Source organism: Athene noctua, chromosome 21 (genome assembly GCF_965140245.1).
Source record: "Athene noctua chromosome 21, bAthNoc1.hap1.1, whole genome shotgun sequence".
Lineage (NCBI taxonomy): Eukaryota > Metazoa > Chordata > Aves > Strigiformes > Strigidae > Athene > Athene noctua.
In genome coordinates, this window is record NC_134057.1 from 563427 (window position 1) to 685322 (window position 121896).

Sequence of the window (121896 nt, forward strand, 5' to 3'; positions counted from 1 at the left end):
CTGAACTGCAGGCTTGATGGAAGAGGTACCTGAATGGGCAGTTTCATCAGGGTAACGTAGGAAATAATCGATCCCATTTCACTGAGGCCACGGGAATGGCGTTCCTTGGCATCAGACTTCTTTCAGACGCCAGCGTAAAGGCTTTATGCTTTATGTCCTTCAGCTGTTCCACGGGGTTCAACACAAATCCCTTCCAACTCCAGTTTTAGATCAGAAATGGATTGTATCCAGTGTGAGCCTTGCTCTCCAAGGGAGAAATCCTTTTCCCACTACAGTTCAGAGTTTGCAATGGCCATTTACAGTGACCACGAGCTTCGCAAGCTGGATGAAGACAGCTCAGCGCTCGAGGATTTCTCTCTCCCACATTCCTGATGCAGCTCGAATCCAAACCTCTGCACAAAGCTGTGTACTTTACAGACCCGTTTCTCTCCCTTGACCACTTTTGCTGTGGAATTTACCCCTTCTGCAGCCCGTATCGAGCGCAGGTCAGGTACATCCTTGTGTGGTGATGGGGCCCGGGGCCTGCAGGCCAGCTGGTACCGGAACTTTCTCAGCACCTGCGCGCAGTTGGCGATGGAACGGCTGCAGTTCCCCAAAGCTGGGCTGCTGGAAGGAGAGCTGGAATCCAAACACCCTGAAACGATTCCTTCATTAAACACTCACGTACAGTCATTGCCAAGAAGTTCTCGACGCAACAGCACAGGCACAGCAGGTCAGGATATGAAGGCTTTGGCCAGACACAAGGACACGAACTGCCATGAATAGGGACACTGAGGTCGGTCTGCAGAAACAACTACTGCACCCCGACTGTCCCTATCCAGGACAAAAACTGCCTGCAGGTAATTCACCCCCGCATCTGAAACGCCTTCTCCACAAAATATCCCTCTCATCACACGGCAACAGAGCCCGGCAGCTTATCACGGGCCGCTACGGCCAACGGGTGCCACAGAGACAATCTCTCAGCACACGTTCCCAGCCCATCCCCAGCAAATCTTTGGAGGAAAACGTTCTGGAGGTCCTAAGCCATGGAGACAGGTAGAAATGACAGTGTCCCACCTCACGTCCGAACCACTCAGCAGGAGACTCCACTAGTCAGCAGCCGCCTTTACCCAGTCACAGGCGATCACCACAAACGAGTCAGGTCTATCTCCTAGTACGGCTGCACTGGAATCCTTTGGGACTTTTCTCATCCATAAAAGCCAATCTCCAACAAACGCACCCCCTTCTCCTGACCAAGCTTTTCCCATCAAATCACTTTGGTTTTTACCGAGTTGGACTCTCCGCCGCTTCTGTTCCTCTCTCTGAAGGAAGGCGTGCAGTGCCCTGAGGTCTGTCACATCCTCCTCTGCGCCCGCAGAATTACACAGAGCAGGGGAAGAGCCGCAACGAGACCTTAACCCGCCGCTTTCCAGTGGCCCAGCGCTAGGGGGGACGGTGACCTGCTGGGAGAGGAGCTGGAAACCTTGGGCAAAGGAAAACAAACGGTTGTGTCACAGAAGGAAGACAGAATTCCACCTTGATTTCTAAACGACATGAACATAAAAGACTCTCATTTGGGGTCTGGATTGGGTTTTTGTGGTCTCCTTTGCACTTACATTTTGATTGCTTGGCTTTGCTTTGTTCTGAAACAAACCAGCTGCTCTAAACCGAGGAAGTGGCACTAGGGAAGAAGGACAAATCCCAGTATGACAAATTTAGATCCGCTTTGCAAAAGGAGCAAACACACACATAGACAACTCTCCAGTGGCTACCGCTCCCCTTCAGCGGCACAGGGCACCAAACGAAGACCCAAACTGCACCCTGGGGAGCTGTCCTGGTCCTTACCCGAGTGCAGCTGCTGCTCGGGGAATAGGTTCCAGCACTGACGTAAGAAGCGCTGCCGCTTGGCAGAGCCCGTCCTTGGGGGCTGCACCCCGGGACACAACCGGTACCAAACTGTGGGCGGGCGCGAGGGCGGCGGGACGGGCTGTAACTCAGCACACTCTGGCCCCGGGGCGGAGGAGAAGGTGCCGCCAGCTCACGTGGTGGAGTTGTTTGTACCGCTGCGGGAAGGAAAAACAGAATGAGCATCGCGGATGCAGCAGCCCCAAACTCTCCTCCCCGCTTAGACACGCACACAACGCTATCTTAAGGCGATTTAGAAAAGATGCAAGAAGGGATGCTAGAAAAATCTGGCCCCTACAGAACTCGGCAGTCAAGTCACTGACAGGAAAAAAGAGAAGACTGAGACACAGGACAACACCTCAGCACCAATCCTGCAGCTTCAGATTTCAGTGTTACCAGGCACCTTGCGTAACCCAGGGGTTTCTCTATTCCATCGCCTATTTCATCAGCTCAGCTCTACCTGCCTACTCTGTGCATCTTGAGCCGCTGAATGTCTCAACTGATCTGTGCAAATGAACACAGGAGATGCTCAAACCTTGGTGTTACAGCGTTACAACCGTCTGCTCCCCGTTTTCTAGGCCAGACGAGCAGAGCGCAATACTACCGTGCCAGCATCTCGATTTTGGTATATTTGCCTTGTCAGCTTCTTTTTAGAACTTTGCTTTGATCTCCAAAAGATTTCTGAGTGGCTCATTTCAGACTTCACACAAAGCTCTGTCTGTCCCTCTCCTTTCATTCTCCTTACCCAGCGAGACAGTAGTGGGACATCAAAATTAAATATGGACCTGCACTCTCTGCCTGGCTCCTGCTTCCACGGACAAGTCACAAACTCCTTGGCCAACCTCACAGGGTTCAAGTCCCTCCCTGTCCTTCAGCAGCCGCTCTCATCCTGCCCTTTCCCACCGCCTGTGTTTGTTTCCCCTCCAGTTCTCCCACAAACACTCAACAAATTGTCACGTGACGTGGTGAATTTTAATACGCTGCGGTAATTCAGTTTACTGCTCCTGTCAGAGGAGGCGATTCAGAACGCGCTTCGCTAGAGAATCCTGCCCTTGAGAGAGACACCATCTTGAAACAAAACAAAAGAATTCAAAAAGAATTGCCAGAGATATTGACTGCACCCACCTGCATTCTGCAACCCCAGCAGGCTCTGCCGGCCAGGACTCACGACAGGCTGGTCGGTGCCCCTGCGTATTTGAAGCACACCCAGAAACCAGAGGCGGCGTTCAGGCTGAGCAGAGATGCAAGTGCGAGTTCTAGAAGAAACAGAGAAGTTTTTATCGTAGCTTGAGCACGGAGAATAACCAAAGTGTCTTGTTTGCAAAAACGGGCATATGCCCATTAAAACCAGGTCTAATTATTAGTGCTGTCAGTAAGTACCAATTTGGGCAACAGCCAAGATTTCTTCACCTTTTTATGCCAGAACCATTGGAGATAATTTTCCTTTCTGTACTGAGATTAATTGACACTGCTAAAATTGAATTTTTAAAGATGGACAGTTGTTTTCCAAATCTACTACAATGAAGTTTCACAGTATTTCTCAAAAAACATCTTCTGCCAATTCATCTGTAACTCATCTCATGATTTTCCTCCTCCTCCTGCTTCATCCTCTAATCATATTTGATACAGCTGGCTTAGCGTCTGCTCCTCCAAAACAAACTTGAATTCTTGTGAAATGCCATCCACGCCCATGGTACAACAGAGCAGGAAAATCTGCCGTGTTCCTCAAAGCCTTCCTCTACACGGTCAACAGATTTAAGGCACCAAGTAAGTTCTTCCTGTCTAAGAAAGCTGTTAACACTCCTTACCTGTCACTAACACGGATGAAATTCCAAGTTTCAAGGGAGACAGCGGAAAGCAAACTATGTCTTTGGTTTACATTTAAAACAAACAAAAAAATGCTTTTTTTTTTAAAAAAAAGCTAGTTTAAAGACTGCCTCTCCAGCAATCAAACTGACAAGTGAAAAAAAGAAAAGAACCTTGAAAATTAATTTAAATGCTGCAGCAACTCACCAAGATATCAGAGCGGCCAGCAGGCGGTGTTGTAATAGGAGCTGATGAGATTTCCAGTCCGGAAAAGAAAAAAAAGAAGTTAGCATTTTGCAACTACTCAGTCCCAGGAAATATTTCGGGAGACAGGAAGGAGGAGGCTTTGCTTGTTTGACTCAGGTGTGACAATTAACGCACATTTCAGTACACAGCATGCCTGCGAGAGACACGTGAAGGAGTGCCCAGGCCAAGAGCCCTTTCCGGGCTTCCATCTCCTTCCTCATCGTGACGGCCCTGTCGATGATGGAAGTTGCTGGTTCTGGTGCCATGATCTCTAACAACAAACACAGAGAAATGACAGAATTTGACAACTTTTATACAGTAAGACCCTCAGTCAGCACAGGATTCAGGAAAAAAAAGCAGTAATCCAAAACAGACTCTGTAAATGGACTTTACCTTTAGCCAGAGTCATGTTTAGCATCTTAAAAAAAGAAAAATCAGATTCTTTTTACCAGTGAAAATAGATGATATTTCTTCGATGAACTCCCCTGCCAGCATTGCCACCTCAATACTGAGGAACAGCGTCCACCTCCTCCAGTGAGGTGCAGATAAGAGGACAGAGACAGATTCCAACCTCAGTTTTGAAAAATAACATCCTTCAGCAGCCAGAGGCAAAGCTCCTGCCTTCTCCAAGCAGAGGGAGCCAGAGGCAGGAAAGGCCTTGCACAGCTCTGCAGTTTTTCTACTGAAAATTCCCACTCGTTTCAGTTAGGAACAGAGGATTTTCAGACCGTGCAGCCACGACCTGGGGGTTCGGTACATCTAAAAGTTAATACCAGATGTGAAAGAAATAACCCTGGTGACATCTTCTTCTAGTCCTGTCACCAAAACTTGCTGCTGTTCCTTCCTGCCACTCACTTGAAAACTGGTCACATAATTCCTCACTAGAGGGGAACATAAATAATTTGCTTTCTAGGACAAATCCGTCATGTACACATCACTACCTGCTTACTGGTACAAGGATTCAACGGTGAAACAGTGAACATCAGGGTTCCTGGGAGATCTCTACAAGAACACGCTGCCTGGCAGTTTTCTTGACAGGCTTTTCACACGGTTTCAGCCCCAAGACTTCCCTCCCCACACCGACAAAGGAGCGCCCCCTGGCAGAGACCCGCTCCCCATCCTCACGCTCCCCACCTCTCCCTGAGCCACGTCCTCCTGCAGAAGCTGCGCTCTCGGGGCACGGAACTCAAAGGGACGCTGGATCCTGTTCTGCCGGCAGAGGAGGGCCGGCTGGGGGGTTTCCCCTCCAGACTGAACGGTGTCCTCCCACGTCCCTGCCCTCTGCTGCTCGGGCACAGGCAGGAGGGGAGGCCTCACCCCGACAGCCCGGCAGGCGCTGACCCCAGGGCCACACAGGGAGGTTCCCCACACCGCCCCTTGCCCCAAGCCCCCACCTTCCCCCCACGCCTCCCCCTCCTGGGAGGGCCGGGGGAGCCCCAAAATCGGGCTCGGCTCGGCCGGCGTCTCCTCCCCGGGGTCTCGGGTCAGAGCCGCCTCCAGTGCCGCACGCAGCGCCCCGAGATCGGGCGGGGGGGCCCTCGCTGCCCCCCGGGGTTCGGGGGGACCCCCCAGGGTAAGGGGGTGCCCCCTCGGAGCGGCCCGCGATGGGGGGGCACCCCTGGGAGGACCTGGTGGTGTGGGGGGAGCCCTCAGGATCTCGGGCGGCCCTTCAGAGGCCTCCGGGATGGGGCGGGGGGGAGCCCCCTCTGCCGGGAGGGGGGCGCTGGGCTCGGCCTCTTCCGCCATCACCTGAGGGGCGAGAAAGGGGGAGAAAACGGGAGATTTGGGGGGGGGTGGTGGTGGTGGTGATGCAGCGAAAATAACGAGTTAACGGGGCAGCGGTGGCACTAATGGGGGCGCACCTCTCACCTGGGGTCCCCGAGGGGTCCTGCCCCCCAAAACCCCCCGGGGAGGGGATCCCCCTGGGTGGGGGGCCCTCTCCCGACCCTGTCAGGGGGGTCCCGTCCCCCGCTACCAAGTGCCCTCTCAGGGGGTTCCCGGGGAGGGGGGGCTGGGGGGAAAGGGGGTGCGTGAGGGTCCGGGGATACCAGGGAGAACTCGGAGACGCCCGCCCAAGCGCGGGGGGCCCTGCCTACCTCAAAGGCCGGCGGGGAGGAGGGCGGGCAGAGGAGAAAGAAGGGCGGGCAGAGGAGAAAGAAGGGCGGGCAGAGGAGAAAGAAGGGCGGGCAGAGGAGGCGGCAGCGCCCGCCCCGACCGGCGGCGACTCCTCGATGGCGGCAGCCGAGGGAGGAAAGCGCCTGCCCGCCCTGCGGCCCTCGCGCCGCGCCGGCCCCGCCCCCGAACGGGCCCTCACCCGCCATGGCGGCCGCAGCATCATCCCGCACCCCTCCACCGCGTCCTGCGCATGCGCCCCGCTGGCCCCGCCCCCTCTCTGGCAATGCCCACACTCCCCATGGCGGCCACGGCATCGCCCCGCACCTCTCCTCCGCGTCCCGCGCATGCGCCCCGCTGGCCCCGCCCCCGCCGCGCCCACACTCCCCGTGGCGGACCCCGCTCCCCTCAGGGCCACCGTGATGGCGGCGGCGGATCCGGCCGCTCTTGCGGGCTGCGGTGAGGCGCGAAGGCGGGTACGGGGACCTCGGGGGTGGCGTCACGCCCGCGTCGGGGCCTCCCCCGCCCGGGGGGTGCGAACCCGGCGGCTCTGGGGGGGTTGGGGTCCTCCCTTCCCCCCCCCTCGCCTTTCCCCCCGCCCTTCCCGGGGGTCACGGGTCCGTGACGTCCCGGCGAGCGCCCCGGCTGCGGGGCGGCGGGTTCAGCCCCCCTTCCCCCGCCGCTGGCCGCTCCCCCGCGGGCCTCGGCCGGGCGCTGGCGCAGCCGCTGGGCGCGGGGGGGGGGCTGGCGGGCGGGCGGGCGGCGGCCTCGTGCGGCCCACGGACCGGCAGCGGGGCCGGGCGGGGCCCGGCGTCCCGGGGGGCGGCGGGGGGTCGGGGGCAGCCCCCAGGGAGCCCCCCCGCACCTGCCCCACAAATCCCTCCCAAACCCCCCCAGGGACGTTTCACGGACGCGCAGAGACCCCCCAACCCACAGAGACCCCCCTCGGAAGCGCTGATGCGCTGTTACGCGTCTAGAAGCGAAGGCAGAACGTAACTTTATAATTTTATTGGAGTAAGAACAAGCAAAACAGCGCTGGGTGCTCAAAACAAACCCGCTTCCTTTCTAGCCTCGCTTAATTACGTATTCCTGAAACGGGCGTATTTCCTCTAAAAAGTTTCCGCGTGGCCCCAGGTTGCCCAGGGGCGGTTGGGCTTCTCGAATCCTCTCAGATCTCTTGGTGTGGTCTGGTCGGGGGATTCCATACAGGGATCTTTCCCAAAACATCCCCCTCTCCCTGTGCCCAGCGCAGCAACAGTTCTCATCGCATGCGTTGCAGAATGCTCTCCCGAGTGCCCACGCTAGAGATCACTCTGATTTCACGGCGCGGATCACCGCTGCGTCCCTCACGGAGCTGAGGCTGGGAGCAGAGACCCGGCTTTTGGTTGTTGGCCCAGACTTTGGGCACAGCTACCCGTGTGTCAGCCAACAGCAGTTTCGGACTGGGCCACTGAGATCAAATTCAGCTGGGCTTTCTGTGTGGTGCCAGGTCATGAGCAAAGCCTGGGCATTGCCCCGGAGGGGCCTGCATTGCTATTTTAAGTGGCAGAAAGATGCTTCTGTGTACAAGTTTCCTTGCAGCCCATTTTCAGTACTCGGGGGTAGGATCTTGACTGACTTCTGACTGGAATAACTCTCGGTGGGCGTCAGGAGCAACAAACGCATTTCTCCCTGTATTCACAACTCAAGGTCGGTGAAGGAGACGCTGCAGTCCAGCCTGTTTGAAGCTCAGCAGCACTTATCTCAGCTGGAGATCCCCAGGAGTCAGCTTGAAATCCAACTTCACGCTGTCACGCAGGCCAAGGAGGTGACACAAGGTGAGAGCCTCCTGTCTCTGGTGATCCCCTGCCTAGGGAAGGTGGTATAAAAATAGCTCTGTGTCCGCAGTGCTTCTGAGGAGCGAAGGAGACGGAGGCAGATCTCTCCTGCGCTGAAGTTCAGATGGCTCAAGGTCAGGGAAGTCAGAACCATTGTTTGTGTAGACTCTGAATCTTGCCGTTTGTCCTGTTTGCAGGGGAAGTGAAGTGCCTTCGGTGTGAGCTGGAAGCAGAGCGATCTCTAATGAGGCAGGAATGGGAAAACGTGGCACAGCAGCTCTTGCAGACAGAGCAGCAGTATAACAGTTCCCTCAAACTGCGGCAAACTGAGCATGAAGTGGAAATAAACAAGCTCCTGCAAGACCTCGTAGGAAACTATATGCTTCTGAATTCTGCAAGCAAGCTCTGTGGGCTGGCTTTAGAGGAGTAACAACCTGAGGGTGTGAAATGGCAGCAACATCTGTCATAGGTCATGCCGTGCTGGGCCAGGCAGATAATCCTAACCCCAACCCCTAACCCTTAACCCCTGACCAAAACACCTAACCCCTACCCCCAAACCCCTAACCTCTACTCCCTAACCCCCAGCTCCTAACCCCTGCTCCCTACCCCACAACCCCTACCCCACAACCCCTTCCCCTCAACCGCTACCCCGTAACCCTAACCCCTACCCTATCCCCTAAACCCAACCCCAAACCCCTACCGCCAGCTGCTATCCTCCTACCCCTAACCCGGAACCTAACCCTAACCCCAACTCCTACCCCCAGCCCCTCATCCCAGCACCTCAGCTCTAACCCCTAATGACTAATGCCAACGCTTAACCCCTCACCACTACCCCAACACCCTAACCCTATTCCCTGAACCCGTACCCCCTATCCCTGACCCCTACCCCCTAATGCCAGCTCATAACCCCTATCCCCTAACCCCTTACCTGTAACTCTAACACCCAGCCCCTACCCCCCAACCCCTGCCTTCTAACCCCATGCCCCTACCTCCTCCCCCAAACCCACACCCCCTAACCCCCAACCCCTAAACATAACAGCTAACCCCTCCCACAAAACGCCTAATGCCAACGCCTAACTCTGACCCCTACCCACAACCTCCTAACCCCTAACCTGCTACCCCTAGCTCCAGACCCCTTGCCCCTATCCCCTACCTCCTCCCCCCAACCCCTCACACATAATGCCCAACGCCAACACCTGACCCCTGAACACTAACCCTATCCCCTAACCTCTCACCCCAACCCCTAATGCTAACGCCTAACCCCGACCCCTAACTCCAACCTCCTACTCGTAACTATAACTCCTAAGCCCTTGCCCCTAACCCAACCTCCTACACCTAACTCCTAACACTAAGCCCTGCGTTGTAACCTTCACCCCTTAGAACAACCCCTATCCCCTAAAGTCTGTCCCCTAACCCCTATCCCCGGTCCCCTATTCCCATCCCCCGGCCCCTGTCCCTAACCCCTACCTTCTCGCCCTCACCCTGCACCTCTCACCCCTTAGCCCAACCCCCAAGCCCTAACCCCTGTCCTCAACCCCCAACCTCCTCACCCTCATCCCCTCCCCCCTCCTCCTATTCCCTAACCCCAACCTCTGAGCCCTACCCCCAGCGTCTACCCTCCTACCCCTAACCCCAACCCTAACCCCCAACCCTAACCCTCGTACTTGAAGGCACACCAAGACCCAAGGGACTCTGCCAGGACATGGAAAGCACCACGGGTTCAGTGTGGGCCTAAGACGAGTTTAGCTCACACCCCAGCCTCCAACCCCTAACCCCCTACCCCCAACCCCCAAACTTAACCTTAAGCCTAATCCTAACCCACAACCCTTAACCCTAAACCCACAACCCCAATCCTAATCCCGAAACCATAACCCCTACTCCGCCACCCTCAATCTCTAACCCTACCCCTAACCCCCACCCCAACACCAGCCCCTAACACCTAACCCTAACCCCAGTCATAGCCCCCAGCCCTAAACCCTCAACCTTTAACTCCCAACCCCTAAACCATAACCCCTAACACTAATCCCTAACCCCCAACTCCTAACACCTCACCCCTGCCCCTAACCCTAACCCCCAGTCCCCAACCCCTAACTCCAATCCTAATCCCAGACCCCATCCCCTACCCCACAACCCGTACCCCACAACCCTAACCCCCAGCCTCCAACTGCCAATCCTAACCCTCAGCCTCCACACTAACACCCACCCCCAGCCCCCTAACCCTGTCCCAAACCATAACACCTAATCCCAGTCGTAGTCCACAGCACTAACCCTAATCCCAACCTCTAACCTCAGCCCCCAAGCCATAACCCCCAAGCCTTAACCCCCAAGCCCAATCCTAAACCCCTACCTCCTGCTCCCCAACCCCTATCCCCTAACCACAACACCCCAACCCCCACACTAACCCAAACCTCAATCCTGTCCCCCAACCCCTAACCCCCAGCCCCCTAGCCCTACCCTAGCCCCTAGCCCCCACCCCCAACCATTAACCCCTAACACCAAACCCCAACTCTAACGCACAACTGCTAATCCCCAAACCCTTGACCCCCAAACCCAACACGTAACACATAACCAAAACCCCGAACCCCCAAACCCACCCCTAACCCAAACCCCCAACCCACAATCCTAACCCCAAACCACAACCTATAGCCCTAACCCCAACTCCAACCTCACCCCCAACCACTAACCCCTAATCTTTAACCCCAACCCTTAACCGCCAAGCCCCAACCACTAACCCAAACCCCTAATCCCTAACCCTAAACCCCAAGCCTAACCCTGACCACTGACCCCCAACCCTTAACCCCCTACCCCAACCCCTAACACTAACCTTAAGCCTAACCCCCAACCTACCCGCAACCCTTAACCCCCCACCCCAACCTCTAACCGCTAACCCCCCAGCCCCTAACCAGTAACCCCTAACCCCCAACCAGTAACCCCTAACTCCCTACCCCCAACCCCTAACACTAACCTTAGCTTAACCCCCAACCCCCTAACACCAACCCTTAATCCTTAACCCCCAAGCCCTAAACCAACCCCAAGCCTAACCCTAAACCCCTAACCCACACCCACCACCCCTAAACCCTAACCGCCTGCCCCTGTCCTCCAACCTCTATCCCCTACCCCAACCCCTAACCCTCGTACCTGGAGGCACGGGAAGACCCAAGGGACTCTGCCCGGACAGGAAAAGCCCCACCGGTTCAGTGCGGGCCGAAGGCGACTTTAGCTGGAGGTTGGGAGCTCCCCAGCCAAAGCCTGGCAGAAAGGGGCAGGATCTTACCAGACTCCCGTCTGCCATGAAGTGCACTCCTCACGTTGCTGCCACCTGCAGTCACGGGAACTTTCTTCCTTTCTTCCTGTCCTTTCACCGTTGTCAGAGCTGTTGTCTCTGGGCTTGAAGCATGTGGCACAGGCCCCTGTTCCTGGTACTTCGCTTCGTGGCCTGTCCTGTGACCGGGGCATCAGGGTACCGGCCTCTCTCCCACCCCGCAGTCCCTCTGCATCTTCTCACTGAGGGAAAGGGATGTGAGCTTTGAAAATAAACTCTAAGGATAGAGGGAAATCCTGAGGAGACAGGCGGCCATCGGAGAGAGGAAGGTAACATCTCCTTGTCATAATGGTGGGACTCAGTGATCTTAAAGGTCTTTCCAACCTAAATGGTTCTATGATTCTTCCACTTGCTGACCCGCCTTTTCAGTTCCTTGGCAGGACGTGATTTATGGCGAGCACAAAGCCATTGTTGTGCACTGTTGAGGTGGGGGGGTGTGGGAGGGATGAAGCTTCACATTTGTTTTGAGGAGCGTGCCTGGGACTTCACCTTGAAGTCTTTTCCTCCGCTCATCAGGCAAGCGAGCGGGAGCGGCATCATTCAGAGCTGCAGGAGATACTGGAGCAGTGGGAAAAAGAGAAGGCGGAGACAGAAGGGGAGCACGAGAAGAAGGTGTGTGATATGAAGCAGAAAGTTGCTGCCATGTGAGCTCAGCGAGAGGAGGAACGAACCAGAGCCAAAAATGCCAAGCGAGAGGTAAAGACTGGGAAAGGAGAATTTGTGTAGCTGTTTTGCAAGGCTAGAGCCGTGGGAGATGTCGGGCTGTGTGGAGCATGCCCTACACGCTTTCTGCATTGAATTTGGTGAGGTGAAAGGCAAGCAGGGTTCTCTTTGGGACTAGGAATGAGACCTGTCAGAGGAAGCCGGGCAGAGGAATTTTAGCCAAAAGGAAAAAAAAATTTAAAGACTCCTCTGAAATATTTCTGAGCAGTAAACCAGGGGTGTCTTCTGGGCTGGTTTAAGTCACTTGCTGGTAAGCTGTTTTGTGCCCAGATCTCCTGTGCAACCCTGTCACACAGCGAGAGTCCTCCTTGTGTCCCCCCCCAAAGTCCTCTTCACAGAGTCTGCCTGGGGACAGCAGTACCCCCAGCTGTGTCTGCAGGGATTGAAACGCCAGGGCAGTGCTCGGAGATGTCAGCGTGTCCCTGTAGTGTCAGTACTTTACCAAAGCCTAATGAATACCCTTAAAATGAAGTCATTTTCACCAGACCCCACTTGGAATACAACTCTGAGGGAGCTGCTGGCTTCAGCCCTCTGGCAGCCGCCCTGCATTTTCTCTGCTGCTTAAGTGGGTGTAAAAGTCACTATTGAAAGACAAACAGGCCACAGCAGAAGGTGAGGGATACCCTCACCAGCAAGGGGAGACGTCTGAGAAGTGCCACACGTTTTCCTGTTAGGTGTTAGTTGTTTGCTGGAGGTTCAGTCACAGGGGGACTGTGTCTGGACAGTGTTTATGCTGCCAGTCTCTCTGAGGGAGCTGTGTCTGCGAGTGGCAGAGAAGGGCCTGGGAGAGCAGCAGCACAGCGCTTTGAGAGCGCCTCAGCCCACCGGTGTTGGAGCCTTGCCACACAAATTCTGTGTGGGAAGTTTAAACCTGTCTGCTCTTTGTTTCTGTGCAGGTCCTGCCAGAAAAGGAGCGTGAGAAGAGTGCTTTATTAGGGACACTGCTTCAGACTCAGGGAGAGCGAAGAGAAGCCAAGCAGCAGCTGGAGCAGCTCAGGCGGGAGGTGAAAGAGCAGCGCGAGGACGGGCAGGTAAGTCTGACTGGTCGGGTGGGTTGAAGGAACAGGCCGTTGGCAACTGGACGTAAGCCGAGAGAGGCTGAGAGAAGCAGGTAACACAGCGAAGGGCGGTAACAAGGACGTAAAGCCTAAGTGCTGAGGGAGGAGGCAGGGACTGTGCAGGCACTGAAAGCACCGAGCCTGATGAGCTCCAGAGACAGAGCAGCAACAGGGAGGAAGTGTTCGGTGGAAGCAGAGCTGGCTAGAAAAGCAGAAGTGGCTGAATGAATGGGATTCTGAGACAGAAAGACGAGAAAGCTGAACCTGCTGGCAGGTCCCCGTAGCTTGCTCTCCATTTGTGTTTGCAGAACGTCACAGAAAAACTGCAAGCAGGGCTGCAGGAAACTCAGAGTGAGATGCAGGCAGTGGAGAAGAGGCACAAGGAAGAAATCAAACCCATGAAAGAGGAAATTACTGTTCTCCTTCAGCAGAGGGACGCTCTGCAAAACCAGGTGAGTGCAGCAGCAATAGCTGCTGCAGTCATCCCCGGGGTGGTCTCTGCCCGTGGCAGAGCAGCCGGCGGTGGGGTCGGTCCCTCTGGCTGCCATCACGCTGTGGTCTCCATCTCAGCTGGGCCGCAGGAGACTGACCGGCAGCTGCTGCCCTGACACAGGGGCTGCTCTTTTTGCCTGTTGGCCAGCACTGCCCAGAGGGGATTTCTGCTGGCCTGTTACTGCTAGCCTTTGTGCTAGCCTTGTGTTACTGCTAGCCTTGTGCTTCTGCTTTTTCAGATGAACGTGGTGACCCACTTAGAATTTTAAACAAGCCAGCTGTATCCATTGTGAGTCTGGTGCTTTGATGAAAGGATGAAATTTAAGGTTGTACTTTCCTCACAGTGTATGATATGGCTGATGTGGCTGACAGTGGCGAGCTGTCGTCTTTGACTGCTCTGTTGTGTTTTAGTTAGGTCAAAGAGTTGACATCTCAACTAGCAGCCTCCGAAGAGTCCCAGCAAGTGATTGGCCGCCAGGCTCAGCAAGGTCTGAGTGAGGCTCAGGAGCTGTCAAGGCAGAAGGTGCTGGAGGTTGTCACCTCCAGAAGATCCTGGAGGAGAAGAGGAGTCAATGGGAGAAGGTCGAACATCAGAGCAAGGAGCTGCAAGGGTGTCTGGGGGGATCATTAAAATGACCAATATAACAGACGTGGAGAGACCACAGGCCTCCGTAAGAGCAGGAGAATATTGTTTATATCAGTGGTGGTTTTTTACTTTTTAAGTTTAACTTTTCCAGTTGCATCCTTCTGAATAATAGGACACCTGGGATTTCCCCCTCCTGGACGTTGGGGTCCCCCCTAGGTCCCCTCTGTCCCCCGCAGCCTGTGGGCCCGTCGGTTGAGCCGTCTGAGCAACCGGGTGACACGGCCGGCTGGGGATGGGGACGGTGACACCAAGCCCCTGTGCCCCTCCAGCTGCTGCTGGCTGGCTGCCTGCACTGGCACGCTTCGGGGGGGGGCCTCTGCCACACTCATGTCCCTTCCTGTACCGATCTAGTCCCCGTCCCCACCGCTGTTCTTGTCCCCATATCCCTGTCCTCATCCCATCCCTGTTCTTGTCCCCATTCCTTCTCTGTCCTGGTCCCTGTCCCCACCCCTGCCCTTGTCCCAGTTCCTGGGGGGTGCTGGTCCTGCCCTGCAGGGGACCAAGACACCTGTGGACACCTGTGCCCCCCCAGGGAGTGGCTGTCCCAGCTGGTCGCTTGCTGAGTTGGGCAATAAAATCCCTTCTGTGTCCGTCTTGTCCTTCCATGTGTTTCGTGTGTGTCCCAAGTGTCCCCCCCATGTCCCTGGTGTCCCCAACGAGGCTGACAGCTTCATAGGAGCCTTTTAGTGGGGAGTGGGAGGGGTCTTGTCCCCCTCAATTCTTCTTGAGCCTGGAGACCTGAGCCAACACCCACAGAGTAGCAGGTGGCTGCTGGGACAGGGGGGCTCAGGGACACCCTGCCCCCCACAAGGGACCCTGCCCCCCGGGACCTGTTGCGGATGAAAGTATTGACGTGGTAATGATTTAATAAGAAATCTGGATTTATTAATAACAGCAATTTATCATTACAAAATCATTCAGAAATGTTGAAAGAAAGAGAAGCGACTTATTTACAGATTCTAAAATGACAAGATGCACCCTAACTTACTTAATGGTACCTTAATTTACACATATATACATGCACCTACACACATGGACAAACACGCACCGAGGCAAAAGTATTTGGCTTCAGTAGAGCATGTTCCCACACCCCAGTAAGCAGAGACAGAACGGGTGAAAGAGAAGCGAGCTCAAAGAAGAATTTCCCTCCTCTCGAGTTTAGAGCAAATACCCCCAAGGCCTCGGCGTTCCTCAAGGGGCGATAACTGAGACCCGAGCGGGTGGGCTTCGCCCCGGCCTTCCCTCAGCTCTGGCAGCAGAAACACCGTGAGGGTTTTGGTACCCGGGAGGCTCCCAGCTCAGGGGAGACGCTGGTCACAGGCCCCTGCCAGCCAGGAGAGCTCAAAGGGTCTCCCTGGTGGTCACAGTTTAGAGGGTCTGAGATAACTGACTTCTGTCAGATCCCTCCTGGTGCCTTTGGGCAAGAACTTGATGAATGTGCAGCTCTGTTACTGTTCATCTGCCCCCTCCCAGGCACAGGTGGGCCAGGCCCTCGGGAGCTGATGGGCCACTTTAACTGTTTCCCGGCAAGGGGGAGGGCCGGAGCCAGGCGCCTTATCCTTACCGGTCCCTATCTCCAGAGATGGGGGTACAGCTCGGGGAGGGGCTGGGATCAACCCAGCACCAAGCAGCCCAACCAGGAGGGGCGGGGAGGGGTAGAATTGCATCACTACACCATCAGATTGACACAAGGCTTTCAATTTCCCTGAGTAACTCCTTGGATCTGACTTCTCACGGCTGGCTTTTCCAGCATATGCACTTAGCAAGGCAGAAGGGAGGATGTAGGGGGCCTCATCCTCAGGGGTGCACAGTGACAAAGGAAACAGGTGACAGCCAGACAGGTTTGGGGCGCTTCGTTAGCCCTCACGAGGCTGGGGGAGGGACTTGGGGACATCCCTGTCACCGCTGCCACCCCCGCTCCCCCCGCCCGGTCAGCGCACACTCCATGGTGCCCGCTTGGACGCCGTCCCCTGCCGCCTGGCCGTCAGCCCAGCCGTGATTCCTCATGCCCAGCAGCGAGTGTCCCTGTCCCCCCCCTTCCTGCCTCTCATCTGGGAAACAAGACCCACTGCCCTGTCCCCATCCCCTCCCCGCTGTCACCCCCTGAAACCCCCCCTTGTGCTCCCCAAATTCCTGCCCCCCCTTTTATGTATCCTCCATCCCAAAGATCCTCCACGAGGCTCCGCAAACTCCCACGGCCCCTCCCCACCGCCGGCCGGGCTGCACCCCCACCATCACACCCCCCTGGATGCCTGGGTCCCTCGGGGGGGGGTACAGGTGACCTTGAGCCCCCCCTTGCGGGAGAGTTGAGCACGCACACAACCAGTGTGATCAAGCAATGCCCGTTTGTTACAACTCAGAAAGCCCTTTTACACTGTTCTCCCGCACACGTGAGTAACACGCAGTACAAGTCCTCAAGACTGGACAGGTAACTTAGCCCGCGCTTTAAACCTTCTTAGGACTGGATAAAAAGTGCCACATCAGCCGTGCCAGGCTTCCCGCCCTGTGGAACTTCCTCTTCCGTCCCAACCCCTGCCGGGGGTTGTTTGTCTCGTCGAGTTTCTCCCCCCTCATTCAGGGTCACATCCTTATCGCATTCTTGCTCGGCTGAGGCTCTTATCAGTCCTGTTCTCACGCAGGATTGCTCACATGGCCATTCTCTCGCAGAAAGCCCTCTAGAATCCCAACAGCCCCTGTCCGTGCAGGCACCTGCTACATGCTGTGGGCGCTGGCTGAGGCCTCGAGGCCCAAGAACTGGGGGGGCTGGGACACACACACACCCCCCGCTCCCCAGTAAAAGGCTCCTGTGAAGCCTTTGGCCCTGTTGGAGACACTGGGGACATGGTGGGGGTTGATACACACACACACACACACACGTCATTCCTGCGGTCTATGGGCCATCCCTCCAAAACGTGTCCCGAGTTCACTCAGCCCATAGCTCTGGGTTCTCTGCTGTGACCGTCCGTCACGGCAGGAGGGACGAGGCAGACCTGGCTCCGTCGGTGACGGGGTGACGTCGGAGAGACACCGCAGAGGAGGGCGCGTAGTCTCTGCTGCGTTTGGAGCTCAGGGCGGGTGGACGTGGTGTGCTCCACGCTCACGTTCTGGGAGCTGAAGATGTCGACTTCGAGGAAGCTGCTGGGCACTATTGCTGGAACTGGTCCTGACTCACCAGTTTCTCTTTCATTAACCTGGGAGATTCTCAGTATAATGCCACCACTATTATAGATGTCAACCACAGTGAAAACTGAGCTGGGGTTTGGTGCACGAGAAGGACAGTTGCCAACCGCCACACAAAGCATGACCCAGAAAGGTAACAACACACTCAAGGCAGAAACCAAACCCAAACCTCTCGAAGCCCAGAACCGTTTGCAGGAGTTCAGCTTAACATCGGTTGGAAGCTGCCTCCTGCCTCGACCCCCCTCAGCCTTCCCCCTTCAACACCAGCACATCCCCGGGCTCCCTTTAACACAGCAGAGGGAGAAGGTCTGTGCTCTCGGCCTGGGGTCGAAGCACCACGATGCACCCGCGGCCACACGCTCTTGTGAGGCTGAAACTGCTCTGCCCCAACCGCAGAGCCCGCCAGTCTCTGCAGCCTTCCCACCCCTCTGAACCCAGGGAGGGAAAGACCAGCAATATCTTGGGTGGCCAGAGGGAGCCAGACTCACCCTGTCCAGAGCCCAGTGCGTTACCCAGGGGACTCACTGCGGCAGGACAGGAGCAGGGAAGATGAGCGGGCAGTTGGGTAACGTGCACAGCAGTAACGCCCAGTCAGAGTGGCCAAACCCCCCGTCACTTCATCCTGAAACCTGGAGTTTAGTTCAAAGGTAATCAGGTTATGCATGCTCGTTCTGATTGTAAACATTCTGGAGAAAGGTTATCACGTGGCATTGCATTGCAGTCAGAATTTAAGTACAGAAATCGGGGAAAGGTTGTGCCTCGCCCAGTGACTGCCAAAGGAGGCTCTATACAGCTCTTCAGCGCCGACACAGGCGGATCTCGAGTCCCAGCTGAACTCTCTGCAGCTTTTTCAGCGCTACTGAGCTCTCTGACGCAGCACACCACCACACAGAAGTCTGTGCGGGTTGACACCGCAGCCTCACTTACAGCCTAGAAAAATAACGCCTCCTGACTGGGCGCGCTGGCTGAGGCGCCCAGCGGGCCCGGCTGGAATCACTGCAGGAGCCCAAGGGACCACCAGCCCCCGCGCCCCCGGCCCAGGCAGCGCTCGGCAGCCCCAGGCACACTGAGCCTCTCGGCCCTCGGCAAGTGTGAAAATCACCCCCAGAGCTCAGGAATCTGATCCACAGGCACAAGGCACACGTGCAAAAATATCATCTAGATTGATCTTCAGTTTATCTCCCCTTGCTTTGTCAACGTACAACCCCGGATGAACCCGGGAACTGAGGGAAAGCAGAGTCCTCTCTCCCTGGGAGGCAAATCCAAGGGCTCCTTCCCTCCATCGCTCCGGCTCAGGAGCGGAGTTTAAGATGTGGGATGGGCGAGAGCTGAGCCGCTGCCCCCCACCGCTCCCGGGGCAACGGAGCCCTCGCCACATGTAACGCCTCGACAGAACTGGGGAGCCCCGAGCCCGGGGCTCGTCAGCAGCGGGGACAGCGAGCGGAGACCCCGCTGCGCTCCCCTGGCACAGCCTGACAGGCCCAGCCCGGCCCCAGCCAGCCCCCCCTGCCCTCTCTCCTCCCACCAAGGGCTGCAAACAGAACTCGAGAGGAGCTCAGAACAGCTTCCTTGTGCCAGCAAAAAAACAGGGTCACCTTCTCCCCAAAACCACATATTTACCCACCACTTTTTCCTACTGAATGACATATTCATTCAGGTTGGAAAAGCCCCTCAGGATCATTGAGTCCAACCCTCAGCCCGACTCTACAAAGTTCTCCCTACCCCACATCCCCCACAGCTCATCCCAACGGCCCTTCAACACACCCGGGGGTGGGGACAAAGAATGGTGAAGAAGTGCAGTCCTGAAAAATTTATTTTATAAAAATAATTTTTAAAATCTATGTTACTAGGAGATGCTTCCAAATCAAACAGAACTAATGCACCCCCACTTCCCACAGCAAAACATGGCACATTTCTGGGAAGACAAGAACCCCGAGATGCTGCAGCTCTTCCTCTGGGTGACCCGTCTCCCCAGTCTCTGCTCCCAGCAGAGCAGCTTCGGGCTCCCTGACACCGGCTGCTGCGGAGCAAGACTGAGAGCCCTGGGGCAAGGTCCGGTCCGAGAGCCCTGGGGCAAGGTCCGGTCCGAGAGCCCTGGGGCAAGGTCCGACAGCTTCCGGCTGCTCTTCGCCCGGCACCCAGCAGAGTCCTGCCCGTTTGTTGGTTCTCAGGCCAGCTGCACCTGCAGGAGGGACGCCTGGAAGAGGCAAAAGGCCGAGCTCAGACAAGCCCACAGCGCCAGGACCATCTGCTGCTCCACGGCTCCAGCTGCACCTTCTGCCTCCAGCCCTGACCAACACTGTGTCCTTGTGCGGGGGGAGTAGCAGGTTCCCAGAGTCCCCTCAGCCCAGCTCAGATGATCAACAATTCCAGTTTCTACTGGTCACACAAGGCAGTGAAGAACTGCTCTGTTAGGGTCTGGCTTAAAAACCTGACAGTGAGCACACGAGAAGGGAGCAAACCCTCATTTCCTCTAACTTTAGAGCATTGCACAAATGAGCAGAGCGTAACTCCATGAGGACTGCCAAGGCCCTGACAATCCTCAACCTCTACCAGTTCCTGGCAACACAGGGTGGTGCCTGCTGGGCTTTTTGGTGGGACAGACCCCGCTGCTCCCACCCCCGGTAGGTTTGCAGTGCGGTGCAGCCACAGCACCTCTGGCACGCTGCCCTCTGCCTGCTCTGGAGAGCGGGAGACACCAGCTCTGGGAGCAGCGCTCCGTGCTTTGCTGTTGGGGGGAAACAGCTCAGGGCAGAGGCTTTCCTCTGTCCTCAGAGTGACGCGTGCTCTGCCAAGGGCCGTGTTCCCCACGGGAATGCCACCCCCAACCTCAAGCTAGGAGTATGAAAATATTCTCTTGGCAAGGGAACTCAAGTAACAGAAGCAATTCCTAAAGGAGTTTTGTGGCTTATGGAACCTGCTACATTTGAATTACGGTACCAAGGTCTGTCAACATAAAGCCAGACCAGATGAAGAGGGCAACCCTGACCTACTAAGCATCAAGAGCAGACTAGATGTGAAACCCAGGCAGCCAGCTCTGTAAAGGGAATTTCTTCCCCTCCCTTTCCCACCATGCCTGACCTTTAGGCAGTCAGAGACTAGACCCAGGTGGATGATGGCGTTTGGCCATGGCCAACAGCTGTGTCTGACGGGGCCCTCCCAGCGCCGGCTGCACTCACGTCCTGACACCAAACAGAACTCGGGCTTAGCGCCGTGCAAAGCTGTGCCCATCAGTGCACAGCAGCTTTGGATGGGAGCTTTCCTACGCCTCACCTGGTTCTGCAGCTCAGCTCATCAGTGACAGCAGCGAGCCTGAGACTCCTCCTGCAAAGAAAACACAAGAATTTCTTTATAGTCTCCAGTCTGGTCAGGGCCATGGTCTGTACTCAACTTCTATCGGGTCTGTACTGGGGGGCTGCTGCCACTGGGATTTGCCATCGTTCCTCCGTATGGGCAGACCTTCCTCTCAGCAAAAAAGATCCTGTTCTCACCTCTCTAGGAGCAGGGATCTTGTGCTGCTCAGAGAGGGAAAATCCTCATGCATCTGGCAGTGACCGACATCTCTTCAGTTCCTCCGTTCACGCTCCACCTGCACGTCGGACAGGAGAAAGGGTCACAGAAAGCTGCCACCAAACAAGGAGCGAAAGGACTCTGGACACCATGGCAAGGAGATTCCTGCTCAGAGACACTAACTGCCCCAGGGAACAGCGAGGGCAAAAAGCACTCCAAGTAGACTATGGAAGAGAAAGAGCAAGAGGAAGAAGTTCCTGACACGAAAGTGACAAATGTGTGCATGTGGGGACACTGGGGCAAGAAGGGTGGTACTAAAGTGAATGTGCATTTGAGACGGCAATGGGGTGGGAGAAGAGAGAGAAAATACCAAAGTGTGTGTCCACAGGAGAAAGCGGGAGAGGGAAGGAAACAAGCAGAGGGCTCCAAAGTGCTGTCTGTGGAAGTGTGTTGTGTTCTAGAGGACCGTGAGGCTTTGCAGAGGCACTGAAACCGGTTTTACCTGCTCGAGAGCCCTCCTGAGCCCAGCAATGAGTTGCTTCAGCTTCGTCTTCTCACACTCCAGCCTTGCAACTGCTTGCTGCAGACGTCCCAGCCGCTGCGACAGGAGTCTCTTCTCCGAGAGCCACGAGACCTGCTCCCCTTCTGCAGCAGCCTGCTGGGCACAGAGAGGGGATCACGTGAGCTGGTGCCACATCAGGGTTGGAAGGGCCGGAATCAACGAGTTGGGGAGAGTGACCACCCCAAGGCATGGACAGTGCTAAGCCCCTTCTCCTCCTCCTGGTCCACAGGCCCAGACAACACTCTCCCTTCCTAGGGGCCCTCCTCCACATCACCTTGGAGAAATCCACACAAATGTGCCTTTGTGCTTTTTGGACCACAGCACAAGGACATCCTGAATGCACAAGGAAGCCGTTAACCCCATCAGGCAACGGGACAAGTTCAATTCTTTTCATTACACTGGAAAAGCTCTACCTCAGAAGTCTAAATCTCCGAAAGCACCCTCTAAGCACCATCAGTGCACCTGCTGCTCAGCCACTGTGATACAATTCTACTAAGTTTAGTACATTACTCTGGTCAATTTGCCCTTTCCTTTCCATGCCAAATCCCAACCACAACATGATGTACGCTGAAATCCTTGTTCAAGGCAGTGATGCATATTTGTTACTGTATCTGTTCATGTTTCAGAGGCTGCGACTGATTCCTGAAAGAGTTTTCTCTCCTATACCAGTTTTTCTTCAACTGCTTGCAGTCTGTCCCGTTCCTGCTGTGAAACAGGGAGGAAAAGACTCAATGACTTAGTTTTCATACTAGATTTGAACTCCTGCTCCAGTGGCAGTCAAGGGCTGAAGTTTAAGCTTTTAGTAGAAAATTCAAGCTATTCAGCTGGTTTCCCTGTTCAATATAAGTTTTTTTAATGTCACTCAAAAGAGATTTGAGAACTGTATTGTATTTATCCAGCTCTGTCCTGACTCATTTTTGGTCCTGTACGAACAGCTGCGCTGGCCCAAGGTCCCGGCTGGTGCCCTGGGTGTGCCGGTGCTGGACGTGCGTACCCAGGGCAGGGAGCCCAACAGTGGGGAGACACACGACACCTCCCCTCCCCAGCCCAGCGCTGTCCCAGCTTGTCAGACCTCTCACAGTCCCCACCCGAGCCCACACGGACGTGCTGTATTTACAGCACCCTGTGCCAAGGCGTCCCGCAGGCCGGCTCTGGGGCCAGCACAGCACCTCCCGTGCCGCGCAGCACGGCTCTGGCTCCGTCAGACGGCTCCTGGAAACAGCGACCGACCGCGGCCCCCTCCTGCCTCTCAGGGTGCTGCAGACCTTTCCCCTGCTGCCCTTTAGCTGAGTCTGTCCCAGCTCACTCTGCCAGTCCTATCGGCCTTTCTGCCCTTCTCTGAACTTCTGGGACGTTCGAGGAGCCACCAGAACTGCAGCCAGGATTGAAAGTCCAGACTAAGCATGATTTAGGCAACAGCACAATGGGGTTCTCTCGATTAGGGAGGAAGGGAAGAGAGAAAAACCCTGACGTTTGATTTCCCATTTTTGGGGCTGGGGTTGTTTTGGACCTCTACTGTGCAGCGTTTTCATGGTACCATCCTCCAGACTCACACCATGCCCTCTGGAAGGAGTGATGGCCAGAGCACAGACTGTCACTCTGCGTTTCACATCAGGACTAGCTGTCCCCTTGCAGGCAGACATATTTATCTGGACAGCACTTCTGTTTCTCTAATGTCTCTATTTTTTTCCCACTGTCTGCTCTCAGATGGCAATGGAGAACAGCTTCCTATTATTAGCAAACTTTTCTATTCTCACCCCTTTTTACTCATCCAGATATTTAGAAATCTAAATATGGATTTGGACACAAATAATAGCCCAAACCATGCAATGGAAATACAGACAAGTTTGAAAATTACTTTGACTTAAGCTTCAAGGGCAGAAATCATCAAAATAGAGGAAAACAAACACCCTGAATCTTAACTGAATTTTATATGACTAGGGAATCTTTTCCTACTTATTCAGAAGGATGCAACTGGAAAAGTTAAACTTAAAAAGTAAAAAACCACCACTGATATAAACAATATTCTCCTGCTCTTACGGAGGCCTGTGGTCTCTCCACAACGTCTGTTATACTGGTCATTTTAATGATGCCCCCAGACACCCTTGCAGCTCCTTGCTCTGATGTTCGACCTTCTCCCATTGACTCCTCTTCTCCTCCAGGATCTTCTGGAGGTGACAACCTCCAGCACCTTCTGCCTTGACAGCTCCTGAGCCTCACTCAGACCTTGCTGAGCCTGGCGGCCAATCACTTGCTGGGACTCTTCGGAGGCTGCTAGTTGAGATGTCAACTCTTTGACCTAACTAAAACACAACAGAGCAGTCAAAGACGACAGCTCGCCACTGTCAGCCACATCAGCCATATCATACACTGTGAGGAAAGTACAACCTTAAATTTCATCCTTTCATCAAAGCACCAGACTCACAATGGATACAGCTGGCTTGTTTAAAATTCTAAGTGGGTCACCACGTTCATCTGAAAAAGCAGAAGCACAAGGCTAGCAGTAACACAAGGCTAGCACAAAGGCTAGCAGTAACAGGCCAGCAGAAATCCCCTCTGGGCAGTGCTGGCCAACAGGCAAAAAGAGCAGCCCCTGTGTCAGGGCAGCAGCTGCCGGTCAGTCTCCTGCGGCCCAGCTGAGATGGAGACCACAGCGTGATGGCAGCCAGAGGGACCGACCCCACCGCCGGCTGCTCTGCCACGGGCAGAGACCACCCCGGGGATGACTGCAGCAGCTATTGCTGCTGCACTCACCTGGTTTTGCAGAGCGTCCCTCTGCTGAAGGAGGACAGTAATTTCCTCTTTCATGGGTTTGATTTCTTCCTTCTGCCTCTTCTCCACTGCCTGCATCTCACTCTGAGTTTCCTGCAGCCCTGCTTGCAGTTTTTCTGTGACGTTCTGCAAACACAAATGGAGAGCAAGCTACGGGGACCTGCCAGCAGGTTCAGCTTTCTCGTCTTTCTGTCTCAGAATCCCATTCATTCAGCCACTTCTGCTTTTCTAGCCAGCTCTGCTTCCACCGAACACTTCCTCCCTGTTGCTGCTCTGTCTCTGGAGCTCATCAGGCTCGGTGCTTTCAGTGCCTGCACAGTCCCTGCCTCCTCCCTCAGCACTTAGGCTTTACGTCCTTGTTACCGCCCTTCGCTGTGTTACCTGCTTCTCTCAGCCTCTCTCGGCTTACGTCCAGTTGCCAACGGCCTGTTCCTTCAACCCACCCGACCAGTCAGACTTACCTGCCCGTCCTCGCGCTGCTCTTTCACCTCCCGCCTGAGCTGCTCCAGCTGCTGCTTGGCTTCTCTTTGCTCTCCCTGAGTCTGAAGCAGTGTCCCTAATAAAGCACTCTTCTCACGCTCCTTTTCTGGCAGGACCTGCACAGAAACAAAGAGCAGACAGGTTTAAACTTCCCACACAGAATTTGTGTGGCAAGGCTCCAACACCGGTGGGCTGAGGCGCTCTCAAAGCGCTGTGCTGCTGCTCTCCCAGGCCCTTCTCTGCCACTCGCAGACACAGCTCCCTCAGAGAGACTGGCAGCATAAACACTGTCCAGACACAGTCCCCCTGTGACTGAACCTCCAGCAAACAGCTAACACCTAACAGGAAAACGTGTGGCACTTCTCACACGTCTCCCCTTGCTGGTGAGGGTATCCCTCACCTTCTGCTGTGGCCTGTTTGTCTTTCAATAGTGACTTTTACACCCACTTAAGCAGCAGAGAAAACGCAGGGCGGCTGCCAGAGGGCTGAAGCCAGCAGCTCCCTCAGAGTTGTATTCCAAGTGGGGTCTGGTGAAAATGACTTCATTTTAAGGGTATTCATTAGGCTTTGGTAAAGTACTGACACTACAGGGACACGCTGACATCTCCGAGCACTGCCCTGGCGTTTCAATCCCTGCAGACACAGCTGGGGGTACTGCTGTCCCCAGGCAGACTCTGTGAAGAGGACTTTGGGGGGGGACACAAGGAGGACTCTCGCTGTGTGACAGGGTTGCACAGGAGATCTGGGCACAAAACAGCTTACCAGCAAGTGACTTAAACCAGCCCAGAAGACACCCCTGGTTTACTGCTCAGAAATATTTCAGAGGAGTCTTTAAATTTTTTTTTCCTTTTGGCTAAAATTCCTCTGCCCGGCTTCCTCTGACAGGTCTCATTCCTAGTCCCAAAGAGAACCCTGCTTGCCTTTCACCTCACCAAATTCAATGCAGAAAGCGTGTAGGGCATGCTCCACACAGCCCGACATCTCCCACGGCTCTAGCCTTGCAAAACAGCTACACAAATTCTCCTTTCCCAGTCTTTACCTCTCGCTTGGCATTTTTGGCTCTGGTTCGTTCCTCCTCTCGCTGAGCTCACATGGCAGCAACTTTCTGCTTCATATCACACACCTTCTTCTCGTGCTCCCCTTCTGTCTCCGCCTTCTCTTTTTCCCACTGCTCCAGTATCTCCTGCAGCTCTGAATGATGCCGCTCCCGCTCGCTTGCCTGATGAGCGGAGGAAAAGACTTCAAGGTGAAGTCCCAGGCACGCTCCTCAAAACAAATGTGAAGCTTCATCCCTCCCACACCCCCCCACCTCAACAGTGCACAACAATGGCTTTGTGCTCGCCATAAATCACGTCCTGCCAAGGAACTGAAAAGGCGGGTCAGCAAGTGGAAGAATCATAGAACCATTTAGGTTGGAAAGACCTTTAAGATCACTGAGTCCCACCATTATGACAAGGAGATGTTACCTTCCTCTCTCCGATGGCCGCCTGTCTCCTCAGGATTTCCCTCTATCCTTAGAGTTTATTTTCAAAGCTCACATCCCTTTCCCTCAGTGAGAAGATGCAGAGGGACTGCGGGGTGGGAGAGAGGCCGGTACCCTGATGCCCCGGTCACAGGACAGGCCACGAAGCGAAGTACCAGGAACAGGGGCCTGTGCCACATGCTTCAAGCCCAGAGACAACAGCTCTGACAACGGTGAAAGGACAGGAAGAAAGGAAGAAAGTTCCCGTGACTGCAGGTGGCAGCAACGTGAGGAGTGCACTTCATGGCAGACGGGAGTCTGGTAAGATCCTGCCCCTTTCTGCCAGGCTTTGGCTGGGGAGCTCCCAACCTCCAGCTAAAGTCGCCTTCGGCCCGCACTGAACCGGTGGGGCTTTTCCTGTCCGGGCAGAGTCCCTTGGGTCTTCCCGTGCCTCCAGGTACGAGGGTTAGGGGTTGGGGTAGGGGATAGAGGTTGGAGGACAGGGGCAGGCGGTTAGGGTTTAGGGGTGGTGGGTGTGGGTTAGGGGTTTAGGGTTAGGCTTGGGGTTGGTTTAGGGCTTGGGGGTTAAGGATTAAGGGTTGGTGTTAGGGGGTTGGGGGTTAAGCTAAGGTTAGTGTTAGGGGTTGGGGGTAGGGAGTTAGGGGTTACTGGTTGGGGGTTAGGGGTTACTGGTTAGGGGCTGGGGGGTTAGCGGTTAGAGGTTGGGGTGGGGGGTTAAGGGTTGCGGGTAGGTTGGGGGTTAGGCTTAAGGTTAGTGTTAGGGGTTGGGGTAGGGGGTTAAGGGTTGGGGGTCAGTGGTCAGGGTTAGGCTTGGGGTTTAGGGTTAGGGATTAGGGGTTTGGGTTAGTGGTTGGGGCTTGGCGGTTAAGGGTTGGGGTTAAAGATTAGGGGTTAGTGGTTGGGGGTGAGGTTGGAGTTGGGGTTAGGGCTATAGGTTGTGGTTTGGGGTTAGGATTGTGGGTTGGGGGTTTGGGTTAGGGGTGGGTTTGGGGGTTCGGGGTTTTGGTTATGTGTTACGTGTTGGGTTTGGGGGTCAAGGGTTTGGGGATTAGCAGTTGTGCGTTAGAGTTGGGGTTTGGTGTTAGGGGTTAATGGTTGGGGGTGGGGGCTAGGGGCTAGGGTAGGGCTAGGGGGCTGGGGGTTAGGGGTTGGGGGACAGGATTGAGGTTTGGGTTAGTGTGGGGGTTGGGGTGTTGTGGTTAGGGGATAGGGGTTGGGGAGCAGGAGGTAGGGGTTTAGGATTGGGCTTGGGGGTTAAGGCTTGGGGGTTATGGCTTGGGGGCTGAGGTTAGAGGTTGGGATTAGGGTTAGTGCTGTGGACTACGACTGGGATTAGGTGTTATGGTTTGGGACAGGGTTAGGGGGCTGGGGGTGGGTGTTAGTGTGGAGGCTGAGGGTTAGGATTGGCAGTTGGAGGCTGGGGGTTAGGGTTGTGGGGTACGGGTTGTGGGGTAGGGGATGGGGTCTGGGATTAGGATTGGAGTTAGGGGTTGGGGACTGGGGGTTAGGGTTAGGGGCAGGGGTGAGGTGTTAGGAGTTGGGGGTTAGGGATTAGTGTTAGGGGTTATGGTTTAGGGGTTGGGAGTTAAAGGTTGAGGGTTTAGGGCTGGGGGCTATGACTGGGGTTAGGGTTAGGTGTTAGGGGCTGGTGTTGGGGTGGGGGTTAGGGGTAGGGTTAGAGATTGAGGGTGGCGGAGTAGGGGTTATGGTTTCGGGATTAGGATTGGGGTTGTGGGTTTAGGGTTAAGGGTTGTGGGTTAGGATTAGGCTTAAGGTTAAGTTTGGGGGTTGGGGGTAGGGGGTTAGGGGTTGGAGGCTGGGGTGTGAGCTAAACTCGTCTTAGGCCCACACTGAACCCGTGGTGCTTTCCATGTCCTGGCAGAGTCCCTTGGGTCTTGGTGTGCCTTCAAGTACGAGGGTTAGGGTTGGGGGTTAGGGTTGGGGTTAGGGGTAGGAGGGTAGACGCTGGGGGTAGGGCTCAGAGGTTGGGGTTAGGGAATAGGAGGAGGGGGGAGGGGATGAGGGTGAGGAGGTTGGGGGTTGAGGACAGGGGTTAGGGCTTGGGGGTTGGGCTAAGGGGTGAGAGGTGCAGGGTGAGGGCGAGAAGGTAGGGGTTAGGGACAGGGGCCGGGGGATGGGAATAGGGGACCGGGGATAGGGGTTAGGGGACAGACTTTAGGGGATAGGGGTTGTTCTAAGGGGTGAAGGTTACAACGCAGGGCTTAGTGTTAGGAGTTAGGTGTAGGAGGTTGGGTTAGGGGCAAGGGCTTAGGAGTTATAGTTACGAGTAGGAGGTTGGAGTTAGGGGTCGGGGTTAGGCGTTAGCATTAGGGGTTGGGGTGAGAGGTTAGGGGATAGGGTTAGTGTTCAGGGGTCAGGTGTTGGCGTTGGGCATTATGTGTGAGGGGTTGGGGGGAGGAGGTAGGGGATAGGGGCAAGGGGTCTGGAGCTAGGGGTAGCAGGTTAGGGGTTAGGAGGTTGTGGGTAGGGGTCAGAGTTAGGCGTTGGCATTAGGCGTTTTGTGGGAGGGGTTAGCTGTTATGTTTAGGGGTTGGGGGTTAGGGGGTGTGGGTTTGGGGGAGGAGGTAGGGGCATGGGGTTAGAAGGCAGGGGTTGGGGGGTAGGGGCTGGGTGTTAGAGTTACAGGTAAGGGGTTAGGGGATAGGGGTTATGAGCTGGCATTAGGGGGTAGGGGTCAGGGATAGGGGGTACGGGTTCAGGGAATAGGGTTAGGGTGTTGGGGTAGTGGTGAGGGGTTAAGCGTTGGCATTAGTCATTAGGGGTTAGAGCTGAGGTGCTGGGATGAGGGGCTGGGGGTAGGAGTTGGGGTTAGGGTTAGGTTCCGGGTTAGGGGTAGGAGGATAGCAGCTGGCGGTAGGGGTTTGGGGTTGGGTTTAGGGGATAGGGTAGGGGTTAGGGTTACGGGGTAGCGGTTGAGGGGAAGGGGTTGTGGGGTAGGGGTTGTGGGGTAGGGAGCAGGGGTTAGGAGCTGGGGGTTAGGGAGTAGAGGTTAGGGGTTTGGGGGTAGGGGTTAGGTGTTTTGGTCAGGGGTTAAGGGTTAGGGGTTGGGGTTAGGATTATCTGCCTGGCCCAGCACGGCATGACCTATGACAGATGTTGCTGCCATTTCACACCCTCAGGTTGTTACTCCTCTAAAGCCAGCCCACAGAGCTTGCTTGCAGAATTCAGAAGCATATAGTTTCCTACGAGGTCTTGCAGGAGCTTGTTTATTTCCACTTCATGCTCAGTTTGCCGCAGTTTGAGGGAACTGTTATACTGCTGCTCTGTCTGCAAGAGCTGCTGTGCCACGTTTTCCCATTCCTGCCTCATTAGAGATCGCTCTGCTTCCAGCTCACACCGAAGGCACTTCACTTCCCCTGCAAACAGGACAAACGGCAAGATTCAGAGTCTACACAAACAATGGTTCTGACTTCCCTGACCTTGAGCCATCTGAACTTCAGCGCAGGAGAGATCTGCCTCCGTCTCCTTCGCTCCTCAGAAGCACTGCGGACACAGAGCTATTTTTATACCACCTTCCCTAGGCAGGGGATCACCAGAGACAGGAGGCTCTCACCTTGTGTCACCTCCTTGGCCTGCGTGACAGCGTGAAGTTGGATTTCAAGCTGACTCCTGGGGATCTCCAGCTGAGATAAGTGCTGCTGAGCTTCAAACAGGCTGGACTGCAGCGTCTCCTTCACCGACCTTGAGTTGTGAATACAGGGAGAAATGCGTTTGTTGCTCCTGACGCCCACCGAGAGTTATTCCAGTCAGAAGTCAGTCAAGATCCTACCCCCGAGTACTGAAAATGGGCTGCAAGGAAACTTGTACACAGAAGCATCTTTCTGCCACTTAAAATAGCAATGCAGGCCCCTCCGGGGCAATGCCCAGGCTTTGCTCATGACCTGGCACCACACAGAAAGCCCAGCTGAATTTGATCTCAGTGGCCCAGTCCGAAACTGCTGTTGGCTGACACACGGGTAGCTGTGCCCAAAGTCTGGGCCAACAACCAAAAGCCGGGTCTCTGCTCCCAGCCTCAGCTCCGTGAGGGACGCAGCGGTGATCCGCGCCGTGAAATCAGAGTGATCTCTAGCGTGGGCACTCGGGAGAGCATTCTGCAACGCATGCGATGAGAACTGTTGCTGCGCTGGGCACAGGGAGAGGGGGATGTTTTGGGAAAGATCCCTGTATGGAATCCCCCGACCAGACCACACCAAGAGATCTGAGAGGATTCGAGAAGCCCAACCGCCCCTGGGCAACCTGGGGCCACGCGGAAACTTTTTAGAGGAAATACGCCCGTTTCAGGAATACGTAATTAAGCGAGGCTAGAAAGGAAGCGGGTTTGTTTTGAGCACCCAGCGCTGTTTTGCTTGTTCTTACTCCAATAAAATTATAAAGTTACGTTCTGCCTTCGCTTCTAGACGCGTAACAGCGCATCAGCGCTTCCGAGGGGGGTCTCTGTGGGTTGGGGGGTCTCTGCGCGTCCGTGAAACGTCCCTGGGGGGGTTTGGGAGGGATTTGTGGGGCAGGTGCGGGGGGGCTCCCTGGGGGCTGCCCCCGACCCCCCGCCGCCCCCCGGGACGCCGGGCCCCGCCCGGCCCCGCTGCCGGTCCGTGGGCCGCACGAGGCCGCCGCCCGCCCGCCCGCCAGCCCCCCCCCCGCGCCCAGCGGCTGCGCCAGCGCCCGGCCGAGGCCCGCGGGGGAGCGGCCAGCGGCGGGGGAAGGGGGGCTGAACCCGCCGCCCCGCAGCCGGGGCGCTCGCCGGGACGTCACGGACCCGTGACCCCCGGGAAGGGCGGGGGGAAAGGCGAGGGGGGGGGAAGGGAGGACCCCAACCCCCCCAGAGCCGCCGGGTTCGCACCCCCCGGGCGGGGGAGGCCCCGACGCGGGCGTGACGCCACCCCCGAGGTCCCCGTACCCGCCTTCGCGCCTCACCGCAGCCCGCAAGAGCGGCCGGATCCGCCGCCGCCATCACGGTGGCCCTGAGGGGAGCGGGGTCCGCCACGGGGAGTGTGGGCGCGGCGGGGGCGGGGCCAGCGGGGCGCATGCGCGGGACGCGGAGGAGAGGTGCGGGGCGATGCCGTGGCCGCCATGGGGAGTGTGGGCATTGCCAGAGAGGGGGCGGGGCCAGCGGGGCGCATGCGCAGGACGCGGTGGAGGGGTGCGGGATGATGCTGCGGCCGCCATGGCGGGTGAGGGCCCGTTCGGGGGCGGGGCCGGCGCGGCGCGAGGGCCGCAGGGCGGGCAGGCGCTTTCCTCCCTCGGCTGCCGCCATCGAGGAGTCGCCGCCGGTCGGGGCGGGCGCTGCCGCCTCCTCTGCCCGCCCTTCTTTCTCCTCTGCCCGCCCTTCTTTCTCCTCTGCCCGCCCTTCTTTCTCCTCTGCCCGCCCTCCTCCCCGCCGGCCTTTGAGGTAGGCAGGGCCCCCCGCGCTTGGGCGGGCGTCTCCGAGTTCTCCCTGGTATCCCCGGACCCTCACGCACCCCCTTTCCCCCCAGCCCCCCCTCCCCGGGAACCCCCTGAGAGGGCACTTGGTAGCGGGGGACGGGACCCCCCTGACAGGGTCGGGAGAGGGCCCCCCACCCAGGGGGATCCCCTCCCCGGGGGGTTTTGGGGGGCAGGACCCCTCGGGGACCCCAGGTGAGAGGTGCGCCCCCATTAGTGCCACCGCTGCCCCGTTAACTCGTTATTTTCGCTGCATCACCACCACCACCACCCCCCCCCAAATCTCCCGTTTTCTCCCCCTTTCTCGCCCCTCAGGTGATGGCGGAAGAGGCCGAGCCCAGCGCCCCCCTCCCGGCAGAGGGGGCTCCCCCCCGCCCCATCCCGGAGGCCTCTGAAGGGCCGCCCGAGATCCTGAGGGCTCCCCCCACACCACCAGGTCCTCCCAGGGGTGCCCCCCCATCGCGGGCCGCTCCGAGGGGGCACCCCCTTACCCTGGGGGGTCCCCCCGAACCCCGGGGGGCAGCGAGGGCCCCCCCGCCCGATCTCGGGGCGCTGCGTGCGGCACTGGAGGCGGCTCTGACCCGAGACCCCGGGGAGGAGACGCCGGCCGAGCCGAGCCCGATTTTGGGGCTCCCCCGGCCCTCCCAGGAGGGGGAGGCGTGGGGGGAAGGTGGGGGCTTGGGGCAAGGGGCGGTGTGGGGAACCTCCCTGTGTGGCCCTGGGGTCAGCGCCTGCCGGGCTGTCGGGGTGAGGCCTCCCCTCCTGCCTGTGCCCGAGCAGCAGAGGGCAGGGACGTGGGAGGACACCGTTCAGTCTGGAGGGGAAACCCCCCAGCCGGCCCTCCTCTGCCGGCAGAACAGGATCCAGCGTCCCTTTGAGTTCCGTGCCCCGAGAGCGCAGCTTCTGCAGGAGGACGTGGCTCAGGGAGAGGTGGGGAGCGTGAGGATGGGGAGCGGGTCTCTGCCAGGGGGCGCTCCTTTGTCGGTGTGGGGAGGGAAGTCTTGGGGCTGAAACCGTGTGAAAAGCCTGTCAAGAAAACTGCCAGGCAGCGTGTTCTTGTAGAGATCTCCCAGGAACCCTGATGTTCACTGTTTCACCGTTGAATCCTTGTACCAGTAAGCAGGTAGTGATGTGTACATGACGGATTTGTCCTAGAAAGCAAATTATTTATGTTCCCCTCTAGTGAGGAATTATGTGACCAGTTTTCAAGTGAGTGGCAGGAAGGAACAGCAGCAAGTTTTGGTGACAGGACTAGAAGAAGATGTCACCAGGGTTATTTCTTTCACATCTGGTATTAACTTTTAGATGTACCGAACCCCCAGGTCGTGGCTGCACGGTCTGAAAATCCTCTGTTCCTAACTGAAACGAGTGGGAATTTTCAGTAGAAAAACTGCAGAGCTGTGCAAGGCCTTTCCTGCCTCTGGCTCCCTCTGCTTGGAGAAGGCAGGAGCTTTGCCTCTGGCTGCTGAAGGATGTTATTTTTCAAAACTGAGGTTGGAATCTGTCTCTGTCCTCTTATCTGCACCTCACTGGAGGAGGTGGACGCTGTTCCTCAGTATTGAGGTGGCAATGCTGGCAGGGGAGTTCATCGAAGAAATATCATCTATTTTCACTGGTAAAAAGAATCTGATTTTTCTTTTTTTAAGATGCTAAACATGACTCTGGCTAAAGGTAAAGTCCATTTACAGAGTCTGTTTTGGATTACTGCTTTTTTTTCCTGAATCCTGTGCTGACTGAGGGTCTTACTGTATAAAAGTTGTCAAATTCTGTCATTTCTCTGTGTTTGTTGTTAGAGATCATGGCACCAGAACCAGCAACTTCCATCATCGACAGGGCCGTCACGATGAGGAAGGAGATGGAAGCCCGGAAAGGGCTCTTGGCCTGGGCACTCCTTCACGTGTCTCTCGCAGGCATGCTGTGTACTGAAATGTGCGTTAATTGTCACACCTGAGTCAAACAAGCAAAGCCTCCTCCTTCCTGTCTCCCGAAATATTTCCTGGGACTGAGTAGTTGCAAAATGCTAACTTCTTTTTTTTCTTTTCCGGACTGGAAATCTCATCAGCTCCTATTACAACACCGCCTGCTGGCCGCTCTGATATCTTGGTGAGTTGCTGCAGCATTTAAATTAATTTTCAAGGTTCTTTTCTTTTTTTCACTTGTCAGTTTGATTGCTGGAGAGGCAGTCTTTAAACTAGCTTTTTTTTAAAAAAAAAAGCATTTTTTTGTTTGTTTTAAATGTAAACCAAAGACATAGTTTGCTTTCCGCTGTCTCCCTTGAAACTTGGAATTTCATCCGTGTTAGTGACAGGTAAGGAGTGTTAACAGCTTTCTTAGACAGGAAGAACTTACTTGGTGCCTTAAATCTGTTGACCGTGTAGAGGAAGGCTTTGAGGAACACGGCAGATTTTCCTGCTCTGTTGTACCATGGGCGTGGATGGCATTTCACAAGAATTCAAGTTTGTTTTGGAGGAGCAGACGCTAAGCCAGCTGTATCAAATATGATTAGAGGATGAAGCAGGAGGAGGAGGAAAATCATGAGATGAGTTACAGATGAATTGGCAGAAGATGTTTTTTGAGAAATACTGTGAAACTTCATTGTAGTAGATTTGGAAAACAACTGTCCATCTTTAAAAATTCAATTTTAGCAGTGTCAATTAATCTCAGTACAGAAAGGAAAATTATCTCCAATGGTTCTGGCATAAAAAGGTGAAGAAATCTTGGCTGTTGCCCAAATTGGTACTTACTGACAGCACTAATAATTAGACCTGGTTTTAATGGGCATATGCCCGTTTTTGCAAACAAGACACTTTGGTTATTCTCCGTGCTCAAGCTACGATAAAAACTTCTCTGTTTCTTCTAGAACTCGCACTTGCATCTCTGCTCAGCCTGAACGCCGCCTCTGGTTTCTGGGTGTGCTTCAAATACGCAGGGGCACCGACCAGCCTGTCGTGAGTCCTGGCCGGCAGAGCCTGCTGGGGTTGCAGAATGCAGGTGGGTGCAGTCAATATCTCTGGCAATTCTTTTTGAATTCTTTTGTTTTGTTTCAAGATGGTGTCTCTCTCAAGGGCAGGATTCTCTAGCGAAGCGCGTTCTGAATCGCCTCCTCTGACAGGAGCAGTAAACTGAATTACCGCAGCGTATTAAAATTCACCACGTCACGTGACAATTTGTTGAGTGTTTGTGGGAGAACTGGAGGGGAAACAAACACAGGCGGTGGGAAAGGGCAGGATGAGAGCGGCTGCTGAAGGACAGGGAGGGACTTGAACCCTGTGAGGTTGGCCAAGGAGTTTGTGACTTGTCCGTGGAAGCAGGAGCCAGGCAGAGAGTGCAGGTCCATATTTAATTTTGATGTCCCACTACTGTCTCGCTGGGTAAGGAGAATGAAAGGAGAGGGACAGACAGAGCTTTGTGTGAAGTCTGAAATGAGCCACTCAGAAATCTTTTGGAGATCAAAGCAAAGTTCTAAAAAGAAGCTGACAAGGCAAATATACCAAAATCGAGATGCTGGCACGGTAGTATTGCGCTCTGCTCGTCTGGCCTAGAAAACGGGGAGCAGACGGTTGTAACGCTGTAACACCAAGGTTTGAGCATCTCCTGTGTTCATTTGCACAGATCAGTTGAGACATTCAGCGGCTCAAGATGCACAGAGTAGGCAGGTAGAGCTGAGCTGATGAAATAGGCGATGGAATAGAGAAACCCCTGGGTTACGCAAGGTGCCTGGTAACACTGAAATCTGAAGCTGCAGGATTGGTGCTGAGGTGTTGTCCTGTGTCTCAGTCTTCTCTTTTTTCCTGTCAGTGACTTGACTGCCGAGTTCTGTAGGGGCCAGATTTTTCTAGCATCCCTTCTTGCATCTTTTCTAAATCGCCTTAAGATAGCGTTGTGTGCGTGTCTAAGCGGGGAGGAGAGTTTGGGGCTGCTGCATCCGCGATGCTCATTCTGTTTTTCCTTCCCGCAGCGGTACAAACAACTCCACCACGTGAGCTGGCGGCACCTTCTCCTCCGCCCCGGGGCCAGAGTGTGCTGAGTTACAGCCCGTCCCGCCGCCCTCGCGCCCGCCCACAGTTTGGTACCGGTTGTGTCCCGGGGTGCAGCCCCCAAGGACGGGCTCTGCCAAGCGGCAGCGCTTCTTACGTCAGTGCTGGAACCTATTCCCCGAGCAGCAGCTGCACTCGGGTAAGGACCAGGACAGCTCCCCAGCGTGCAGTTTGGGTCTTCGTTTGGTGCCTGTGCCGCTGAAGGGGAGCGGTAGCCACTGGAGAGTTGTCTATGTGTGTGTTTGCTCCTTTTGCAAAGCGGATCTAAATTTGTCATATTGGGATTTGTCCTTCTTCCCTAGAGCCACTTCCTCGGTTTAGAGCAGCTGGTTTGTTTCAGAACAAAGCAAAGCCAAGCAATCAAAATGTAAGTGCAAAGGAGACCACAAAAACCCAATCCAGACCCCAAATGAGAGTCTTTTATGTTCATGTCGTTTAGAAATCAAGGTGGAATTCTGTCTTCCTTCTGTGACACAACCGTTTGTTTTCCTTTGCCCAAGGTTTCCAGCTCCTCTGCCAGCAGGTCACCGTCCCCCCTAGCGCTGGGCCACTGGAAAGCGGCGGGTTAAGGTCTCGTTGCGGCTCTTCCCCCGCTCTGTGTAATTCTGCGGGCGCAGAGGAGGATGTGACAGACCTCAGGGCACTGCACGCCTTCCTTCGGAGAGAGGAACAGAAGCGGCGGAGAGTCCAACTCGGTAAAAACCAAAGTGATTTGATGGGAAAAGCTTGGTCAGGAGAAGGGGGTGCGTTTGTTGGAGATTGGCTTTTATGGATGAGAAAAGTCCCAAAGGATTCCAGTGCAGCCGTACTAGGAGATAGACCTGACTCGTTTGTGGTGATCGCCTGTGACTGGGTAAAGGCGGCTGCTGACTAGTGGAGTCTCCTGCTGAGTGGTTCGGACGTGAGGTGGGACACTGTCATTTCTACCTGTCTCCATGGCTTAGGACCTCCAGAACGTTTTCCTCCAAAGATTTGCTGGGGATGGGCTGGGAACGTGTGCTGAGAGATTGTCTCTGTGGCACCCGTTGGCCGTAGCAGCCCGTGATAAGCTGCCGGGCTCTGTTGCCGTGTGATGAGAGGGATATTTTGTGGAGAAGGCGTTTCAGATGCGGGGGTGAATTACCTGCAGGCAGTTTTTGTCCTGGATAGGGACAGTCGGGGTGCAGTAGTTGTTTCTGCAGACCGACCTCAGTGTCCCTATTCATGGCAGTTCGTGTCCTTGTGTCTGGCCAAAGCCTTCATATCCTGACCTGCTGTGCCTGTGCTGTTGCGTCGAGAACTTCTTGGCAATGACTGTATGTGAGTGTTTAATGAAGGAATCGTTTCAGGGTGTTTGGATTCCAGCTCTCCTTCCAGCAGCCCAGCTTTGGGGAACTGCAGCCGTTCCATCGCCAACTGCGCGCAGGTGCTGAGAAAGTTCCGGTACCAGCTGGCCTGCAGGCCCCGGGCCCCATCACCACACAAGGATGTACCTGACCTGCGCTCGATACGGGCTGCAGAAGGGGTAAATTCCACAGCAAAAGTGGTCAAGGGAGAGAAACGGGTCTGTAAAGTACACAGCTTTGTGCAGAGGTTTGGATTCGAGCTGCATCAGGAATGTGGGAGAGAGAAATCCTCGAGCGCTGAGCTGTCTTCATCCAGCTTGCGAAGCTCGTGGTCACTGTAAATGGCCATTGCAAACTCTGAACTGTAGTGGGAAAAGGATTTCTCCCTTGGAGAGCAAGGCTCACACTGGATACAATCCATTTCTGATCTAAAACTGGAGTTGGAAGGGATTTGTGTTGAACCCCGTGGAACAGCTGAAGGACATAAAGCATAAAGCCTTTACGCTGGCGTCTGAAAGAAGTCTGATGCCAAGGAACGCCATTCCCGTGGCCTCAGTGAAATGGGATCGATTATTTCCTACGTTACCCTGATGAAACTGCCCATTCAGGTACCTCTTCCATCAAGCCTGCAGTTCAGAGCAATTTTATCCTCGTAGAGCAGAGAGCTTCAGACTGACTTTGGGCTCATGGCGGGTGGCTGTAGCGTGACTGGAGAGTGAGCGCGTCCTCCGTGAAGCTGCTGTAGGAGTCCCGTGATCCAGCCAGCAGGTGTATAAGAATTTGGGGAAAAATGCGGTTGGAATGATGTAGTTAGCGTCAGAAACTGTCACAGACCCTACAAACTCTTGGTATTCTCTGAAGTTCTCACACGTAGTTAATGGCCCTTTCCATAGGTCTGGGCCCGGGGGACGATGCAGCGCCACCTCCTTGGTCACGTGGATTCCTGGACCACGAAGGTCAGAAACGTCGGTCCCGTCTGGGGCCGAGACGTCCCGTCTCTGTGACGAGGTTTGGTTTTCCTTGCTGGAACGCAGATTTCTAAATTGGTGTTTCTGCAGTATTTCTAGCTCGCTCTCCCGGGCTCAAAGCGTGGAAAATTCCAACCCAAAGGCTGGGTTTTTTCTGACTGTCCCGAGCAGCGTAATAAAAGCAAAAGGAAAAACCTTGGTCTTAGTTAGCAACAGCCCTTGCTGGAGCAGGGCAGAGTGAATCGCACATGGTGGCAAAACAGTCAGTCGAGCTTTGGATTGCCCCTTCACTCACAGAATCTGTCGGGTCTAAAGTTTTGCTTGTGGGTTTTGTGTGGGTTTTTTGGGATTTGGTTTTAAATAAGGGTGGTGTAAAGCAAAGATGAGTATGAGATCCGTGCCAGACTGCTGAGCATCTGTTCCTAAACCCAGGGCCAGCACGCATCAGTTCCCAGCTCCTGTCGCATACAAATCCCACACGGAGTGTTTATCAGCTTCTTGATTTCCCCAGACCAATGTGAGAGGGAGTGGCCTCATCAAAGTATAAATTCCCTTTATGGGTGGAGGGCTGTGCTTCATCATACCCCTTGCCTCACGGTTCAGAAAAGCTTCAGAAAGCAAAGCTTTACCTGATACTTTCTAGAGATGTGTTTTCCTGACTCCTTTTTTTGGATTTTCTGGTCATTTAGTCCTCTAGTCTTTTAGACCTTTTAGTCCATTTCTATACTGAATTTTCTGGTCTTTTAGAAAGTATTAGAGAGTCACTGAAACTCCGCCTGACTTGATACTCTAATTGAATTCCTTTTGTCCTTGGCTGGCTTCAGTATTTCTGTTGTTAAGCTCCTTTGTGACTGTAACAGTGATGCTGGAGGTGAGGGAGGAGGCTGCCAAATTGAGGGGGTCGGGGTTGCAGAAGCACCTCTGGGGAGCTCGGGAGCAGGCAGCTGCCCCGTGTCAGGCGTCAAGCGAGGGGGCAGAAGGGGCTTGGCTGAGCAGGGACCTGCTCGCTGAGCTGCAGAGCAAAAGGAATGGCACCCTCTCTGGGAGCAAGGTCAGGCTTGGCAGGAAGGGGCAGAGCCGTGGCTCGCACACGCGGGGAGGAGAGAGGAGAGGCCAAAGCTCAGTTAGAGCTGGGAGCGGCCAGTGATGTGTCTGACAACAAGAAGGGATTTTTCAGTAGGATTGTAGCCAGAGGAGCTCTGAAGAAAACATCAGAGTGAGACTTGTTGAGGGTGGTCACCTGACAGAGAGGCGTGGGGGAGACATCAGCCTGTCAGCCCTGCACAGCCCCTGAGCAGCAGCGGGGCTTTGAGAAACAGGCCTTGGGGGAGAGATCAGAAACTGCCGAGTTGTGCCGAGGTGTCAGGGAAAAACAAGGGACAGCTGCCACCCCGAGCTGTGGGACAGTGCTGCACTGGGAGGAGTTCCCGCCGCGGGAACAGCGCCTGGGCGAGCAGGGGATCGGTCTGCACAGCGTGTGAGAGTGCTCTGTGCTGGTAGGAGGAAAGGTTGAGAGCTGCCTAATTGCTGATTCGCTAATTATGAAGTAAGAGCTTTAGCGAGAGCATAAGTAGGTACTATTGTAAGAATAGAGGGTCTTTCCTTCTGCACTTCAGTGGAGAGTCCGTGCCTCAGTTGCCACACGTGGGAGGTTTGACTGAGCAGGGCCGGCCTGCTTGGCAGATCCTCTGGGACTCACGGACCAGGTGGCTTTTGCTAAATGCACGTCCCAGTGTTTGAAAGTTCCACCCCCCATTGCTCTCAGTGCAGTTTCAGCAGTCCATTGTACCGCTCCATTTTCCCAGAGGCTGGTGCAGGATTGGGGATGTGATACACCCCCTCAGTGCCACGTTCTTTGGCCCAAGCGTCTGTGAGGCTGTTTTGGAAATGAGTCCCTTTATCTGATTCAATCCTTTTTGGGGTGCCATGTCACCACAAGACTTGCTTCTCAAGACCTAAAATATTGTTCCAGGCAGTGGCATGAGGCACGGCATAAGTTTCCAACCAACCAGTGGCTGCTTCCACCATTGTAAGCACACAGGGTTTGTCGTGCCGAGTTTGTGGGAGCGTGATAGAATCAATCTGCCAGGCCTCCCCATATTTATACTTTAACCATCGTCCCCTGTACCAAAGGGGGTTTAACCGTTTGGTTGCTTGATGGCAGCACGTCTCACATTCATGGACCACCTGTGCAATAACATCCATGGTTAAGTCCACCCCTCGGTCACTTGCCCATCTCTGTGTTCCATCTCTGCCCTGATGGCCTGAGGAGTCAAGGGCCCAGCGAGCCAGAAATCGTTCACCCTTATGCTGCCAGTCCAGATCCACGCGAGCCACCTTAATCTTAACCCACCTGTTGGTTGTTCCGATGTTCTTCAGTGTCCTGACTCTCGGGTACGTGAGCACCTACACGCTGTACTTTCACAGCCAGGTTCTCTACCCCAGCAGCAGTATCTCGCCCTCACTCAGCAGCCCAGATGGGTTTGCCTCTCGCTGCCCGTGGCTCCGTTCCCACTGCTGTAACCACCCCCACAGCGCATTTGCCACCACCCCGAGTCAGTGCAGAGACAGAGCACTGGCCACCTCTCTCGCTCGGCGGCAGCCAAGGCCACCTGGATGGCTTTCACCTCTGCACACTGACTCGGTAGGCACGGGCCAGGCCCCAGCACGTTGCAGTGAGCTGGGTCTCTCTGCAGTTACCCGGGTGACACCATACCTTTTCCAAATATTTGACTAGTTTTTGGGGATTCTGCACCTGTTTGGGAGTGAAGTTCCAATACACCGGAGGTGGCCACTGTTCTGGGCACTTGCCCGTGCTGTCCCACACCCCCAGCCACTCATAATTCTCCAGCCTTGGGGTAGATCTCTGGGTGATTCTCTTCAATAGTTGCTTAACCCTGAACAAAGCCTGCACCACGTGTGGGAACACACTGGCTCCCAGCAGTAAGATGACCACGTTAGTTGGATATTCAAAATTCCCCAAATTCTCAAACAGAGTTGTAAGTAGCCTCAGGACTGACAACTTCATCGTGCCATCGATCGGTGTTACACAGTTCAGCAAAATGAAAATCTTAACCCAGCTCCCATGGGTGCTGAGCAGCAGCAGGGGGACTATATACAGCAAATGAGGAGAGGCAGTTTTAAGGAGCCAAGCGATGGACGTTATGCCCAGCAATTGATAAGCCGATGTAATGAATGCTTTAACCAATGGCTATGACACACTGACCCGATCTGCCGTTATCTCGACCCTTCGAGCCCCACGCTGGGCCCCAAAAAGGACTCTCGTGGTTTGAACTCTGTCAGAGCCAAAGACCACGCAGCCGCTTGCTCACCCTCCCCTTGGGGGAATGGGGGAAGAGAGTGGAGGGACACAAGGAAAACTCGTAGGTTGAGATAAAAAACCACCAGTTTAGTGACTGTAATAAAACAATAACAGTAATAGAAAGTACAGATGGGTGATGCCCAAGGCGATTGCTCAGCACCCACCGACCGATACCCAGCCCGCTCCCGGCCAGCGCCCCCGACAGAACAGAGATCCTGCCGTCACAACACACAGCCCTGGGGCTGTGCTTCCTCCCAGCTGGAGAAAATTAACTCTACCCCAGCTGAAACCAGGACCCTGTTGTAGCAGATTAAAGCTACTCTGTGAGCGTGGGACAGAACTGGACACGGGCGAGCAAACGCTTCAGGTGACCGCAAAGTGGGGCAGGGCAGTCTGGAGTGTTTCTGTCGGGACCAAAGCAGGTGCTCGGGGGGCTGTGCTGGGGTGTGTGAACGCTCCGGGACGAGCCAGGGGGTGCAGGAAGGTGCTGAGGGGAAATGATGGGGGCCTGGGGACACCCTGAGAGGAGCTGTTGGCCAATGGCGAGCTGGGTCCCTCCCCCCTGCAGCGGAACCCTGCCCCACCCGGCCTGGGTGACGCGTCACCGTGACCCCCTTTGTGACACGCTTCTGTGTCTCCCCCGGCACCGTATCTAAGCAGTGCAGCCCCACGGTGTCTGACAACACGGGGAAGGGACAGGGCAGGAGCGCAGCGAGGAGACTCCTGAGCACGGCCCACGTCTTTTCCCATCGCTCCCTAAAGCTGAACCCCCCACGGCCCCTCAACCACTTTCCTCCATTTTTGAGGATGGCAGAGAGACCCCCCAGCAGCCCCAGGGTGGTTTGGGAGGAGGTGGGGGCTCCCCAGGAGAGCAGCTCTCTTCCAGAGCCCTGTGAGGTGTCCGTGGTCCAGCCGCTGCAGATGGGTGAGTAGAGGGCTCCGCGGGGCTGGCTCGATGCCGGGACCCCATTTCCTCGGCGTGGGGCCATTTAAAGCTCTGCGCCGCCCGGGAGGCTCGTTGGGAAGGTGGCGTGTCTACTGACTCTCCTTGTTACCTGTAGGCGAGACCCTGCCGGAGGAGGATCCAGAGCTCACAGAGCGCCAACCAAGACGGGATTCTGAGAGCACCTCGTTGCTTTCTTGGCTTGACAGCAGCAACATGACAATGGTAACGAGCTCCCAGGGACCCTTGTCTGTGGCATCAGCTTGTGCAGCAAAGGGACCCAGGGACGGTTGAGCTGATCAGCCGTGCAGCACCGTCGGCATGCTCGGAGTGACACGCCTTCCCCCCATCCCTCCTCCCGTAGGTGTCTGGCGAACACCTCCAGCCTTCTCAGAGGACGGACATTCTCCTCGTGGCCATCGAGGCCTTGACGGCAGACGATGCCAGTGACAGGCAGATGGGCAGTGACATCGTGGACATGGCTGTGAGGGACCCTGCATCCTGGCTGATGGATGTAAGTGCCCCGTGGCTGGATTGTCCTTCCATGTCAAGTCTTGTTCTTCCCTCCTGCCCTAACACAGCTCTCAGGCACCCAAAACCCATTTCAAGGCAGCAGGGAGGGGTGGGAATGGCAGCACCATCCTTACCCATGTCCCCTCCAGGTGCCAAAAGTGATGAGATACATCCACAAAAATGTGGAGCACATCTGCACGGAGCCAGCCCGGAACAGCCTGGACTCGCTGCTGCTGCTGCTGACCAGCTGGAGCCCCAGGGAGGTGGTCAGGAGCCTTCTGAGGATCTCTCCAGCGTGTGACAGGTACCGGCCCCGACAGCCTTGAGGGCTTGTTTCCATGGGGAGAGTGGCCCAGAGACTCTGGCTGCCAGACCCACGGGAAACTGCGGGATATCCCCGAGGAGCAGGGCTCTCCATCCCACCACGCTTCCCGCTTCAGCCCGAGCCGGCCCCAGCAGAGCCCCTGCCCCACGGGAACAGAACCTCACCCCCCTCTGCCTCCCCGGGCACCCCGAAATGAGGGGGTGGGCAGGGCCGGGGTCCGGAGGAGCCGAGGCAGCCCGACTGACCGAGTTGGCTCTGGCTCCGCAGCGCTGCCGTGGCCATGTGGGAGGTGCTGATCTCCACGCCCTGGGAGTTATGCACCATCTTGCCGGAGCTGGTCAGCGTGCTGGAGGACTGCCGGGAGCGCAGGGTGTTCAGCTCTGCCGTGGATGACGCCTGCATCTACCCCTTGGCTGTGAGTGACCCACACCCAGCCCCACCGCTCTGCCTTCCTCCTCCTCCTCCTCCTCCTTCCCCTGCTCAGCACCAGCCAGACCCCTGTGCCACACGCTCGGGCCCACCCCACGCTGGTTTGGCCCCACCAAGCCTGTCCCGGCACAGGCAGCGCTCTGCCCTCCCCCTGCCTGCATCCCCCTGCCCAGCTCCGCAGCCTGGAGACCCCGGGAAGGGGCAGAAACCAGAGTCAAGGCGGTTGCTGGTCCTGGGTCAGAGACGTGGGGACTCGGAGGTGGTTTCAGGGGGAGAGGAGACATTTCCCATGGACCGTGCTGGTGGGGAGGAGGGAGCCCTGCAGCTCTGCTGGTCTCTCACCACTGTCTCCGTTTTAGCTCCTGGTCTGCACCGACATTGATGACAAGGACTTTGCTGCCCTCTACAATGCGCAGAGGTTCCTGAGGCATCCCGGCCCGGTGACGCTCTCGCTGGTGCTCACGGGCCTCATCACACTTTCAGAAACACCCGAAACGGTGAGCGGGGGGTCGGCAAGGGGAGACACACTGGTATCCGGGGCCTGGGGGATGCGGTGGCTTGGCCCCGTCTGGGAGGATGAGGGGTGATGGCTCCAAGCACCCTCCCTGCTCTGAGGGGGCTGGGGGGTGCCTGGGGGGGGTCCTTCACTGCTTCACAAGAAGGTGACTGGTGTGTTCCGTACAGGCAAGGAAAATGCTGGTGTTGCTGCCCGACATCATGGAGAACTTGCTGGCAGCCAACGCCGATGTCAGGATGAAGGCCCTGATGCTCTTCGTCAACATGATGGGTCACATGAAGAGGGAAGAGGCCAACCTCATCTCTCTGAGGGTTGCAGAGAAGCTCCTGCCCCTCTTTGATGATGTAAGTCTGCCATGGGAGCCTGAGCAGAGGCGATGGGTGAGAGATGGCTGCCCTCCAGTGCGGCCATGCGGGAAGCATTTGGGCAGGGGTCCCCCCCTTGCTCCTCTTGCATAGCCTTTTGGGGCTCTTCCTCTCCCCGCTCCTCTTCCGTGGCCTTTCAGTGCTCTGGGGCCGTTGTGCTGCAGCCGCAGGTCTGGCCGACGGCTCCTGGTTCAGGATCTGATCCCGGAGCAGCTCCTCTCCCCCGGCCACGCTAACGCCCCTGCTCCCCGTGGGCGAGGAGCGGCTGGTGCTGAGCTGCCTCTGTCCTCCTCCCTGCCAGGAGTGCAGCCGGGTGCGGGAGCTCTCCATCCGCCTCTTCAAAGACGTGATGAAGACCGCGGTGGGGAGAAACAAGAGAAAAATGGTGAAGACAGCACAGAGGGTCCTGGTCCCACTGTTACTCCGTATGAGCGACCAGGTGGAGAGCGTGGCCAAGGTGCGGTGACCAGCGATTGGTGTCACGGGGAAGGGTGTGCTGACACCACGGGGGTGGCCTGGGTGTGAGGGACAATGGGAATGTGTGTCACCGCAGGGTCCCGCTGCACTGGTCCCAGTGCTGCAGAGCTGGAGGGGGAGTTGGGGACCCCCCGGCCCACAGGAAGGGTCCCTGCAGCCCCAGCACGAGCAGGGCCAGAGAGCCTGGCACAGACAGTTCCCTGCTCAGTCGGGGCCGGCTCCCAGAGCGCGGGATGGCCCCAGCAATGAAGGGGGATCCAATCCCGGGATCACCCCGTGCCCCCAGCTCAAAGCCAGGCCCAGAGCAGGAGGATGCCAGGTCTTCTCCCCGGGCTCTGGTGCCATCTCCCAGCCTCTGCTTCTCCGCAGGCTTCCCGGGACACCCTCAGCGCCTGTGGAGAGTTCCTGGGCAGGAGGAGGCTCAGATCCGCGGCCAAGACATGGCAGACAGACCTGATCGGACAGTGCTTGGTGAGGACACCCCCCAAACCCCGGGGCGGGCTGGATGGGGGCTGCAGCCGTGCCTGGGGGGGCTGTGCCTCTCTGCATCGGCGCCCTGCTCCAGCCCCGCTGCTCCAGCTGCAGCCTCCTTCCCTGCCCTCCAGCACGCAGCCCCCAGGGGCTCTTCTCCAGGAGAGCCCGGCCCAGCTGGGCCCTGGAAGCGGGACGGAGGGGTCTCGGCACCCCCAGCCCCCTCTGCCTGCGGCTCTCTCTGGCCCTCAGCCCCACGGGGCTCCCGGCTGGGAGACGGGAGTCACTGGGAGGGAGCGGGGGTGCTGGCAGGAGGGACTGGTCCGGACGGCTGCGGAGGGTCCGTACCAGCCCCGTGCCCTTGTGCTCCCTCAGATAACGCACAGGAAGAGCAGGGTGGACGAATACCTGCTGCAGAGCCTGCCCTACCTGAAGGACCCTCAGACCACTGTGCGGGCGGCGGCCGTCAGGTTCATCGGTGAGTCCCCGGGGACCCATTTCTGGCCGCCCAGCCCCAGTTCCCACTGGTGGGCTCGCTGGGGGTCTTGCTGGGTCCCACTGCCCCCTTGCTGGGGCACAGCCCTGCCCAGGGGGAGCAGAGCTCTGACATTACCTCTGTGCCCCAGGTCTTGCTGCGCGGCACCGGAGGATCCTCAGCCAGGAGAGTGTGGGGGACATCTGTGATGGTGAGTAGGGACAGAGCCCGGGCAGGTGCTGCCGTGCCCGGCCCCGCCCCAGGAAAATACTCCAGGGGCAGACGAGCAGTTTCAGGAGGTTTTTTTCAAGAGCAGCTTCACAGTTGTTTGTGTCTTAACACATAGGTTAGCATATCTCTTTAGTAAGGTCTTGAAATTGGAGGAATTTTGTTTTCTCACCAAAAAGGAAGGGACTTTGTGGGGAAAGAACAGCCATCCCTGTCCTGCCCCTTGCCAGGAGGCTGATGATGTCCTGGCTCCACGCTGGGATGCTCAGATCAATACACGGGCTCGTTGAGGCCGCACACAGCTCTAGACCCGCTCGTACAGCAAACGAAAAAATGACTCTGAGGCCTGGCCCGGTCCTGAGCCCCTCTGTGTGTCGGGGGCACACGGGTCGTTCCTGAGCAGCAGCGTCAGCCGCTCTGGTTCTCTCACCGGCTCCTCCTGGCAGGGAAGGAGATGGCTGGGGCTGGCATGGGCTGGGGGGGGTCCTGGGGGTCTCTGCGGGCACTGGGGGCTCACGGCTGCTCTGCTCCCTTCTCTCACAGCGCTCCTGCCCTTGGGGAAAGACTCGGAACTCTCCATCAGGTCCCTGGCAGCCGACACCGTCTCACTCCTGACAACAGAGCAGAGTCTGAGATCAAGATGGAGCCTGCGGTCGCTGTGCTGCTGGCTCTGATGAGCCTCCGAGAGGCCAAATGCTCTGGAAGACGGCTGTACTGGATTAATGATTTTTTTAAATAAAGCTGGAGCCACAAGCCACTGGGACTCCGTAGCGTCCTTCCCACGGGGACCCCCCTGAGTGTGCTGAGCAGGGTCCCCCCCGGCCTCTGCCGCTGCCCCCAGGACCGCACACCCGCACCCAGCCCGGAGAGGAGGAGGAGGAGGAGGAGGGAAGCTTTAGCCCATCCTGCCCCTCCCGAGACACCTCAGGGCACGAAAAGGCACCGCCAAGCTGGCACGTCGCCATTTCTCCCAGCACCAAAATCCTCTCCTGTACTGGGGAGCTGAGCTGGTTTTGACTGGGCACTGGTTAGTTGCTAGAACATTCTGGGGTCAAACTGGGGGATTCTGGGGTCCAAAGAGAATTTTGGGGAAAAAGTGGGAGGCTTTTGGGGATGCTGGTGGAGATTTTGTGGTAAAACTGTGGGATTTTGACATTCAGGATAGATTTGGGGATGAAAAATAGGAATTTTGGGGGTGCTGAGGCTGATTTGGTGTCAAACTGGGAAATTCTGGGATCAAAAGTGGGAGATTTGGGAGTCAGAAATGGGAGATTTGGGGGTCAAACATGGAAATTTTGTGGTAAAACTGGGGGATTTGATGGTGAAACGTGGATCCTGGGGCCATGGATGGTTTTGGGGTGAAAAGGGGTTTGGGGGTCTCACCCTGCAGCACCCAGGTGAGGGTGGCCCCGGTGATGGTGGCAGCGCTGTCCCCCACCCCCACGGCCTGGAGGACCACCCAGGTGGCCAGGGCGCCCATTAGGGTCTGTACAGAGCTCCCAGCCACACCCAGTTACTCCCAGTACCCCCACCTGCCTCCTAGCTACTTCCCAGTCCTTCTTAACCCCCAGACACCTCCCAGTAGTCCCCCACCACATTCAATTACCAGTGACCCCCAGCCCATCCCAGTGCTCCCAGTTACTACCCAGTTACCCCCACCTACACCACCTCCCTCCCAGTTACCTCCCAGTCTCTCCCAGCACTGCCCTGGCTCCTCCCAGTGGCCCCCAACCACCTTCCAGTGTCTCCAGTCCTCTCCTAGTGCTCCCAGTTACCCTCCCAGTTACCTCTCAGTCCCCCCAGGTCCCTCCTAGTAGCCCCCGGCTGCCTCCCAGTGCCCTCCAGTCCCCTCCAAGCAGCCCTTCTGGTGAACCCCAGCCCCTTCCCAGTTCCTCCCAGTGGCACCTGGAGTTCCTCCCAGCACTAGTACTGGAGGTAGTTGGGGCTGATGCTCTCGGGGTACACCTGAGGCAGCAGCATCTGCTGAGGGGGGACACATGGAGGGGGGTGGGGGTCAGGTACCCCTGGGACCCTCAGGGACCCCAAATCACCCCTGTGGCCTCTCCAAACCCCATTCGCCCCCCCCTGCCCTAGTCCCTCCAAAATCCCCTTAGCCCCTGCCCAGATCCCACTGGCCCCCCAGTTCTCCATTTTCCCCCCCAAGATTCCAACAGTCTCCCCGGAACCTACCGGCCGCCCCTTCTCCCCGTCCTCCTCCAGGCGCGGGGCACCCGATGGGGAACGGCTGCGCCTCCTCCTCTGCCCCTCGGCGTCAGGGGCTGAACAGCAGCCGGGTCCCCGCTGCCCGCGCAGCCTCTGCCCCGCTCACAGCCGCGATGCTCCTCCCGCTCGGAGCGCAGGAGGGATCTGCCCCAAGGAAATACCCAGTCATGGCCTTGTTTTAAGAAATCCCGTGGCCGTGAGCGTCTGGGCAGCGCGGTGTTGGGGAACGTCACCCCTTGGCTCCAGCTCCGCTCTGCAGCAAACAGATGAAGTTTGTTGTTGAACTGACGTTTGCAGCGGTTACACTCAGACGTTCAGTGCCTCCTTCTCTTCTCCTGGTGTTCCCCACACCCCTCCTCCCCGGCTCCTCTCCCACGGCCCGACCACCTCTGTCCCTGCTCCAAAGGCCGCCGCTGAATTCAGCTGTTCCATCCCCGGGTCGGGCTTTTCCTGGCGGGGGTCAACCCACCACAGCCGGGCCCCTTCTCTCCCCGGGGAAGGCACAAACCAAAGCAATCCTACCGGGACCGAGCAGAGCACCAGGAGGAAAGGGTCTCTGAAATTCAGTGATGTCTGAAAATCTCGACGACGTCTCTGTCCCCAAAACGAGGATTAACGCGTTTGTGGTGACTCGTACACGCACAGGGACTGATGAGAAGATTTTGCCACCTCTTGGGCGCCCGCTTAAACCACATCTCAAGGGAGGGGAGGCTGCTGCAGGCGCAGCGCCGCCCTGCAGGACCCCGCGTCCAGGAAGAGGGGGAAGGGGCCCCCCACTTCGGGCTACCCACCCCCTCAGAGCCCCCTTTCCCAGTTCCCGCTCCCCCCAGCACCCCAAAACCCCCATCGGGGCGAGGGCAGGGGGCTGGCACACAGCGCAGCCCTAAGGGACCCAGGCCTCGGGCAGGGAGGAGGGGGTGGCTGAGGGGGCTCAGGGGGAGTTGGGGCACAATCCCCCTCCCCAAATTGCCAAATTCCACCCCCCCTGCTGCTCCCCGAGGGCGAGGCAGGAGCAGAGCCACTGCAGCACCACCACGGGCTGGAGCTGGCGACCCAGGGGGAGCCGGAGCGGGGCCAAGTGAAGGGGCACGGCGGGGGGGCACTGGCACTGGGGGGGTCACTGGGAGCAGGGAGGGGCACTGGGAGCTGGAGACAGAGGCGAGGGGAACTGGGAGTTGCTGGTTTTAGTGGAGCTGGTCCCACCCTGTGTCCACCCCAACCCCTGCCCTCCCCTGGGCGGGGGGGGAAAGGGTCGGATAATGGTGGGGCTTGTGCCAGTGGGTGTGCAAAGGCTGGTGCTTGTGCAAGCTTTGGGGATGGGGAAAGGCTCATGCAACGTTTGGTACTTGTACAAACACGTGTGCAAAGGCCTGTGAGATGCTCAGGCTTGTACAAACACACGTGCCACGTCTGGGGCTGGTGCAAATGCGGGTGCAACACCTGGAACTTGTGCAAAGCCCCGTGCAAGCCCTGGTGCGTGTCCAAGAGCCCTGGGACACGGGAGAGGAGGGATACACCGTGAAGCACTGGGATGAACTGCTGAGCTCTGGGCAGCTCTGGGGGGCACTGGGATGAACTGGGACGGATCAAGGGTACTGGGAGTTTATTGGGTTATTAACAATATTAACAATATTCTCCTGTAATTCCTGACAGTGTCACAGAAAGAACCCTTCAGCTTTACCATCTGCACCTTCTTCTCTGGATTCACAAAGAAATCATAGGGTAATTCCTAGTAATTATGAAAATTAATCAGAAAATAATACTGAAGAAAGTAACAATCGCAGCTGAACAACAAAGTCAAATAAAGGAAGGAATGGAACGAGCAAAAAGTGCCTCAGCTCTTGGAAGCTGTTCCTACACATCATGCTTGTATACTAATCCTCTGAGAGATCAGCATCAGAGGAATTCCAAATTCTCTTGCAATGTTATGTCTACGAGAGAACCCAAACCATTCCAGTTCATAAGGTAAAGAATAACAGAATAATTCCACAGCATCATCCTGAGGAAGAAAAGAAAAAGAAAATTTAAAGGATTTCAAGCACTGAATATGATTTGAGGGAATAAAGTTTGTTTTTTTTTTTAAATTGAAAAAAGAAGAAAAAAGAAGTCTGGCACCAAACAGCTGAGAGAGCTTCTATATAACAGGGAGCACCACAAAGGCAGATGAACCAGGTCATTATAAACCAGACAACTGTTTCTTCCCTTTGAGACAAGAACTACCACTAGTCAGATTATTTCAATTTGAAAAAAAAAAAAAAAAAAAAAAAAAAAGTACTTTTTCCACATTGCAAGTAACTAGTTAACAAGACAAATTAGGTGGGTTTTTTTCTATTTTACTGTATGATTTTTTAACAAGTCTTTGTCTTCATACCAGTAAAGGACTAAACCAACAGCCCAAACATGCCTCCTGAAACCACAGTCCTGCCTTCCAGCATGTCCAAGCTCCTCGCATCAATATTGTGAAAGTGATGAACCAAACTGGAAACAAAATTCTGGAAACAGGAATGTCCCCTACCTTTCTTTTTACCATCTGTGACCATACTACGGCTGTTAGAAGCCAGCCCTGCGGTGAGCAGGAGGCTGGGATCCATTTCAAATTCCATGAGCCTGTGCACACTGAGATGGGATGTGTCCTGCAGGGGAGGGGGGCCGTAAACTGAGAAAAAGGGAAAAAACCACCCAACCTCAAAGGTACAGAAAGCATTCTAACAAGGGAAGCAAAGCTGAAATGCCACCCTCGGCACGCAGAGCTGCGAGTCCCTCGCTCCTGGCAGCAGCTGAGCGGTTTCTTACTGTGGGACATTAGATCCTAAACCAAGTGCCACACAGCATTGGCTGTGGGAACAATGAGCGTGTGGGATTCTTCCTGGGAAAGGGCAGACACTTCCCTACAGCCCCCAGAGTGCAGCTCCACCACCAGGCTCTGCCCGGGATACTCTGTGCCTGGCTGAGGGCAGCAGAACAGAAAAGCAAAGGGCTCAGCTCAGCGAAGGAGTCCCTGGCTCCAGCGCCAGCGCGTGCTCACCACACACAAACTCCACGCTCCCCGTTCCAGGTGTAAACCTGCACATTCTCCACCTCTGCACACAGCCCAGAGCACTGTGCCCTCTGGAACGGGGAGCAAAACACCGCAGAGACGTTACAGAAGGAAGGATTCTGATGCTGTGGGGGAATGCAGTGTACTTGCGATGCTTGTTAGCTATATGGTGAAGATCTTGTTTTGCTTTCTCTGTAAGTACTTTGGGTGATGTCAGTGAAGGATCTTTTCACAAAATATCAAATAAGCTATGCAGATGATCATGAGTTAGGCCCACAACGGCTGTATCTAATTTATGGTTCCTAACAGTGTCTGTAAATCTTTTAAAGTCTTAATAACAGTTTTAAGTTGTTGCAGGACAATACACACAGGTGATTCGGTTCACAAGGTGAGTGTCAGGGTGGGTTTCAGGGTGGGTTGTGCTACAGTGGTGATTAAGACAAATTTGATCCAATTTGAGTTCTTCATTGAGCTATACAGTTCTGACCCCAAAATGCAATAGGGGTTTTCCAATATAAATGGATGAATATTTGCTACCCAATTTTCTGGGCCCCTTACGTGAATGAGATCCTTGCTTTAAATTGTTACAGCATGACATCAACCCTGAAAAGCATTTGAGGTACCAGGGCTAACAGCCAATCTGCTCACAGATATTATGGTTACATCTGCACCAGTATCTAAAATGCACGTCAGCTCGACAGATTTTTTTAGCTTTAACGAGAGTACATTTTACCAGAAGTTAACCTGGTGTTACTGTTTTAGTCCAAAAATATTTAAGGGGTACCTGCTGATCCAAATCCTGAGTAATTGCAGCTTCTTTAACAAGCTGAACAATTTTTTACTTTTTTTTTTTTTTTTGTTACTGAACATAGGGGTACGGACCATAATTTTGATTTTTCTCTTCATAATCAGCATCTACGACCCCTGGTAAAACAAACAACCCCTGTAAGGTTGCGGATGACTTTTTAACAGTATTTTCATTAGGCAGATGGTACAGAGGTGCACTGTCCCCGCAGAGTATGCACCTAAATTCAAAACAACAATCAACACAGAATTACTGCCTCCCGTTAGAGGAGGTATTTCACCTGTAACACTGAGAACACGGAGCCCAAACAAACCGAAGCACCGATGCCCCAGCGGGCGGGCACTAGGACCCTGCAGTTCCTGGCCGGCCGCTTCCCTGGCCGGAGAACTCCGCGGCTGCAGCGGCCGCGTCTCACACACACACACACACACACACACACAGACACACAGGGGAGCTCCTGACACTCATCACTCACAACATAAAGTGACAAATATTACAAATACGAAGATTCCATTAAGAACATATAAAGCCTGTGCTGCATAACCCTGCCGCTTTTGGCGGAGGGGGGGGGGGGGGTGTGTGCTGAGAGTGTGGTGCCGGGCTCAGCCGCAGGCGGCCGCTCCGCGGGGGGGTCGGGGAGGCCCCGGGCCGCCGCCGCCAGCTCCGAACGCTGAGCACAGAGATCCACACGCTCGTTGTTTCAGATAGAATACTGTCCCGGCGTGAATGCCGTTTTTTCTTCTTAAAAGTGTTAGCCAATTTTTATGGGGCCAATCGATATCCCTGAGCCATCGCCTCCAGTACAGCTGTTGTAGTCTTTTTGCAGCCTGTTCTTATTAATGCTTTTCTCTAAATCTTTAATAACAGAAAAATGCCGTTCTTCCCAACGTGGCTGATGACTCGGCTCATAGCTTACAGGAGTAAGAATTTTTCTTGCCATGTCCATATTCCCTTGCACCAAAGTTATTTCGCCTCACTTTTACGTTTTTTTTCGCCTCACTTTTATCTACAGATCATCCCCAATTAAGGGAGGATACAGACCAGACAGTTCAGATTCTTTTTCAGGATTTACAGCATCAAAGTCTAAAAGATTATCACACCATTCTGCTTCTTCAAACAATAAATTTGGCTCTTTAAAGTGTCCCTTAGCCTTGCCCAGACCAATCAGCGCGGCTAAGTTTTTTATCGGACTTACTCCCCGCTTTTCTAAAAAGCAAAAAGCTTGAGGGCTACCTCTTGTTCCATTGTCCTGCCCGGGCAGACTTGTTTTGATTCCTTTTCCTGTATCGTAGCTTGACGACCTTCAGCAGTATCCGATCAGTAGCTAACGACCAGTGCTGGCTTTTCCTAGGTTTCCCCAAATTCAGCCTTCATTATGGCCTTTCCTGGATATACCACTTCGGCCTATTCCTCAGTAGCCCTCTCGGTCCGCAATATCTCCTGAAGCAATATTGTGGATCCGCTGCTCCAATGTCAGACTTACAAATCCCAGCGCTTCAGGAGACGGCACACATCTCCTGCACCAGGCAGTGACCTTCTCGCCTTCCTGCTCTGAAAATCCGTTCCGTCGCTTCCCGGGTTCCGTTCGGTGGAAAAGCAGGGTTCGGGTAACCCTGTTCGGTGCGCCACTTGCGGCGGGCGGAGGAAGCAAGCAGCCAATTCAATGTGAATGATAGAGCAAGCTTCAACTTTATTGAAAGAAATCACACCTTATATAAGCACTCTACAATAACCATGCATACTACTCACAAATCTATTGGATACATGTAAAAAGCTACATTATAATATCCCAGCCCCCTGTGGCATCTCAGACATGTCACAACATCTTCCCTCTTCTGGACTGCCTCCTTTCCCAAGGTTGTTTTTACCATCAAGGCCATTGTGTACCTCAGTTTCTCTCTTTGTTAACATAACAGTCCTTTGTTAGCATAACTGTACCCTGGGTTTTTTCCTCTGTTTACCTCAGGTGGCTGCAATCAGCTTCTGCAGAGACCCATGGCCTTGCTCTCTGCAAGCCGTTCTCCAACAGGATGGGGTGTATAGAGGGCCCCAAAACCCACACAGGCTGCTGGTAGATTCACTTTCAGCCTTTTGCATTTTCCTTTACCTTCCCCACCACCACTTCGGAAGCACCACAGGCACTGTGGAGCTGCTGCTTTATTTCCTTCACCACCACCACCACCACCACCACCACCCAGCTGCAACATTTTCTTCCAGTTCCAGCAGAGATCACACTGGGCTGGGCAGCACAGACTGGCCAAGAGCACAGACACACCAAACCAGGGATACCCACCTGCCCGGGCAGCATCCGCCACCAGAAGCCACACACAACCGTAGTGTCACTGCAGTCAGACACGAGACCCGTATCCATCTGTCTGTGTCTCTGGCACAGCAAACTGAACTACACCAGCAAAGAGAGCAATCCCATCCTCATAAAGACTAGAGTCTTTTCCAAACAAGGAAAAGCACGTTTGGATTATCTTCTTCCCGAGAGGAGAAAAATTAACATTCACCAGTTTACCTATCTCTACACATAACAGAGCATGGCAGAAATATGAATTCTAATGCAATTATTTGGGGGCAAGAGAAGAAATATCCCTAAACACTTGCTATACATCTTTAATAGAAGAGATAGAAAGTACCGCAAAGCACAGGGCCAAACTGAGTGCTCTAGTTAAGACAAAAATCTTCCCATCCCTTCAACTGCTCCATAACTGTCCTCAGAGGGGTCTGTCCCCTCCTCAGAAACACAAACTTCCCGTCACTCGCCAGTACAAAGTACTGACCTGAGTGAACCAGAGTAATTCCCAAATTATTTCCCCAGGGCAAATTATATCTAGTAGGGAAGCTGCAGGGAATTTCCACAAGTTACCAAGAAAGTTCCACCCTCCCTTTTGGTCACCTCGTAAGGGAGCAGAGGAGCGGCTTCTCTGGGGCAGAGGAGCAAGGCTCTGCTTGTATTTATTTTCTGACAAGAACAAAATCTGCTAAGGGATGTAGAGCTCCAAAAAAATCATTTCTATAAAGTTGTACTTTCTCTCTACCTCCACTATCACCCACACAAGAACAGCCCATCCTTCTCTTTCACACACACTTTTGAGGCGCCTGGGGCAGAGACAAACCCCTGCAGATGAGTAAAGCCTCAGCCTCTCCTGGAGCAGACCAGATGCAGCACTCCTGCCATCCCGACCACTCTCACACAGGCCCCCGAACAGCTCTTCACACACCCCAGCAGAATTCCTACTTCTCCCTTCCCACACAGCCACCACAGATCCCCACCTCTGACTCCACTCACCCCCACACCATAAATTCTCTCATGCAGTCGGGGTCCAAAGAAGGGGCTGCAGGAGCCTGGACCTTAGGTACCGTGAGAAGAGGCTGAGTAGGGCATAAATACACGTCGCCTTTTCCACCTTCTGCTTCAAATTTACAGCAAACCCACAAGAAGAGATCTCGACTCCATTCAGTCCTTCCATCCCCCTCCATCCAGGTTACAACAGCCATCTCCTCCAGGGACCAGGCACTGGAAGTCTCCACTCCTGCGTTCCCAGATTAAAGTTCCCGCTCAGCTTAGGTACATCGAGGCTTTGCTTAAAACAAATGCAACTGTGAAGACTCATATTGGCTTAGAATCTCCCTGAGTCAAATGCACACTTGTGAGAGAAAACAGGAATATACATAAAAGAGCGCTTTTAAAGACATGTATAGGTAATTATTTGATCGAGAATGAACAGAAGTTTGTTTCCAAGACTACAGCACAGCTATGTAAGGAGTCTAACAGCATTGGATACTGCCAATTAGATGTTTCAGACACCACGTCTGCAGAAGTTCAATGAAGTCAGCAGTGCCAGCTTCCCCATCAGCAGAAATCCACGGTATGACCCCTGCAGCGGGCATCGCCATGTCAGTAAAAGAGTTTTGTACGCTTAGAGCTCGTGCTCACTTCTTCCTGCCTTAAGGCAGCTTTATGTCAGAATGACTGCTAGAGAATGAGAGCATGACTTCAGAAAAAAAATGCCAACTAAGGAAAGTGGCACAACTCACCTAGGAGCACGGCAGCTGCGAGGCTTCCTCGCTGCTAACTCGGATCAGGGTAACAGGCACCAGCAGAGTCTTCCAGCCCCAAACTGGAACAGAGAGACTCACCGGCTGCAGGGGAACACAGACATTCACGCCAAGAGACAGTTCTCTGACAAGCCAGCGGCTGCCTGACCAAAGCCAGGCTGCCCGAGGAACCTGCACGCAAAACCACATTTCAGGCGGGTTCTTGCTGCCCTTGTGTGGTCTGTAACTGGCCGCTGTGTCCTGAGCAGCCTCTGTCCCAGACAACACTCTTGCTGGGAGCAGGACATTGCACAGGTCGGACCAGGGTCGTCGTGAGGTCAGGGACAGGCGCAGCTTATCCAGGGATGAGGAAAATCCCACAGCCAGGACACAGAGCCCTGAAGGGGAACGACTTAACACAGAGGCAGCGGCAGCGGAGGCTCGGCCTCTTTTGAAAATACACCAGGTGGAATCCAGAGAGATACCTGAGCTGCGGTTAGGAGCTCAACACAATCCTCAGACATATCCTGGCTTGTCTGGTGTTGTATCTGCATGACTTTAAAGTATACTGAAGTCAAATATTTTGAACCATGATCAATCAGTACTTCAGAAACACACACAAATGACTTTCAAAAGTGTTTCCCCCCCCCCTTATCCTCCTAAGAGTATCAGTGTCAACAGACAGCAAGACAGCAATTCTCCGGTAAATAACCCATCTCATGGGTATTTCTCTTCAGTCCTATCTGTGGTGTTGTGTGCTCAGATGCTGTGTTCAAGATGCAGCTTTTCATATTCAAGTGTAATGCTTCTGGTTTCTTCTAATGTATCTGTGGGCACAGCTCACTTCTTATATATTCCCATAACTACAGAACTGGCACATTTGTGAGTTGTTCAGAAAAAGGGGGAGTAGTAGACAGGCCACAGGCAAATTTGTTAAATAATGTAAAACAAAATTCTATTTCTCCTTGGAAATATCACATCCTTACGTGCAACCACGGTCTAGAAGGGAATGCAGCTCAGTGCCTCTTGAGAAGGGGATTATTTTCTCAAGTGCCCAAGAGATGTAACAACACACAGAGATGCAATTTGAGGAGGTAACTCACCCATCAGTTCAACCACTCCTCTGTGTCATTCTCTTAAATGCTTTACAAAGTCTCCCCAAAGACTGAGATCTCTCCTGACTTTAGACATGTGAAAGCTGACATAAAAAGACTTTTTATCTTCTGTCGGAAGCGACAGGCACTCCTCAGAAGCAACTCATCCCACTTGCTCTCATACTCATCTCAGGACATCCTGGGCCTGGGCAAAAATTCACTTTTCTAAATTTGTTTATGCACACAGCCAAGGGGGAATTCAACTGGACACATTTACCTTCCTCGCTTCAGAGAGGCCAAAAGTAATTTAAACCACCCTCTAAAGAAGGATTGATTACATCTGTTCTTCAGATAAGGAGAAGCTGTTCTCCACTGCATCCAGTGCACCACTTCTGCTCCTGTTTTCAGTCTTTCCCACACGGTGTTGGGAACAAGAGCTGGACGTTTCCACTTCCTCCGCAATCACAACTGCTTTTACACTCCCCCCAGACCTCTCGCACCCGCACGCCTCCCTCTGATTCCAGGGCACACCAGTGTTACACTCACCTCCCTGCCCGCACCACCACCACTCTCCAAAAGCCACCCCGTGCTGTTTAGCTCCTATGCCCGAGTTTGGAATGAAAACCAGCAGCAAAGAAATGTTGCTAATAGAAACATAGTTAAATTTAAAAGGCTTTTGGATGAAGAAAACCTCCACCCCACAACAGGGAGTGCCCTACCACCAAAGCTCCAGCACCCCCCGTTCCCCTCAGTCACTCTCCCACTCTTCGGCTGGTACAGACTGGATTTCATTCCACCTGCTGATCCCGGTGCGGCCCCTCCAACCCCTCCAGGCAGACAAGTTCATTAACCCTTACACAGCAGCCTGCTCAGTAACACTCAGGTGGGGATACTGCTGGACTTTGGAAAAGTCAGCTCCTGCTCCAAGGTCCCCAACAGCCCGCATCACCTCTCGGAAAGGGAGGAGGGAATTTTCCGCCCCATCCTGATGTATCGCTGTTGAACGTTAATTTACACAACCCCATATCACCCCCAACCCACCATATCCCCCCAAATCACTCCAAAACTTCCCCACATGCCCCCACATCAGCCCCAAATCCTCCATAAACCCCTAAATCACCCTAAAAACCCTCCATATACCACCAAACACCCCCATATCACCCACAAACACACTATACACCCAAAACCTCCTCATATCACCAAATACATCCCCCAAATCACCCCAAACCTCCCCAGATCGTTTCAAAATACCCCTTCTATCCCCATATTAACCCAAAGCCCCTATATCCCTCCAAATCACCCCCATATCCCCATACCCTCTCAAATCAACCCAAAACACCCCATATCCCCCAAAACACCTATATACCCCCATACATGTCACCCAAAAACTCCACAATCCCCCAAATCATCCCAAAACACACCCATATCACCCCATATCATCCATATTACCCCAAAACCACACGTATCCCCCCAAATAACCCCCATACACCCTAAATCATCCCCAAAACTTCCCCATATCGCCCCATATCCCCCATATCACCCCAAACCAACTAAACCATCCCAAAAATCCTCTATATTCCCAAAACCACCCCAAACCCACCCAGACCCCCAAGATCTCAAGAGACACCCCAAGTGTGCTACAGATGCTGCCCCCACAGCTCCCAGAGTGCCCACAGACAAGGGAGGTTTGGGGTGAAATTGGTGGATTTTGGACAAAAAGATTTGGAGATAAAATTGGAGGATTTGGGGTTTAGCAGGAATTTGGGGGTGAAATTTGAGAGATTTTGGGAACATGGTGTTTGAGATGAAACTGAGGGATTTGGGCCATGGTGGGGTTTGGGGTGAAAAGGAGCAGTTGCAGGTATGGGGGGATTTCGGGTGAAATGAGGGAATTTGGGATACAGGGGGGAAAAAGAGATTTTACATACAGGGATGTTTTGGGGTCAAACTACAGGGGGATTTTGGGATGGAACTGGAGTCTTTTGGGGGTGCTGGAATAATTTCTGGGGACAAACTGGGGGATTCTGTGGTTCCAAAAGAGATTTTGGGGTGAGTGTGGGAGATGTGGCAGACAAACTAGAACATTCTGGGTGAAAACAGGGGGATTCTGGGGTCCAAGGAAGATTTGGGGGTGAAACTGGAAGGCTTTTGGGGGTGCTAGAACAGATTTTGGAGCAAAACTGTGGGGGTTTGACTTTCAAGATAGATTCTGAGAATGAAACTTAAGAGTTTTGAGGGTGCTGAGGCTGATTTGGGGGTCAAAGCGGGAACACTTGTGTTCAAAGTGGGAGATTTGGGGGTCAAAAATGATTTTGGGGTCAAATGAGGAAATTTGGGAATAAAACTTGGGGTTCGGGAGTCAAACATGGATCTGGGGATCAAGGGCCATTTTGGGGTGAAAAGGGGGGTTGGGGATCAGGGGGAACACCCCCTGCAGCACGCAGGTGAGGGTGGACCTGGTGACAGTGGAGGCGCCGTCCCCCACCCCACGGCGTCCCAGCACTGGTACTGGAGGGGGTCGGGGCTGATGCTCTCGGGGTACCCCTGGGGCAGCAGCTCCCGCCGGGGGGGGGGGGGGGGGGGCGCACAGGTACCCCGGGAACCCCAGGAACCCCAAATCCCCCCTGCAACCCACCCAAACTGCATTTGCCACCTCCAGGTATCTCCAAAACAGCCTCGGCCCCCCCAAACCCCTCCCCAACCTCACCCACCCACCCACGACTCCATTGCACTCCCCCTAGGACCCAAATACCCCCCAGGACCCCAATATCCCCCACACCTCCCACTGAACCCCAATAACACCCCCCCACCATCCCCCCGGGTCCCTAGTCCCCCCTCACGGCACAGGCAGGAGTGTGGGCAGGTGCTGGGGGGACACAACGTGCTGGAGCCCCCCGGGGTCCCCTGGCCCCACAGGGCCTACTGCCTGCGACACTCTGCCAGGGCTCCGTGGGCTCCAGGGAGGCGGCCCGGGCAGGAGGCCTCCAGCTCTCCATGGTCTCCCCTGAGGGATGTTCCTGCAGAGATTTGGTTCACCCGGCCAGTGGGAATTCCTCCTGTGGAAACACTGGCGTTGTTCTGGAGGGCTGACGGAATGTTTCTCCTGCAAAGGCGGCAGCAGCCCCAGCCCCAGCAGCCCCAGCCCTCGTGGTGGTGGCTCCGGCCCAGCACTGGGTGAGCGTAGGGGGCTGGGCCCGATTTCCCTGCAGGGGGGGCGGGATCGCTGGGGAAGGGGAAAGCTTTGGTCTAAAACCCCCAACTTTTTCATGGTTCTGATTTTTACTCAAAAAAAAGCTTTGTTGTCACAGTTTGGGCTGTTCAGACATTCTGATGTGTGACTGTGCTTGTCCTTTTACCTTGAACTCGGTGGGTTTTGCTGTCTGTACGGGTCTGTTGTGTCTGCGGGGTTTCTGTCAGGTTAGTCCAGGGAAAGTGAATTTTAGGCCTTTATTTTTACTTCAAGTGGGAAAGAAGTGATGCATTTAATATCTTCTGCTCTCTGATTTGATTTGGGTGGGTTCAGTCTGATGAAACACCTCGAAGTGGTGCTTCAGAGGGTGCCGGTCACCAGAGCCGAGAGGTGCTGATCAGAAACAGGCATGAAGGCCCAGGGCGAGAGCTGACCCACGGGGGCTCTTGCCTTCTGGCTGTGGGACAGTTTTTCCCAGCTCAGAGAGATGGGCAGGGGGTGAGCAGGGGGGTGTGCTGGAGCCCAGCCCCTCTGCAGAGCCTTGCTGCTCCTCTGGCTTCCTGGTCAAAGTTCAGCTTCGGTGCTGAGCTTCTAATTTGCACCTTTCCCCCAAAAAAACAAATTCTGTTTTTTTTCAAGTTGGAACGACCTGCTCTGCTTTCAGAAAAGAAGCTCTTGACATCTGCCGGCAGAGCAGAAATCTCACACACTGAAGGTACAAGAAGTAGCTGAAAAGTAATTAAAGGACAAGTGTCTGTGTGCTGGGAAACTGGGAGTGCTTCTGGCTGGGAAATCTGGCAGCAGCACTTGCTCTGAGGCTGCAAACAGCCGCTCTGCCGTGGGGGGCCCTGCTTCAGCGTCCCCCGTCAGCTGCTCCTTCATCTCCACCTCTCCCCCCCTGCAGCAGCTCTGCATAAAATCGTCACTTTTCACTGCCCGTGGCTGTGGATTGCTGCAAACGGGATGTACCTGGTTGCCATCGTGTTTCTTTGCAAGCTTGTCTTGCCTAATGTGCTGTCAGGCTGCAGATCGTCACCTCGTTCCTAGGTGAGTGTTGCTGCTTCTCCTGGGGTCTCCTGTGCATCTTCTTAAATGTTGACAAAATGCCCATGTGAAAATAGAATTAATCATCAGGATAACTGATGAGGAAGGATCAAGATTTAAACAAAACCAGGCTCCTGTCCAGAACACCTGTGTAGTTCATCTTGCCTGTTTTTTCTTCCCATCACCTTCAAGCTCCCGTTCAGCTCTGCTTTGCCCTGCATCTCTGCTTGTTCTCATCCCCATTTCATGGAGCCAGGCAGACTGACTTCCTCCTCGTGCTTTTCACTGGTGTTCTCCCTGTGAAATCTGTTTGTTGTAATTGCCTTGTGGCAATTCGTGGTAACACGTTTAAAAACTGCTCTTGCAGGTTCCCCCCTTTCAGGAGGTGCCTGTGGCTGCAGGGATGCCGTGTGGAGCAGGTGGGACAGGGCTGGTGTCTGCTCCGGGTCGGGGTTCGCACCCTCGGGTGCTGCGCAGAGGCCAGGTGGTGTGGGCTTGTGGCAGTAGCTCAGGGTCAGAGCAGAACCTGGTCTCTGGGGAAAACGTGAGTTTTCCTGAAATGACTCCCTGTGCTGAGGCTGGCTGGCGGCCTGCAGCCGGCGTGTGCCCTGTGCCGGGGAGCTGGCCGGGGCTGTCAGGGGAGCGGAGAGGTCTGACAGCACCTTCCTGGGCGCTGGCTGGGACAGGCCGGGGAGGGCTTGAGCTTTGTGTGTGGTGTCAGGGGGGGCAATGCAGCAGGTGGAGCCGGCTCATCTCTGATCAACCTTTTGAGGCAATTCCTGTTGGGGATTTAGGTTTTAGGAGAGTTATCTGAAGTCTTGTCTTATAAGTTATTGCTGATCATCATGAAGAATGCAACAGCTCACAATGGCAGTACATCTCAGAGGGGGGCTGCATCTGGATCCAGGGGATGCTCCTCTGTCCTTAGAACTTAGGGAAGGAAGCTTGCAGGTGTCAGAAGTGCTGCTGCTGAGGGGATTGTTTTTGCCGGAGCTGGGGAGCAGATCCTTCCCCTGTCTATCCTGTGTCTGCACTGTGAAAGCTTGTGCACAGCAATGCCTTGGTGTCTGGCCTTTCTGTTTCAGAGCTCTGCTGTCAGGTATTTAATACCCCGCTCTGGTTACTGTTGTCATGGTCCTGTTTTCCCTCATCCTTCACTGGCTGTGGTAAGCAGCATGCATCTGAAGGTGATGATGAAAATGTGATGGATCAAGAGAGTCAGCAGGACCCGTGGCTCTTTAGGCTGCATTCTTAAGGTAATGAGCCACTCTTCTATCCTTGACGTAGTGGAGGAGCTTGGTCTCTTCACATGGCTTTCCCCTGCATCTCTTTCCTGCTGTTCTAAGAGAGTGTTGAAGAAACTTACCCTGTATATGTTAGGACGAGATGCTGTCTGAGGGAGAACTTTTGGCAGTACCCGTGCTATTGAATTAAACAGCAGCAATGAGTGTTGCTCTCAAGTGGTGCACGGCCATCTGTAGTGCTAAACTGTTGGATGTTTACAGGTACAGGTTTGGCCCATGTCAGTGGAAAAGCTCAGCCAGGTCCTTGGTGCGGGTGATATGGACACACACACGACCAGTATGATCAAGCAATGCCCTCTTATTGAAGGTAAGCAAGCCCTTTTATAGGTTTCTCCAGTGCACGCAAACAGTACGTGGTACAATCCTTATGACTGGACAGTTAGCTTTGTCCACGTGCTTCGAGCCTTCTCACGACTGGATAATAAGTGCCACACTCAAATGTCTTTCTCCGCCCAACCCATCTCCTGGAGTTGGTTGCTGAGTTCTTTGTTCTATGTCCTTGCCGAGGCGTGCACATGTGTAGGATTGCTCACATGTCCATTATCTCCCAACATATCCCTCTTTTTGTTTTTGAGCAATCCACATTCCTTGCGGGCTTTCTTGCAACAATTGTTAATACAACAAACTAAGCATGGCAATATAATAACAAACATAACAATTCAAACAATTCCCCCTTGTAACATCTTCTTCAACTATCCTGTGAACATGGTTAACTTTCCTATGTAACTTGGGACCCTACTGGTTTGGAAGGGATTTCAATAAACACATTCAGAATGTATGAGCATTAATCACTTAGAACCTTTGCAAGGCTTAGGATTGTGAGCTTGACCTTCTTTCCAAGGCCGCACCCAGCGAGATGGAACCCACCGTAAGCCATGATCTGCAAGCACACACATATAACCTCTGCCTGTTAATTGTACTTTAACAGGTCCTTCCCATTGCCCAGTATTTAAGTTTTTGAACATAACTAACGGTTGCTGTGTGCCCATACGTTGTTCAGCATCACCCTTTATTGCTAAACTGTGAATCATCGTTGGTGGTTCCTGACGTTCTCCTGTAATCCGCAAAAAATTCAAAACATATAAAACTTTATTTAATCATTCAGCTGGCATCATACCTGACATTCCCCCTTTTTGTTTTTGAAGCATTTTCTTCAGAGTTTGATGAGCTCGTTCAATGATTGCTTGTCTAGTGGAAGAGTGTGGAATTCCTGTGCAGTGTTTAATGCCCCATAAGATACAGAAGCGTTGGAAGCGTCAAGAAATATATGCTGGGCCATTGTCTGTTTTGATCTTTCTCGGCACTCCAAGTACAGCAAAAGAACTATATAAGTGTTTTTCAACATGTTTAGCTGTCTCTCCAGCTTGAGCTGTAGCCCAGATTGTCATGGAGAAGGTATCAATAACAATGTGTACATATTTTAACCTACCAAATTCTGCTATGTGAGTAACATCCATTTGCCATAATTGCAAAGGTGATAGGCCCCGTGGGTTAACTCCTGTTCCCAGGCCAAACCCTATTTTTTGACAGGATAGGCAAGAGGCAACAATGCCCTTCGAATCCGCAAGAGGAATTTTAAATTGTTTATGCAACATTTTTGCTGACTGATGCAAAAAATTGTGAGATTCTCTAGCCTGTGCAAACAAATTTGGAGAGGCCCAGACCAGGCTGGAGCAACCAATTGATCAGCTAGTTCATTTCCATACCCTAATCCTTCTTTGGATTGGTGACTTCTGATGTGAATAATAAAGTAGACAACTGATCAAGAGTGTGAACTAGTTGTTGCAACAGTTTCCCTTCTGTATCAGGCACAGACATTAGGGCTTGACAAGCTATTGACTGCCATAGTTGCGACACTTCATTAGAGAAACTGACTTGCAGATCTACTGTTGCAAAGGGTCCTGTACCTAACAACATTTGCGCTTGAACGAGATAAGGAGGATCGCATTGTGGTCACGGCTGAGCTTGCTCATTATTAGCTAATTTAGCCCATGCACTTTCAAACAACATTTTTTGAGATGGAGTTAATATAACTGCTGCGATTTGATCAATATCTTTTGGAATTAACAGTGATTATGAAAAAATATAATTAATAATTTGTTTTGTTAATTGATGATGAAGACCATTTTGCATTACTGAAGCTCTAGCCTTTTCAAGCAATTTCCAATCTAAAGGATCCCATTCATTAGTACCACTAACACTATTAATAGAAACAGGAAACGCTTGTACACTTTCAGGAATAAAAGACCCCTCCACTATAGCATCTCTAATAATCCCTTTCCATCAGCGTGTGGCCACAGAGGCACTCTGCACCTGTGAAGAAAAAAGATGTGAAGTTGTAGGGTGAGACGAAGGAAGCACAGCCTCCGCCTGTGACGATAGCAAGAATGGATTAGAAGCAGGTACTGGAACCGAATAGTCAGGTGGCGGGTCAGGAGCAGATGGTTGCAGTTGCTTGCCAGATGAAAAGGTACACGATCTGTGCTCCATCTTCTCCTCCCGTGTTGCAGCCAGTTTTTCAAGCTGGTCTATAAGTCGCAAAAGTGGAGTTTTGTTTGAAATGCCGACTCGTGAGGTGTGGGGTTTCTCTCCCTGTGAGGCAGGCGCAGGCGGCGATACGTCGGTTCTGCCCACGTTCCCATCCACGCTCTGCCCCCCGCTGGGGTCCGGTGATGCCCCCGCTCTCCCCTCACTCTCCTCTCGCGCGGTGCCAGGCGCACTTCCCGTATCTCCCGCTCCCGCCTGCACAGCTCCCGGTCTAACCCCTGCTGCTCGCCGCAGCCCCGCCAGCACCACCGATGACGCAAACAGGTTTTTCGGCTGACATAATGCGATGGGATCTGCCAGCGGCGCAGGCACCGGAGGCAGCATATCAGAGCCAGAAGCCACTTCTACAGCTGCAAAGGCGGAAGTACCAGCCGCGTGGTCCCCAGCCACACCGTCACCAGCCGCGCAGTCACCGGCCGCGCAGTCACCAGCCGCGCGGTCACCACTCAGCTTCTCTACTGTCTCGCAAATCAGCTTCCAGAGCACAGGATAGTCGCTCACTTCTGCCGACCTTCCCCCCTCACTGATTGCGTCCCAAAGCTTTTTCCCTATGGATTCCCAGGTAGATATCTCAAATGTGAGACCTGCACTGGAGATAAGTCCTCTTTCCCAGCTCCATTTCACCAAGCCTTTCAGGGTGGACTTACCATATTTTATGCCTCTCATGGAGAGGATATCTTGGAGGACTTTCACTGCTTGCTCGTCCCTGCCAAGAACAGACCCCATTCCTCCCTGGCCGCCGCTTATTCTCGCGGATCTTCAACCCCAAATGCAGCGCGCTGCTTCTCACCTTCAGACCCCGGGGCAGGGTCTGCATCAGTTTCGACCAGCTTTCCACCCTCGATTGCACCTCCGTCGAGTCCTCAGCGAAGACTTGTGCCAATCTTGAGGGTCCTTGTTCGGGCGCTAGATGCAGGAGATATGGACATGCACACGACCAGTATGATCAAGCAATGCCCTCTTATTGAAGGTAAGCAAGCCCTTTTATAGGTTTCTCCAGTGCACGCAAACAGTACGTGGTACAATCCTTATGACTGGACAGTTAGCTTTGTCCACGTGCTTCAAGCCTTCTCACGACTGGATAATAAGTGCCACACTCAAATGTCTTTCTCCGCCCAACCCATCTCCTGGAGTTGGTTGCTGAGTTCTTTGCTCTATGTCCTTGCCGAGGCGTGCACATGTGTAGGATTGCTCACATGTCCATTATCTCCCAACAAGCACTGTCCTTTTGTATCACATTCTCCTGCTTCTTGAAGCCTGTGGAGCTGTGGCAGCCTCCCCTTTGATGCTCCATTTGTTTTCCATGCAGTCCACTCCACCCAAAGGCCCGTCCTTTGCTTTATCTCCAGGTGAAATCTGTGCATCCTTCTCCAAGTAGTTATTCCACTATAGACTTCAGCCAGTTCAGGAGAATGGAGACGTGATTGAGAGGAGTAATTCAGCCTGTGGTAGAGAGATTTTGTACTAAAGAGTCCCTTCCACAGGGACTGGGATAATGGTTACTCACATCCCTGGCATGGGATACAGACATGACTGCCAGGTTATGCTGCCTCTTTATGAGGCTGCTCCCTGGTGAACCTTCCATTCCTCCACATTATTTGGCTAACAATCTATTCCTTGTAGGTCCTGATCTACCACCTTTAAGAATATCTACTGTCTCTGCCGTGGTTTTCCAAGTACAGATATATCTTCTAGTTCCTTTATTCCTCACTTGCTGGTCTGCTAATCATTGTGTCTATACAGATTCTCTTGGTATTCCTTCTAGCTCTCTTCCTGGCCTAGATGATTACAGAAAAAGTGCTATATACATATACACACACACACATACTCTCTCAAACACACCCCACTCCCAGTACTCCTGGGGCTCAAAAGATCAAAGCTTTTGGATCCAGTCACCTGGCTCTCTAGAAATAAAATCCACAATTTTATAAGTAAGCAGCCACCCTGGGCATCCTCCCTTTCCTTTCTGGTGGGTCTGCAAAATACATCACCCCCAAGGAGCTCCACCAAGGTGCCCGTGTTTCAGTACCAGTGAAGCCGCAGGGCCTCGCCTGCCTGTCCTCTGCCACAGCTGTACCTCTGGGAATGAGCACTTACAGCAAAGCTCCATTAGTCATTACTTTTCCATGGAACCTGGACCATGGAAAGTGCTGTGCTATGCCATTTCTGACTCGGTGTTACAGTTTTGTTTACATACAAGTAAAGTTAAATTGTTATGGACATGTGTTATTCTGCCTTCCAATCAGTATATTTAGTTCTATTAAGTCCTTTAGGAGTTGTAAAATGGTCATTATTTAAAAAATTATATAAAACAAATCATGGCTAATATCTAGCTGTCCAAAGCAACAAAAAATAATTGTTACAGAAAGGAAAAGCAAAAATATTTAAATATCTGAAAAAAGGAATTATACTTACTTAGTAAAGCATGTATGAGGCAGTAAAACCCTTCTGCACTTATAAATTTTTAGGCCAAGGACTTCTGTTTGAATTCAAGACCCTTTTTTTTTTGCTCTGCCTCCTTCTCTCCTCTCCCTCCCTTTTTTATTTTTCCTTCTCTCCATCTATAAGGTTTGGCAATGCCAAGATACATTTTGCTCAAATAAGTACTTAAGTTTATAATAACTTTCCAAATTAAGTTTATCAGCATTTTCCAACTTAAATTTACTGCTCAGTTACCAACTAAACCTAAATTTGTTCAAATTTAGCTAGAGATGAAACATGTAACAAAAAGTGGACCAGTGGGACAGAAAACTCGTAAGAGTTGCTGGCCCTGAATACAAAAACTATTTCTGGGCTGAGAATAAACAGAGGACCTGAAGAAACCTTCTATTCCCTGGTTGGGCAACAAAGAGGCTGGCAGAGAATAAGGAAGACCATTAGTCTCCCAGCTTACCTTTTAGAGTCTCAAGTAACAAACATCTACTGCAGCAGCCCTGTGGCCCACCAGGCGCCCCAAGCATTGTAACCGAGCTCATGCTGGGGAGTCAACTCCAAGAGGACAGCGGGGATGGTGGGGGCCAGGGAATTGGCTCCAGGCAGAACTTGTGGCTTGGTTTTGTGGCATATGTATCCTGCTAATGACACACCTACCTAATGTGGTAAAATGAACTATTTATGGTTGCTTTCTCATTCATTTTTAGGTTCAAATTAAATGTTTGATTTTGGTTTTAACTTTACAATAAATGATGAACAATAAGAGTGAGAAAATACAGTAAGATAACAATCTGTGAACAGTAGAGTCTTCTTGAACAGCTGACCATACTGAATGTAAACCCAGCTAAGAGTTCGATGTTTCCTTATCACAGCTGTGCAGACAGTTTGCCAAAGGCTACTTTAATTTCAAATACAGAACCATATACTTCTGCCACTTTTATGAGAAGTATTCTTGTCATAACGCATCTCTAACTTTATATTTAGCAACACAAACTGTAGAAAATAATTATAGAAAAAAATTTAAGCTTTCATTTCTGGTTGAAATCTGATCTCTGCAATGGAAATAGTTCCCTGACATGGGAAGGGAATGTAGATGTCTTCAATATTCTCTGCTCTCCTATTTTTAGCTCTTGAAAATGTTTTATTGTGGGATTATGGTTGGGGAGATGTGGGTACAACTCAAACAGCAGATATTCAGTAGCTGAAAAGTAAGAATGTAATAAAATTAGAGAATGTTTATAATGAATACAACCTGTATTCTGCTAAATATCTCTTCCCTGTTGAGAAGCCTAATGATTCTAACCCATGTCATTGTAACTAGGATTTCTGAGATTTTTTTCCAGCTTGCTTTATTTATATCTACACTAGCTGCACGGCAGTACATCGGGATAAATCTCAGGCTCACTGCCATGAGTGGATTAACTTTCCTAATTACTCATCAATTTCTTCTTTCAGCTCATTTCTCATTCTAGTACCCACTGATTCCCCTAGTTCACACAATATGGCCTTTAAATGTCAAATCAGAAGTATGTTGGAAAAAAAAGGCATTTGATAAATCTGAAAGCACTGGGCTGACCCACCAAATTGCCCTACTCCCCCTCCATTGCAGGCAACAAGCCATGAGGACTCACGTTTTCAGATACACATTTTTCAAGATAAAACAACCCAGGAGAAATACATCAAAATGGGCTTTCAAAATAAAGGAAAAGGAACTGCAGCCCCTGAAATCACCACAGTGGGCTATTGCTTCGTTGCAGCTTTATCCCTCTGCCCCCTTGGCTACATGGGATTACCTGGCAGAACAGGTGCCAGCACCAGAAGCCTGTACCGTTCTCCTAACTTAGGAGGCCAACCAACATGGAGCAGGGTGGCTCCTTCCCATTTGGAAAGGGCAGACAGCTGCCTAGTGACAATGCATTTTAAATTTTATAATAATTTCTTTCAAATTAATAGCTTGCATATGCATAACCAGGTATTCTAGCTCTGGTATGCATGATGAGTAGGATTAATCACTTGGCTGATGAATTGAGCCAAGTGAGAGTTTGCCCTGTAGTAAAACTACATGCAAGAGCTGGATATATTCTTTACTGCTGTTCTCCAAATTTAATTAAGACACTGCATACACTTTTGGAGCCAGGGATTATAAGCAAAGTTCACATTGTTGAGCAGTAGTAAACTGGACGAGAAAAGGCAGTCCCTCAACCACCATGTGTGGTGTAATACAGGCCCTTGGTTACCACAGCCCTTTAGATAGACAGCTGGAGGGCATCACTTGCACCTGAGCAGCTCTACAAGCTGGAATCACCTCAATGGCCAGAAATGATTGGAGAGAGAAATACTCTCATTCAGCTTTGGTTATAGCCCAGTGATCTGATTTCAGAGTAGGAATACCTTGGTGGCCATAAATGGGTGCCCTACAAACACAATGCAATTATCCTTCAAGTTTTATTTTGTGTGGATTTAATTAACCCCTTTCTGGGATAGCCATGAGGAGCATCTTCTCCAGCATCTTGCACTTGTGGACTGATTTATATAAAATGCTGTGAAGGGAAGGAAAAAAAACCAAACACCACACACAAAAAATACTGTCCACAAAAAAAAAAAAAAAAAAAAAAATCCCTAAACCACCAAAATCCCTCAGCATGGAGAATATAGACAACTTTACCTTTGTTAAATTCAACATATAATACAGGCTTTCTTTAATACTTAAAAAAAAAAAAAAACAAAACCCATATCTACTCAGCTTAACAAATAAAGCACATATTGCACATTTTGAAACACTACAGTGAACATCCAGTAGCATTACCAAAAATCACTGTCCCAGAACACTAAATTTTCAGTAGAAAAAACATCTATGTCAGAAACATTTTAAACCTACATGAGAGAATTTGAGCTACTACATGTTATCAGCTATTTTCCAGACATTTTCCAAGGTTTCTGTCTGCATTCATTATATATCAGTTTACTCAAACTTGATTGTAGTATTTTTCCTTTGTTTTTTTTTTTTCTTTTGAGGATATTAATCATCTCTGGCTGGTCATTTATTTTAGAACCAGATTTCCTTTGTTGTTTTTATGAGAAAAATTTAATTAGCATTTTCTGAGAACTGTAAGGTCGTTTTGATGGTTTGTGTTTTGTTTAGAAATTGTAAGGAGAGATGAGACATATGAAAAGATATCTGGTTAAAATCAACCACGTACCACTGTAAGCAAAAGAAGATCTTGCCTGAGGAAAATGAAATTGCCATATACAAACTTTCACTTAACTTGGTTGATGATAAAGCATAGGTAAGGTTGCTAAACAGGGCTTCCTTTAGGAAGAAAAGAATAAAATAAAGAATATGAAACCAACTACTTGGATAAAACCAGTTGCAGTCCTTCTTCCCAGCATGCAGAAAGGCTGTCAGAAAAGACTAAAACCAAGACTGTTGTGGCTGTGTGAGAAACTAGGCAGGATGGCAGCTGTCCTGGTCACGTTGCTCTTGGGAGCACAACCAGCTTTATTATAAAAAAAAAAAAAAAAAAAAAAAAAAAAGTTAAAACTGCATATATAGAGACACAAACATATATACTGCCAATACTGCCATGAGGCCTAGTTATTCACACAGCCACAACAGCCCTGGTTTGCATCTATCTGGAGAGCCTCTTTGCATGCAGGGAAGAAGGAGCAGCTATCCTGTGATTTAAGGGTGACGGAAGTTATTAGCTCCAGTAAAACTGCCCGCTGGTCAGCAGAGAAATATTTTGCTCGTCTTCTTTCCATGTGGATAATACCAGAGTACCCAGTCGCTGCCCCCGCCCCGGTCTCTCAGCATTCCTCTGGTGCAGGAGAAGGCAGGAGCAGCACAGCAGGACCATGAGAGAAGGCGCTGCCTGGGGCCCAGCCCTGCTCTGTGTGCACCCTGCAGGACTCTCCACAGCTGACAGACCTGGAAGACCCTGAACAGCAGGTGTTAAATATGTTACTGCAAAGATTCAATACCCTGAGAGGTTAAAAGAAAGGATAGGAAAATCACTGCTTAGAGCCAGTAAGACATTAGGTCCAAACTCAATTTATTTCTGAAATTAGATTTCTCAAATCCAGCAAGTCTGCATTTTGGCCAGCTCTTAGACCCTGGCCTTTTCATTTCTGTCTTACAGAAGGCAGCCAACAAAGGCAGCAGACAGCAGTGCTGCTACTTCAGTTTATAAGCACTATAGTTTCCAATAACTCATTTATTGATCACAGAAGTGGTAAATGTCTGTCTAACCTTGAGAGAACAACAATGCAGAAATCCACACAGAATGATTAATAATAGTCATCTACCTAAGCTATAGGAACTCAGAATATTTACATGCAGTCACAAGATGAATGTACCCTTCTTCATAGAGACTATTTCAGCTTGACCGTAACACTGTGACCTGTGAATCCCAACTTTGATAAATTAACATCCAGATCACAATCCACAGCAAAAAGGATTTGAAACAGTAGCAAGAGGCCAGGTCCTGAACATAAATCAGGCCAATTTCTTGGACTTCAGGAGCCAATATGTACTAGGCAGAAATCCTGCCATTAGTAAATTACTCCTGAGTTAAAGATAGCATATGTCATTGCTTGACACCCAAAGAGATGTTCACACAACTAGGTAAAGCACTGTTTCCATTCTGCAGTTTTACAAATACCTTGCATGCATGAAATTATAAAAGTCACAGGGCAGATGAAGAAGAGAACGGAGATTTAAAAATTATGGATTTATCTTTTAGTATGGACAAAGCACTCCAGGGAATATTTCCTCCTCGGTGGAAGAGTGAGGTAATTTCACACATAATAGAGAACATGAAGACAGAAGGGGTCCAAGTCCTCCATCCTTCAAAAGCAGCACAATAGTACAGTGCAAAGAGGGGAGGCATTGCCTCTGCATCGCTGCTGCCTCTGCTTCTGATACCTGCTGCAGCTCCTGAAGGAGCTGTGATTTCACATTTATAACATAAAACAAGTAACTGGAAGGAGCTGAACACAGCAGCTCTGCAGTAATTTCCTCTTCCTTTACCCCAAAACTTCAGCTTGTAAGAAAGCTTAATAAGAACACATATTTCCCTAATTATTTTTGCGTTCTTTCATTTTCAGGTCCTTTATGTACCTTCATGATTTTGTCTCTTCCATTTCCACACATCGCTATCAAGTGCTGAATGGAACTTTTAAATTCTTTTTCAAGTTCATAAAATAATCTGGTTCTGCAATCAAAAAGATGATGGCTGAACCTGACCTCAATCAGTCCTAATGTATACCATCCTCGAAGTCTGACTCACCATGATCAAGTCCCTTGGATAAAGTTCTACATAAAACCATCTATAGCATGATACCAGCTAATATGAGTAATGTAATTGAAATCTTTTGTTGCTGAATGCTGGAAGGTGACAAGGTTTTCCCTTTTCTCAGCTATCCATGCTGTCACTTCATGCTAGTGGAGTTATGTCAGCATATTACATCTCTGAAATATATTCACAAATACTTTGACTTCAAGGCATTCCTTATTCTCCCAGTCCTGAGGTGTCTTCTGCGCTTTTCGGGTGGACTGGGGGAGGAGTGTGGGAAGGGTTCTTCTGTGTTTTGTGTTTGTTGGTGGGTTGTTTGGAGGGTTTTGGGGTGGAGTATTTTTTAGGTTTTTGTGTTTCCACACCCACTAGACCTGCCAGAAAATTCTGAACAAATGTATTTGATGAAATATTAATAAAAAAAAGGAACTTATATAAATGTGACATCACTACTAAACAAAATGTTCTCCACAAATGAAACCTTTTCATCATAGTCTATCAGGGTACCATATGGATGTTCTGTATTTGTTCAAGCCCCTTTTACTTATTTTTAATCTTTAGTCAAGCAGAACTACCTCCCAGGATTTGACATTTGTACTACGGGATTGTAGGATCTTATTTCACTTTAAAGTAATCATCCTTTGTTCCATTTGCTGCTTATGCAATGCAAAATTACATTCAATACACACAGTGTCACACTGTTGAGTGTTACCTGTAATTGTACATTTTGCTACCTCAGCATCTTAAGTAAAAACATGTTCCCTAAATCATATTTATATATATGAGTTACTGTGCAATGAAGGAGGAAAGTGTCCATACTTTAAAAATTATCTTTAGAACTTTGTTGAAAAGGATACCCGGAGTGTAACATTCCTACATACCTCTATGGTTCAGTAATTTAGCTGGGCCATAAATTAATTCTTAATGGTATTTTGCTAAATTGAAAAAAAAGACAGTTCCATTACTATGGACCGTAAGCTAAATCTCTTGATACAAAATGACTTCCTATTCAGTTATAAAGAACGAAACACAACAGTTAGGCTTTAAAATGGGAATGTATTTGGAAGATATCCCATTAAAATAGTAGCATTGATAGTGCTGAAAGGAATCAACCTGACAAACCTTTCCGCAGACAACCAGTGCTACCTATGTATACGGTCTTTGGAATCTTACTAATACCAAATACCATTACATATTGTAATTTTAAATATATTTGTACCTAAGATATGAAGCACAGCAGAAACTAGATTAGTGTAAGAGGGTTTCTCCATATATATTCTTTACTGGAATTACAAGGTAGCAGATAAAATGTAAGAAAGCATGTGCTTGAGATTTTGCTAAATTACCACCACCATTAATCTCCCTCTTTTGCACCTTTCGACATCAGATATAAATACACTTCTTGAGGAAAGGAGGGCAGGGTAGTGGAAGAAACTATACAGAGAGCAGCTGTATTCATATTTGTCTCGCCTTTCCTCCCAGAAGTAGTGCACTGACTGCTGAGAGTGAGTCATTAATGTGTAACTACCAATATTTTCAACATATCTATAGACTTTAGAGCCAAGCTTGAAATGCCTTGGGTCTAGTCAAAGGTTTTAAATTTCATAGATCAGTGAGAATCAAATACATTATTCTGAAAATTTAAAGGGGCCCAAAAAAAAAAATAAAAAAAAATCTTTATACACTTTTGAAAGCCTGTGTGTAAAGTTAGAGGGGAAAAATGGAGCCCAAGTGTAGAAAAGAAAGACAGCAGCACTGGGAAGCGCTTTGGAGTTACGGAGGGCATAAACTCAACTTCTGAGTCTGTTCAGAAGCAGCACAAATCTTTTCAATGCACAATGGAAGCAATTAATAACAAATGCACTCACTTTGGGTTGCTTAACAAAATGTCCAATTTAATAAAGTTTCTTCTATCTTAAACTCCAATATGTGATCGAGAAACTGCAATGCCTAATGCTAGGTGAAGGCACTAACATACAAAGCATATGAGAACCTTGGGGAAGGAAGATAGTAAGCAAGACATTTTAATACCAGGATTTTAAAAAAAGAGGGGTGCAAAAAACCACCCAAACCCAGAAAATACAGGCAAATAAACTACCTGTACTGTAGTATTGTATGCTAAGGAGAGGTCAGGGTCTAATTAAATTAACACACTAACCCTGTCAGTAAGTAACACAGAATCCACACGCCTTGAAATGTCTTGCCTAAAACAAAGCAATATAGAATTGGGTCTCTATTACCTTTCAACTGAACAGGGTGGCTACACTAACTACAATATGCCAGGAGATATGAGAAAGGGTAGTAAACAAGTTAGCAACAGGGAGATATCAGTTACTGTCACAGACTAGGCAAACATCACACTGCGACAGGAAGCATAGAGGACATTTGCTCAGATGCTGCCAGTAACTGTGTGAAGAAGCTTGCTGGGAGTTCACAAGCAAGATGCAAAATCCTATTTGGTCCTAAGCAGGCACAGGTCAGTCAGAATTGCCCAGTTAGAAATAATCTCTGCAGAGCTGATCACAAAGTACTTAGAGGCAATCTCCTGCAGCAGTAACAATGAAAAAAGGAAAAAAAATCAAAAGGAAAAAAAAAAAAATCTGTAAGTGACACAATTTCAGGAAGGCAGATTACATAAAAACTAGGAAACTTATTAAAAAGCAACTAAAAATTACATTTTAGAGATTTGAATGGTCAGAAACAGTAGTGAAGACTGCTGAAGGGCAGCATGCTGGATTGACTGGGCCAGTGCAGACTGCCCATTGAGAGGAGCTGGAGAACAAGCAGAAGGAAGGCAGGGTAACTGAACAGCACAGTGTTGGGTTATTAGAAGCAAGATGACAGACTCAAAAAGCTGAAATTGTGTCCAAAGGATGAAAAACATTAAATGGTACATGGTACCATAATGGAACATTAAATACAAAACCACAGTTGAGAGAGGCAAAAACTCAGCCAAGCAAAAAGGAACCAAAATTAGTTTGAAATCCTTCTTCAGCAGAAGCACCAGTCTCAGAAGGCCAATGTCCAGGGCACAAAGAGCAAAGAACAGGGCTTCCACAGGAAAGCTGACCAATTTTTTTGGATTAATGTTCACTGCGGAAGAAACTGGAGAGATCTGTCTGGAATTGAAGAAACTCCAGGATCAGATGTAGAGTAAGCGGGCAAAATTAAACAGCAAAATCACTAGCACTAGAAGGTATTCCCTTGAACATTCAGGTGAAATAGAAAATCTGATTTGCTAAATAGGTAGCCCACTTGCTTTAATCACCTTGGTATGTACCAGAAGGTGGGAGGTGTTATACTAGATACAAAAACAGGGACTGGGGTAGAATCAAGGGAATTACAATCTTAATACTTGTACCAAGAAAATTAGTAGAAACTGGGATACAAGTTAGAACCAAGGAGGCCTTGACTCTGCATGCAGTGAGTAAAAAAGTTGTAGTACTCAGAAAATAGTTGGTAGATGCTCGAAGGTTCACGTTTATGGAAAACACTCCTGTTAAGGTTTAGCAAAAGATGGAAATCACATCCAGCGCAGGAAGTCCACACAGATGGCACGTAGCTGAAGGCTGGATATACGTATTTGCTCGTTATGTTTTCACTCTTCCTTGCAGATCTACTTATGGCCACTGTTGCAGATGGGACACTGAGCAAAACAAATCATGTTTTGACCCATTAGAGACAAGCTTTTCTTCTGGCATTAGAAGAGCTGAGCTGGCAGTGAGATGTAAAAGACAAATCTAGAAAGCACACCAGACTCCCAGAGCTTCCTTTGATGATACTTAGTACTGGGTTCTCAGTGCTGTGCTGAGCCCTCATGGTCAACGTGGGACTGAAACAACAGCTTGTTGTCTTTCCAGCATCAGCCCTAAATCACACTGGTCTAAGTTTAGCCTGAGAAGGCATTAAAATATCACAGCCCTGACATTTACACATAAATGAATGTCCAAGTTTATTCCTTGCTTTCCTTCTTTTGAAAGAAAACCTGTTAAAATGTTTTGGAGTTCCTCAGACAGCAGACCCCATAATCTTAGTATATTGAACCAAATTTTATCAAAAATGTGCACCGGTATTAAATTTTTAAAATAAACTTCCCTTTAAAAATACAGAGTGTGAAAACCTGGCTACTTGTTAGAATGCAATTTGTATGCAAGTAAGGAAAAGGGATATCAGGTCCTTAAACTAGTCTTCACAATTAGAGTTAGGAAGGTCAACACAATTCCAATTAAAATACAAAGATCACGATCACAGATAAAACAATTCTCTATATTACTAGCCTTTTCTAGTTATTTAGGAAGTCTTTATTAGTAAAAATGAAAGCAAATAATAATTGAACATAGAATTGGCCATAAAGCATAGAAACAAACTTAAAGCTGAAGAAATCAGCTCACTGCTCCTGTGATGTTAATGAGAAATTACACCCTCTCTCTTTCAGCAGATTGGGGCTCACACTGTCTGGACAGCTGGTTGGGGGCATGGGGGTGCTTGTTTATTTTGGAGGGTTTAGAGGGGCACAGAAGGGACTAGGGTAGGGAGAGTTGTAATCAAATTGTTTCACTTTTCTATGTCAACTCTAGGCAATCAGCATATTTAAAAATTGTTGAAAAGACTGTTTATACCCCAGACCTTCAGCCAGAATAGCCATCTGTAGAACCAAGTCATAGTAAGAATCAAGGTAAATCAGGTCCCATTTTATGGAACATTTTTGCCTTTTTCAGGATGACACTACTAACTATGGTTGCACTGAATGGTCTCCACCACCTAACATTTTCCATCCCTACACAAAATTACTGTCAGTTCACGATTAGGAAAGAGGAATTACAAGGCAAGAGACAAGCATTATTCATTGCTCTGGTGCAGAAGAGGAGGTTGTGTCCTTGCCTTGAATTCTTAACTATTTACAAGAAGACAGGCTTTATCTATTTTAAAGATATTATTAGCTAAAATAATCAAATATTGCACATAATTATTTGCATCGTGAATTACAGATAATTAGATTTTTAAAGTTTCTCAGTGAAATGCAGAGTCAAGCTCAAGGCCAAAAAATAAAATAAAAATCAGAAATCTCAGAAGGAGAAACAATTATCTCCTTCTGGTTAGTAAAGAGTCACACACTCCACTTTTGCTCTGATGGCTTTCTCCCAGATCATGGACATGATCGCATGAAAACGGATCAGACAGTGAAGACAGAATGGCTGCATCACACCACAGAAGTAATCACTGTTGATGTTGGTAAACAACTTGATGATCAAGAGTCATCTAAAGCTTTTAATTCAAAATTAATTGTCCGAGTTAGTCTTTCCCCATCAGCAAAGTACTTTGAGCTACATTTCTTTACCTTTCCTTTCAAGTAAGGCAGGAGCAGAAACAATAAGCGTATTTTCACATGGGAAGTATCAAAGGGCAAAGACTAAAGAAAATGCTGCACCCAAAGGATGAGGGAGTTATACAGAATTTAGAGCAAGTTAAATTTTGAAAGAAGCAAAAAACAGAAAGGAAAGCAGAATACGTTATTGCTATACAACAGTGACTAGGGTTACTTTTAAAGCTGTAACAAACAAAAAACCTAAAACCAAACAAAAAATTCAGAAATCACCTAGCTCCAGAGTTAGCTCAGTTGATGCTATAAACCATAAACGTATATGCATACAGACACAGAGATACAAACATATATACAAGGCAATTACAAAGATGTTATCAGAATTATTCTTATCAAAATAAGAATACATTGTCAGAGATCCAGTACCACATATCTGAGTGTCAGAAAATGGGCACAAATATTCCTTTTAATTTAAAACCTCTTGAAGCTGCAATTAAAAACAGGTTTCTATAAATTTATTTTATTTTCTAGAAGCATCAACAGAAAATCCCTTTCAATGCCATGGAATACATCCTGGGATCTCCAGGCACTTCATAAAAATGCACAGTTGAGTAACCCCTTGATGCAGGCGGTAAAGCAGGCTCTTGTTTAATAGGCAAGGAAATTGGTACAGAGGAAGGCATAGGGCAGACTTTGTGTTTGAATACCTAAGTGACTTCATATGTCATCAACTCCAGCGATTCGCATCATCACCAGCAATGCCTGCTCAGGACCTCTGTGGAGCTCAGGTGCAGCAGAGCTGGTCCCAGGGCCTTCACAAGGGAAGCTGTGGTTTAAGTGCCCTGCTCAAGGTTACATAAATCTGGCTTCCAGGTCTGCTTTAGTTACAAGACCCATCTAGCTACACTATTTGGAATATAAATAAAATACGTGTCAAATATCCTAATGGTTTTACTGGCTGTCTTGCCAAATGCATTTGATGGTCATGGAGTCCTAAGGGGGACTTTCTTCTTTTCTGTATAATGGGGATTAATAAAAACTTGGCCTTTATATTAGGAATTCTCTTAATACAGGGATTGACAGGGTGGCCCTCCACAGAAGATATAAAGGGTTTCTAACGGGACTAAAGTGAAGAAAATATTTGGAGGAACAATCTAGAAACAGCAAAGCCTACATGAGGTTCATTATTATCCACAGGCACCCGTGCTAAGCAGCTCTGTGTATTGATCCCATAAAAAGGATCAGAGCATTCAGTTTTGTTTTTCAGAAACAGCAAATTAAAAGCTGCCCTGCCAAATGCAGTAGACGATTGAAGAACTGTTTACCGCTTTCTTAACTCCCAGCTTTGTATCCACAAAACAGATTTTTATTATAGCCCTGCATAAACAAAAATGAACTCTAAATTAACATCATTGGCTTTTTAAAGTGCTTCAGAGAAATCATTTTGAACTGCACTGCAGCCGCTAGAATTACTGTCAAAAATTAAAACATTACTTGTTTTATTTTTTTCTGTAGATGGAACACTTAGTTCTAAAACATCATTTTGAAGACTACTTGTACTCTATGTGACCTTGTCTTTGAGGCTTTACTGGCAGATAATTTTATGCCACCTAGCTAAGTCTTATTATATCATAATCATGATGTCACATGGGATCTCAAATGAAATTAATGAAATACTATTAACCCAAGACAAGAGCTATGGGAACCAGCAGAACTCTCCCTGTGAGCGTTTGCTTTTACTATTAAGCCCCATCACTTCAAATCCTATATCAGGTATCTAAAGAAATAAATCAAATCAGGGAAATTAAGTTCAATATACAAATGTTTTGATTAAATGCTGTCTTCAGTTTCAGATTTTTCATAAAAAGCTAATCACAGTCCTCTGTAGACAAGAAAGAAATTAATTGAAACTGGTAGAAAAAATAAAAATAGAGAAGATAAATTAAAAAGGGAAATAATAGAAGCACAGTTCTCTCTGTCTGATTGGTCTCAGACAAATAGGAGAAAAAAATTACTCAAATACAATAAAGTTCCTCCTCAAGACTTACATAAATAAAAGTGTTAAATGTAATTATCTGTAGAAACTTGTGTGATGGTTTGACTCTGGCTAAATGCCAGGTATCTACCAAGTCGCTCTATCACTTCCCCCCCCTTCCCTTTGTTTTCTCAACAGGGTAAAGAGGGGAAAGAAGATAAACTAACCCTTGTGGGTGAAACAAAAGCAGTTTTAATATAAGCAAAGCGAAGCAAAAGTCCGCGCGCGGAAGCAAAAGCAAACAGATTTATTCTCTACTTCCCATGAAGAGGCGATGTCGGGCCTTCTCAGGATCAGGGCTCCAATACGCGGAGTGGTTGCCTCGGAGGACCAAGGGTGACCCCACCCCCTTCCTCCTTTCTCCCAGCTTTATACTGAGCAGACGTCACATGGTCTGGAATATCCCTTTGGTCGGTTTGGGTCAGCTGTCCTGGCTGTGTCCCCTCCCGAGATCTTGCCCACCCCGTCCCACTGGGGGAAATGTCGGAAGGAGCCTTGGTGCTGTGTAAGCCCTGCTCAGCAGCAGCCACCACACCAGGGTGCTGCCAACACCCTGCAGCTCCCAGCATAAACCACAGCACCGTGAGGGCTGCTATAGGGGAAAACCAATTCCAGTTCAGCCAGACCCAATACAGTCTCCACCCCTTATTCCATACCATTTACGTTATGCCCAGGTCCCACATAATATTCATTTATCCATTCCATAAGCTTTCTTCACTCCTTCAGATGTTCAGTGACTTGGCTCCCAGCTGTCAAGATAGATGTTCAGGACAGAAGTATGTTTGACTGTTGGACTCCAGCACCGGCTAGGTTTGGGTCATCATTGTACATATCTGGTTTACTCTTTGTCGCTCCTACTTCCTCTATCACTTCCTGCAACATACAACTCATCTCACAGATTACTTTCCCCCCAAGGTTAAATGTTCTTGAGGCACACACTGAGTAGCCCCATCCTCCCGCATTACCCACCAAGTACATCCAGGTCCCTGAGCAAAGACAATCCCGCAAGTAGGCTTGCCTTTTCCCAAGGGAGGAGCAATCCACACTGCCTTCCCCAGCCACCTCCCTGTGTGTGCTACAGGGACCTTATCTCCTCCCACAGTATGAAGGGGGTTTGTTTGGGCAGGACCAGGACGGTTAACAGATCCTCTGGTATTAATTAGCCAAGTGGCTTCTGCTAAATTTATGTCCCAATGCTTCCATCCCCCATTGTCCAATGCTCTCAACATAGTCTTCAACAGTCCATTATATCTTTCAATCTTTCCAGACGCTTGTGGGTAATAAGGGATGTGACACACCCACTCAATGCCATGTTTCTTTGCTCAGGAGTTTATAAGATTATTTCGAAAATGGGTTCCGTTGTCTGATTCGATTCTTTCAGGAGTACCATGTTGCCATAAAACTTGCCTTTCAAGACCCAAGATGGTATTTCGGGCAGTGCCATGATTTACAGGGTACATTTTGAGCCAACCCGTAGTTGCTTCTACCATGGTGAGTATGTAGCACTTGCCTTGGCGTGTTCGTGGCAGTGGTCCAATAGAGTCAATCTGCCAGGCCTCACCCTATTGAAAACTCAGCCATCGCCCTCTGTTCCAGGGAGACTTTGCTCGTGTGGCTCGCTTGATTGCAGCACATGTTTCACATTCGTGAGTGACCTGTAAGATGGCCTCCATGGTCAGGTCCACCCCTCGATCACGGGCCCATCTGTACGTTGCATCTCTGCCAACATGACCTGATGTTTTATGGGCCCATCGAGCTACAAACAGCTCACCCTTACGCTCCCAGTCCAGGTCCAGCCGAACTACTTCAATTTTGGCAGCTTTGTCTGCTTGCTCATTGTTTTGATGTTCTTCAGTGGCACGCCTTTTGGGCACATGAGCATCTACATGACGTACCTTTAGAGCCACGTTTTCCACTCGGGCAGCGATGTCCTGCCACAATGCAGCAGCCCAGATGGGTTTACCTCTGCGCTGCCAATTGGTCTTCTTCCACACCTGTAGCCACCCCCACAGGGCGTTAGCCACCATCCAGGAGTCCGTATAGAGATATAGTACTGGCCACTTCTCTTGTTCAGCAATCTTTAGGGCAAGTTGGATCGTTTTTACTTCTGTAAACTGACTTGACTCTCCTTCTCCTTCAGTGGCCTCAACGACTTGTCTTGTGGGACTCCACACAGCAGCTTTCCACTTTCGATGGCTTCCTACCACACAACAGGATCCATCAGTAAAGAGAGCATAACGCCTCTCATCTTCTGGTAACTCGTTATATGGCGGTGCCTCTTGGGCACGAGCCACCTCCTCAGGCAACGCTCCAAAATCTCTACCTTCTGGCCAGTCCATGATCTCTTCCAGGATCCCTGGATGGTTGGGTTTCCCCAGTCGAGCCCGTTGCGTGATTAACGCGACCCATTTACTCCAGGTAGCCCTGGTTGCATGGTGTGTGGAAGGGATGTTTCCTTTGAACATCCAATGTAATACAGGCAGCCGTGGTGCCAAGAGGAGCTGTGCTTCTGTACCAACAACTTCTGAAGCAGCTCGAATCCCCTCATATGCTGCCAGTATCTCCTTTTCAGTCGGAGTGTAGTGGGCTTCTGATCCTCGATATCCCCGGCTCCAAAATCCTCATGGTCGACCTCGAGTTTCACCTGGTATCTTCTGCCAGAGGCTCCATGTGAGTCCGTGCTCCCCAGTTGATGTGTAAAGTATATTTTGCACAGCTGGTCCTGTCCAAACAGGCCCAAGAGCTACCGCCCGAGCTATCTCTTGTTTGATGTGCTCAAAGGCTTGTTGCTGCTCAGGACCCCACTCAAAATTGTTCTTCTTTCGGGTCACTTGATAGAGAGGGCTCACAAGCTGACTGTAACCTGGAATATGCATCCTCCAAAATCCTACAAGTCCTAGGAAAGCTTGTGTTTCCTTCTTGTTTGTCGGTGGAGACACAGTTGCTATCTTGTTGACAACATCCATAGGCACATGACGGCGTCCATCTTGCCATTTTATTCCCAAGAACTGAATCTCTTGTGCTGGTCCCTTGACCTTGCTTTTCTTTATGGCAAACCCAGCTCTCAGAAGAATCTCAATTACTCTTTGTCCTTTCTTGAACACTTCTTCTGCCTCGTTGCCCCACACAATGATGTCATCAATGTATTGTAGATGTTCAGGGGCATCACCCTTTTCCAGTGCAGTTTGAATTAGTCCATGACAAATAGTGGGGCTGTGCTTCCACCCCTGGGGCAGTCGATTCCAGGTGTACTGGACACCCCTCCACGTGAAAGCAAACTGTGGCCTGCACTCTTCTGCCAAAGGAATTGAAAAGAATGCATTGGCAATGTCAATTGTGGCGTACCACTTGGTTGCCTTTGACTCCAGTTCACACTGGAGCTCTAACATATCTGGTACAGCAGCACTCAGTGGTGGCGTCACTTCATTCAGGCCACGATAGTCTACTGTTAACTTCCACCCTCCGTCAGACTTTCGCACCGGCCATATTGGGCTATTAAAAGGCGAATGTGTCTTACTGATAACACCTTGGTTCTTCAGTTGATGAATCAATTCTTGGATGGGAGACAGAGCGTCTCGGTTTGTGTGATACTGCCGTCGGTGCACGGTCCTCATAGCAATTGGCACCTGTTGTTCTTCAACTTGCAACAGTCCTACAACAAAAGGATCTTCTGAGAGGCCAGGCAGATTAGACACCTGTTTGACCTTCTCTGTGTTCACACTGGCCACACCAAAAGCCCATCGGTATCCTTTTGGGTCTTTGAAGTATCCCCTCTTGAGATAGTCAATGCCCAAGATGCAAGGGGCTTCTGGGCCAGTTACAATGGGATGTTTTTCCCACTTGTCCCCAGTCAAGCTAACCTCAGCCTCCAATACTGATAGTTCTTGACAGTCCCCTGTCACTCCTGAGATCCAGATAGGTTCTGCCCCTCTATAACTTGACGGCATTAGTGTACATTGTGCCCCGGTGTCAATTAAAGCCTGGTACTTCTGTGGATTTGATGTGCCAGGCCATCGAATCCACACTGTCCAATACACCCGATCATCCCTTTCCTCCTCCTGGCTGGAGGCAGGGGCCCTCTATTCCCGTTCTTGGTCGGAGTATTCACTGTCTGACTCTTGCCGTGCCAGGCCGGAGGTTCCTTCTTCAGGGTCAAGGGAGGTGATCTCAGTCTTTCTGTATCTGGGAGATCGCTGATTACTTTCTTGTGGTTTTACACCAGCTACATTAACAACCTTCTTGGATGTCTTCTTCTTGGCAGGGGTCTTTCCTCGCAATTCATGGACACGTGCTTCCAACTTAAAGGTGGGTTGACCATCCCACTTCCTCATGTCCTCCCCCTGGTCGCGCAGGAAGAACCAGAGTTCGCCACGTGTCATGCGCCTTGGCTTCCCTTTCCCCCTGACTGGGACAGAAGAGAAATGATTTCTTGAGGAGCTCCTAACATCCAGGGCACTTGCCCGTAGAGATGCGGAGGTACCAAGACTCTCTTCAAAGTTCTGAAGCCAGGAAGAGACTGCCTCCACAGTTGGCGTACATCTTAGTCCTTCTCCTGCATCCATTTCTGGGTAGTACATTGTGGCCAGGCCAGCAGAATACGAGGATGGCGCACCTTTAATCACCTTCCTCAACATGGCCCGTGTGCATGGGACATCCTCTGGATTTTTAGGGGCTTCATCATTATCTGGATCACCATAGATGACTTCCATCACTGCTAATCTCTCAGGTACTGGACACCTTCATCTGCAGTAGTCCACTTCCCTGGGGAGGTGTCCATAAGATCTTCCTTGAAAGGATACCTTGCTTTAACACTTGAAAGGAGCCGTCTCCACAGACTGCAAATTGCTGTCTCTTTTCCAATTCCCCTTTCAATTCCTCGATTTCTAGCAAGGGAACCCAGCTGTTGGGCTTCCTTACCTTCCAGCTGTTGAGCATCTGCCCCATTATCCCAGCATCGCAGCAGCCAGGCAGCGATCCGCTCACCCGGCTGGCGGCAGTAGTCTTTCCGCAGCTCTCGCAGTTCTGATGACGTCAGGGACCGGGTAGTTTCAGCCTCCTGTTTCAGTTCTGTTACTCCCTCTTCTGATACCTTTGCTGAAGGACCAGCTTCTTCCTCCTCTTTCTCCTCCCTTATTAATCGAGGGTATGGGCCTGTTGTTCTCCTTGTCCATTGTTTCTTTTTTACTACTGGGGCAATCTCAGTTGTTGTTATTGTTTGAGTTCCCATGTCAACCACAGTCCTTTGAGAGTGCTGAACTGCGGCTCGGTAAGCACAGGCCAGGCCCCAGTACAGCGCTAGAAGTTGCTGATTCTCATTGGGATAGGCAAGACACCCCTCTGTCAGGTGATGTGTCAGTTTTGTGGGGTTGCTTGCCTGTTCAGGGGTGAGATCCCAGGCTACAGGAGGGGATAACCGTCCTAGGAATCTGCCCAACTCCTTCCACTCTCCCTGCCACCCAGGAACAGGCCGCCTCAGAGCACATTTTGGCACCGATTCACTCAAAATTTGCGTTCTCTTACACCAAGAGCATACCGAGCTCCACACAACCCACAACAGGCGAACAGCATTAATAAAGAGTATCAATGAACTAACATAGGGATGACTAAGTACCTCGGGAGCCTGCAAAATAAAACCACTCATGATGTTCCCGATTCCTTGCAGCATGTTCCCAAGCTTAACAAAATAAAGATAAGCAGCACAATAAATAAGCCTGTGACCAGCACAAGAGCTTGTTGCTTAATAACTATTATAGCTACAGCACATTTAATATAAAACTGCCGTTGTTTTGCCCCACGTTGGGTGCCAGAATAGACTGTGATGGTTTGACTCTGGCTAAATGTCAGGTATCCACCAAGTCGCTCTATCACTTCCCCCCCCCGCTTCCCTTTGTTTTCTCAACAGGGTAAAGAGGGGAAAGAAGATAAACTAACCCTTGTGGGTGAAACAAAAGCAGTTTTAATATAAGCAAAGCAAAGCAAAAGTCCGCACGCGGAAGCAAAAGCAAACAGATTTATTCTCTACTTCCCATGGACAGGCGCTGTGGGGCCTTCTCAGGATCAGGGCTCCAATACGCGTAGTGGTTGCCTCGGAGGACCAAGGGTGACCCCACCCCCTTCCTCCTTTCTCCCAGCTTTATCCTGAGCAGACGTCACAGGGTCTGGAATATCCCTTGGGTCGGTTTGGGTCAGCTGTCCTGGCTGTGTCCCCTCCCGAGATCTTGCCCACCCCGTCCCGCTGGGGGAAATGTCAGAAAGAGCCTTGGTGCTGTGTAAGCACTGCTCAGCAGCAGCCACCACACCAGGGTGCTATCAACACCCTGCAGCTCCCAGCATAAACCACAGCACCGTGAGGGCTGCTATAGGGGAAAACCGATTCCAGCTCAGCCAGACCCAGTACAACTTGAGAGCACCAAATATTGATATTCTGATTTGATTGCTAACAAGAGGAAGATGCAGAAACTGCAAAGCCAGGATGATCTTTACAGGATTCTGTTCCTGTGAGTCAGAGCTGTTACTAGGAGGTGATTATTTTGGCTCCTTTGAGCTCCTGTAAGTGTCTGGTCCAACACCAATCAAAGAAGCACACTTGAAACCAACTGAGTAAATGATCAACAGTTAAGGAGTAAGTGACCTCTTTTTCCACTTTAAGATGTTAGTTTAGAAAACCTTGTTAGCTAATATTTACTGGCGTGAACTGTCATTATCCTAGCAGTTCATAGGAAGATTACAAATTAATTTCTGCTGTATCTGTTGCTCCTAAAATGCAAGTTTAAATGTATAACATAACAGGAAGACAACATTTCCTACACTACAAGGTTTTGTTCTGTATTTTGAAGATGAAGTTCATTTCATTTGTTGAATCTACTGAGATCTGGAAAATGTAGTCAGAGGTGAAAGTTTACTCGTGTAACTGCTAAGCAACGGGCTTGTACATAAACTGACTGGTCATTTCATATAGGACTTCTCCTCTTAAACATCATGACGTTTTCAGCAAATTGACCTGCTGAAGGTAAAACCCCTCTTGTTTTCCTCTTCCTCTTTTGCAACTCAAATAATTAATGATATTTAGAATACATGAGACATTCCAAAGAGTTTTATCATTTCTGCTCTAAATATGTGGAAGAATCTGGCTGCTTTCCCAAGCAGCAGCATCCATTTCAGCCTGCAAGGCACATTCCCAGGCAGCACCTAATAACAGGGCTCTTCTGAAGCCACTGATCTAGATTAAAGGGACACTCCCAGGTAACTGCTGAGGAAATCACAGAATAAATATTGCCTGGCCTTTCAAAAGAGTGATTCACCCTCAGGACACAGATGCATCTAGAATAGCTCAAGCAAGACCTTCCAGAATCCTGGGACTCTGGCAGTGACATGCAAGACCTGTGTTCAGCCACGTGGTCACCTCTAGCAGGGTAAAGCTCCTCTAACTAACAGAAGGATATTCAATAGGAATAGTCAAAGTGCTGTGCTGGATCAAGAATAAAGACTCTCAGTCATGGAAAGACAGGGCCTGATTATTTTGCCTTACTCACCTGCACAGGAAAAATCAAATTAAGAATATTTAGGTAAGTTAGTTTTCTTCAAGTCACCTGATGGTCCTGATCTAAGCCACTGTACATCACATAAAGCATTAGATGAAACTTTCTCGGTCTCTTCAATGCCCTAAGTCCACCACCCCCCACAACCACCCCCTCCAAAAAATAAAATAAGTTATCTTAACTTTATTCCAGAATATTTCCAAGTCTCAACTAGGAAGTTGGACGCACATGCACGCTGCTTTGGTGACTACAAATAAGCAGCCATGTAACATCAAATTAATCTTATCTCTTTCCTGGGAGGAGCTCTGTTTCATGGTAACCAGCCTGCAGGACTCCCCTGCTTCTCAATGTTATCTCAACATGATGTTCTCATAAATGACAAAGGGACATTATCGGTGTCAGCATAAGAACACAGCTGCACAACCAACTGGAAGACTACCCTCTGCAAATGTTAATCAAGTGCAGTTCAGGTGCAAACCCCTCTGAATCCAGTGCTATTTAATATTTCCATTAGTGATTTAGACAATGGCAGTAATGCAAATACAGGCATTTTGTGGAAGACATCACATAGAAAGGGGTTGCAGGTAACTGACAGACAAACCTGGAGCACCCCTTGCCCTCCCATCTGACTCAAGACATTGTTTCCCTCCCTTTCCTTACCAAAATTCTCAATTTCTCTCCCTCCCCTTTCCATGGCAGAAGGAGAAGAAGTGGCAGCAGGACAGGTGCCTTTCTACTTCTACAGCATCCTCTTGATTGTTCTTTGGGCACCTATTCGTCTGCTAGAAATCTGAGTGCTGCAGCAGAGGTGAACTGTACACACTGCAGTAGGAGCAACACCCACCCCCACAGCACACTCTCCCCACCCTCTGCCAGCTCACTGGATTCACCCAGACAACCAGTATCAGACTGCTAGGCAGACAGAAAATCCCATGTTGGGAACCAGAGGGAGCAGACTGCACACTCCAAGAAAAAGGCCCACTTACAGGATGTTAAATCACATCTTCACCATTAATGCTTCAGAAGAAACCACGTTGACTCCAGCTCTCAGGCAGTATTACACTGTTCTGTGGGACGTCCCAGAGCAAAGCAGAAAAAAGCATTCAGCATCTCCAACAGCTTATAGGATTGAGATATTCCAACAGTTTCTCACAAACATGTAAATATGTTCTGGATCGTTTTCCTTTTTTTCCCCCTCAAATTCCCATTTCCTCTTGAAAGTGCAATATACAAGTAGATATATTTCTATATCCAAAAACAACAGAGTAATAAAGGGTAGAAAAAGTTTTCAAGAATAATTAAATTGGAAAATAGAAAAGAACTAAACCAAAGGCTTGGCATGGATTGATTCAATAAATTCCTTTCCACATTTAATCCATATTTTAATGCAGAAATGGAACCTTGTTTAATTTTTAGATGCAGACCTGGCTCAGCTTGGCAAGAATTCAAAGTTTGTATCTAAAGTTTGCAGCTAGCATCAATTGCTCTGGGAAGTAGGGAAAAGGATAACTAACATGAGATTAGCATCCACATTTTGTAGCCCTCTTTTGGTTGAAATTATTCCATCACTTAAAAAAACCAACCTTCTTCAAATAGCTTAATTTTACAAGTTTAATTGCATTTGGTTGTTGATACTAATTATCCCTTTCTGATTCCCCTTGTAATTCCTTTTTTTCACATAATAAATTGCAATCACAGAGACTATGTAAAAGCAGTAGTAAGCGCACACAGTTTATCCACCAAAAAAGCCATAAATAACAAACAGACTACTCACTGAAACATTACTGCTGTGCTGTTGTAGTGATTGGAGAGAGAGGGTTTTTTGTTTTTTAAGAAAAGGTAAATAAATCTGCACCAAAGTATCCTATCTTCTTCAATTTTACCCCATTTAAGAACAGCTATGTATCTTAGTCAGATTACTTTAACTTGTTTTTTTTTTTTTCTCCTACAGACTGTGTTGTCCCTCATCATCTTGTGCTGGATTTCTGCACTCCTAATTTCTTTGAGGAAAGTCAACAGCCTGACACTAGACTCACCTTTTCTCTCATTATAGAATGAAAAGACATTATGAGTCCTTTCTCTTCCAGCTGTGAGTAGCTGCAGGTAATAAGCAAGTCATCAGTTCAATATCATTATATCAAACAAATTAAATCTGGCCACACTGCGCTATAATTGTTGACATTTTTCTACAGTATTGAATCTAGAAGCTTCACTCAAGCTACTGTTCACTTACTCAAAGCAGATAAAGGTATTGCACAGTATTATACAATAATTCTAAATCATTCCCAAAACCAAAATTTGCCCACCTATGCTTACTACTGTGTATCTTCCTACTAAGGTAATCAGGTGATAACAAGCAACAGGCAAAGCAGGTTCTAATAGTATTTTCTACACCAACTACAACAATTAAACAACCACTTAGCAGACAACATTTGAATACTTACTTAGAAAATAAAGAGTATTGTAAAGCATTGGATGGCATGATCATCACCCAGTTCTTGTAAAGGACATTTACTAGAAATGCCACACTGAAAAAGAAAACCTAATTGATTATGATATATGGGTGTCACAGCTCACTTGATAGCATGTGAGATGAATTTGAAGAACTACAGGAATATGAGAAGTCACTTTTCTTACTATAAAATACAGTTAAAAGTTTAGGACAAAATGTTAGCTTGAGTACATCAACAGCAGGAAAAATAAATCACATCTAAGCAGAAACTTTGTGTTTTCCTATTCAGGTCACATGCCTTCTACAGAATACACTTTCCCTTTATCCATGAAAATGAACAGACATATAGAGGGCTACACACACACCCCCTCCTCACCCCCAACACCACTCAGGTTGTACATCCTGTGACTCGTTTCAGGGCCACTGAAAAGAGCTACAGAAATATGTGACTGTCATGAAGGCGTGCATAGGCTGTAGAGCCAAGGGATTTATGTAGGTGCCAGCAGGTGAGTGGAGCGAGCATCCTCCCGCATCACAGCCTCAGGAAGGGAGGATCAGGAATCTGAGAGGGGAGCACAGATTTGCTTCAAATTCAATTTGCCCATTTTCACACTCTGTACCAGCAAAGATAAAAGGTTAATCATATTACAATATTTACTCAAAATTCTTTATTTTCCATTTATTTACTACTCGTGTTATTTATACTGGTTTAGCACTTGCAGAATATTTCCACTGCTTAAGAGGCACAAAGAGCAGTATAACCATGTTCATTAACTCTGTCAAAAATCCCACTCAGACCATGCTTGGTGTCCCTGTATAAAGCATACAAATGAGGCTGGGAGACTGGATAAAGCAAGTAACGAAGGTCCAATAGGGAGCCAAAACCATCTCTGCAATCCAATTACTTGTGTGTTTAATACAAGTAAACCAGTTGCAAGCCAGAGCCCCCTTTCAGAGGGGAGGAAAAAACCCCAAAAAATCAGGAATTCTGAGCTCAGCAGCATAGAAGAATTTTTCATGCACTTATCTTTACATTTCCCCCTAATTTCTAAGGACAGGTAGTTATTTTGATGTAGGTGGTTTGACTTAAAAAACTTTTTTCACAAGAATGATTATATACTGCTACTTTATTGTATTGAAATCCCTATAAATTGAGTTAGGAACATCTCCATAAAATTACAGCATTTTATTTTTATAATTCATATTTAAAAAAAAAAAAAAAAAAAAAAAAAAAAAGACAGCACGTCCTAAGATCACTTGACTGTGACAAATTGTCTCTTTTCTGCTCACTTGAAATTGGCCTGTGAGGCTTACCAAATCCCCAGCTTTGTTACCACTAGAAGAATTGATTTAAAAGTGCACACTGTCATTATCTACTTAGAGAGGTATATTGTAGGATTATGCAAGTTCTTGATATATGATTGGTTGGGTTTGCTGCATTTTAAGTTTTCTGACTAGGGAAACTAGAAAGATTGAAACTGCACAAAAAAGTGTGAGTAATCTTTATAAAACAACAGCAGAAGGCCTGGATACAACTCCTAAATGAACGTGACCGTAAAATTGTCAATCAAAGTAATTCCCTATGAAACACAATAGTAATTTTTTTTTTAAATGTCACTGATGCCTATGTTTGTAGGGATCACAGCACAGCACTGTGGACCTCTGCTAGGAAATAAATTAATCCCAAGCTTGGGACATCACAAAAACAGGTCACTTGCTGTCAGAAAACAACTATGAAATCATAGCAGGACTAGCCTGAAAGGACTTCTGCAAGGTCTTACAGCGTTCATGCCCAAGGTGAGAGCAACCTCCCACTGAAGGCTGCCCTGGCAAGGTGAGGCTCCTGCACATCTAACAGAAGGCTCTTGGGTACCTTTCAGTCCTGCAGTAGGGATACTTTCCTCAGATACAACCCTAGCAATGTGGCTTAAAGCAAGGCATCGTATCAAACCTCTCCACGTGCTACAGGTACAGAACGCAAGATGAACTCCCCAACTGCCTGCTCAGTAGAAAAAGGACTCTCAGACTTTAAAGTCAAGCTCAAAAACCTTGCCTGGATCACAGGCCTGTCTTAGAGAAGTTACTTCCTTCATTCCTTGTACATCTCCTGCAAGACTGTCTGGTTGAAGCACTTGCCTCACAACAAGCTTTTAAGCAAGGAATAAGTGTCACTTGTTCCTACATAGCTTATCCTTTCTCCATGCAGGTGGCTGCTGTGCAGAAGGCTGTTGTACAGAGGTGTGCATTAAAACCATCTCTGTATAACAGCTGGCACATCCCTGCTGGTTTTATTTGAGTGTGCTATTTACATGCAGCATCCTCCAGAGAGATGGGAGAAATACTCGTTCAAGTCACAGATTCCAACTCCACAAAGACACAGATATACTCTGGTCTCCAGATCAAACTCCCCGCAAATATTTATATTTATAGTTTTGATTGGTCTTAAAAATATTAATCATGCAAGCTGGCACAACAGCATTTTGTGTAAAGAAAAAAAAGTTTAAAGTCTTGGGAAACAAGGTAAGATTTGAAGGACCTATTTTTGTCTAGAAAAAAATTCTTCATCAAAAAAATCCTTTACCAAAAACTATAGCAATTGGATTAATACTAAGCATACTTCTGCTGAAGTAACTCAATCCTTTATTTAGAAGGAATGTAAATGAGTTACTAAAGACAGAAAGCAGTTTTGAACAGAGATCTTGAAAACTTTCTTATTTCAAGAAATGGTACCAGGGTTAAGGTCAAGTTTTAAAGAGTTGATTTTACTCCACAGAAACAACTATTTGATTGTAAGCTACCAAACACTTTCAAATATCTAGTAGGACACAGAATATTCTTACAACCAATACATGGACTCCATGAAGATTTATTGAGAATGTAATAGATCTAAATTGTAAAATACAGTAATCAAGATAGATTAAAAAGAAAATCTGGCATGTTTAATACTCTCCAGATTGCAGGTTGCAGTTACATTACAGCTGTGTGCCAAAGGGAATGTCAAGAAGTATTGTGCACTGTAAGACCAGTGAAAAACTGTTTGCCTGGTGGTCTTAGTTCCCACTGAAGCTTCCCAAGAGCTTCCAAGTGCTAGATCAGCCATCTGAATTTGATAGAGAGGCATTACTTCTGACTTACCCTTGGCATTTAACTCTCCTTGGAGGGCAAGCCCTTTTGCTTCCTGCCCTACCCACTCTCGTCTCCCCACAAGTTGCACACACCGCCCTGGGGACTGGAAGGCAGGGCAGAAAGGAATCATAAAGAGAAATATGTAGATGGTGCCTTCCCCAGGAGAGTTTGTCACCTCTAAAACCCCAGACTCACAGGCTGGTAGAAAAGGTCTGGAGACCTTAGCAGCACAGAGCTTTCAAGGAAAAGCATTGAGCCCTATAATTAATAACTATAATATTGCTTCTCAGAAATGTTGAAATAACTAACTACTATAATTAAAGCCTTATTAAATATTTGGTTCTTGACTTTAACTACCATCAACACACAATATAAAATGACATCCCTATCTGTATCTCGTCAGAGACTACAGGGAAGCAACATTACAGAGGAATACTGAATAGCATAGTAACATGGGTCTGTATTTGCTTTTTCCTACCTGTTACTTGACAGACAACAGCATAAACAGTCATTTTCCATGGCACTTCGGCTGCAACAACAATCTATGTGAAACACTAGTATAATGGAATCCTCTTTATGCCAAAACAGAGTGAAATACCAAGCTAATCAGTTTATTGCAATTTGACAGTACCTGACATGTTTGCTCAGTATTGTGAGGAAAACTATTTACTAGCCCAGTGTGTGCTGCTTCACAGAAACCTTTCTGCATGGAGAAGCATAACAAACACACAGTGCAGAGCAGCTTTTGTGAGAAGGATGCCTAGAACAAAGAGAGAGTGACACCTCCTAGAGCAGAGATGTTTCTGTGTACTTTCCCACTTTCCTTCTTGAGAAATTATGAGCTTTTCTGCTGAGCTTCTGGGATGATATTTGACAAAAAGTACACAATAAGTCATCACACACAACAATACCTGTCAAGGTTAAATATAACACAGACATATTTCATTTTGCAATCAAACACCCCAACAGATTCTCAAAGCTATTTATCTTCAGCAATGCATTGGTAGATCACAGGGATGTGCTTTTCTGGATGCTGTAAAACTGCCAACCTCCTTTATTTACTTCATGCAGGTTTTACACTTCTATATCTTACCACCACGACATCTTTTCCATGCTCTTGAACATACTTTAAGATGCCACTCAGTTTCATTATTGCTTTGAGCAGTCCAAACACAATTTGTGAGCAATGAATGTTGAATGAATAATACTCCATGGCTACAGTAATTGGCAGTGGAGCAAGTCAGATCAGAATTTCAGAATCACCTGTTGATAGCTAGGAATATTTTTTGCTAGTTTATACACATCTTTTCCCAATAGGAACACCTGGAATATCACCAGTTGCCAAGTAATGCTGCCCAGTTCCCAATGTGAATGCAAAACTGTATTTTCAGTTGTTTGGTAATCTTTTTACCACTCACCTCTCAAACACAGGTCTTGGCTAGTCAGCAGTGATAACTTTTGGTTTGCTATTATTCTTGTCTGATATTTGGAACACATGCTTCGAATGTTACACATCAATTACAGTTTGTTAGGAATAAGTGTGAATTATCCATGTAATATTCCCAGTACAAAAATCCATTTAATAAGTCTCAGTTTTTAAAGGGTGATAATCACCTCCAACATGATAAATTTTCAACAATCGCCTTACTCATCACCTAACTTTAAGGTTTTTTCCACGCTCAGTAAATTTCCTAGCAAGTGAGTAATAAGTCATAAGCAATTTATTCTCCTTCATTATCAAAGTAATTCTAGAAAGTCTAATATCATAACATTTGATTTGACAAAAATGTCCTACATTTCTGACCCATGAAATAAAAGGGATCATAGTCTCCAACAGGTTTCCCAGACAGATTTCCTAGTTAGCACAACTGTTTATTTCAGAGTATTTTATTTTAGTTTATGTCTTGTTTTTAAAGACCTTTAATTCCTTTCTCATTTCTATCACCTCTCCAATTCACAGGAAAACTAGACCTGACATATTCCTTCAGGATTAAGCTCTATCAAGCAGTTCTGGACACAATACACTTCTACAAAAAAACAGTAAGCTGTTCAAAGACAAAATACTATAAAACAACCATTTGCTGAAAACATACTAAGGAAATTCTCATGGAGGCATTTTGTGTCAAGTAAATAGAGAGATTTGTCTCAGAGTTACTGTTTTTGTTACTCCACAGCAAGATTTCCAAGAACTAGCATTTGCCAAGTGGACATATTCTCTTTCCAAGTCCTCTGCCAAGTGCCTTAAATTAGCATCAGTTATAATCACTTTGCAACAAACAGCGAGTGGGACAAGAACAGAGGAACACCTACACAGTATCCCCCACTCAAACTCCTATTTCCTATCATCATCTGTGGACTCAAAACATGCTCCCAAAGCCATAAATTAAATGGTAAATCAATCCGGAGACAAGAAGGAAGCCTGCAGTGACAAAGTAAGGCTGTCACCGCCCATAGTGTGAAGTGAGAGCAAGTCGAAATCACTATCTGCCTTATGAAGCACCTTCCGCACTACGAGGTAAGGCACTGGCACTACTGGAGTATCCAGTAAGCAACTGGATAAATTGGGTGAGAATACAGTTGCAAAATGTTTAAAGAAAATTAGAAGTAACTCAGTAGGGATGGAGCAGTCTTGTCCACATACCTTCAGAACCACTGAATTACATTCCATTTCGGAAAAAATAATATTCAAAATTAATCTCAGAGGTAGTAAATACTTCTGCCAGCAAGAACAAAAAGAGGAAAAATGCAACATTCTATTATTTCATTTGTTTTCATTTAAGTGGGAAAACAGACTTTTCGAAAACTTTAAATCAGAAATTATGCAGCTCATCTAAAGTATGCCCCCCCCCAATCAATTATTCACACAGTTCTGTCCCTTCCTTCAAAGCCAGCCCTCTAACCCAGAACAGACTGTTCACTTATTTGTATTAGTTGTATCCTAAGCCCAAGATGGCACGCTTGACACACTCTCTTTAATGTAGAAGATAAAATCCTGTGATAGGTCTCCTGTCATGCAAAAACAAATGTTTGATTTCATGCGTGCAGTTCTGGCAAACCAGAAGAGGTGAAGAGAACAGCAATCACCTGCAAAAGCCCTTTGAATATTTCCATATTGACTGTCATCACACCACTTGTAACCACATTAGTTTTTGTGTGATCAGAAAGGCAGTCAGAGAATTCTGGACGGTGATTTTTCCACTTCTGTGGAAAGGAAACACAGGGAAAACACTTTCCCCACAAAGTGCAGGGTGTGCAGATATGGCTTAGGCTGTATCTTTGGTCTCATCAAGTAGCCCATGACAAGAAAAATCCTGTCAGACTGATGTTACCTACACACAGAACATGATTTCAGAAGAACGTGAATGGGCTGCCCAGGGAGGTGGTGGAGTCCCCATATCTGGAGGGGCTTAGGAGTCAGGTCAACATAGAGCTGAGGGATTTGGTGGAGTTGGGAACTGTCAGTGTGAGGTTAATGGTTTCACTGGATGATCTTAAAGGTATTTTCCAACCTAGATGATTCTGTGATTCAATTAAATTAAGGAATCTGATACTTACAATAGGGCTTGGTGAATCATTTCAAAGGTATGATAATAAAAGAGCTGGGGAAGCAGTGTCTATTCCTTCCATTGATTTCATACCATGAAAGAAAGCTAAATATATTAAAAATACATTAGTTATTGGGAGAGACATAATGAGCTGATCAGCAGCATAAAAATAAGGTATTGCAGCAGAAATGTTCTCTATATAAGAGGAAAAAAGGAGGGGCAAAACCTCACTGTAGTATAATGAATGTATCAATCAACACAGAAGACATTAGCAGTGGGAGCAGAGGGGGGAAAAAAAAAACAACAAACAAACAGGAAATCAGGGACTCTAGCAGGAATAAATACATCCATAGTGATAAATACTTCTGATACTTATTGTCCCTATTATTCCTGTATTTATGTGTTTGACAGAGTGCCATGCAAGAAAAGCATATTCAGCACCAAGATCTACATATAAGGAGAGGAAAAGAAAAAGAAGGGGGGGGGGAACCAAATAAACCAAACCAAACAAAAAGACACAATAAGTATACCGTGTGAGAGACAAAAGAACTGTTGGTGGAAGAAATATTTAAAAGTTCTCTTTGAGAGAAACAAAAATATCCCCTCCCCACAAAAGCCAAACCATGTTCTTTCTGTTGAAACTGCAACAGCAACATTTCAATTATTCTCAGAGGGAACCAGAACACCAGGATGAGGCTGAACTGTAGTCAGCCTTAGAAATTTGACAATATCCTCATGGGTGAGATTATGTTTTCACACGTCATATGATCTATGTATCCTCATTTTTCATTTAAAAAAATACTTAGGGTTGCTACCAGAAGTGAACACTCATGATCATTAAGTGATCCTATTGGAATTTCCAGTCAAAATTCTTGGCGCATCAGTTGGAATCTCATGAACTGCTTTAAATACCTAGCAGGGGTGTTGTCTCCATGAGCTTACCTGTAACCTAGTTTCTGTGATGGGTAATTTTGTGGCAGTCACCATTTTCTGAGGGTATCCCTTGTAGGAACAAGAAAAAGTCTTTAAAAAGATTTACTCATCTGACTTTGCAGTTGTGTTTTGCCTTAGCCACTGAAAAGTATCAAAACCAACTACTTAAATTATCAAAGAAACAGCTGCAGAATGAAAATTAGGTAAAGCTTTATGAAGCCATGCTAATTTCTCAGTGGATGACCACATACAAACACCATTTATACAAAATAAAGCTGTTCTCCAAACTGTACTGCAACTTAAAAAGGACATGAATCTTTATTAAAAAATGAACAGCAAACATGAACATGGTCAGACTAAATCAGTTTTTTTCAACATCTTATGAATACCCTTGGGCATGATTTACCCATCTATTGTTTAACAATATGAAAGGACAGCTTGGAAATTCCTCAGACCAGATACAGACATCAGCACTGGTCAGGTGATGTTCACAGGTTACTTTAAATCCTGCTGAATCTCATGAGTTAAATCAATAATTTTTAAGGGTCACTGTATGAATAAATTAGACTTGACAAATTCTTCTATCACACTCCTATTTCCTACAATTAATGACAATTCTGATAAAAAGTGGCGTGGCTTTATTGTGAAAAATAATTTCAATTTCAGTCCAAGCAAGGTGTATTACTAACCTGGCAAAACTGATTAATTTTGCTCCAAGCACTCTTTACAGAGATGCCTGTTTTAAACAATTTTCAGTTTAATGAACCAGCTCCAAGAAGAGGAAATGCAGCATTTATAAAAGGAAATCTACTTGCTTTTTGTTTTGGTCTGGCAAGTTTTTTGTTTTGGCCTTATGGTCGGTTGTCTCAAGTTAATCCAATTCTGGTGGCTGTGTGCCTCTTGAGCTGTGAAGGGTGCTGCTAGGAATGTCTACTTGGTTTCACTCCTTCTCCCTAAAGGAAAGGGAAACCAACCAATTCAGTTACCTTACAGCTAGTAAGACCATCTCTTAAATCACTCTGTGTATTAGTCCTACAGACTAACAGAACTGGGGAGATCACAAAAAGAGCATCTGGGAAAAGATTCAAAAAGAAAGGGTAGAAACCATTCCTCTTCAAGTATACCTACATCAGTTAAACAGCACCTTCTCTCTCATAGTTTTCTCCAGTGATAGAAATATTACAGAAATTCTGCTCAAGGTGCTAGCAAGATCTACCTTTACACTGAAATCTCAGAGCTAGTTTTACCCTTACTCTCTTAGAGCAAGGCAGTGTGACAGCTTTGGACCAAGTCAAACCAGCAGAACTTCTGTCAGCACAGACTGAGTCTTCCATGAGTCTTGTAAGAAACATTTGAAGCTTTAAGAGACCCAGATCAAACTACTCATGGTCTGGACGACGGTCTTCCATTTGAGTATGAGGGTGGTGATGCACCCATATACCTTCACCTAGATATTGCTGGGTACTCAATGACATCTTGCGATAGTCCTGATAATAAAGGTCTGAAAAATAAGGGAGTATGAGATACACCAAAGAGGTGTTATCTCAGTGTTACCACAAGAGTTTACAGTACTAGGTGCCATAGAGTTTTTATCTTTTGTGTAGAAATCCAGAGGATTCTATCTAGTAATGCAAGTGGACATAACTTTTACTGGGGATGCCTCAGACATAAAGTGACCTGCATGATCAAAGCCTTGAGATCAAATCTCAAGAGAGACCTTTACCTCAAAAAAAATTCCTCAATTTATTCAAGTTGAAGTAATTGTAACAAGGAAAAAGAGCTCTATAATATACTAAAGGGAAAATTCACAGAAGACTTTCTCCCTCTTGAGAGCACTTTCAAAAAGACATTTAGTTATTACTGATGCTCAAGAGAAGTGCTTGTAATCTGATGAAAATGAAAGTATGCAAACCTTCTTCCAACATCTTTGCAGTAGCAGAGTCAATGTTAGTACATTTAGTGTTTAGAGGTATTGCTGGCTAAAATTACATAGCAGGTTTATGTAACGAAGAGTTAGAGGCACATCCCAGATAAATTAACTTTCCTTCCTAAGACAGAAACAAAAGCAAAGATGCCTTTTTGGCTTTGCCACCTCAGCAAGCATGCTGCAGGAACAGGGGCAGAAATACAGAGGGCATATTATGAAATAGCAATGTCTGTCACATACAGACACAAGAGCTCAGCCTCAGCCCCAGACTCCACAGCAACTCCTTGGTGATTCTCCACTTACCACTAGAATTACAAGTAAATGAAAGAATGAAAAATAAACAGGGTGAAAAAAACCCCACCTTCTCTACATATTGATACTAGCCCAGTCATTGCTCCCTCTCATTTCTGCTTAGTACAACCTCAGTGACTGACTGCAGCACCAGGCTAGTTATTTACTTTGTGATTTCCTTTGGAGCAATAGAGTAACCCATTTTAGAGCCAAACGTAGCAACTCTTAATTACTGACCTTAATAACTATTTTCAATCTGCCTTCTTAAAGAAATAAAGGTATGCAATCACTCCGTCCTATCTCTGCCTCTCCCACCCTACATTTTCAATCCAGTTTGAGGTACAGATGGAAGTTTGCATGGATTAATCACCAACACCACCTGTGCAGCTGCAACTGGATTTTCTTGTATTCCAGTTTTTATTATATTTTTTCTTCCAGGAAGTCACCCAGTAGTTTCTTTATGTTCCTTTATACTGCTACTGCTGGTAGAAGGAATATCTAGGTGATTATACCCAAATGCATCTGCGATGGCAACATATTAATCTCTGTCCAGTTGCATTAAAGTCAGGCAAGGGAGAAAAACCCTTATAATGATTTCACAAAAGTAAATTCTTCCAGACGCCCAAGAACTAACACCATATATCTGCATACTGCAGCCCCACCCTCACTCTGCAGGGCAGAAACAGCCAGTCAGATACTTTGAAATCAGCCCTTTTGTCTCTCCCACCTCCCTGCCCCTTTTTTTAAAATATATATTTTCTTTAGCAAATCTTGTCTGCCCAAGGAGCAAGTTCAGCCTACCACAAAACACGTCACAAAACCTTTAAGCATTAGGAACCTTTTGCAGCCCAACTGCTCTCCATGTTCTGCATCACACAGAACAGCACATGTGCACACATCCAGAGGAAACATCACCAAAACCCACAGAAACATGAAAACAATTGTTTAGTAGTCTCTCTACATCCCAAACTACTGAAGAGCTACTTCCTGAATTACACATCTTGAGCAGCAACAAGATTGAGGGCATCACTAAGAGATTTGTGAAACTGTTTGCTCTGACTCTTCTGGTTCCTTCTGGAAGACCAGGGGTGGTTTTTTCTTTTTTTTTTTTTTTAACCTCTTCATTAAAGCTTTGTACCTCCCTCTTGCTCCATCATTGAGTATACTTGCTTTCTCTATATATCTAATATACTTGCTTTCTATAATGAGGAAGTGCCATGGCCAACAGTAGCCGTTCAGGCAATGGGTGCTCCATCACTTTTAAATTGCTGTTGTTACCACAAAGACAAATGAACTGAGGGGTTGGAATCTGAATAACTGGTGGTTTGGGTGAGCATGTCACGCTGTCTGTCTCAGGCCCCCGGTCCTGTTCCCCGTGATTATTGTTTTAACTTGCAGCAGTTACTCTGGTTTGGTGCTTTTGAAACTACTGATTCTGTTTAGAGGCTACCAAAACCCTGCTAGGATTATACACAACACCTCTAGTTTTTATAAAAATCCTTCTCTATTTAAGAGAGTATTCAGGGTGGTTGGGGGAGCTCCCTTCAGAATACAACAAATGCATGTTTCTGCAGAAATAAATTACTGTCTAATGATTTCATCACCCAAACTGCTACACCTAAATGAGTGGTTACACATATTATGAATTCAGATAGATTTCTATTTATACAGCATTTGTCTGAGATGCTTTTAAATATAAATTGCAGCACCTAATGCCAAGTTTTATAACATGTCATTCACAATCCATTAAGTATTTTATTACATGTATTGTAGAAGAAATAAATTTATAGTCCCCATTTATAGTATTAATAAGGAATGATGAAACCACACTAAAGATATGTTGCTTTTTGGTTTATGTGGAGGTTTACTGCTAAAGCATAATTACAAGTCATGTTTTAATGTTTTATTATAATAAAATACATGATCTGCGCGCTGTTGGAGAACGGCTTGCAGAGAGCAAGGCCATGGGTCTGTGCAGGAGCTGGTCGCAGCCATCTGAGGTAAACAGAGGAAAAAACCCAGGGTACAGTTATGCTAACAAAGGACTGTTATGTTAACGAAGAGAGAAACTGAGGTACACAATGGCCTTGAGTGTGATGGGAAACAACCTTGGGAAAGAAGGCAGGCCAGAAGAGGGAAGATGTTGTGATATACCTGAAATGCCACAAGGGGCTGAGATATTATAATGCAGCCTTTTACATGTATCCAATAGATTTGTGAGTAGTATGCATGGTTATTGTAGAGTGCTTAGATAAGGGGTGATTTCTTCCAATAAAGTTGAAGCTTGCTCTATCATTCACATTGAATCGGCTGCTTGCTTCCTCCGCCCGCCGCAAGTGGCGCACCGAACAGGGTTACCCGAACTCTGCTTTTCCACCGAACGGAACTCAGGAAGCTGCGGGACGGACTCAGAGTAGGAAGGCAACGCTGCCACCTCCTCAGCGCCAGCTGCAGGTGTTCACTCCGAGAAGAGCTACCCCGGAAAAGCCGCAGTAGGGGACTTACCCAGGAAAGGCCAAGGAATTAAGGAACCTGGTTGTTGGCTACTTGATCGGATGCTAAAGAAGGTCGTCAAGCTACACGATCCAGCATTTTAAGGAATTTAAGGAATTTTCGCCCGGGTAGGAATATTTGAATGAGAGGTAGTCCTAAAACTTTTTGCTTTTTAGAAAAGCGGGGAGTAAGTCCGATAAAAGACTTAGCTGCGCTGATTGGTCTGGGCAAGGCTAAGGGACACTTTAAAGAGCCAAATTTATTGTTTAAAGAATCGGAATGGTGTGATAATCTTTTAGACCCTGATGCTGTAAATCCTGAAAAAGAATCTGGACTGTCTGGTCTGTGTCCTCCCTTAACTGAGAATGATCCATAGGTAAAAGTGAGGTGAAAAAACCTTGGCGCAAGGGAATATGGACATGGCAAGAAAAATTCTTACTCCCGTAAACTATGAGCTGAGTCATCAGCCGTGTTGGGAAAAACGGCATTTTTCTGTTATTCAAGATTTAGAGAAAAGCATTAATAAGAACAGGCTGCAAAAACTCAGATTACAACAGCTGTACTGGAGGCGATGGCTCAGGGATATCGATTGGTCCCATAAAAATTGGCTAGCACCTTTAAGAAAAACAAACAAACAAACAAAAAAAAACGGCATTCACACCGGCACAGTACTCTACCTTGAAAACCGACCGTGTGGATCTCTATGCTTAACATTCAGAGCTGGCGGCGGTGGCCCGGGGCCTCCCCGACCCCCCCGCGGAGCGGCCGCCTGCGGCTGAGCCCGGCACTGCGCGCTCGGCACCCCCCGCCAAAAGCAGCAGGGGGATGCGGCACAGGCTTTATATGTTCTTAATGGAGTCCTCGTATTGGTAATATTTGTCACTTTATGTTGTGAGTGATGAGTGTCAGGAGCTCCCCTGTGTGTGTGTGTGTGTGTGTGTGTGTGTGTGTGTGTGAGACGCGGCCGCTGCAGCCGCGGAGTTCTCCGGCCAGGGAAGCGGCAGCGAGGAACTGCAGGGTCCTAGTGCCCGCCCGCTGGGGCATCGGTGCTGCGGTTTGTTCGGGCTCAGTGTTCTCAGTGTTACAGGTGAAATACTCCTCCAGCAGGAGGCAGTAATTCTGTGTTGATTGTTGTTTTGAATTTAGGTGCATACTCTGCGGGGAGAGTGCACCTCTGTACCATCTGCCTAATGAAAATATTGTTAAAAAATCATCTGCAACCTTACAAGGGTTGTTTGTTTTACTAGGGGTGGTCGATGCTAGTTATGAAGAGAAAAATCAAAATTATGGTCTGTACCCCCGTGTTCAGTAACAGAAGGGTCAAAAAATTATTCACTTTGTTAATTTTACTGCGGCTCCCCCTAATAGTAAACGAAGAAGCCACAATTACTCAGGATTTAGATCAGCAGGTACCCCTTAAATATTTTTGGACTAAAACAGTGACACCAGGTTAACTTCTGGTAAAATGTACTCTCATTAAAGCTAAAAAATCTGTCGAGCTGACAGACATTTTAGATACTGGTGCAGATGTAACCATAATATCTGTGAGCAGATTGGCTGTTAGCTCCGGTAATTCAAATGCTTTTCAGGGTTGGTGTCATGCTGTGACAATTTAAAGCAAGGATCTCATTCACGTAAGGGGCCCAGAAAATTGGGTAGCAAATATTCATCCATTTATATTGGAAAACTCCTATTGCATTTTAAAGTCATAACTGTATGACTCAATGAGGAACTCAAATTGGATCAAATTTGTCTTAATCACCACTGTAGCACAACCCACCCTGAAACCCACCCTGACACTAACCTTGTGAACCGAATCACCTGTGTGTATTGTCCTGCAACAACTTAAAACTGTATTAAAACTTTAAAAGATTTACAAACACTGTTAGGAACCATGAATTATATACAGCCATCGTCGGCCTAACTGATGATGATCTACATAGCTTATTTGATATTTTGTGAAATGATCCTTCACTGACATCACCCAAAGTACTTACAAAGGAGTCAAAACAAGATCTTCACCACATAGCCAACACCATCTCAAACAGACAAGCATCGCAAGTACACTGCATTCCCCCACAGGACAAGCTATCATAGAAAGAACACGCTAAACCTTGAAAGTGCTTTTGCAAAAACAAAAGGGGGGAGAGATCTTGGCTCCAGGTCAACCATTCACTCTGCTGTAAAACGCATGCATTTTTTCCACCAGAATGCCAGAGCAGTACAAAAACAGTTTTCTTTATCAAGGCATCCAGCTAAAAACATCACTGCAACTTGCCCTGAATACCAGACAGACTCCATCTCTTCAAACCTTTTAAACATCTCCCCTGTGTTACAGGTGTCACCAGTATTGTGTCATCTTTCATCACAGATACCAGATCAACAAGAAGTCCAGAGCAAAGCTCAAGTGTTAACAAAAACCTAGAAAGGGGTAACTGGGAAGGACCATTTCCTTTTTAAAATTCCCAGGTCATCCCTCACCCAATATGTTTCTTTTCCCACACTTTTTGACTGTCAAAGTCTAGAATCAGCAGGGAACTAAAGTCTTTCCTCTTTACCTTTTCCTTAATTTATGTCTCAGAATTTCATTTCCTATTACTGGCTAGGAAAAGATCAGATGTTTGGAAAAAACATTTTCCTTATTTCTCCTGTTACACTGTCCCCAGGAAAGGCTAACTCCACACTTTCTCAGTTCTCCCATTTGCCAAACAAGCAGAGAGGAAGACAATCTTCTTTGCACACATAAGGGGGAAAGGTCACTGCTTTGAAAAAAAAATATTTTAAAAGCATCCGAAGATAATTAACACTTTCAGAAAAAGATTGCCATGGGTTTTGATGATTTTCCCCCTCTAAACCAAATTACTGGGGAAGAGGGAGTAGGTAAGAGAAAGGTACAGGTTATTTTTTTATTAGTTCAGGTTTTGATCTGAATAATTATTGCTTTCCTCCCAAGTAGCTCTGAATCCTATGATCTATGTCTTGCTAGCCCTTCCCAGAGGCTTTCACATTCATGAGTCCTCAGTCAATCCCTGCTCAGCTGCTGTTATTTCAAACATGTACCTGAACAAAATTTCAAGTGAAACATGTCTGAAGAGGTCTTTATAGAAGTCTCTGACATTAAATTACTGTCTCATGTATAATTACTGATTGGTTGTGTATCGGAAATGGAAACCAAAACATGAACTCATGGCATTACCTATCAGCCTTTCCATTTTCTATCCCTGTGATACTTGAATGTCTCTCACTAGGACAGAAGGTTTGAAGGCAGAATTGCCCTGAAGAAAAATATTTCATCCCATATCACAGAGGGAAAACAGAGGCAGAACTAAGTTGCTCAAAGTAAACACAATTTCTGTGACAAAGCAGTAAGAGAATGCTGATTTCTGGAGCACTATTTTATAAGTTAGGAACAGAAATCTATCACTGCTTACTTAGAGATTTAAGAGGAAAGTAGGAAGCCCTGAAAGATCACGAGACATAAATCCTAGGATTTCAAATGTTATGGTTTTAAGAATCTTTAAATATGATAAAGCAGTTTTCCTAATGAAAATATTTTGAAGATATACCTCCAATTAAAACAGAAGTTTGTGATATGAAAACATTAGCAGTTAATGTACACAACCGCGAATTTTGCAATCTTTTTTGTTTTTTTAAAGCACGAATCTTCTTAAGTAAAGCTGGGTAAACAAAGGCACAGGCAAGCTAAGCACGTTACCAATCTTACAGCAAAGTAAATAAAAGAACAGAAAAACGACCGAAGTCCCAGTTCTTAGCCACACACTAACCAAGAATCCAACCCCTAGACTTTCTCCAGCTTACCTACCAGATTTATTTTGACTGGTGTATACTAGTGATACTAATGTTTGCAGATAAATTCAGCAGGTAGAGAACTTTATCAAGATCATTGTCTTTTCCAACTTGTCATGTATATCCTATATTTACATAGTAACAGACAATATTTATTTTAACTAAAGACAAAAATGACTGCTTACGAAGAGATTGTTATATGGAAACATAGCAATGCCTTCATATTGGTATGATTATGATACCTATTTCATCTTACCCCATTAATCCTACTCTCCACATCAAATCCTTAGCCAATTCCATTTGTTACCCACAGTTTTTAATATTTGCACTGGGTTGGTATTTTAAATTCCTTTGTCCAGTCTCCTTCCTCTCTGTCACAAGATGTCCTTGATCTCTTCCAATTTACTTCCTCTCAGCCTAAACTCTTGAAATCCATCAGAAGTCTAGGCTATCCAGCCACATGCTCACATCGTTCTATCTAGAGAGAGGGCTAAAACACAATAATTAATGTTTTTAATCCTTTAATCCTTTTCTGGAATGCATCTAATGAGTAGGCTGCTTCCTAAATAACTTAGCATACAGGAAGAAAAAGCAATTACAAAAGCAGAAGAACACACAAAGTAACATCCAAATAGCAAAAAGCAAATAGCTTGGTTCACTGGCCACATCTCAATTTCCTGTGTGCACCCTTCAAAACTCAGATGTTACAAAGCACTAAAATGAAAGCTCTGGAAGTGAACTGCTTTCCGCTCTAGGTCCATGCAAGGTGCGTCATGCTCTGGCAGTGATTTGTTTTCTTCCCCTCATTCCCCTCTGGCAGTGAGTGTGGACTATGCAGTTGAGACTGCACAACCTGCATCGCCTCAAACAGCTGCAGCTTTGTTTGTGCTTGAGGCCAGTGCCTCCAATCACAAAGACTTAATTAAACATCACCCCTGTGCACTTCAGTAAATTCATAAAATACAGTATACTACCTACATTCTTCTGGTTAAGCAGTGGTTGAAAATGGTAATAACAGAAAACCTACATCAACCTCTTTGACCTTGCTGATCTAGCAGTACCCTCCTTTCAAACTTGGTCAAGCCCACTGTTTTTGCCCAGGAAAAAAAGGATGAAAAGCCTGAACTTTTTCCAGCAGGAGTCAGTAGTGGAGGCTTCTTGGGGCAATGTTTTTATCATCCTTTAGCAGCCAGAAAGTGCCAGAAGATAACCTACTGAAATTCACAGTGCAACTCCTACTCCATGAAGGCAGTTTCTTTCCTACCCTGAGCACACCATGTCAGGCACAGAAAAGAAAATGGATCCAAAGGATCAAGCCCTACAGTGGCAATCCTACTTGAGTCAGAGCTCAGGGAAGAACGAGGCAAGAATGATTTCTCACAAGGTGGGCATTAAACCTGTGCAGCAAGCAACAGCACTGAGAGATCATTCAAATATCAGAGCACAAGAGGTGTAGTTAGAAGTATATTTCCTCTGCAGCTATTGCCATGGTCATGTTCAATGCCTTCTCTAGCTTAAAGGAGAGAAACAAACAGTGCTATCAGGAATTACATCAGTGAAATGAAGAAAAAAATATCATTCAGAGAACAAGGCAGAAAAAAATTAATAGAGGGAAATGACAGACACTCTTTCTTGACAGAGTCTCATAGAGGACCTTTATTCCAGTAGAATTATTATCAATGTACAGAATAAAATCAGAATCAGGTCAAATAGTTCTTTCTCTTTTCACCACTGGTGTCAGGACAAGAGGCAAGTCTTGGACAAACAGCTCTCACACTAACATTGCACAGGGGGGGTCATATTTTTCAGCTCTAAAGGGGGAAAGTATTCATCCACTCCCTTGGGCCTATTAGGACACAGATGAAACTGTTCATTCTTTTCAAAAAGCCTAAAATCTTCTTTTAATCTAAGAATTCTGCTTCCAAAAGTTACTTCTCTGGAAGGCTCCAGGAGCACAAACAAACTGCAATGGGGATCACAGACAGCCTCCTGGGAACATCCTCTATACAACAGCAGGCTCTCAGTCAATCCTGCTGATACAGGTACAGATCTAACGTAAGGGATAGTAGGAAGAAAGGGAAAAGCCGAAGTAAAGGCTGCTCTACAGCTATTTTCTGCCTTGGTGAGCCCTGGAAAACCAAGCATAATAACTGCAGAAGGCAGTTTCACCAGCATTTCAGATGCAACATATTCAGAGCTTTGATTGTAACCCTGCGGGTTTTTGCATGTGACTAGTTTCATTATTGTGATTAGAAATGCATACCTAGGTACTGGTCCTGCTCTACAGGAACAGAAATTTGCAGGATTAGTGTTAAGACAGCTGGACACAAAAGACAGCACCTGCATTAAAAATTTTAATTTCATACTCATTATTCAAAAAGCTCCTAACATCCACCAATAGAAGTGGGAATAACAGTGGGAATAGCTTAATCTGGCTTTTCAGAGTATGTCCAATGTGAGCAGTGCAAGGATGGGAGTCCCATGCTCCCCCCGGGGACCTGGCAAGAAGGATTCACAAGCCAACAGCTGCTGGCTCTTCTGTACGCTACAAGATACTCTCCTATCTTAACCCCACTTCTGCATCATTATAGTTCTACTTCTTCCAATTAAACTATTTAATTTTGGGGCCGTGTTAATGAGATCCCTTCCTGAACACCTGCAGCTCTCTTAGGGGTCTGTCTTATCCTTTAAGGATACCCCTTGCAGGTCATTACCCTCAGAGTTGCACATGAATGAGATTTCTTGTGCTTGCAGAAGCCTACTTGTTCCCTTGAGTGCAATTGGCCTAATTCCTGACTTAAAAATAGAACAACCAAGCAACCTAACACCTAAACCCAAACATTGCAGCATCTTCTGAGAGGCAGCCATTTACTCATATGCCGGGCAAGCTCCTTCAATTCTCCTCATGTGTCACATAATAGGGGGGTATAAGTCAAGTGGGCAATCCCAAAGTCAGGTGTGATTTGTTGGTCACAACACCATTTATTACACTCAACATTTCTCAGCTCTTTTTAAGCTCTTTCATTTATACATTTTAAAATACATAACCACTAAATCTCAGCCCCCAGTAATGCCAACAGAAATCCTTCAGTTTCTTTAACTAGCTGCACATTGGTGGAAGGTATTTACTTGGTACCAAAATGCTTTTGATTGTTTCCCTTCTACAAGAAGACTGCATAATGACCAGAGGCATTAAGACAAACCTTCTCATACGTTCCAGCTCCCACCACACTTCAGACCAGACAACCTGGTTGGCCAGAAGCCTCAGTCTCCAAGAAAACCATGTTAAGTAAAAAGTTGGAGGAGAAAACAAACAAAGAATAAAAATAAGGAAAAAAGAATGTTAACTTTTTTCTCTGGGATGTTAAAAGTGTTGATTTCTCATCAAGGCTACTTAGAAACACCTAAAGGTCTCTCCACTGAAAATTCAGTCCCCCAAAGAAGATTTCAACTTTTGTCCTTGCAGCAAGTATTTTTTGTTCTGGTGGTTCTATCTTTATTGATGAAAAATGTAGAGTCAACTACCAAAAAATTGCTACCCAAAGTATATTACCTGTGTCACCAGAGACACGGTTCAGAGCTCAATCTTATCTCCTCCTGGTTTCATTGCTTTCTGGATGGATGTTTGTTTAAGCCTGTCCCTGAGTTAGGCTGCTGACACTGGTGTTATCTGTACATTCTGAAGAGCTGTGGTGATATGTGTGTTCTTGACCCTGAGGAGACCGAGCTCCGCCCCGGGCAGTGTCAGAGTGCTGCTGGAGCCCGGGAGAGGCCGGGTACCTGACCGGGCTGAGCCAGCGCCCACGTCCCCTCTTTGGGGGGCTGAGTCTGAACTGCTCTGCTTGTGCTTTTGCCCCAAGGGACTGGACGCGGATGGAGAGGAGGAAGTGCTGCTCCTGACGTTCACCTTCGACGCGACCAAAGAGGCCATTCAGACCTTCCCTCTGAAGGTACGCTCCACGGGCAGGGGAGGATGCCGGGGAGCAAACCAGGCTTGGCTGGGAGCCCATGGCAGGGGGGTGTGAACGCTTCCTCCCTGGGCACAGGGCCCCGGGCCCCCGCCCAGAGAGCCCTGGCGGGGCTGAGGAGCAGGCGGTGGTGGTAGCAAAGGGAGAGCAAGGGCAAGGTCACGCCGTGGGAGCACGACTCCTGAGAGGGCCCTGGCTGCAGGCAGTGCCCTCAGCAGGGCCAGCTGCACACACGCCCCTCCACCAAACGGCGCCCGTGTGCCCTGGAGAAACAGGGACGGCCGATGGCCACAGCCGCCAGGCAACCCCGTCGCTGCATCCCGTGGCCCACTGGCAGCTGGACAGGGCCCTCTCCTCGCAGCAGGGCATCCCCTTCTCTGCGGTGCTCACCCTGCCAGGAGGAAGGCAGGCAGAGCGGGCAGCGGGGCCCGGGGGGCTGCGCGCCAGCTGCCCCACGCACAGGAGCCCCTCCTCGGCCTCTCTGTCGGCGCAGAGCGAGGGGCAGGGGGAAGGGGGACGCAGCCCCAGCCGGGCCAGCACGCAGAGGAGGCCAGGAGCCTTCCCCCGTGCCGTTCCCCGGCCTTCCCAGCGGCCCCAGCGCCAGCAGTGACCCCGATGGCAGCAGCCGCTCCCATCCGCCTCCGGGAGCTGGTTCCTGTGCAGGAGCAGGGCTGGCAGGGAGGGACTGACTGCACTGTCGCTCATAACACCTCTGCTTCCTTTTCCCTCTTGTCTTCACAGAACGCCCCGTTTCCCAGAGCCTTTTCACTCCTCAGATTCCTTGTGAAGAGCAACTGGGGAAACCCCGAGTACACCTGCATTTACCGGGTGCAGGTGCACGGGCTGATGGGGAAATCAGGAGCCAGCTGAGCCCTGTCCTGCTCTGGGCCAGGCGGGAGTTCCCTCTCCTTGGCTGAGGGGAGCACGGCTGAGGGCAGGGCTGGGTTGGAGCATTCCACATCGGGTCACGTCACGCTCCGTGTCCAGGAGGACGCTGCTCCCCCACGCCCCGTTTCGGTTCCCGGGTCGTGGCAGATTCTCTGGTGCGGTCGGGTCGCTGCTGGGGACGGGCCTGGACCGGCCACCGCTCGGGGACCACCTTCACCTGTTCTGGACTTGTTGTTGTTAGTAAATTTTTTTATTCAACCTGTGAATTTCTTCTTTTGTTCCTCTCCTATTTCACTGAGCTGGGGCGGGGGTGAAGTAAGCAAGGGGCCATGTGGCGATTGCCTGCTGGCTGAGTTCAAACCACAGCAAACCAGAGAAAAACAAGAAGGACCAAAAGAAAAAGGAAGAAAAGAGGGGAGACATAAATACAAGCTGGTTTGGTCTGGCACCTGGCCAGCAGCCAGGCTGGCTGGTTGTGGGTGAACCCGTCATTTCCATCAAGCGGGTGTAGGGAGCCCGTCTGACTGGCCTGTCGGAGAGCCCCTTCCCCACCCCGTGAACGTCCCCGTTCTTGATCTCGCTGCTCTCTGGCGGGGTCTGTTTGTGCCCGGGGGCACACACAGACACAGACTGCGACCTTCTGCCAGGCCCGACTTGGTCAAAGCCTTGAAATAATTAATCACCAGAGAGCGGGTGCACAGATCATGCCAGTGCACACATTTCATTTCCCACCACAATAAAACATCCTCAGCATCTCATTTCTTCTCCTCTTTCCTCTTCCCGGCTTACCCTCAGTGGCACTGACTCACTCTGCAGAAAATAAATAGTAAAAACCTAAAAAAATCACACATAGCAGACAAGAGGGACTTCTTCAGAAAGAAATGGCTCTATAGATAAAACAGTGGGTTAAATTAGTTTCTAATTCATTCTCGAGTTCTCTGTCCTCTGCTTTGACAGGTGTCGGCTGAAGATCTCTCTCTACTCAAGAAGCTCTAGAGTGGGAAATCCCGGCAGGAGTCTTGGGGGACAGAAGCCAGGCAGACCAAAACCTGCTAATTGTTCTTTCTGTTTAGTCAATAAACTTTAAGGAGCATAAGAATTACTACTCTGATGGCAAAAGCAGAACGGGATGAAGGGGATGGAGATTTTTAGAACTGGTCTTCCATGTATCACAACTATGTAGCATGAAAAGCTTTACTTTGACCACATTCCACAGTTCCTTCCTCGCCAGAAGGAACTTCATCACAGGAATTTTCATACCGCTAAACTGGCAAAAATGTATACAAGGCTTTTTATCCCTTTCTATCCTTCCACACTTGTTCCATTAAACCGTTTCCCACTCTCCAGGTCACAATCTCCGTAAGCAGAAAAGTGCCACACACTTGTCATAAACTGGGTAGGATATGACAAAGTTTCAAATAGATCAGTAGGCGTAAAATCAGAAACTTTAAAATGGAAAGAGAAAGAAAAAAAAAAAAAGAAAAAAGTGTGGTGGGGGAAAAATTCTTTTCTACCTTGACTGTTAGCTTCTTAAGCTGCCAGTATTTAACGTTAACATCTCTGTATTTCAAGGCCGTGATTGCAAGAGTTCTGCTATTTGTGGATATCAGTGAGAGATTATCTGCCTTTCACCACCTCAGGTGCTCCACCTTCACTGCTTCATGGATTTGATTTTATTTCATTTTTTGAAATGTTTAAACGGTTAGAATCTAACCTCCAAGGTGTAATGGGCAAAAGAGCCCATTTTAAGTGAAATTAAATTACACTTCTCTGAATTTCAGTGCAAAAAGTTGCCTCCACTGGTACACTCATCCACAAGAACATTAGCACCTCCAACCTCATGGACACCCATAATTTATTTCTGTAAACAGTAAATTACTAAACATAGCACAGCACTCTCTGAAAGAGAAGAAGAATGCACACAATCAGCATTTTCCATTTTGACTAGAAAATGAAGATCTCTAACCGCAGTTAAGCCTGAACTTAAAATCAATCATATCTGGACCCCAAATGAGGTATGGGTGGTGATATGCCACACACCTGGGCTCAACTCTTGAAAGCAACGATTCACTGAGGAATATTTTAGGTTATTAGGCAGAGGCTCAACTAGAGTCTCGGCAACTCAATTAATGTCTGGGTTTTCACAGGCTTGTTTGTTGTGGGGCACCACTTGTACCCTGGATTCACCTTCACAAACGCATCCTTGTACTAGGAAAGAAAAGGAAAATTACCAGTCATGGCAGTCATGCCATTATACTGTACACAGCGCAATAGAGTGCACTGCTTGTGAGAGGATTTAATACAGTAAATAATCCTTAAATGTCTTGATTTTTTAACAGTTCAAGCACGTCCCTAGAGTCTGACCACCAACACAATCTAACAGGAAGAAATATTAAGAGAGGTAGAACTGTATTTAAAAACGTGGGGTTTCTCTTTCCTCTCTGGAGGGATTATCACCCAAAGCTGGCTGAATTTCTGATCCTGGAAACTGCTCCCCAGTGCTTGTATGTGCACCCCGGGAAACAAAGCTATTCGAATTCTTCTGCAGCCACAATCTTTGTTTACTTTCTAGTTGGAATTAAATGAAAACATACATTTAGCAAGAAATGCAGCATGACACCCCTTACCTTGCACCCATTTTTCTCTGATAGATCAGTATTCTGGAATATTTGAGCACATTCTCTCACAAATCAGGCACTGAAAATAAACCACTCCCATATCACCTCATTTTCAGTAACTTCCGATACATCAACCCCATGTTCCTTCCAAAACGTACCGTGCTGCACAGCTGGTGCAAAGAGAAGAGCGTGAGAGCTGGGTGCCTGCGGACAGGAGCGACCCGGCCCGTGGGGCGCCCTCGTAGCTTCGGATAGTCGGTAGCTCAGGGTCTGTAAAATCAGGCTGCTTTTCCTCCCTTTGCTCGTTACTAGGTGGACGATGTTTTTTTTTCCTTTGGCTGCACACATGCGAAATGTCTGTTGGTGGAAAACTGGATTTGGCAAAGTCGTAAGTGGGGTCAAACCATTTGATTTGGCTTCACTCTTGGATTCAGCATCTGGTTGAACCAGCGGGCACACATGAGTCTGAGCAGGCACATCTGAATTTGTCTAGCAGATGTAGGCGACTGTTCATGCTGTACCGCGTATGTGTCCAGCATCAGCAAGGACAAAATTGTTACATAATAGATTAATTTGTAAAAATAATCTTCAGTCATAAAAAACAGACAGAAGAGACTTTCAGCTTTGGAAGGTTTAATAATTTTAAAGCAGAGGCTGAATTTTCTGCAGTGAATTGTCTTTGGAGCAAAATAAGCTAAAATGGAAAAAGCCACTGCCCTTCTGGAGTAAGCTTACCCATTACTGAGAAATGTTTTGCATAATTATAGGAGTAGAATGATATCTGTTATTTCCTGGAGTAAGCAAGTTCTCAGTATGATTTTTTTTTTTTTTTTTTTTTTAATGCAAAAAAGGGGAAGTTAACGTTTATATCCCTACAGTCTAGTAATAAATAATAGCTGGGGGATTCCTTCGCTCTGTTGTCAGAGGAGTTACACCTGAGATTCAGTGTTCATCAAAGCAGTTTCCTCATTCCTTGTTAGAGCCTCTGCTTCTCTGGAACGTTTTAATTTCCAAGAGGGTCACTCCACGTGGAAACAACTGGCTTAATTGCAGGTGGACCTGAGAATGACAGCCTGTTTCAGGGCTGTTGTGTACACACAGTCCACAGGAAACAAATATCATAGAAACTTAGACTGAAAATCTGCATTGTTTTCCATTCTAATCAAACTTTGTGACATCTGAGTTTTTTGGTGATAGTTTGTCCTCTTCTCTGTTAGATCCTGCCTCACATCTTCTCAGTGGCGTAAATATTCCTGTGGCGTCACTCTGGAACAATTTCATTGTGTATTTCTTTCTATTTTAGAAAAGTCAACACAGAAATATTGAATATACTTAATTGAATAGTGCAATAAAACCACAAGTAGCTCTGTAAATATGCAGCTGTATATATACACTCAGCTTAATGTATGCAACACTGAAAAAACTGGATGCTCTTGCTGTGTTACTTATGAGCCCAATAACTCTGGGTGTAGCAGAACAAATACTCTCTATTCAGAGATTCTCTACTGCTGTTTCACTTCCAAGGCAACAGCTCATCCTGCAGAGATCACCTATCCAAAGCTACCAGCTGGAGACTCTTGCGTTTGTTATTATCTCTTACTCCAGGAAATGACACTTCTTAGAGTGAAGGATTAATTTTCCACCACGAGCATCCTCTGGTGACCTGAGCCATTGGGCTCATTCTTTGACACGAACAGAACATTCTGTGTGAGACGCGACATAAGCCTCCGCTCACCTCGCTGAGCATGTCAGGAATGCCAAACGGAGCAACCTGTCCCTTTGGAAACGGCCGCCTGACCCCTCCGCAGCTGGGACAGGCGCAGCAGGAGTATGTGCTCAGGGGCTGCGGACACAACCGCTCACACGGCAGCGACTTTTGGTCTCAGCCTGTTCTCGGACCTCAAAACCTTTGAGAATCTGGATCCTTGAGCGCAGCTGCAGGGGGGACCCGCAGGTCCCCACAGTCCTCGGCACTGATGCTCCCAGCTCCCTTCTGAAAGAGACTCTCTCTTGGCTACAGGGTGTTTTCATGCTGCCGTCAGCGGTGGCCGTGGGTCCGTCACAGTGTGGGAAGGCAAGTCCGGACGCACCCTGGTGTCCGTGGAGCAGCTCTCTGGGCTCCCTGCTAAATGTCGCCACATTTGCACTGTCACTGCCAAGTGAACATGATCACAGAGGTGCATTTTTCTTGGCTTCAGGTACCCTGTACTTTATCCTTCATTGCATTAACTAATTCTGTAGCTTTAGGCGTTTTTCAAGCAAACGTCTTTGCTCTGACGATGCACACATACCTTCAGTGTGTACGTAACCTATCAAATGGCGTTTCTTGGCACCATCATCCCAGTCACTTTAGTTTGCTCTTCATTTACTGAAACCTCTGCCTCTGTGGTTCCCCAAACCGGTACGGGTAGGCGGGTTTTCCTTTGACACTTCCCTGCATGGCTCCGTAGGCTGAGTTTCTGCATAGTTTCTACTTTGCTTGTTTTCTTATGTGTGGTCTTGGTTCCATGTGCATACAGGGAAATCGGTGCCTATCTGAGAAAAGCCTGTCATCTGGGGCCGTGATTTTCTTGGAAATAACAAATTTTACTGCCTGGCAAATACCCAGTGGCTCGCACTCATCTTCATAACAGCAAAAACCTGTTTGTCTCCTGTAGAAGAGGATGATGTTTAAGTCTTCGGCAGAAAAACCACATAGATAAATAGTTGTCTATTCTTTGAGAAATCTTTTGAAAGTTACACTAGGCAGTAATTTTGAATGAAGTCTCCTTGCTGCAATAAGGAATTGTTTCCAGAAAATTGGTGCAAGCAGTTATATAGCAGATAGCGCTGGTTGCGTTCAAGAATTGTTTGTGGAAACCTGAGCACTCAAATCAGGAAAAGTGTGATTGACTCTACATTACAGTGGCTGGGGCCATGCTTGGTTGACAGCAGATCTCATACTGAAATGGGAGAGCGTTGTGACATCCTTGGATTAAAAGTATGTATGGGAGAAGGGGCACGGAGTGGGAAATGAGCATCCTTATTCCCCCTGGAAGGAGCCGGGGGGAAGCAGGTAGGGGATACTCTTCCTGGGACAGTGGGGGGCGATTACAAGCTGGGAGTTTCTCGCAGGCAGCCTGCGAGGCAGGATGATGAGAGGCAGCTCAGAGATGATGAGTGATCCTGGTGCACCTCTTTCTGATCCAGACTGAGCGGATCCTCTCATACCCCACGCAGGGCAAACCGGTAGCACTTGCAGAGTGTTGAACTTTGTCCCCAAACCCACTAAAGTCAGCGGGATCATGGATTGCAGGGAACACTACAGTTCAGTGCTTTAATTAATTATTTAATTAAATGAATTAAAAGCGAATCAGTAATGAATGTCCTGTCTCACCAGGCAGCTGCAAGCATATTCAGAGGTTAAGGTACCGACCAGAGCCGTGTGCGTGTGTCTGCGTGCCGGGCTTTTAGATTCCCGATTGTGGCTTTACGCTTTACAGTGCTATGGAGCTTGGGGTGTTGGAAGAAATAGACCTCTGCCAAGGGCTTTAGAGACCAAATCCTCTCCGAGTGACCTGTAACTGAACACTGTGCAATGTTTTTGCAGTTTAAAGGACTTTAACCTACCTGAATATTATAGAAAGTTTATTTTGCCGTGATGAATAGCTATGAGATGGAACTCATTGCTACAGGACACCACAGTGCTTACGTATGTGTATGGATGATGAGATCTTCTGTAGGTATGAAAGTAAATAAATACCCATGATGAACATAACCCCAGGGGCTCAACAAACAAACTAACAAGATTTCTGTGGGATATTGAGACGTGGATGGGGGAATCAAATTATCAGGGAAAAAAGTCATCTGGTCCGCTGTTAATATGGGTGCTTGTAAACTCCTCAGCTGTGATAAATGCAAGATAATTCCAGAAGTAAAGCGTGCAGAAAATACATGGTTATCAAGCACTACCTGAAATGTGATCGCTCAGTACCCCTCAGTAGCTTCTTCAGATGTTTGTGCCATTGACTGGGACCATCAGAAGCACCGTAATGGAAGAACCTCGGGAGAAATCTTCCACAGCCTTGTCCATTTTGCTTTGGTCTTATCTCTTGGTTGGTTTGTTTGATAACCTTCCTCTGATACATCCGTAACTGCTGAAAACAGCAGATTATGAGTAGACTTTGAGGAGCAATGAGTGTGAGCGAATCATTTTAGAGTGTGCAGGCAGTAATGGTGACAGCAAAGGAAGTTCATGTGACTCACCAGGAATGACCATTATGCCCCAGGTGTGAAATTGCAGGTGCTTCCTGGTGGCACCTCGTCTTCGCTGCACACACTAAAAGGCACACTGCTGGCTCTGTCTGCTGCGTCTTGTTCCAGGAATGCAACGGCATCGTGTCTGCTGCAGCAGGCTGCCTTTCCCCGCCCTGCGCTGTAGACTCGCAGGCTGCCGCTTACAGGGACAGGGGGTGGAAGCATCAGTGGAGGAGAGAAACCCTGCCCTGAGGTAACCTGTTCTCAGGCGTTCTTTCCATTGCCTTCAGTAGGGCAGTAAGGCTAGACAAATCTGGGGTTTATGTTTGAGAGCACCGGTGGTAGGTGATCGCACTTGATTTGGCTTTGGTTGGGGTGACAGACTTGTTGTGTGTTGTATTGTACAGATTTCTGTCAATCTTTGGTAGGTGACGTGTGCCAGAATCAGTGGGAGGTGGTTCTCATTGCCTTAAACTGTGCTCTTTAACACAGGAAGCGTGGCGACACTGCTCAAAAGGCTCTGGATCCAGAAATGATTAGGAACACACCCACAGAGGTGTGTGGGGGTGTATGGTGTGGTTTGTGCATTGTCAGCATATCTTTGGCACTGATGAAATGACACGTCCATGAACTTTGTTTCTTTCAGCTGGTGTGTCTTGTTCCCCCATAAAATGAAGTGCTCTTGCAAAACTTACACTTCTGAAACAAAGAGCTTCACTCAGCAGTCAGAATTCAGTGTAACTGTTCAGCAGAGATTCTTCATTCGCAGCGCTGGGCAGCACTGGGGATCGCTCCACCACGAGTGCCACGCTTACTCACAAAACTCTCTGACTAATATACACAAAAAGCATACATATGCATCAGATTTCCTGGAAAAGGCAGTCTTATGCTAACAGGTTCTCAGAATTCATCTACATCGTCTGAGCATGCATAGTGAATATAGAGTGAGGGTCTTCTCCGCGCCTTGGTGGTCCACATCGTCTTCCTCACACTGCCCGCTAGCTGAACTTTAGGCTTCCCGTGTCCATACATGGTCATGGAGTGACCTCACCCATCCTTCGGCTCCTCTTTGTTCCAAGGGGGTTGGTTTAAACCAGCTTCCAGTTGCTTTTCTTGACACTGGCGTCTTCTCAGGCGCTTGTTTGTAGGCCACTGTTGTCAGGGATGTACTCAGGGAGTTTTTCAGACTGTCCAAGGCCTGTCTTATCTCCACTAGGCAAGGAGTTACAGGTTGCAAAACATCTTACCAGTGGGTAACGAGGATAGTTAGGAAAAGAGTATAAACAAAATTAGATGCGTTGCCGTAAAACACAGGAAAAACACAAGCTAGTAAAACACAAGTGACGGTTAATGTTAAAACTGAATGTCCTACTTTACTGGTCCCTATACATTAGCAAGGACAGGAGATCTTGTAATTTCAAGTATGCTTGTAGCAAGTCCCCTTCACTTCCATATATCATAACTAGGTAGCATAAAAAACTTTACAAGAACTCCCCCATTCTAGATCTCAGTCGTCTCTCTTGGGGGCCAGTTTGTGCCTGGGCGGGCAGCAGCCATGTTGCCCGGGGAAGTCCACAGGGTCTCCACGCCCTGCTCAGCCCTCGGGAGCCCCACTGTGAGGTCAGAGCTGCCACTGTGACGTCACAGCTGGTGCCCACCAAGCCCCGTGGTGCGCGGGCAGGAGCCCACAGATGCCGTGCGGCTGCTGCCCCGAGCAGGTCACGCTGCTGGGGCTGAGCAGACGAGCAGAGCGGGGAGCTACCTTTGCCCAGAGATGGCAAGGAGGAAGGCACCCCAGAGAAGATGCCAAGGGGCCTCCAAAGGCTCCTTGGGGAACAAGGCAAATCCGCAGCCCACGGGGGAGGCGGCGAGGAGCAGCGGGTAAGAAGTGGGCTGCTGCTGCCCTGGGCGTTGGGTCAGGGGGGCAGCCGGGACGCAGCCCAACACGGGCGCTGGGGCACAGAGCAGCGTGGGGAAGCGCCAGGGGCCTCTGAAGAAGAGCCCGTGGCCTGCGAAGCCCCTTCTGTGGGGGGTAGGCTGAGAGCCTGGCCGGCTCTCCCGGCCAAGAGCCGGCGTGCAGCGGGGGCTGTCGGGGACCTGGTGCTGCCGCACAGGGAGGGGTCTCTGCACGGGGAGGCCGAGCCCCCGGGGCCGGAGACTGGCCCCCTCGGGGCGCTGAGGCGCGGTCCCGCCTGGCTGAGGGGGCAGCTCTGTGGGGAGGAGAGGGGTGGGAGGACTGCCAGTGACCAGGGAAGTGGTGGGGAGTCGCGGTGGGGGACAGCAGCCTGTGCCCCCTCTGCAAACGGCCACGGAGAGGTGCCTGCCGAGGGGCAGGTTGGTGCCAGGGGCCAGAGAGCAGGGAGGGACGAGGCGAGAATCGGGCTCTGCTGACAGTGCACTTCCCACAGCGGGGGGCTGCTGCCAGCCTGCTGCCTCTTCTCCCACCGCAGGCCTGTAGAGCAAAGGATGGGGAGGGGAGAGGGGGTCCCCTGGAAGCAGCCCAGCTGTGCTGCCCTCTCTCGATGCAGCGGGGGTGGCCCCTGGGAGGCTTCCCGAGGCCGACCTCTGGCAGAGGCCTCGTCTCACGCAGCGCGGGGACGCTCGGCAATCGCCATCTCTTTTTTTTCCCATAGGAGCCTCTGCACGGAGGTGAAGCTGGGGACAGGATTTGTGCCGCCAACTCCCAGCTCAGGCGCTCGAGAGCCTGCGGAGTGCAGCAAGGCCATGGAAGTTGCAAGTAAGCTCAGCGCTGCCGCTTGAGCGAAGTCCTGGGGGGTGAACTCAGAGAGCCGCGCTGTGCCCGAGCTCTGGTCAAATGTCCCAAGCGGCAGGAGAAGTGGGGGCTGCCCTGCTCTTTGCCCCAGGGAGGGAGTGCGTAGGACTCTGTGCCCGCCTCCCTGCAGGGAGCCAAAACGTGCGTGGCTGGGGATGCTTGGGAAGAGACCTCCAGAGACAGGCCTGACTTTTCTCTGATTTCTTTGCCCAGGGATGGTCTTCGGTCTTGCTTGCCGTCTGCCAGGTGCCCTCATCTCCCTGGGGAGATTTCTGAGCACGTTCATCTTTGCCGTGTACGTACCACATGATTCTGCCGTGGATGGGGGGAGAAAGGGGATGTCTGAGGGCCAGTGCAAGCCACAGGGAGAGCAGGGGGTGTTCCCCAGCCAGCAGCCCGGGGCTCCCACTTGGGCATCAAAGCTCGAGCACTGTTCATGCTGTGGCCATTCTCAGGGAGAAGCTCGAGCCAAGCCCCACGGCAGCTTTGCTCCCACACGTTTGCCAGAGGCCCAGACTTTGGTGCGGGAGCTGCTGGCTGTGTCAAACAGTGCGCATGGAAATCACGTTCCTCCTGGGCGCTGCTCTGTCAGCTCTCTGTCGGCAGCAGGCTTCCAAAAGAGAGGCTTTTCAGCCTGAAAACGCAAATCCACCTGTGACGGCGTTTGCTCAAGGCTTGGCTCACTGACAGACACAGGACTCCCTCTTTTTCAGGCAGAAGATGGCCTCGCAGAAGAAGAGGTTCTTGCAAGCTGCCTTCCTGTTCCTCGCAGTGGCTCTTGGTGAGTTTGCGTGAGAGAACATGCTGGGTGCCAGCTTTCTGCTGGCCAGCTTTCCTTCCGGGCCAGTGTGTGCGGAAACTCCCCTGGCCCAAGTGCTTCCTGAGTATGTCCTTGAGTGGCACTTGCTTTTGGACTACCAGTAAGACTGGGAGTCTCCAGCCATGCTGCTGCTTGGCCACTAGTGCAAATGGCCTGCTCAGTCTGCAAGCCTGCGAGAGAAGGG

The 121896-nt window shown here is 49.3% G+C and overlaps 1 protein-coding gene, 1 long non-coding RNA gene and 2 pseudogenes across 2 annotated transcripts; 2 read left to right on the forward strand and 2 right to left on the reverse strand.

Moving 5' to 3' along the window:
* Window positions 1-296: 296 nt before the first annotated feature.
* On the reverse strand, window positions 297-4202 carry LOC141968914 (transmembrane protein 209-like; annotated as a pseudogene).
* A 7003-nt stretch (window positions 4203-11205) lies between these two features.
* Window positions 11206-13376, forward strand: LOC141969057 (uncharacterized). Its single transcript, XR_012634982.1, has 4 exons — window positions 11206-11456; window positions 11704-11883; window positions 12807-12941; window positions 13277-13376. It is a non-coding gene; the product is annotated as an uncharacterized LOC141969057 (long non-coding RNA).
* Window positions 13377-19409: 6033 nt separating this feature from the next.
* On the reverse strand, window positions 19410-23530 carry LOC141969066 (centrosome-associated protein CEP250-like). The gene is made up of 5 exons (XM_074924466.1): window positions 23399-23530; window positions 21299-21451; window positions 20778-20875; window positions 20560-20610; window positions 19410-19483 (listed from the first exon to the last, which is right to left on the reverse strand). The coding sequence occupies exons 1-3, from the start codon at window positions 23498-23500 to the stop codon at window positions 20852-20854; spliced, it is 279 nt and encodes a 92-aa protein (XP_074780567.1). The 5' UTR covers window positions 23501-23530; the 3' UTR covers window positions 19410-19483; window positions 20560-20610; window positions 20778-20851.
* Window positions 23531-33330: 9800 nt separating this feature from the next.
* Window positions 33331-111247, forward strand: LOC141968915 (transmembrane protein 209-like; annotated as a pseudogene).
* Window positions 111248-121896: the final 10649 nt, after the last annotated feature.

Excerpts from the sequence above, each read along its gene's own strand:
- LOC141969066 (XM_074924466.1), bottom strand. The coding sequence starts at position 23,500 with ATGGGAGAAGGTCGAACATCAGAGCAAGGAGCTGCAAGGGTGTCTGGG. Across the intron at positions 21,452-23,398 it reads TGGAGAGACCACAGGCCTCC|GCTGCTGCAGAAGGGGAGCA; the intron begins GTAAGAGCAGGA and ends TGTGCCCAGCAG. Across the intron at positions 20,876-21,298 it reads TCAGGAGGGCTCTCGAGCAG|GTGGAGCGTGAACGGAGGAA; the intron begins GTAAAACCGGTT and ends TCCGACGTGCAG.